The 144,179-nt window shown below is 43.6% G+C and overlaps 1 protein-coding gene across 1 annotated transcript in view; it reads right to left on the bottom strand.

The window, feature by feature from the left end:
- Positions 1–1,896, bottom strand: part of LOC123935781 (NADH-ubiquinone oxidoreductase chain 6-like) — a 4,533-nt gene extending 2,637 nt beyond the window's left edge. Inside the window, exon 1 of the mRNA XM_045996589.1 lies at positions 1–1,896. This exon is cut by the window's left edge and continues 2,637 nt beyond it. Coding sequence (XP_045852545.1) covers positions 1,388–1,885 — 498 coding nt within the window. The 5' untranslated portion in view covers positions 1,886–1,896 and the 3' untranslated portion in view covers positions 1–1,387.
- Positions 1,897–144,179: the final 142,283 nt, after the last annotated feature.

The following is a 144,179-nucleotide window of genomic DNA, read 5'->3' as shown; positions in this document are numbered from 1 at the left end:
GCAAACACCGCCGCACTACAAGCTGTCCTGTATAATCGTATCGGAGATGTAGGATTTATCCTGGCCATAGCCTGATTCCTATCTAACCTGAACACATGAGATCTAGAACAAATCTTTAAGACCAATCACGAAAACCTAAATATCCCTCTCATAGGCCTACTACTAGCAGCCACTGGTAAATCTGCTCAATTTGGACTCCACCCATGACTACCCTCAGCTATAGAAGGACCCACTCCTGTATCAGCCCTATTACACTCAAGCACAATAGTCGTAGCCGGAGTATTCCTCTTAATCCGATTTCACCCCTTAATAGAACATAATAAAGCTATACAAACCATCACACTATGTTTAGGAGCAATAACAACCCTATTCACAACAATCTGTGTTTTAACACAGAATGATATCAAAAAAATTGTAGCTTTCTCTACTTCAAGTCAACTAGGACTAATAATCGTAACTATTGGCATTAACCAGCCTTACCTAGCATTTCTCCACATCTGCACACACGCATTCTTCAAAGCCATGCTATTCCTATGCTCAGGCTCAATCACCCACAGCCTAAACGATGAACAAGACATTCGAAAAATAGGAGGCCTATTCAAGGCACTACCATTCACCACCACCTCCCTAATCGTTGGAAGCCTAGCACTTACAGGTATACCTTTCCTAACAGGATTCTACTCCAAAGACCTAATCATTGAGACTGCCAACACGTCGTATACCAACGCCTGAGCCCTACTAATTACTCTCATCGCCACATCCATAACAGCAGCCTACAGCACCCGAATTATATTCTTCACACTCCTAGGACAGCCTCGCTTTAACCCAACTATCATAATCAACGAGAACAATCCACTCCTAATTAACTCCATTAAACGTCTCCTATTTGGGAGCATTCTCGCAGGATTTTTAATCTCCCACAATATTACACCCACCACCACCCCACAGATAACTATGCCTCATTATCTTAAAACTACGGCGCTTACTGTAACCATCTTGGGCTTCATCCTGGCACTAGAACTTAGCCTTACAATACAGAACCTAAAATTTAAACACCCATCAAATCTGTTTATATTTTCAAACATACTAGGCTACTTCCCCACCATCATCCACCGCCTAATACCCAAAACAAACCTATTTATAAGCCAAAAGTCAGCAACAACATTACTAGACATAATTTGACTAGAAAAAATATTACCTAAATCTATCTCTCAGTTTCAAATAAAATCCTCAATCGCCATTTCCAACCAAAAGGGCCTAATCAAACTATACTTCATAACTTTCATCCTCACTCTAGTCCTTAGCTTACTCACACTTAATTTCCACGAGTAACTTCCATAATCACTAATACCCCGATAAGAAGAGACCAACCAGTAACAATAACCAATCAAGTCCCATAACTATACAAAGCCGCAATTCCCATAGCCTCTTCACTAAAAAATCCTGAATCACCTGTATCATAAATAACCCAATCACCTGCCCCATTAAATTTTAACACAACCTCGACCTCAACATCATCTCCCTTCAAAATATAGCAAGCCATCAACAATTCAGACAATAAACCAACAATAAAAGCCCCTAAAACAGCCTTATTAGAAACCCAAACCTCAGGATACTGCTCAGTAGCCATGGCCGTAGTATACCCAAATACAACAAGTATACCACCCAAATAAATCAAAAACACCATTAATCCCAAGAAAGATCCCCCAAAACTTAACACAATCCCACAACCAACAGCCCCACTAATAATTAAAACCAACCCACCGTAGATAGGAGAAGGTTTTGAAGAAAACCCTACAAAACTAACTACGAAAATAACACTTAGAATGAATACAATATATATCATCATTATTCCTACATGGAATCTAACCATGACCAGTGACATGAAAAATCACTGTTGTATTTCAAGTATAAGAACATTAATGACCAACATTTGTAAATCACACCCACTGACCAAAATTATCAATAATTCATTTATTGACCTACCCGCACCATCCAATATCTCAGCATGATGAAACTTTGGCTCCCTCCTTGGAATCTGCCTAATCCTACAAATTCTTACAGGTTTATTCCTAGCCATACATTACACATCAGACACCACCACTGCCTTCTCATCAGTCACACATATTTGCCGAGACGTTAACTATGGTTGAATCATTCGATACATGCACGCTAATGGAGCCTCCATATTCTTTATCTGCCTATTCTTACATGTAGGACGAGGCCTATACTACGGATCCTATATATTTCCTGAAACATGAAACATCGGCATCATCTTATTATTTACAGTAATAAAAAACTGCATTCATAGGTTACAAATATCCTTTTGAGGTGCAACCGTAATTACCAACTTATTATCAGCTATCCCATACATCGGAACCAACCTCGTAGAATGAATCTGAGGAGGATTCTCAGTAGATAAAGCTACCCTCACATGATTCTTTGCCTTCCACTTCATCCTACCATTCATAATTTCTGCCTTAGCAGCAATCCATTTACTATTCCTCCACGAAACAGGATCCAATAACCCCTCTGGAATCCCTTCTAATTCTGACAAAATCCCATTCCATCCATATTACACTATTAAAGATATCCTAGGAGCCTTACTCCTAATATTAACGCTCATGATCCTAGTGCTATTTTCACCCGACCTATTAGGAGACCCAGACAACTACGCCCCCGCCAACCCACTCAATACACCACCCCATATCAAGCCCGAATGATACTTCTTATTCGCATACGCAATTCTACGATCTATCCCCAACAAACTAGGAGGGGTGTTAGCCCTAATCTTCTCTATCCTAATCCTAGCCATTATCCCATTATTACATACCTCAAAACAACGAAGCATAATATTCCGCCCATTAAGTCAATGCCTGTTCTGATTACTAGTTGCAGACCTCCTCACCCTAACATGAATCGGAGGCCAACCAGTAGAACACCCATACATTGCCATCGGCCAACTAGACTCCATCCTCTACTTTACAATCCTCCTAATCTTAATACCAGCGACCAGCATCATCGAAAATAACTTACTAAAATGAAGAGTCTTTGTAGTATAACAATTACCTTGGTCTTGTAAACCAAAATGGAGAAAGACACCTCCCTAAGACTCAAGGAAGAGACAATAGCCCCACCATCAGCACAAAGCTGATATTCTAACTAAACTAGTCCCTGATTTTCCCACCTAATTATTTTTTTTCAATTCATATATTTAACAACATCTACTGCATTTTCTCAGCACACACTTTTCTTTTTGCCCCTATGTACGTCGTGCATTACTGGTTTGCCCCTATGTACGTCGTGCATTACTGGTTTGCCCCATGCATATAAGCATGTACATATAGTGATTGGCATGACATAAATTCATCTCACTTAGATCACGAGCTTGGTCACCAAGCCTCGAGAAACCATCAATCCTTGTACGATGTGTACCTCTTCTCGCTCTGGGCCCATCGCATGTGGGGGTTTCTATACTGAAACTATACCTGGCATCTGGTTCTTACTTCAGGGCCATGATAGTCCTCAATCCAATCCTACTAACCCTTCAAATGGGACATCTCGATGGACTAATGACTAAAATGTCATGTCAAGAACATGTTCTTTCAAACAACAAGCTCCTAGTTTCATTTATTTATTTATTTATTTTTTTTGTTTGTATTTCATTGATTTCTGCTCTGATCTTTATGATTTCTCTTCTCCTGCTGGGTTTAGGGTTTCTTTCTTGTTCTTTCTCCAGCTCCTTTACGTGTAGGATTAGGTTGTGTACTTGAGACCTTTCTTGTTTCTTGCGAAAGGATTGTACTGCTAAATATTTTACTCTCAGTACTGCCTTTGCTGTGTCACACAGATTTTGAAACGTTGTGCTTTCATTATCATTTATTTCCATGAATTTTTTCAGTTCTTCTTTAATTTCCTGGTTGACCCATTCATTCTTTAGAAGGATGCTGTTTTGTCTCCATGTATTTGGGTTCTTTCCAGCTTTCCTCTTGTGATTGAGTTCTAGCTTCAGAGCATTGTGGTCTGAAAATATGCAGGGAATGATCCCAATCTTTTGATACCGGTTGAGACCTGATTTGTGACCCAGGAGGTGATCTATTCTGGAGAAGGTTCCATGTGCACTAGAGAAGAATGTGTATTCTGTTGCTTTGGGATGAAATGTTCTGAATATATCTGTGATGTCCATCTGGTTCTGTGTGTCATTTAAGGCCTTTATTTCCTTGTTGATCTTTGGCTTGGATGATCTGTCCATTTCAGTGAGGGGAGTGTTCTAGTCCCCTACGATTACTGTATTATTATTGATGTGTTTCTTTGATTTTGTTATTAATTGGTTGATATAGTTGGCTGCTCCCACGTTAGGGGCATAGATATTTAAAATTGTTGGATCTTCTTGTTGGACAGACCCTTTGAGTAGGATATAGTGTCCTTCCTCATCTCTTATTATAGTCTTTGGCTTAAAATCTATTTGATCTGATATAAGGATTGCCACCCCAGCTTTCTTCTGATGCCCATTAGCATGGTAAATTTTTTTTACCCCCCCCACTTTAAATCTGGAGGTGTCTTCGCGTCTAAAATGAGTTTCTTGTAGGCAACATACATATAGGTTTTGTTTTTTTATCCATTCTGATACTCTGTGTCTTTTGATTGAGGCATTTAGCCCATTAACATTCAGGGTAACTATTGAGAGATATGAATTTAGTGCCATTATTAGCCTTTAAGATGACTGTTACTGTATATTGTCTCTGTACCTTTCTGATCTACTACTTTTAGGCTCTCTCTTTGCTGAGAGGACCCCTTTCAATATTACCTGTGGAGCTGGTTTGGTGTTTGCAAATTCTTTCAGTTTTTGTTTGTCCTGGAAGCTTTTGATCTCTCCTTCTATTTTCAATGATAGCCTAGCTGGATAGAGTATTTTTGGCTGTTTTTCTCATTTAGTGCTCTGAGTATATCATGCCAGCTCTTTCTGGCCTGCCTGGTCCCTGTGGATAAGTCTGCTGCCAGTCTAATATTTTTACCATTGTATGTTACAGACTTCTTTTCCCGGGCTGCTTTCAGGATTTTCTCTTTGTCACTAAGACTTGTAAATTTTACTATTAGGTGACGGGGTGTGGACCTATTCTTGTTGACTTTGAGGGGGGTTCTCTGCATCTCCTGGATTTTGATGCTTGTTCCCTTTGCCATATTAGGGAAATTCTCTCCAATAATTCTCTCAATAGACCTTCTGCTCCCCTCTCTGTTTCTTCTTCTTCTGGAATCCCAATTATTCTAATGTTGTTTCGTCTTATGGTGTCACTTATCTCTCGAATTCTCCCCTCGTGGTCCAATAGCTGTTTGTCCCTCTTTTGCTCGGATGCTTTATTCTCTGTCATTTGGTCTTCTATATCATGAATTCTTTCTTCGCCTCATTGATCCTAGCAGTGAGAGCCTCCATTTTGATTGCACCTGATTAATAGCTTTTTTGATTTCTACTTGGTTAGATTTTAGTTCTTTAGTTTCTCCAGAAATGGCTTTTATATCTCCAGAGATGGTTTCTCTAATATCTTCCAAGCCTTTTTCGAGGCCGGACTAAGTAATCGGCTCGGGTTCGCTTTTGGGAGATTGTGTTCCCTGAACGCTTTCCATAGAGTTCCGGAGGATGGAAATGAAAACGGCGGCCTCCTAGTCTCTGGCCGAGAGGAGCCCAGAGCCTGGGGCCCCACTCCTCAGTGCGCCCCAGAGAACAGCACCCAATCACTACCGTATCCCCAGTCTCTAGCTGCGCTCCAAGCTCACGCAGCCATCGACAAGTTCAAGGTAACCCCGAGCTGAGAGTTCACTCCTCGGCTCTGTCTCTGTAGCTGGATTCTCTGTTCTAATACCTGTGAGCTCTGTGACACTCCAACAACCACGATCATTCTGTGACACGGCGGAACCTGGGGACATGCTGACCCCACGCGGGCTTCACCCTGGCTTAGCCTCTGGAGCAATGTCCCTCAGTGGAAGAGACTTTTAAAAGTCCTGATTTTGTGCTCCGTTCCTCCACCACTTGCCCGGAGACGGCCCCTCCCCCCATGATCTATCTTCCTGTCATTTTAGAATCACTTCTCCACCAGTCCTACCTTTCAGATAGTGGCTGATTTTCTGTTTCTAGAATTGCTGTTCTTCTTCTCTTCGTTCTCCCATTGGATATGTAGGTGTTTGAAATGTTTAGATAAGCTATCGAGTTGATCTCCTACTACGTGATGTAGTCTCAGCCGGCTAATCAAGATTATTATTGTGTGCATTGGTGATGGGCAGTGTTGGTGGAGATGCCTCGATGGGCGCCAAAGATACTTGGGCTCTACGACCGCCAGCATCCAGACTGAGAATTGGCCACAATCAGGACGGTGAGCACAAGAGCTGTCCAAATTGCAATCATGGATCCCTGAACTTGGAACACTATTGGGACTGCCTTCTTCAGTCCACATTGCTTAGTCCCAGGAGAACAGAAAATCCTCCATGGGACTAAATGAAAGCCCTGCCCACATCCTCTCACCTCGCTACAGAATTCAGCAGGCCTTAGGTTTTGTGGAGTGGATTGAAAGTCAGGTTTCACAAGCACACCAGACCCATGAATATTAACATCACCATATTTGGCCCAGACACCAAACACTCTGAATGGAAGGCATGAAGAGACTCTGCAGAGGACGAGCCCACAAGAGAGTGGACAGCCACAACACAACACCAGAGGGCATGTCACACACACCTGAGACTCTCTCAAGTGCCAACCCTTGGGCACTCCATGAGCTCTTCTGTCTAAAGAATTTAGCTTCAGGTTAGATAACAGAATGCACGTTTCGAATACCGAGAAGACAGAGACTTCTGTAGATTCACGTTGTCTTCCTGAAACTGCCCCAAAAGCCTTTCCCGTTGGCTTCACAAGGGGATTGGTTCTCTTCCAACATGCTCCGTGCTTCCTCCCGTGAGCTCCAAACAGATTAGTTCGTCCTGGGACTAAGCTTCTCGGGTGTAGGGACTGCCTTTAATGATTTGTCACCCGGGAAAATGGGGAGGCATTTATGGCACGATTTCTGGAGATGCACGAAGAACTCGTGTCCTCACTGTTGAAGCCTCCAGACATGTCTTTGGTATGGTTGCAGGTGTTAACTCTGAGCTTTCCTCGGAGGGCAGGGGGCACTTTAACTGGTCCAAATCATCCTGATAGGGTATGAGGACCATGAACATGTGTATGGCGTGGAGTTCCCCGTGTGAGTCAGCTTGTTCTCCTGAATCTTTCTTGACATTAGGTTGGTAAGATGGAATTGTGGATTCTTCCCATCTCAAGAGTGGAGAGGGGTGGTGTTGACAGTCCCGGCCAAAGACTACAAATTCAGCCATGGAGAAGGTGACCAAAGATCGCTTCAAAAACTGTTTAGGGAAATATCCAGTCTGCTCCAGCTGTTGGGAGTGATTTTGATACTCCTGGCTGACCCAGGACTACTCCATCAAGGTGAAGTGATTAAGCGTGATTTGGTGAGGGGTGGTTGCTAGGACTTCAGAGCTTTGTGAAGTCACAGAAGCTGATTTCACTGAAGCAGCAATCCCATTCTCATGACATATGTGTCCTATGGCTTTAAGTAGAAAGCCCTGGGAAGGAACAAGAAAGAGCCCTGTTAGCCTGACCATGAACTCAGGGTTTTTTTTCTGTTTCTTTCCCAGTTCGACTTTCTATATAAAGAGAAAAAGAAAACGATGTTCTGTATACCATTCTTTAGACCAACATTTCTCCAGAGGGAGCAAGGTGTTCCTATTTCCACTGCAATTTCTAGAGATCTCAATCAACAGCGAGGCCTCTTGGCTACCATTAGGTCTCTGGGAGGTTGGATATCCTTGGGTGAGAGGGTCCATTCTTAGCTTCTGGTCACTATGGTTTCTTGGGTGTAAGGTGTGCCTTTGGTACTTGGTCAGCTTGGAATGTGAGGGAAGGAAGAAGGGAAGGTAAGTCACAATTCCAGGAAAACTGCCAGGGCAGGGATGCGTTGTGCTGTCTATGTCCTTCTCTGCTAGTGTCCTGAAACAGCAGTCCCAAGGGATGAAGGCTCTGTCTACATGACATTACCTTAAACAGCGTTGCAAAGGCTTCATGGAGAGTGAAAATCTGCATGATCGCTAGCCGGAAAGAAAGAGGCCTGGTAAGCACTCCTTGTCATCATTAGTTAATGCTACATGCCATTGTCATGGGGAGAGCCATGTTGAGCAACTCTCTTTATTCAGATGAAAATGAAGGGCCAACATCCATGGCCTGCCATGCCCCCTCTAGCATCACTGTGGAAGGAACAGAGATACCCTTTTAAGGGCTAGTGGATAAAGATGATTATGAAGATGATCATAAAGAAGATGATTTCTAAATGAAAATGCAAGCAGACCAAGGGAAATATCCGATTGCTTCACTCCTATGTGGCCCATATGGAATACCATGGATATGAATAGTATTAAGGGAAAATGGAAGGAGAAGATGTCAGTCAGGGAGATGCAGCAGGAGAAACTCAGGAGTTTGGTGACCAACCTGAGGGTTACAGGAGGATAAGACCTGCCATAAGGAGGGAACTGCTTAATGGGTATGGAGGTGTTGGGGCATTATATGAAGATGAGCACTTGGTGGTATATACAATTAAAGAATCAGGGAACACTATGTTAAAAAACGTAGGATGGATGAAAGGCTGGCTTGCCAAAATTAAGGAAAAATAGTGAATAGAAAGCAAAACAGGCCCTTTCACATGGAGATGAAGGAAGAAAGAGAAGAGAAATGAATTTTAGTTTTATTATCTTACTGATTAAAGTTGTATGCAATTGGTTTCCTGTAAGGTCCTTATGTGAATTGGGTCCTTGGACATTGTCCATTAGGGTCTTCCCTCTTCCTACATTTTGGGATTAGATGAGAAAAGCTGACATTACTAACAAATGTCTCGAATTGTGGACCAGTTAATTGATTTGAAAGTGGCATTCTGTGTGTTGGGAGATGTTTGAGGACTGCTTCAAAAGCCTCCAAATCTGCTTCAAAAGTCATTACCCGAGACGTCAGATATGTATGACTCATGATCTGTCATGGTAGTGCGTACGTGTCATGGAATTTATCCTTTTCTCTCCGGTATTGGATTTGCTGTCAAGCTTGTGTGGAGGGAACTTTTAGGTAAGGCTGTTTAATTAATTAATTAATTATTAATTAATTAATTCTTGATAGGTAAGGAGTTAACTTATCCAGTTTTGACGGTTTGTTACTTTGATTCTCTAAGCTTTTGGTTTTTATGGTATTTTCTCTGAATTTTGATTCCATGAGTGTTATTCCTCACATGTTCCCTAAATTCTCTGGGATTTTTTTTAAGTGTGTGTGTGTGTGTGTGTGTGTCAGGGAACACTATGTCAAAAAACGTAGGATGGATGAAAGGCTGGCTTGCCGTATATAAGAACATATAGTGAATAGAAAGCAAAACAAGTCGTTTCAAGTGGAGATGAAAAAAGAAAGAGAAGAGTAATGAATTCCAGTTTTATTAATTACTGTTTAAAATTGTATGCAATTGGTTTCCTATAAGGTCCTTATGTCAATTGGGTCTTTAGACATTATAAATTACACTCTTCCGTCTTCCTATATTTTGGGAATAGATGAGCAAAGCCGACATTACCATTAAATGTCTTGAATTGTGGACCAGGGAATTGATTTGAACCTGGCTTTCTGTGTGTTGGGAGATGTTTGAGGACTGCTTCAAAAGCCTCAAAAGCTGCTTCAAAAGTCATTACCTGAGACGTCAGATATGTATGACTCATGATCTTGTCATCGTAGTGCGTATGTGTCTTGGAATTTATCCTTTTCTCTCCCGTATTTGATTTGCTGGCAAGCTTGTGTGGAGGGAACTTTTAGGTAAGGCTGTTTAATTAATTAACTCTTGATAGGTAAGGAGTTAACTTATCCAGTTTGGGCGGTTTGTTACTTTTACTCTCCTAATTCTTTATTATGGTATTTTCTCTGAATTTTGCTTCCATGAGTGCTATTCCTCACATGTTCCCTAAATTCTCTGGGATTTTTTTAAGTGTCTGTGTGTGTGTGTGTGTTGAACAAAATGCTAAAAAGGATATTTTAAGAGATATGAAGGTGCTCTAATCCAGATCACAATTCACCTTCAAACACAGTGGAAACTCACGTTACATGCCATTTGGTCACATTTCCTGCATTGAATGTCCCTTTTGATCCACTTTTAGAAAGGCAGATTCTGACTAGCCTGCCTGGAACAAACACCAAATTTTGTGTGCCTGGTTAGAGTCGAATTGCCTGTCCCTTTTTCTTGCTTGTTCACATGTTTCTTTACTCTGATGAGTGAGTGAAATCGTATGGTAGTTGTCTTTCTGGGACTGACAGATAAGAAACGGCCCAATGCTCTCTCTCTTTCTGCCACATGTTACAAGGAGCAAGAATGTCATCTTCCTTATGGCTCCGTAAGCGTCCGCAGTGCATTTGGAGGACAGGGATATGTTAGAAGTGTCTGGGAGCTCCAGGCCTGTCTTCAGCCATCTGCACAACCAGAAGATGACCACATCAACGGAAACATGACCTAAATGGAGCTGAAGCCTAGAAATCACACTCCACAGCAAAAGAGAGAAGAAGTCACATAGACCATGGGAGAAGGGTGTAGACAGAGCTTCTGGGAGAATTGGACGGTTGGTGCTTCAGAGGGAAGGGAATCATGGCCAAAGGCATAGGCCCAGGGGAGAGGAGCACACTTAGAACCCACAATTTGAATATTGACCCCTAGCTGTTGGCGGACAAAAGGAGAGTGACATGAGTTCTTGCAACCCAAGGGTCTTGAGGCCCAGGGATTCCAGAGCAGCATGCATTGCAGAAAGAGATTGCAGAACTACAGAACACTGTGTATCTTCTGGAGAGGACACCAGCAAGCTACCAGGTGCAGACAGCCTGGAAACCATGATCAGAGAAAATACCTGTTGACACCGTGGTAAGATTATTATTACTTTGTGTACTTTTGTGATGCGTAGTGTTGGTGGAGATGCCTTGATGGGTGCACAAGATACTTGGGCTCTACGATCGACAGCATCCAGACTGAGAATTGGCCACAGGGAGGACGGTGAGGACATTAGCTGCCCAAACTGCAATCACGGATTGCCAAACCTGGAACACTGTTGGGACTGCCTTCTTCAGGCCACATTGCTTAGGCCCAGGAGAACAGAAATTCCTGCAGTGGACTAAAAGAATGCCCTGCCAACATCCTCTCCTTGGCCACAGAATTCAGCAGGCCTTATGTTTTGTGGAGTGGTTTGAAAGTCACGTTTCACAAGCACACCAGACCCACGAAGCTTAACGTCACCATATTTGGCCCAGACACCAAACACTCTCCATGGACGGCAGAGGATGAGCCCACAGGAGAGTGGACAGCCACAACACAACCCCATAGGGCATGTCACACACACCTGAGACTCTCTCAAGTGCCAGCCCTTGGGCACTCCTTAAGCTCTTCTTTCTAAAGAAATAAGCTTCAGTGTAGATAACAGAATGCACGTTTTGAATACTGAGAAGACAGAGACCTTTTGTAGATTCACGTTGTCTTCCTGAATCTTCCCCGAGTGCCTTTTCCCTTGGCTTCACATGGGGATTGGTTCTCTTCCAGCATGCTCCGTGCTCGCTCCTGTGAGCTCCAAACCGATGAGTCCATCCTGGGCCTAAGCTTCTAGGGTGTAGGGTCTGCCTTTAATGTTTGGTCAGCCGGGAAAATAGGGAGGCATTATGGCACGATTTCTGGAGGTGCAAGAATAACTTGTGTCCTCACTGTGAAGCCTCCAGACATGTCTTTGGTATGGTTGCGAGTGTTAACTCTGAGCTTTCCTAGAGCGCGGGGAGGCGCTTTTCCTGGTCAGAAGCATCCTGATAGGGTGTTAGGACCATGAGCATGTGTATGGCGTGGAGTTCCCCGTGTGAGGCTGCTAGTACTCCTGACCCTTTCTTGACCTTAATTGGGTAAGATGGAATTGTGGATTCTTGCCTTTCTCAGGAGTCCAGAGGTATGGTGGTGACAGTCCTGGCCAAAGACTACAAATTCAGCCATGAAGAAGGTGACCCCAAATTGCTTCACAAACTGTCTTGGGGAAATTCCCAGTCGGCTCCAGGGGTTTGGAGTGATTTTGATACTCCTGGCTGACCCAGGACTACTCCAGCCAGGTGAAGTGATGAAGCGTGCTTTGGTGAGGAGTGGTTGCTAGGACCTCAGTGATTTGTGACTTCACAGAAGCTGACTTCACTGAAGCAGCAATCCCATTATCATGACAAATGAGTCCCATGGCTTTAAGTGGAAAGACCTGGGAAGGAACAAGAGAGAGCCCTTTTAGCCTGAACATGAACTCAGGGGGTCTTTTCTGTTTCTTTCCCAGTTCCCCTTTCTTTACAAAGAGAAAAGAAAACGATGTTCTGTATACCATTCTTTAGACCAACATTTCTCCGGTGGGAATAAGGTGTTTCTATTTCCACTGCAATTTCTAGAGATCTCAATCAACAGCGAGGTCTCTTGGCTACCATTAGGTCTCGGGCGGGTTGGATATATTTGGGAGAGAGGGTCTATTCTTAGCTTCTGGTCCCTATGGTTTCTCGGGTGTAAGGTCTGCCTTTGGGACTTGATCAGCTTGGAAGTTGAGGGATGGAAGACGGGAAGGGAAGTCACAATTCCAGGAAAACTGCCAGGGCTGGGATGCATTGTGCTGTCCGTGGCCTTATCTGGTAGTGTTGAAACAGCAGTCCCAAGGGATGAAGGCTCTGTCTACATGACCTTACCTTAAACACCGTTGCAATGGCTTCATGGAGAGTGAAACTCTGCATGATTGCTACCCGGAAAGAAAGAGGCCTTGTCAGCACTCCTTGTCATCATTACTTAATGCTACATGCCGTTGTCATGGGGAGGGCCATGTTGAGCAACACTCTTTATTCAGATGAAAATGAAGGGCCAACATCAATGGCCTGCAATTCCCCCTCTAGCATCCCTGTGGAAGGAGCCGAGATACCCTTTTAAGGGCTAGTGGATAAAGATGATTATGAAGATGATCATAAAGAAGATGATTTCCAAATGAAAATGCAAGCAGACCAAGGGAAATATCCTATGGCTTCACTCCTATGTGGCCCATGAGGTGTAACATGGACATGAATAGTAGTAAGGGAAAACGGAAGGAGAAGAAGTCAGTCAGGGAGATGCAGCAGTAGAGACTCAGGACTTTGGGGACCAAGCTGAGGGTTACAGGATGATAAGACCTGCCATAAAGAGGGAACTGCTTAATGGGTATCGACGTGTTGTGGCATTACATGAAGATGAGCACTTGGTGGTATATGCAATTAAAGAATTAGGGAATACTATGCCAAAAATCGTAGGATGGATGAAAGGCTGGCTTGCAGAAATTAAAAAAAAATAGTGAATAGAAAGCAAAACAGGCCCTTTCACATGGAGATGAAGGAAGAAAGAGAAGAGAAATTCATTCTAGTTTTATTATCTTACTGATTAAAGTTGTATGCAATTGGTTTCCTGTAAGGTCCTTATGTGAATTGGGACTTTGGACATTGTCCATTAGGGTCTTCCCTCTTCCTACATTTTGGGTTTAGAAGAGAAAAGCTGACATTACTAACAAATGTCTCGAATTGTGGACCCGTTAATTGATTTGAATGTGGCTTTCTGTGTTTTGGGAGATGTTTGAAGACTGCTTCAAACGCCTCAAATGCTGCTTCAAATGTCATTACATGAGACGTCAGATATGTATGACTCATGATCTTGTCATGGTAGTGTGTATGTGTCTTGGAATTTATCCTGTTCTCTCCGGTATTGGATTTGCTTGCATGTTTGTGTGGAGGGATCTTTTAGTTAAGGCTGTTTAATTAATTAATTAATCATTTCTTGATAGGTAAAGGGGTTAACTTATCCTTTTGGACGGTTTGTTTTTGTTTCTCTAAGCTCTTGTTTTTTATGGTATTTCTCTGAATTTTGCTTCCATGAGTGCTATTCCTCATATGCTCCCTAAATTCTGTGGCATTCTTTTAAGTGTGTGTGTGTGTGTGTGTGTGTGTTTCTGTGTGTGTGTGTGTGTGTGTGTTGTACAAAATGCTAAAAATGATATTTTAAGAGATATGAAGCTGCTCTATTCCAGATCACAATTCACTTTCAAACACAATGGAAACTCACGTTCCATCCCGTTCAGCCACATTTCCTGCATTGAATTTCCCATTTGATCCACTTTTAGAAAGGCAGATTCTGACTAGCCTGCCTATAACAAACACCAAATTTTGTGTGCCTGGTTAGAGTCGAATTGCCTGTCCCTTTTTCTTGCTTGTTCACATGTTTCTTTGCTCTGATGAGTGAGTGAAATCGTATGGTAGTTGTCTTTCTAGGACTGACAGATAAGACACAGCCCAGTGCTCTCTCCCATTCTTCCACATGTTACAAGCAGCAAGAATGCCTTCTTGCTTATGGCTCCATAAGAGTCCGCAGTGCATTTGGAGGACAGGGAGATGGGAGAAGTTTCTGGGAGCTCCAGGCCTGTCTTCAGCCTTCAGCCCAACCAGAAGTTGACCACATCAATGGAAACATGGCCTAAATGGAGCTGAAGCCTAGAAATCACACTCCACAGCAAAAGAGAGAAGAAGTCACAGAGACCATGGGAGAATTGTGTAGACTGGATTTATGGGAGAATTGGACAGTTGGTGCTTCAGAGGGCAGGGAGCCATGGCCAAAGGCATAGGCCCAGGGGAGAGGAGCACACTTAGAACCCACAATTTGAATATTGACCCCTAGTTGTTGGCGGAGAAAAGGAAAGTCTCTGAAGGACATGATTTCTTGCAACCCAAGTGACATGAGGCCCAGGGATTCCAGATCAGCATCCTTTGAAGACATAGACTCAGAACAGCAGAACACTGTGTATCTCTGGAGAGGAAACCGGCAAGCAAAAGACCTGGGATGGAACAAAAAGATCCCTGTTTTCCTGATCATGAACTCAGGTGGTGTTTTCTGTTTCTTTCCGACATTCACTTTCTATACAGAAAGGAAAACGAAGTTCTGTATACCATTCTTTAGACCAACATTTCTCCAGAGAGAGCAAGTGTTCCTATTTCCACTGCAATTTCAGGAGATCTCAATCAACAGCGAGGCCTCTTCGCTACCATTATGGTTCTGGGAGGTTGGATGTCCTAGGTGAGAGGGTCCATTCTTAGCTTCTGGTCCCTATGGTTTCTCGGGTGTAAGGTCTGCCTTTGGTGCTTGGTCAGCTTGGAAGGTGAGGGAAGGAAGATGGGAAGGCAAGTCACAATTCCAGGAAAATTTCCTGATCAGGGATTTATTGTGCTGTCCGTGTCCTTATCTGCTAGTGTCCTAAAACACCAGTCCCAAGGGATGAAGGCTCTGTCTACCTGACATTCCCTTATACAGTGTTGCAAACGCTTCATGGAGAGTGAAATTCTGCATGATCGCTACCACGAAAGAAAGAGCCCGGTTCAACACTCCTTGTCGTCATTAGTTAATGCTACATGCGGTAGTCATGGGGAGAGCCATGCTGAGCAACGTTCTTTATTCCGATGAAAATGAAGGGCCAACATCGATGGCCTGCCATTCCCGTTCTAGCATCACTGTGGAAGGAGCCGAGATACCCTTTAAAGGGCTAGTGGATAAAGATGATTATGAAGATGATAATAAAGAAGATGATTTCCAAATGAAAATGCAAGCAGACCAAAGGAAATATCCGAAGGCTTCACTCCTTTGTGGCCCATGAGGAATACCATGGACACGAATAGTCATAAGGGAGAACAGAAGGAGAAGAAGTCAGACAGGGAGACGCACTAGGAGAGACTCAGGACTTCGGGGTCCAAGCTTAGGGTTACAGGAGGATAAAACCTGCCATAAAGCTGAAACTGCTTAATGGGTATGGAGGTGGTGTGGCATTTTATGAGGATCAGCACTTGGTGTTATATTCCATTAAAGAATCAGGGAACACTATGTCCAAAAACGTAGGATGGATGAAAAGCTAGCTTGCTCAATATAAGAAACAATAGTGAATAGAAAGCAAAACCGGCCGTTTCACATGGAGATGAAGGAAGAAAGAGAAGAGAAATGAATTCTAGTTTTATTATCTTAATGATTAAAATTGTATGCAATTGGTTTCCTGTAAGGTCCGTATGTGAATTGGGTCCTTGGACAATGTCCATTAGAGTCTTCATACGTCCAACATTTTGGGATTAGATGAGAAAAGCTGACATTACTAACAAATGTCTCAAATTGTGGACCAGTTAATTGATTTGAATGTGGTTTCTTTGTGTTGGGAGATGTTTGAGGATTGCTTCAAAAGCCTCAAAAGCGGCTTCAAAAGTCATTTTGAGATGTCAGGTATGTATGACTCATGATCTTGTCAGGGTAGTGCTTAGGTGTCTTGGAATTTATCCTTTTTTCTCTGGTATTGGATTTGCTGGCATGCTTGTTTGGTTGGGTCTTTTAGGTTAGGTTGATTAATTAATTAATTAATTCTTGATAGGAAATGAGTTAACTTATCCAGTTTGGATGGTTTTTTACTTTGATTCTCTAAGCTTTTGTTTTTTTGACATTTTCTCTGAATTTTGCTTCCATGAGTGCTATTCCTCACTTGCTACCTAACTTCTGTGGGATTCTTTTGAGTGTGTGTGTGTGGGGGGGGGGTGGTTGGTTCAAAATGCTAAAAATGATATTTTAAGAGATATGAAGCTGCTCTATTCCAGATCACAATTCAACTTCAAACACAGTGGAAACTCACGTTCCATCCCATTCAGCCACATTTCCTGCATTGAATGTCCCATTTGATCCACTTTTAGAAAGGCAGATTCTGACTAGCCTGCCTGGAACAAACACCAAATTTTGTGTGCCTGGTTAGAGTCGAATTACCTGGCCCATTTTCTTGCTTTTTCACATGTTTCTTTACTCCGATGAGTGAGTGCAAACGTATGGAAGTTGTCTTTCTGGCACTGACAGATAAGACACAGCCCAATGCTCTCTCACATGTCACAAGGAGCAAGAATGCCTTCTTGCTTATGGCTCCATAAGAGTCTGCAGTGCATTTGGAGGACAGGGAGATGGGAGAAGTTTCTGGGAGCTCCAGGCCTCTCTTCAGCCATCAGCACAACCAGAAGAGGACCACATCAATGGAAACATGGCATAAATGGAGCTGAAGCCAATAAATCACATTCCACAGCAAAAGAGAGAAGAAGTCACAGAGACCATGGGAGAAGGGTGTAGACAGAGCTTATGGGAGAGTTGGGCAGTTGGTGTTTCAGAGGGTCAGGAGCCATAGCCAAAGGCAAAGGCCCAGGGAGAGGAGCACACTTAGAACCCACAATTCGAATATTGACCCCTAGCTGTTGGCGGACAAAAGGAGAGTTTCTGAATGTCATGAGTTATTGCAACCCAAGGGTCTTGAGGCCCAGGGATTCCAGAGCAGCATGCATTGTAGACACTGACTCCAGAACTGCAGAACACTGTGTATCTCCTGGAGAGGACACTGGCAAGTAACCAGGTGCAGACAGCCTGGAAATCATGATCAGAGACAATACCTGTTGACACCGTGGTAAGATCACTATTTCTTTGTGTGCCTTCGTGATGGGCAGTGTTATTGGAGATGCCTCGATTGGCTCCCAAGATACTTGGGCTCTACGACCGCCAACATCCAGACAGAATTGGCCACAGGCAGGACGGTGAGGTCATTAGCTGCCCAAACTGCAATCACGGATTCCCAAACCTGGAACACTGTTGGGACTGCGTTCCTTAGGCCACGTTGCTTAGTCCCAGGAAAACAGAAAAACCTGCAGGAGACTAAAATAAATCCCTGCTCACACCCTCTCACCTGGCCACAGAATTCCACAGGCCTTACGTTTTGTGGAGTGGGTGAAAGTCACGTTTCACAAGCACACCAGACCCACGAAGCTTAACCTCACCTAATTTGGCCCAGACACCAAACAATCGGAATGGATGGCAAGGAGAACCTCTGTACAGGACGAGCCCACAGGGGAGTGGACAGCCACAACACAACCCCTGAGGGCATGTCACACACACCTGAGACTGTCTCAAGGGCCAGCCCTTGGGCATTCCATGAGGTCTTCTCTCTAACGAAATTAGCTTCAGTGTAGATAACAGAATGCATGTTCCGAATACCGAGAAGACAGAGACCTTTTGTAGATTCACGTTGTCTTCCTGAAACTGGCCTGGAAGCCTTTTCCGATTGATTCACATCGGGATTGGTTCTCTTCCAACATGCTCTATGCTTGCTCCTGTGAGCTCCAAACAGATGAGTCCGTCCTGGGCCTAAGCTTCTAAGGTGTAGGGTCTGCCTTTAATGTTTGGTCAGCCGGGAAAACGGTGCAACCTATATGGCATGATTTCTGGAGATGCACGAAGAACTCGTGTCCTCACTGTTGAAGCCTCCAGACATGTCTTTGGCATTGTTGCGGGTGTTAATTCTGAGCTTTCCTTGAGCGCCAGGGGGGGGGGGCGCTTTCCTGGTCAGAAGCATCCTGATAGGGTGTGAGGAACATGAACATGTGTTTGGCGTGGAGTTCCTGTTTGAGGCTGATCGTACTCCTGAATCTTTCTTGTCCTTACGTGGGTAAGATGGAATTGTGGATTCTTGCCCTTCTCAGGAGTCCAGAGTGGTGGTGGTGACAGTCCTGGCCAAAGACTACAAATTCGGTCATGAAGAAGTTGACCCCAAATCTCTTCACAAACTGTTTGGGGAAATACACTGTCAGCTCCATCAGTTTGGAGTTATTTTGATACTCATGGCTGACCCAGAACTACTCCAGCAAGGTGAAGTGATGAAGCGTGCTTTGGGGAGGAGTGGTTGCTAGGACCTCAGACCTTTGTGAGGTCACAGAAGCTGACTTCACTGAAGCGGCAATTACATTCTCATGACATAGGAGTCCTATGGCTTTAAATAGAACGACCTGGGAAGGAACAGGAAAGAGCCCTGTTTGCCTGATCATGAACTCAGGTGGTCTTTTCTGTTTCTTTCCCACATCCACTTTCAATACAAAGAGAAAAGAAAATGATGTTCTGTATACCATTCTTTAGACCAACATTTCTCCAGAGGGAGCAAGTTGTTCCTATTTTCACTGCAATTTCTAGAGATCTCAAACAACAGCGAGGCTCTTGGCTACCATTAGTTCTCTGGGAGGTTGGATATCCTTGGGCGAGAGGGTCCATCCTTAGCTTCTGATCCCTATGGTTTCTCGGGTGTAAGGTCTGCCTTTGGTGCTTGGCCAGCTTGGAAGGTGAGGGAAGGAAGAAGGGAAGGGAAGTCACAATTCCAGGAAAATTGCCAGGGCAGGGATTCGTTGTGTTGTCCGGGTCCTTATCTGCTAATGTCCTGAAACAGCAGTCCCAAGTGATGAAGGCTCTGTCTACCTGACCTTCCCTTAAATAGCGTTGCAAAGTCTTCATGGAGAGTGAAACTCTGCATGATCGCTACCCGGAAAGAAAGAGGCCTGGTCAGCTCTCCTTGTCATCATTAGTTAATTCTACATACCATAGTCATGGCAAGAGCCATGTAGAGCAACTCTCTTTATTCAGATGAAAATGAAGGGTCAACATCGATGGCCTGCAATGCCCCCTCTAGCATCACTGTGCAAGGAGCCGAGATACCCTTTTAAGGGCTAGTGGATAAAGATGATTATGAAGATGATGATAAAGAAGATGATTTCCAAATGAAAATGCAAGCAGACCAAGGGAAATATGTGATGGCTTCACTCCTATGTGGCCCAAGATGAATACCATGGACCTGAATTGTAGTAAGGGAAAAGGGAAGGAGTTGAAGTCACACAGGGAGACGCATCAGGAGAGACTCAGGACCTGGGGACCAAGCTGAGGGTTCTAGGAGGATAAGCTCTGCCATAAAGAGGGAACTGCTTAATGGGAATGGAGGTGGTGTGGCATTATATGAGGATGAGCACTTGGTGGTATATGCAATTAAGGAATCAGGGAACACTATGTCAAAAATCGTAGGATGGATGAAAGGCTGGCTTGCCGAAATTAAGAAGAAATAGTGAATAGAAAGCAAAACAGGCCCTTTCACATGGAGATGAAGGAAGAAAGGGAAGATAAATGAATTCTAGTTTTATTATCTTAATGATTAAAATTGTATGCAATTGGTTTCTGTTAAGGTCCTTATGTGAATTGGGTCTTTGGACATTGTCAATTAGAGTCTTCTCTCTTCCTACTTTTTGGGATCAGATAAGAAAAGCTGACATTACTAGCAAATGTTTCGAATTGTGGACCATTTAATTTATTTGAATATTTCTTTCTGTGTGTTGGGAGATGTTTGAGGACTGCTTCAAAAGCCTCAAAAGCGGGGAGGAGTCAAGATGGCAGAGAAGTAGCAGGCTGAGACTACATCAGGTAGCAGGAGATCAGCTTGATAGCTTATCTAAAAATTGCAAACACCTACAAATCCAATGGGAGATCGAAGAGAAGAAGAACAGCAATCTAGAAATAGAAAATCAACCACTTTCTGAAAGGTAGGACTGGCGGAGACGTGACTCTAAAACACCAGGAAGATAGATTGCGGGGGGAGGGGCCGGCTCCCAGCAAGCGGCAGAGGAAGGGAGCACAAAATCAGGACTTTTAAAAGTCTGTTCCACTGAGGGACATTGCTCCAGAGTCTAAACCAGGGTGAATCCCATGCGGGGTCAGCGTGGCCCCAGGTCAGGCAGCGTCACAGAAGGATCGGGGGTGTTGGAGTGTCACAGAGATTGCAGGTATTAGAACAGAGAAGCCGGCTGCAGAGACAGAGCCAAGTACTGAACTCTCAGCTCGGGATTACCTTGAACTGGTCGCCGACTGGGTGAGCTCCAAGCGCAGCAAGAGACTGGGGATATGGGAGTGATTGGGTGCTGTCCTCTGGGTGCGCACTGAGGAATGGGGCCCCAGGCTCTCAGCTCCTCCAGGCTGGAGACTAGGAGTCCGCCATTTTCATTCCCGTCCTCCGGAACTCTACGGAAAGCGTTCAGGGAACACAATCTCCCAAAAGCGAACCTGAGCCGATTACTTAGTCCGGCCCCCGGCAAGGGTGGTGCAATCCATCCTCGGGCAAAGACACTTGAGAGTCACTACAACAGGCCCCTCACCCAGAAGATCAACAAAATATCCAGCCAGAACGAAGTTCATTTATCAAGGAAAGCAGGTTCAATTCCTAAGACAGCAGTGCAATTCCAGAGGAGGAGAAAGCAAAGCATGGAACTCATGGTTTCTCCCCATGATTCTTTAGTCTTGCAGCTAATTCCATTTTTTTTTCAATTTTTTTTCTTTTTTTCTTTTTTCTTCTTCTGCGTAATTTTTTAAAAGTTTTACCCTTTTCTTTTTTAACGTTTGTTAACTAGTTTATCTAAATATATATATTTTTTCTTTCGTTTTTATATTTTTTCTTTGTTTTTTTTTTAATTTTTTCTTTTTTTTTTCTGAACCTCTTTTTATCCCCTTTCTCCCCCCCACAATTTGGGATCTCTTCTGATTTGGTTACAGCACATTTTTCTGTGGTCTCTGCCACCCATTTAGTATTTTAATTGGCCCTTCATATCCTCTTATCTGGACAAAATGACAAGGCAGGAAAAATCAACCCAATCAAAAGAACAAGAGACAGTACCGAAGTGCAGGGACCTAATCAACACTGACATTGATAATATGTCATATCAAGAGTTCAGAATGACGATTCTGAACGTTCTAACTGGGCTCGAAAAAGGCATGGAAGATATTAGAGAACCCCTCTCTGGAGATATAAAAGCCATTTCTGGAGAAATTAAAGAACTAAAATCTAACCAAGTAGAAATCAAAAAAGCTATTAATGAGGTGCAATCAAAAATGGAGGCTCTCACTGCTAGGATCAATGAGGCAGAAGAAAGAATTAGTGATATAGAAGACCAAATGACAGAGAATAAAGAAGCCAAGCAAAAGAGGGACAAACAGCTATTGGACCACAAGGGGAGAATTCGAGAGATGAGACACCATAAGACGAAACTACATTAGAATAATTGGGATTCCAGAAGAAGAAGAAACAGAAAGGGGAGCAGAAGGTCTATTGGAGAGAATTATTGGAGAGAATTTCCCTAATATGGCAAAGGGAACAAGCATCAAAATCCAGGAGATGCAGAGAACCCCCCTCAAAGTCAACAAGAATAGGTCCACAACACGTCACCTAATAGTAAAATTTACAAGTCTTAGTGACAAAGAGAAAATCCTGAAAGCAGCCCAGGAAAAGAAGTCTGTAACATACAATGGTAAAAATATTAGATTGGCAGCAGACTTATCCACAGAGACCTGGCAGGCCAGAAAGAGTGGGCATGATATGTTCAGAGCACTAAACGAGAAAAACATGCAGCCAAGAATACTCTATCCAGCTAGGCTATCATTGAAAATAGAAGGAGAGATCAAAAGCTTCCAGGACAAACAAAAACTGAAAGAATTTGCAAACACCAAACCAGCTCTACAGGAAATATTGAAAGGGGTCCTCTAAGCAAAGAGAGAGCCTAAAAGTAGTAGATCAGAAAGGTACAGAGACAATATACAGTAACAGTCATCTTATCGGCTAATAATGGCACTAAATTAATATCTCTCAATAGTTACCCTGAATGTTAATGGGCTAAATGCCCTAATCAAAAGACACAGGGTATCAGAATGGATAAAAGAACAAAACCCATCAGTATGTTGCCTACAAGAAACTCATTTTAGACGCGAAGACACCTCCAGATTTAAAGTGAGGGGGTGGAAAACAATTTACCATGCTAATGGGCATCAGAAGAAAGCTGGGGTGGCGATCCTTATATCAGATCAATTAGATTTTAAGCCAGCGACTATAATAAGAGATGAGGAAGGACACTATATCCTACTCAAAGGGTCTGTCCAACAAGAAGATCTAACAATTTTAAATATCTATGCCCCTAACGTGGGAGCAGCCAACTATATCAACCAATTAATAACAAAATCAAAGAAACACATCAATAATAATACAGTAATCGTAGGGGACTAGAACACTCCCCTCACTGAAATGGACAGATCATCCAAGCCAAAGATCAACAAGGAAATAAAGGCCTTAAATGACACACAGAACCAGATGGACATCACAGATATATTCAGAACATTTCATCCCAAAGCAACAGAATACACATTCTTCTCTAGTGCACATGGAACCTTCTCCAGAATAGATCACTTCCTGGGTCACAAATCAGGTCTCAACCGGTATCAAAAGATTGGGATCATTCCCTGCATATTTTCAGACCACAATGCTCTGAAGCTAGAACTCAATCACAAGAGGAAAGCTGGAAAGAACCCAAATACATGGAGACTAAACAGCATCCTTCTAAAGAATGAATGGGTCAACCAGGAAATTAAAGAAGAACTGAAAATATTCATGGAAACAAACGATAATGAAAACACAATGGTTCAAAATCTGTGGGACACAGCAAAGGCAGTCCTGAGAGGAAAATATATAGCGGTACAAGCATTTCTCAAGAAACAAGAAAGGTCTCAAGTTCACAACCTAACCCTACACGTAAAGGAGCTGGAGAAAGAACAGGAAAGAAACCCTAAACCCAGCAGGAGAAGAGAAATCATAAAGATCAGAGCAGAAATCAATGAAATAGAAACGAAAAAAAAATACAATAGAAAAAATCAATGAAAGTAGGTCCTGGTTCTTTGAAAGAATCAATAAGATTGATAAACCCCTAGCGAGACTCATCAAAAAAAAAAAAAAAAAAAAAAAGAGAAGGGACCCAAATAAATAAAATCATGAATGAAAGAGGAGAGATCACAACACCAAAGAAATACAGACAATTATAAGAACATACTATGAGTAAATCTAAGCCAACATAGATTTTCTGGAAGAAATGGATGCATTCCTAGAGACATATAAACTACCACAACTGAACCAGGAAGAAATAGAAAACCTGAACAGGCCCATAACCAGTAAGGAGATTGAAACAGTCATCAAAATTCTCCAAACAAAAAAAAGCCCAGGGCGAGACGGCTTCCCAGGGGAATTCTACCAAACATTTAAAGAAGAATGAATTCATATTCTCCTGAAACTGTTCCAAAAAAATAGAAATGGAAGGAAAACTTCCAAACTCATTTTATGAGGCCAGCATCACCTTGATCCCCAAACCAGACAAGGATCCCACCAAAAAAGAGAACTACAGACCAATATCCTTGATGAACACAGATGCAAAAATTCTCGCCAAAATTCTAGCCAATAGGATTCAACAGTACATTAAAAGGATTATTCACCATGATCAAGTGGGATTTATTCCAGGGCTGCAGGGTTGGTTCAACATCGGCAAAACAATCAATGTGATAGAACACATTAATAAAAGAAAGAACAAGAACCATATGATACTCTCAATATATGCTGAAAAAGCATTTGACAAAGAGCAGCATCGCTTCCTGATCAAAACTCTTCAAAGTGTAGGGACAGAGGGCAAATACCTCAATATTAACCAAGCCATCTATGAAAAACCCACCGCAAATATCATTCTCAATGGAGAAAAACTGAAAGCTTTTCCGCTAAGGTCAGGAACACGGCAGGGATATCCATTATAACCACTGCTATTCAACATAGTACTAGAAGTCCTAGCCTCAGAAATCAGACAACAAAAAAAATTAAAGGCATCCAAATTGGTAAAGAAGAAGTAAAACTAAAACTCTTCGCAGATTATATGATACTATATGTGGAAAACTCAAAAGACTCCACTCCAAAACTGCTAGAACTTGTCCAGGAATTCAGTAAAGTGTCAGGATATAAAATCAATACACAGAAATCAGTTGCATTTCTGTACACCAAAAACAAGACAGAAGAAATAGAAATTCAGGAGTCAATCCCATTTACAATTGGACCCAAAACTATAATATACCTAGGAATAAACCTAACCAAAGAGGCTAAGAATCTTTACACAGAAAATTATAAAGTACTCATGAAAGAAATTGAGGAAGACACAAAAAAATGGAAAAATGTTCCATGCTCCTGGATTGGAAGAATAAATATTGTGAAAATGTCTATGCTACCTAAAGCAATCTACACATTTAATGCAATCCCTATCAAAATAATGTCCATTCTTTTCAAAGAAAGGGAACAAATAATCCTAAAATTTATATGGAACCAGAAAAGACCTCGAATAGCCAAAGGAATATTGAAAAAGAAAGCCAAAGTTGGTGGCATCACAATTCTGGACTTCAAGCTCTGTTACAAAGCTGTCATCATCAAGACAGCATGGTACTGGCACAAAAACAGACACATAGATCAGTGGAACAGAATAGAGAGCCCAGAAATCGACACTCAACTCTATGGTCAACTAATCTTCGACAAAGCAGGAAAGAATGACCAATGGAAAAAAGACAGCCTCTTCAATAAATGGTGCTGGGAATCTTGGACAGCCACATGGAGAAAAATGAAATTGGACCACTTCCTTACATCACACATGAAAATAGACTCAAAATGGATGAAGGACCTCAATGTGAGAAAGGAATCCATCAAATCCTTGAGGAGAATGCAGGCAGCAACCTCTTCGACCTCAGCCGTAGCAACATCTTCCTAGGAACAACGGCAAAGGCAAGGGAAGCAAGGGCAAAAATGAACTCTTGGGATTTCATCAAGATCAAAAGCTTTTGCACAGCAAAACAGTGAACAAAACCAAAAGACAACTGACAGAATGGGAGAAGATATTTGCAAACGACATATCAGATAAAGGGCTAGTATCCAAAATCTATAAGGAACTTAGCAAACTCAATACCCAAAGAACAAACAATCCAATCAAGAAATGGGCAGAGGACATGAACAGACATTTCTGCAAAGAAGACATCCAGATGGCCAACAGACACATGAAAAAGTGCTCCATGTCACTCGGCATCAGGGAAATACAAATCAAAACCACAATGAGATATCACCTCACACCCGTCAGAATGACTAAAATGAACAAGTCAGGAATTGACAGATGCTGGCGAGGATGCGGAGAATGGGGAACCCTCCTCCACTTTTGGTGGGAATGCAAGCTGGTGCAACCACTCTGGAAAACAGCATGGAAGTTCCTCAAAAGGTTGAAAATAGAACTACCCTATGACCCAGCAATTGCACTACTGGGTATTTACCATAAAGATACAAACATAGTGATCCAAAGGGGCACGTGTACCTGAATGTTTATAGCAGCAATGTCTACAATAGCCAAACTATGGAAAGAACCTAGATGTCCATCAACAGATGAATGGATAAAGAAGAGGTGGTATATATACACAATGGAATACTATGCAGCCATCAAAAGAAATGAAATCTTGCCATTTGCGATGACGTGGATGGAACTAGAGGGTATCATGCTTAGTGAAATAAGTCAGTCGGAGAAAGACAACTATCATATGCTCTCCCTGATATGAGGACATGGAGAAGCAACATGGGGGGTTAGTGGGATAGGAGAAGAATAAATGAAACAAGATGGGATTGGGAGGGAGACAAACCATAAATGACTCTTAATCTCACAAAATAAACTGGGGTTTGCTGGGGGGAGCTGCGATTGGGAGAGGGGGAGGGGGCTTTGCCCATTGGGGAGGGTAAGTGTAATCATGAGTGCTGTGAAGTGTGTAAACCTGGCGATTCACAGACCTGTACCCCTGGAGATAAAAATACATTATATGTTCTCTTAAAAAAAAAAAAACAAATTGGAAGGGGAGGCGAACCCAAAGAGACTATGGACTCTGGAAAACAACCTGAGGGTTTTGAAGGGTCAGGGGTGGGATGTTGGGGGAACAGGTGGTGGGTAATAGGGAGGGCACGTTTTGCATGGAGCACTGGGTGTTTTGCAAAAACAATGAATACTGTTACGCTGAAAAAATAAATAAAATGTATAAAATACAAAAAAAAAAAAAAAAGAAACTAGATCCAGTAGTGGCTGGGTTCCCCTCTTGCCTCTGCATAATTCCTGCCATGGCCCTCCTGGTCAAGAATGCAATTAAATTGACTTTGGGTCAAAATCTCATTTTGACCACCACACACGCCATCAAGGGCCTTCTCCGGATCCACCAGACCAATGGATGACAAACACCTGAGTTATGGGGTATCAGGCCCTCCTCTTCAACAAACCAAGAGTGACCATCTGCCCCCTGGCAGTGCTAAGTCCAACCACGCTGCTGCCAGAGGAGCTGGCTGATCATCCACATGTCTTGGGGAGGTCCTACCCCAAGTTTCAGGTATAAGGCCGGATCTCAGAGACATTCCCCTCCCGGATGCCGAGATGACTCTGTTCACAGATTGGAGTAGCTACATGGTCAATGGAAAAGGTTATACAAAGCGTTGAATGGCTAACTCATCAGCCAACTGTGCACTACTGTTACTTTTTGGCCCCTGGATTATAAACACCCTAATGTCATTTGTACCAAAGAAAATTAGAGCGATAAAAATGTTAGTCTTACATGCTCAATATAACCCCCTTACAACAGGAGAACATAGAACTGGATGAATAGTCAAGGATTTGACTGATTTCCAAAGAAAAGAGGGGAATGTAGGGGCCTGATTAGGCAGAGGAACTGTAAACCCTGGATATAGGGGCGGGCCAGGCCAGATAGCCATATCCAATCAGTGGGGTAAGCATATATTAACTGTGGTGAGTTGAAATCTCATTGGCCACCTGTCTTGGGCCGGGCTCAACCACCTCTATAAAGGTCAGTCTGTGAGGCTGGGTTGGGGGGAAGTAGGAGGTGTTAGAATAGCCGTTGGAGAAGTGGGAGGAGTTAGAATGGCAGTTAGAATGGCAGTTAGAATAGCAGTTAGAGTAGTCGTTAGGGTAACCTTTGGGAGCCATTAGGGTAGTCATAGGAGTGATAGCGTCGGGGTCATCGGGAGCAGCGCCGCCCCAAGCCGCGGCCCCGCCACCAGCGGCCTCGCCTCCCCCAGCTGCAGCCTCGCCACCAGGGGCCTCGCAGCCCCAAGCCACAGCCCCGCCGCCAGGGGCCTCGCCGCCCTGAGCCTCAACCCCACCGCGACCAGCCTTGCCGCCTCCAGCAGCCTTGCTGCCCCAAGCCACAGCCCTGCTGCCAGGGGCCTCGCCGCCCTAGGCTGCAGCCCCACTGCGACCAGCCTCACCACCTCCAGCAGCCTCGCTGCCCCCAGCTGCGGCCCTGCTGCCAGCGGCCTCACCGCTCTGATCCATGACCTTGCTGGAGTGGCCTGGTACAGAGCGGCCTCGCCAGAGCAGTATCTTTCCGGGGAGTGGCCTCATTGGCATGCAGCCCCGTCCTTGAGCGGCCTCATCTAGAATGGCCTCTTCATCGTCAAAGCGGCCTCGTCCAGAGTGTGGCCTCGTCTGGGGAGTGGCCTTGCTGGAGTGGCATCATGGGGAGCAGAGTCTGTGTCATTAGGGTTGTCATCCTCATCGTCCTCCTCATCCTCACCTCTTTGTCATCGGGAGTGGCATCCTTGTCGTTGTCACCTCTGCGTAAGAGATGGCCCCGACCGGTCGGTTTGATTCTCGAGCAGCATCGCCCCGGGCACAGACAAGAGCAGCAGTGGCAGCGGCGCCACCTCAAGTGGCATCGCCCCGGGCACCGCCCAGAGCAGCAGCGGCAGCGTCACCACCTCGAGCGGCACCACCCCGTGCACCAGAGCAGCAGCGGCAGCGGTGCCATGTCACCCAGAGCAGCAGCAGGTAGCGGCACCACCGCAAGCAGCACCGCCCAGAGCAGCAGTGGCAGCGGCGCTGCCACGAGTGATGCCACCCTGAGCCAGAGTATCAGCAGCAGCGCCGCCACAAGCAGACACACCGCCTTGGGCAGTGCCACCATCAGGAGCAGACTCTCAGGAGCCAACGGTGCAGCCACGCTGGGAGTGGGTCTGTGGTACTGTGAGGGTGAGGCAGGGAGCCTCCAGAAGGGACCCCAGCGACTGGGAAGTGGTGGTCCCCAGCAAGACTCAGGCACCTACTGGTCAGTTTGGTTTCTAATGCAGTTTGGTTTCTGATGCAGTTTGGTTTCTAATGCAGTTTGGTTTCTGATGCAGTTAGGTTTCTAATGCAGTTTGGTTTCTGATGCAGTTTGGTTTCTGATGCAGTTTGGTTTCTGATGCAGTTTGGATTCTGATGCATGGCACGAAATAAAACTTTGCTTGATTTTCGCTTTGTGTCAGTCTCATTCCTTTGATCACGGACCCTAACAAGGACCATGAACATGTGTATGGCGTGGAGTTCCTATGTGAGGCTGCTTGTACTCCTGACTCTTTCTTGACCTTCCGTTGGTAAGATGGAATTGTGGATTCTTGCCACTCTCAGGTGTCCAGAGGGTTGGTGGTGACAGTCCCGGCCAAAGACTACAAATTTGGCCATGGAGAAGGTGACCCCCAAATCGCTTCAACCACTGTCTTGGGGAAATACCCAGGCCGCTCCAGCAGATTGGTGTGATTTTGATACTCCTGGCTGACCCAGAACTACTCCAGCCAGGTGAAGTGATGAGGCGTGGTTTGGTGAGAAGTGGTTGCTAGGACCACAGAGCTTTGTGACGTCACAGAAGCCGACTTCACTGAAGCAGCACTCCCATTCTCATGACATATGGGTCCTATGGCTTCACATAGAAATTCCTGTGAAGGAAAAGGAAAGCGCCCTATTAGCCTGATCATGATCTCAGGTGGTCTTTTCTGTTTCATTCCCACTTCCCCTTTCTATAAAAAGAGAAAAGAAAATGATGTTCTGTCCACCATTTTTTAGACCCACATTTTTTCAGAGAGAGCAAGGTGTTCCTATGTCCACTGCAATTTCTAGAGATCTCAATCAACAGCAAGGCCTCTTGGCTATGACTAGGTCTCCGGGAGGTTTGATATACTTGGGTGAGAGGGTCCATTCTTAGCTTCTGTTTCCTATGGTTTCTCGGCTGTAAGGTCTGCCTTTGGTGCTTGGTCAGCATGGAAGTTGAGGGAAGGAAGAAGGGAAAGAAATTCACCATTCCAGGGAAATTGCAAAGGCAGGGATGCCTTGTGCTGTCCGTGTCCTTAACTGCTAGTGTCCTGAAAAACCAGTCCTAAGGGATGAAGGTTCTGTCTACCTGACATTACCTTAAACACCGTCACAAAGGCTTCATGGAGAGTGAAATTCTGCATGATCACCACCCCTAAAGAGAGAGCCCTGGTCAGCACTCCTTGTCATCATTAGTTATTGCTCCATGCCATAGTCATGGGGAGAGCCATGTTGAGCAATTCTCTTTATTCAGATGAAAATTAACGGCCAACATCGATGGCGTGCGATGCCCCCTCTAGCATCACAGTGGAAGGAGTCGAGATCCCCTTTTAAGGGCTATTGGATAAAGATGATTATGAAGATGATGATAAAGAAGATGATTTCCAAATGAAAATGCAAGCAGACCAAGGGAAATATCCTATGGCTTCACTCCTGGTGGCCCATGAGGAATACCATGGACATGAGTAGTAGGAAGGAAAAACGGAAGGAGAAGAATTCAGACAGGGAGACGCACCAGGAGTGACTCAAGCTATGGGGACCAAGCTGAGCATTACAGGAGGATAGGACATGCCATAAAGAGGGAAGTAGTTAATGGGTAGTGAGGTGTTGTGGCATTATATGAGGTTGAGCACATGGTGGTATATGCCATTAAAGAATCAGGGAACACTATGTCAAAAACGTCCAATGGATGAAAGTCTTGCTTGCTGAATATAAGAATAAATAGGGAATAGAAAGCAAAACAGGCTGTTTCACATGCAGGAGAAGAAAGAGAGAGAAGATAAATGAATTCACGTTTTATTATCTTACTGATTAAATTGTATGCAATAGGTTTCCTATAAGGTCCTTATGTGAATTGAGTCTTTGGACATTGTAAATAGAGTCTTCCGTCTTCCCACATTTAGGGAATAGATGAGAAAAGCTGACATTACCATTAAATGTCTCGAATTGTGGACCAGGGAATTGATTTGAACCTGGTTTTCTTTGTGTTGGGAGGTGTTTGAGGACTGCTTCAAAAGGCTCAAATCTGCTTCAAAATCATTACCTGAGACGTCAGATATGTATGACTCATGATCTTATCATGGTAGTGCGTATGTGACTTGGAATTTATCCTTTTCTCTCCGGTATTGGATTTGCTGGCATTATTGTGTGGAGGAGTCTTTTAGGTAAGGTTGTTTAATTAATTAATTAATTCTTGATAGGTAAGTAGTTAACTTATCCAGTTTGGACTGTTTGTTTCTTTGATTCTCCAAGCTTTTGTTTTTTTATGATTTTTTTTTTGGATTTTTCTTCCAAGCGTGCTATAGCACACTTGCTCCCTAACTTCGGAGGGACCCTTTTAAGTGTGTGGTGTGTGTGTGTTTGTGTGTGTGTGTGTTGTGTCGTGTGTGTGTGTGTTTCACAAAACGCTGAAAATGGTATTTTAAGAGATATGAAACTGCTCTATTCCAGATCATATTTCACCTTCAAACACAGTGAAAACTCACTTTACACCCCATTCGGCCACAATTCCTGCATTGAATGTCCCATTTGATCCTCTTTTAGAAAGGCAGTTTCTGACTAGCCTGCCTGGAACAAGTACCACATTTCTCCAGGGAGAGCAAGGTGTTCCTATTTCCACTGCAATTTCTAGAGATCTCAATCAACCGTGAGGCCTCTTGCTACCATTAGGTCTCTGCAAGGTTTGATATCCTTGGGTGAGAAGGTGCATTCTTAGCTTCTGTTCCCTATGGTTTCTGGGTGTAAGGTTTGCCTTTGGTGCTTGGTCAGCTTTAAAGTTGAGGAAGGAAGAAGGGAAGGAAATTCATCATTCCAGGAAAATTGCCAAGGCGGGGATGGGTTGTGCTGTCCGTGTCCTTAACTGCTAGTGTCCTGAAATACCAATCCTAAGGGAAGAAAGCTTTGTCTACCTGACATTACATTAAACACCATTGCAAAGGCTTCATGCAGAGTGAAATTCTGCATGATCGCCACCCCTAAAGAAAGAGCACTGGTCAGTACTCCTTGTCATCATTATATAATGCACAATGCCAATTTTGTTGGGAGAGCCATGTTGAGGAACTCTCTTTATACAGATGAAAATGAACAGCCAACATCGATGGCATGCGATGCCCCCTCTAGCATCACAGTGGAAGGAGCCAAGATCCCCTTGTAAGGGCTATTGGATAAAGATGATTATGAAGATGATGATAAAGAAGATGATTTCCAAATGAAAATGCAAGCAGACCCAGGGATATATCCTATGGATTCACTCCTAGGTGGCCCATGAGGTATACCATGGACATGAGTATTAGTAATGGAAAATGAAAGGATTAGAATTCAGTGAGATGCACCAGGAGAGACTCAGACTCTGGGGATAAAGCTGAGGGTTAGAGGAGAACAGGACATGAGGTAAAGAGGTAACTCTATAAGGGTAGTGTGGTGGTGTGGCATTATATGAGGATGAGCCCTTGATGGTATATGTAACTAAAGAATCAGGGAACACTATGTCAAAAAACGTTAGATGGATGAAAGACTGGCTTGCCAAATATAAGAAAAAATAATGAAGGGAAAGCAGAACAGGCCATTTCACATGTAGGTGAAGAAAGAAAGAGTAGAGAAATGAATTCTAGTTTTATTATCTTACTGATTAAAATGGTATGCAATTGGTTTCCTAAAAGGTCCTTATGTGAATTGGGTCTTTGGACATTGTAAATTAGAGTCTTGCCTCTTCCAGCATTTTGGGAATAGATGAGAAAAGCCGACACTACCATTAAATGTCTCGAATTGTGGACCAGGGAATTGATTTGAACCTGGCTTTCTGTGTGTTGGGAGATGTTTAAGGATTGCTTCAAAAGCCTCCAAAGCTGCTTCAAAAGTTATTACCTGAGACGTCAAATATGTTTGACTCATGATCTTGTCATGGTAGTGCGTATGTGACTTGGAATTTATCCTTTTCACTCCGGTATGCTGGTATACTTGTGTGGAGTGGTCTTTTAGGTAAGGTTGTTTAATTCATTAATTAATTCTTGAAAGGTAAGGAGTCAACTTATCCAGTTTGGACTGTTTGTTTCTTTGATTCTCTGAGCTTTTGTTTTTTAATGGTATTTTCTCTGAATTTTGCTTCTATGAGTGCTATTCCTCACTTGCTCCCTATCTTCTCTGGGACTCTTTTTAGTGTGTGTGTGTGTGTGTGTGTGTGTGTGTGTGTGTGTGTGTGTGTGTGTGTGTGTTTCACAAAACGCTGAATGATATTTTAAGAGATATGAAGCTGCTCTATTCCAGATCACATTTCACCTTCAAACACAGTGGAAACTCACGTTACACCCCATTCGGGCACAATTCCTGCATTGAATGTACATTTGACCCACTTTTAGAAATGCAGTTTCTGACTAGCCTGCCTGGAACAAACACCACACTTTGTGTCGCTGGTGAGAGTCTAATTGCCTGTCCCTTTTTCTTGCTTTTTCACATGTTTCTAAAATCCCATGAGTGAGTGCAATCATATGGTAGTTGTCTTTCTGTGACTGACAGATACGATATAGCCCAATGCTCTCTCCCTTTCTGCCACATGTCAAAGGGAGCAAGAATGCCTTCTTGCTTATGGCTTCATAAGAGTCCGCAGTGCATTTGTAGCACATGGAGATGGTAGAAGTGCCTGGGAGCTCCAGGCTTGTCTTCAGCCATCAGCACAAGTAGAAGATGACAAAATCAATGTAAACATGGCATAGGCATATATGGACCTGAAGCCTAGAACTCATACTCCACAGCGAAAGAGAGAAGAAGGCATGAGACCATGGGAGAAGGATGTAGACAGGGATTATGGGAGAATTGGATGGTTGGTGTTTCAGAGGGCAGGGATCCATGGCCAAAGACAAAGGCCCAGGGGAGAAGAGCACACTTAGAACCCACAATTTGAATGTCGACCCAGAGCTGTTGGCGGAGAAATGGAGAGTGTCTGAATGACATGAGTACTTGCAACCCAAGGGTCTTGAGGCCCGGGGATTCCACATCAGCATGATTTGCAGACATAGACTCCAGAACTGCAGAACACTGTGTATCTCGTGGAGAGGACACCAGCAAGCAACCAGGTGCAGACAGCCTGGGAACCATGATCAGAGACAATAACTGTTGACACTGTGTTAAGATTATCATTTCTTGGTGTGCTTTGGTGATGGGCAGTGTTCGAGGAGGTACCTCGATGGGCGCCAAAGAACTTGGGCTCTACAACTGCCAGCATCAAGACTGAGAAGTGGCCACAGGTAGGACAGTGAGGACATTAGCTGCCCAACCAGCAATCACGGATTCCCATACCTGGAAAACTGTTGGGACTGTCTTCTTCAGGCCACGTTGCTTAGTCCCAGTAGAACAGGAAATCCTGCAGCGGACTAGAAGAAAGCCCTGCCCACATCCTCTCACCTGGCCACAGAATTCAGCAGGCCTTAAGTTTTGTGGAGTGGGTTGAAAGTCACGTTCATTGGCACACCAAATATACGAAGCTTAAACTCACCATATTTGGCCTAGACCCCACACACTCTGAATGGAGGGCAATGAGAGCCTCTGCAGAGGACGAATCCACAGTAGAGTGGACAGCCACAACACAACCCCAGAGAGCATGTCACACACACCTGAGACTCTCTCAAGTGCCAGCCTTTGGGCACTCCATGAGCTATACTTCCTAAGGAAATTATCTTCAGGGTAGATAAGAGAAGGCAGGTTTAAAATACAGAGAAGACAGAGACCTTTTGTAGATTCATGTTGTATTCCTGAAACTTGCCCGAAAGCCTATTCCAAAGGATTCCCGTGTGAATTGGTTCTCTTCCAAGAGGCTCCGTGCTTGCTCCTGTGAGCTCCATTCTGGTGAGTCCGTCCTCAGCCTAAGCCTCTAGGGAGAAGGTTCTGCCTTTAATGTTTGGTGAGCTGTGAATACTGGGAGGCATTTATGGCACGATTTTGGAGATGCAAGAAGAACTCGTGTCCTCACAGTTGACGACTCCGTACATGTCTTTGCTATGGTTCTGGGTGTTAACTCTGAGCTTTCCTTGGTGGGTGGGGGGCGCTTTTACTAGTCAGAAGCATCCTGAAAATGTGTGAGTACCATGAACATGTGTATGGAATGGAGTTCCCCGTGTGAGGCTGCTTTTACTCCTGACTCCTTCTTGACCTTATGTTGGTAATATGGAATTGTGGATTCTTGCCCCTCTCAGGTGTCCAGAGGTTTGGTGGTGACAGTTCTGGCCAAAGACTACAAATTCGGACATGGAGAAGGTGATCCCAAATCGCTTCCCAAACTCTCTTGGGGGAAATACCCAGGCAGCTCCAGCGGATTGGAGTGATTTTGATACTCCTGGCTGACCCAGAACTACTCCAGCCAGGTGAAGTGATGAGGCGTGGTTTGGTGAGGAGTGGTTGCTAGGAACTCAGAACTTTGTGACGTCACAGAAGCGGACTTCACTGAAGCAGCAATCCCATTCTCATGATTTATGAGTCCTATGGCTTCATGTAGAAATTTCTGGGAAGGAAAAAGAAAGAGCCCTGTTAGCCTGATCATGATCTCAGTTGGTCTTTTCTATTTCATTCCCACTTCCACTTTCTATACAAAGAGAAAAGAAAATGATGTTCTGTGTACAATTCTTTAGACCGACATTTCTCCAGAGAGAGCAAGGTGTTCCTGTTTCCCCTGCAATTTCTAGAGATCTCAATCAACAGCGAGTCCTCTTGGCTACTACTAGGTCTCTGGGAGGTTGGATATCCTTGGGTGAGAGGGTCCATTCTTAGCTTCTGTTTCCTATGGTTTCTTGGCTGTAAGGTCTGCCTTTGGTGCTTGGTCAGTATGGAAGTTGAGGAAGGAAGAAGGGAAGGAAATTCATCATTCCAGGAAAATTGCCAAGGCAGGGATGGGTTGTGCTGTCCGTGTCCTTAACTGCTAGTGTCCTGAAATACCAATCCTAAGGGAAGAAGGCTTTGTCTACCTGACATTACATTAAACACCGTTGCAAAGGCTTCATGCAGAGTGAAATTCTGCATGATCGCCACCCCTAAAGAAAGAGCACTGGTGAGTACTGCTTGTCATCATTATATAATGCACAATGCCATTTTTGTTGGGAGAGCCATGTTGAGGAACTCTCTTTATACAGATGAAAATGAACGGCCATCATCGATGGCATGCGATGCCCCCTCTAGCATCACAGTGGAAGGAGCCGAGATCCCCTTGTAAGGGCTATTGCATAAAGATGATTATGAAGATGATGATAAAGAAGATGATTTCCAAATGAAAATGCAAGCAGACCCAGGGATATATCCTATGGATTCACTCCTAGGTGGCCCATGAGGTATACCATGGACATGAGTATTAGTAATGGAAAATGAAAGGATTAGAATTCAGTGAGACGCACCAGGAGAGACTCAGACTCTGGGGATAAAGCTGAGGGTTAGAGGAGAACAGGACATGAGGTAAAGAGGTAACTCTATAAGGGTAGTGTGGTGGTGTGGCATTATATGAGGATGAGCCCTTGATGGTGTACGTAATTAAAGAATCAGGGAACACTATGTCAAAAAACGTTAGATGGATGAAAGACTGGCTTGCCAAATATAAGAAAAAATAATGAAGGGGAAGCAGAACAGGCCATTTCACATGTAGGTGAAGAAAGAAAAAGTAGAGAAATGAATTCTAGTTTTGTTATCTTACTGATTAAAATCGTATGCAATTGGTTTCCTAAAAGGTCCTTATGTGAATTGGGTCTTTGGACATTGTAAATCAGAGTCTGGCCTCTTCCAACATTTTGGGAATAGATGAGAAAAGCCGACACTACCATTAAATGTCTCGAATTGTGGACCAGGGAATTGATTTGAACCTGGCTTTCTGTGTGTTGGGAGATGTTTAAGGATTGCTTCAAAAGCCTCCAAAGCTGCTTCAAAAGTTATTACCTGAGACGTCAAATATGTTTGACTCATGATCTTGTCATGGTAGTGCGTATGTGACTTGGAATTTATCCTTTTCACTCCGGTATGCTGGTATACTTGTGTGGAGTGGTCTTTTAGGTAAGGTTGTTTAATTCATTAATTAATTCTTGAAAGGTAAGGAGTCAACTTATCCAGTTTGGACTGTTTGTTTCTTTGATTCTCTGAGCTTTTGTTTTTTAATGGTATTTTCTCTGAATTTTGCTTCTATGAGTGCTATTCCTCACTTGCTCCCTATCTTCTCTGGGACTCTTTTTAGTGTGTTTGTGTGTGTGTGTGTGTGTGTGTGTGTGTGTGTTTCACAAAACGCTGAATGATATTTTAAGAGATATGAAGCTGCTCTATTCCAGATCACATTTCACCTTCAAACACAGTGGAAACTCACGTTACACCCCATTCGGGCACAATTCCTGCATTGAATGTACATTTGACCCACTTTTAGAAATGCAGTTTCTGACTAGCCTGCCTGGAACAAACACCACTCTTTGTGTCGCTGGTGAGAGTCTAATTGCCTGTCCCTTTTTCTTGCTTTTTCACATGTTTCTAAAATCCCATGAGTGAGTGCAATCATATGATAGTTGTCTTTCTGTGACTGACAGATACGATATAGCCCAATGCTCTCTCCCTTTCTGCCACATGTCAAAGGGAGCAAGAATGCCTTCTTGCTTATGGCTTCATAAGAGTCCGCAGTGCATTTGTAGCACATGGAGATGGTAGAAGTGCCTGGGAGCTCCAGGCTTGTCTTCAGCCATCAGCACAAGTAGAAGATGACAAAATCAATGTAAACATGGCATAGGCATATATGGACCTGAAGCCTAGAACTCATACTCCACAGCGAAAGAGAGAAGAAGGCATGAGACCATGGGAGAAGGATGTAGACAGGGATTATGGGAGAATTGGATGGTTGGTGTTTCAGAGGGCAGGGATCCATGGCCAAAGACAAAGGCCCAGGGGAGAAGAGCACACTTAGAACCCACAATTTGAATGTCGACCCAGAGCTGTTGGCGGAGAAATGGAGAGTGTCTGAATGACATGAGTACTTGCAACCCAAGGGTCTTGAGGCCCGGGGATTCCACATCAGCATGATTTGCAGACATAGACTCCAGAACTGCAGAACACTGTGTATCTCGTGGAGAGGACACCAGCAAGCAACCAGGTGCAGACAGCCTGGGAACCATGATCAGAGACAATAACTGTTGACACTGTGTTAAGATTATCATTTCTTGGTGTGCTTTGGTGATGGGCAGTGTTCGAGGAGGTACCTCGATGGGCGCCAAAGAACTTGGGCTCTACAACTGCCAGCATCAAGACTGAGAAGTGGCCACAGGTAGGACAGTGAGGACATTAGCTGCCCAACCAGCAATCACGGATTCCCATACCTGGAAAACTGTTGGGACTGTCTTCTTCAGGCCACGTTGCTTAGTCCCAGTAGAACAGGAAATCCTGCAGCGGACTAGAAGAAAGCCCTGCCCACATCCTCTCACCTGGCCACAGAATTCAGCAGGCCTTAAGTTTTGTGGAGTGGGTTGAAAGTCACGTTCATTGGCACACCAAATATACGAAGCTTAACCTCACCATATTTGGCCCAGACCCCACACACTCTGAATGGAAGGCAATGAGAGCCTCTGCAGAGGACGAATCCACAGTAGAGTGGACAGCCACAACACAACCCCAGAGAGCATGTCACACACACCTGAGACTCTCTCAAGTGCCAGCCTTTGGGCACTCCATGAGCTATACTTCCTAAGGAAATTATCTTCAGGGTAGATAAGAGAAGGCAGGTTTAAAATACAGAGAAGACAGAGACCTTTTGTAGATTCATGTTGTATTCCTGAAACTTGCCCGAAAGCCTATTCCAAAGGATTCCCGTGTGAATTGGTTCTCTTCCAAGAGGCTCCGTGCTTGCTCCCGTGAGCTCCATTCAGGTGAGTCCGTCCTGGACCTAAGCCTCTAGGGAGTAGGTTCTGCCTTTAATGTTTGGTGAGCTGTGAATATTGGGAGGCATTTATGGCACGATTTCTGGAGATGCAAGAAGAACTCGTGTCCTCACAGTTGACGACTCCGGACATGAATTTGGTATGGTTCTGGGTGTTAACTCTGAGCTTTCCTTGGTGGGTGGGGGGCGCTTTTACTGGTCAGAAGCATCCTGAAAATGTGTGAGTACCATGAACATGTGTATGGAATGGAGTTCCCCGGGTGAGGCTGCTTTTACTCCTGACTCCTTCTTGACCTTATGTTGGTAATATGGAATTGTGGATTCTTGCCCCTCTCAGGTGTCCAGAGGTTTGGTGGTGACAGTTCTGGCCAAAGACTACAAATCCGGACATGGAGAAGGTGATCCCAAATCGCTTCCCAAACTCTCTTGGGGGAAATACCCAGGCAGCTCCAGCGGATTGGAGTGATTTTGATACTCCTGGCTGACCCAGAACTACTCCAGCCAGGTGAAGTGATGAGGCGTGGTTTGGTGAGGAGTGGTTGCTAGGAACTCAGAACTTTGTGACGCCACAGAAGCTGACTTCACTGAAGCAGCAATCCCATTCTCATGATTTCTGAGTCCTATGGCTTCATGTAGAAATTTCTGGGAAGGAAAAAGAAAGAGCCCTGTTAGCCTGATCATGATCTCAGTTGGTCTTTTCTATTTCATTCCCACTTCCACTTTCTATACAAAGAGAAAAGAAAATGATGTTCTGTGTACAATTCTTTAGACCGACATTTCTCCAGAGAGAGCAAGGTGTTCCTGTTTCCCCTGCAATTTCTAGAGATCTCAATCAACAGCGAGTCCTCTTGGCTACTACTAGGTCTCTGGGAGGTTGGATATCCTTGGGTGAGAGGGTCCATTCTTAGCTTCTGTTTCCTATGGTTTCTTGGCTGTAAGGTCTGCCTTTGGTGCTTGGTCAGTATGGAAGTTGAGGAAGGAAGAAGGGAAGGAAATTCATCATTCCAGGAAAATTGCCAAGGCAGGGATGGGTTGTGCTGTCCGTGTCCTTAACTGCTAGTGTCCTGAAATACCAATCCTAAGGGAAGAAGGCTTTGTCTACCTGACATTACATTAAACACCGTTGCAAAGGCTTCATGCAGAGTGAAATTCTGCATGATCGCCACCCCTAAAGAAAGAGCACTGGTGAGTACTGCTTGTCATCATTATATAATGCACAATGCCATTTTTGTTGGGAGAGCCATGTTGAGGAACTCTCTTTATACAGATGAAAATGAACGGCCATCATCGATGGCATGCGATGCCCCCTCTAGCATCACAGTGGAAGGAGCCGAGATCCCCTTGTAAGGGCTATTGCATAAAGATGATTATGAAGATGATGATAAAGAAGATGATTTCCAAATGAAAATGCAAGCAGACCCAGGGATATATCCTATGGATTCACTCCTAGGTGGCCCATGAGGTATACCATGGACATGAGTATTAGTAATGGAAAATGAAAGGATTAGAATTCAGTGAGACGCACCAGGAGAGACTCAGACTCTGGGGATAAAGCTGAGGGTTAGAGGAGAACAGGACATGAGGTAAAGAGGTAACTCTATAAGGGTAGTGTGGTGGTGTGGCATTATATGAGGATGAGCCCTTGATGGTGTACGTAATTAAAGAATCAGGGAACACTATGTCAAAAAACGTTAGATGGATGAAAGACTGGCTTGCCAAATATAAGAAAAAATAATGAAGGGGAAGCAGAACAGGCCATTTCACATGTAGGTGAAGAAAGAAAAAGTAGAGAAATGAATTCTAGTTTTGTTATCTTACTGATTAAAATCGTATGCAATTGGTTTCCTAAAAGGTCCTTATGTGAATTGGGTCTTTGGACATTGTAAATCAGAGTCTGGCCTCTTCCAACATTTTGGGAATAGATGAGAAAAGCCGACACTACCATTAAATGTCTCGAATTGTGGACCAGGGAATTGATTTGAACCTGGCTTTCTGTGTGTTGGGAGATGTTTAAGGATTGCTTCAAAAGCCTCCAAAGCTGCTTCAAAAGTTATTACCTGAGACGTCAAATATGTTTGACTCATGATCTTGTCATGGTAGTGCGTATGTGACTTGGAATTTATCCTTTTCACTCCGGTATGCTGGTATACTTGTGTGGAGTGGTCTTTTAGGTAAGGTTGTTTAATTCATTAATTAATTCTTGAAAGGTAAGGAGTCAACTTATCCAGTTTGGACTGTTTGTTTCTTTGATTCTCTGAGCTTTTGTTTTTTAATGGTATTTTCTCTGAATTTTGCTTCTATGAGTGCTATTCCTCACTTGCTCCCTATCTTCTCTGGGACTCTTTTTAGTGTGTTTGTGTGTGTGTGTGTGTGTGTGTGTGTGTGTGTGTGTGTGTGTTTCACAAAACGCTGAATGATATTTTAAGAGATATGAAGCTGCTCTATTCCAGATCACATTTCACCTTCAAACACAGTGGAAACTCACGTTACACCCCATTCGGGCACAATTCCTGCATTGAATGTACATTTGACCCACTTTTAGAAATGCAGTTTCTGACTAGCCTGCCTGGAACAACCACCACTCTTTGTGTCGCTGGTGAGAGTCTAATTGCCTGTCCCTTTTTCTTGCTTTTTCACATGTTTCTAAAATCCCATGAGTGAGTGCAATCATATGGTAGTTGTCTTTCTGTGACTGACAGATACGATATAGCCCAATGCTCTCTCCCTTTCTGCCACATGTCAAAGGGAGCAAGAATGCCTTCTTGCTTATGGCTTCATAAGAGTCCGCAGTGCATTTGTAGCACATGGAGATGGTAGAAGTGCCTGGGAGCTCCAGGCTTGTCTTCAGCCATCAGCACAAGTAGAAGATGACAAAATCAATGTAAACATGGCATAGGCATATATGGACCTGAAGCCTAGAACTCATACTCCACAGCGAAAGAGAGAAGAAGGCATGAGACCATGGGAGAAGGATGTAGACAGGGATTATGGGAGAATTGGATGGTTGGTGTTTCAGAGGGCAGGGATCCATGGCCAAAGACAAAGGCCCAGGGGAGAAGAGCACACTTAGAACCCACAATTTGAATGTCGACCCAGAGCTGTTGGCGGAGAAATGGAGAGTGTCTGAATGACATGAGTACTTGCAACCCAAGGGTCTTGAGGCCCGGGGATTCCACATCAGCATGATTTGCAGACATAGACTCCAGAACTGCAGAACACTGTGTATCTCGTGGAGAGGACACCAGCAAGCAACCAGGTGCAGACAGCCTGGGAACCATGATCAGAGACAATAACTGTTGACACTGTGTTAAGATTATCATTTCTTGGTGTGCTTTGGTGATGGGCAGTGTTCGAGGAGGTACCTCGATGGGCGCCAAAGAACTTGGGCTCTACAACTGCCAGCATCAAGACTGAGAAGTGGCCACAGGTAGGACAGTGAGGACATTAGCTGCCCAACCAGCAATCACGGATTCCCATACCTGGAAAACTGTTGGGACTGTCTTCTTCAGGCCACGTTGCTTAGTCCCAGTAGAACAGGAAATCCTGCAGCGGACTAGAAGAAAGCCCTGCCCACATCCTCTCACCTGGCCACAGAATTCAGCAGGCCTTAAGTTTTGTGGAGTGGGTTGAAAGTCACGTTCATTGGCACACCAAATATACGAAGCTTAACCTCACCATATTTGGCCCAGACCCCACACACTCTGAATGGAAGGCAATGAGAGCCTCTGCAGAGGACGAATCCACAGTAGAGTGGACAGCCACAACACAACCCCAGAGAGCATGTCACACACACCTGAGACTCTCTCAAGTGCCAGCCTTTGGGCACTCCATGAGCTATACTTCCTAAGGAAATTATCTTCAGGGTAGATAAGAGAAGGCAGGTTTAAAATACAGAGAAGACAGAGACCTTTTGTAGATTCATGTTGTATTCCTGAAACTTGCCCGAAAGCCTATTCCAAAGGATTCCCGTGTGAATTGGTTCTCTTCCAAGAGGCTCCGTGCTTGCTCCTGTGAGCTCCATTCAGGTGAGTCCGTCCTGGACCTAAGCCTCTAGGGAGTAGGTTCTGCCTTTAATGTTTGGTGAGCTGTGTATATTGGGAGGCATTTATGGCACGATTTCTGGAGATGCAAGAAGAACTCGTGTCCTCACAGTTGACGACTCCGGACATGAATTTGGTATGGTTCTGGGTGTTAACTCTGAGCTTTCCTTGGTGGGTGGGGGGCGCTTTTACTGGTCAGAAGCATCCTGAAAATGTGTGAGTACCATGAACATGTGTATGGAATGGAGTTCCCCGGGTGAGGCTGCTTTTACTCCTGACTCCTTCTTGACCTTATGTTGGTAATATGGAATTGTGGATTCTTGCCCCTCTCAGGTGTCCAGAGGTTTGGTGGTGACAGTTCTGGCCAAAGACTACAAATCCGGACATGGAGAAGGTGATCCCAAATCGCTTCCCAAACTCTCTTGGGGGAAATACCCAGGCAGCTCCAGCGGATTGGAGTGATTTTGATACTCCTGGCTGACCCAGAACTACTCCAGCCAGGTGAAGTGATGAGGCGTGGTTTGGTGAGGAGTGGTTGCTAGGAACTCAGAACTTTGTGACGCCACAGAAGCTGACTTCACTGAAGCAGCAATCCCATTCTCATGATTTCTGAGTCCTATGGCTTCATGTAGAAATTTCTGGGAAGGAAAAAGAAAGAGCCCTGTTAGCCTGATCATGATCTCAGTTGGTCTTTTCTATTTCATTCCCACTTCCACTTTCTATACAAAGAGAAAAGAAAACGATGTTCTGTGTACAATTCTTTAGACCGACATTTCTCCAGAGAGAGCAAGGTGTTCCTATTTCCCCTGCAATTTCTAGAGATCTCAATCAACAGCGAGTCCTCTTGGCTACTACTATGTCTCTGGGAGGTTGGATATCCTTGGGTGAGAGGGTCCATTCTTAGCTTCTGTTTCCTATGGTTTCTTGGCTGTAAGGTCTGCCTTTGGTGCTTGGTCAGTATGGAAGTTGAGGAAGGAAGAAGGGAAGGAAATTCATCATTCCAGGAAATTTGCCAAGGCAGGGATGGGTTGTGCTGTCCGTGTCCTTAACTGCTAGTGTCCTGAAATACCAATCCTAAGGGAAGAAGGCTTTGTCTACCTGACATTACATTAAACACTGTTGAAAAGGCTTCATGCAGAGTGAAATTCTGCATGATCGCCACCCCTAAAGAAAGAGCCCTGGTCAGTACTCCTTGTCATCATTATTTAATGCACAATGCCATTTTTGTTGGGAGAGCCATGTTGAGGAACTCTCTTTATACAGATGAAAATGAACGGCCAACATCAATGGCATACGATGCCCCCTCTAGCATCACAGTGGAAGGAGCCGAGATCCCCTTGTAAGGGCTATTGGATAAAGATGATTATGAAGATGATGATAAAGAAGATGATTTCCAAATGAAAATGCAAGCAGACCCAGGGATATATCCTATGGATTCACTCCTAGGTGGCCCATGAGGTATACCATGGACATGAGTATTAGTAATGGAAAATGAATGGATTAGAATTCAGTGAGACGCACCAGGAGAGGCTCAGACTCTGGGGATAAAGCTGAGGGTTAGAGGAGAACAGGACATGAGGTAAAGAGGTAACTCTATAAGGGTAGTGTGGTGGTGTGGCATTATATGAGGATGAGCCCTTGATGGTATATGTAACTAAAGAATCAGGGAACGCTATGTCAAAAAACGTTAGATGGATGAAAGACTGGCTTGCCAAATATAAGGAAAAATAATGACGGGAAAGCAGAACAGGCCATTTCACATGTAGGTGAAGAAAGAAAGAGTAGAGAAATGAATTCTAGTTTTATTATCTTACTGATTAAAATGGTATGCAATTGGTTTCCTAAAAGGTCCTTATGTGAATTGGGTCTTTGGACATTGTAAATCAGAGTCTTGCCTCTTCCAACATTTTGGGAATAGATGAGAAAAGCCGACACTACCATTAAATGTCTCGAATTGTGGACCAGGGAATTGATTTGAACCTGGCTTTCTGTGTGTTGGGAGATGTTTAAGGATTGCTTCAAAAGCCTCCAAAGCTGCTTCAAAAGTTATTACCTGAGACGTCAAATATGTTTGACTCATGATCTTGTCATGGTAGTGCGTATGTGACTTGGAATTTATCCTTTTCACTCCGGTATGCTGGTATACTTGTGTGGAGTGGTCTTTTAGGTAAGGTTGTTTAATTCATTAATTAATTCTTGAAAGGTAAGGAGTCAACTTATCCAGTTTGGACTGTTTGTTTCTTTGATTCTCTGAGCTTTTGTTTTTTAATGGTATTTTCTCTGAATTTTGCTTCTATGAGTGCTATTCCTCACTTGCTCCCTATCTTCTCTGGGACTCTTTTTAGTGTGTTTGTGTGTGTGTGTGTGTGTGTGTGTGTGTGTGTGTGTGTGTTTCACAAAACGCTGAATGATATTTTAAGAGATATGAAGCTGCTCTATTCCAGATCACATTTCACCTTCAAACACAGTGGAAACTCACGTTACACCCCATTCGGGCACAATTCCTGCATTGAATGTACATTTGACCCACTTTTAGAAATGCAGTTTCTGACTAGCCTGCCTGGAACAACCACCACTCTTTGTGTCGCTGGTGAGAGTCTAATTGCCTGTCCCTTTTTCTTGCTTTTTCACATGTTTCTAAAATCCCATGAGTGAGTGCAATCATATGGTAGTTGTCTTTCTGTGACTGACAGATACGATATAGCCCAATGCTCTCTCCCTTTCTGCCACATGTCAAAGGGAGCAAGAATGCCTTCTTGCTTATGGCTTCATAAGAGTCCGCAGTGCATTTGTAGCACATGGAGATGGTAGAAGTGCCTGGGAGCTCCAGGCTTGTCTTCAGCCATCAGCACAAGTAGAAGATGACAAAATCAATGTAAACATGGCATAGGCATATATGGACCTGAAGCCTAGAACTCATACTCCACAGCGAAAGAGAGAAGAAGGCATGAGACCATGGGAGAAGGATGTAGACAGGGATTATGGGAGAATTGGATGGTTGGTGTTTCAGAGGGCAGGGATCCATGGCCAAAGACAAAGGCCCAGGGGAGAAGAGCACACTTAGAACCCACAATTTGAATGTCGACCCAGAGCTGTTGGCGGAGAAATGGAGAGTGTCTGAATGACATGAGTACTTGCAACCCAAGGGTCTTGAGGCCCGGGGATTCCACATCAGCATGATTTGCAGACATAGACTCCAGAACTGCAGAACACTGTGTATCTCGTGGAGAGGACACCAGCAAGCAACCAGGTGCAGACAGCCTGGGAACCATGATCAGAGACAATAACTGTTGACACTGTGTTAAGATTATCATTTCTTGGTGTGCTTTGGTGATGGGCAGTGTTCGAGGAGGTACCTCGATGGGCGCCAAAGAACTTGGGCTCTACAACTGCCAGCATCAAGACTGAGAAGTGGCCACAGGTAGGACAGTGAGGACATTAGCTGCCCAACCAGCAATCACGGATTCCCATACCTGGAAAACTGTTGGGACTGTCTTCTTCAGGCCACGTTGCTTAGTCCCAGTAGAACAGGAAATCCTGCAGCGGACTAGAAGAAAGCCCTGCCCACATCCTCTCACCTGGCCACAGAATTCAGCAGGCCTTAAGTTTTGTGGAGTGGGTTGAAAGTCACGTTCATTGGCACACCAAATATACGAAGCTTAACCTCACCATATTTGGCCCAGACCCCACACACTCTGAATGGAAGGCAATGAGAGCCTCTGCAGAGGACGAATCCACAGTAGAGTGGACAGCCACAACACAACCCCAGAGAGCATGTCACACACACCTGAGACTCTCTCAAGTGCCAGCCTTTGGGCACTCCATGAGCTATACTTCCTAAGGAAATTATCTTCAGGGTAGATAAGAGAAGGCAGGTTTAAAATACAGAGAAGACAGAGACCTTTTGTAGATTCATGTTGTATTCCTGAAACTTGCCCGAAAGCCTATTCCAAAGGATTCCCGTGTGAATTGGTTCTCTTCCAAGAGGCTCCGTGCTTGCTCCTGTGAGCTCCATTCAGGTGAGTCCGTCCTGGACCTAAGCCTCTAGGGAGTAGGTTCTGCCTTTAATGTTTGGTGAGCTGTGAATATTGGGAGGCATTTATGGCACGATTTCTGGAGATGCAGGAAGAACTCGTGTCCTCACAGTTGACGACTCCGGACATGAATTTGGTATGGTTCTGGGTGTTAACTCTGAGCTTTCCTTGGTGGGTGGGGGGCGCTTTTACTGGTCAGAAGCATCCTGAAAATGTGTGAGTACCATGAACATGTGTATGGAATGGAGTTCCCCGGGTGAGGCTGCTTTTACTCCTGACTCCTTCTTGACCTTATGTTGGTAATATGGAATTGTGGATTCTTGCCCCTCTCAGGTGTCCAGAGGTTTGGTGGTGACAGTTCTGGCCAAAGACTACAAATCCGGACATGGAGAAGGTGATCCCAAATCGCTTCCCAAACTCTCTTGGGGGAAATACCCAGGCAGCTCCAGCGGATTGGAGTGATTTTGATACTCCTGGCTGACCCAGAACTACTCCAGCCAGGTGAAGTGATGAGGCGTGGTTTGGTGAGGAGTGGTTGCTAGGAACTCAGAACTTTGTGACGCCACAGAAGCTGACTTCACTGAAGCAGCAATCCCATTCTCATGATTTCTGAGTCCTATGGCTTCATGTAGAAATTTCTGGGAAGGAAAAAGAAAGAGCCCTGTTAGCCTGATCATGATCTCAGTTGGTCTTTTCTATTTCATTCCCACTTCCACTTTCTATACAAAGAGAAAAGAAAACGATGTTCTGTGTACAATTCTTTAGACCGACATTTCTCCAGAGAGAGCAAGGTGTTCCTATTTCCCCTGCAATTTCTAGAGATCTCAATCAACAGCGAGTCCTCTTGGCTACTACTATGTCTCTGGGAGGTTGGATATCCTTGGGTGAGAGGGTCCATTCTTAGCTTCTGTTTCCTATGGTTTCTTGGCTGTAAGGTCTGCCTTTGGTGCTTGGTCAGTATGGAAGTTGAGGAAGGAAGAAGGGAAGGAAATTCATCATTCCAGGAAATTTGCCAAGGCAGGGATGGGTTGTGCTGTCCGTGTCCTTAACTGCTAGTGTCCTGAAATACCAATCCTAAGGGAAGAAGGCTTTGTCTACCTGACATTACATTAAACACCGTTGAAAAGGCTTCATGCAGAGTGAAATTCTGCATGATCGCCACCCCTAAAGAAAGAGCCCTGGTCAGTACTCCTTGTCATCATTATTTAATGCACAATGCCATTTTTGTTGGGAGAGCCATGTTGAGGAACTCTCTTTATACAGATGAAAATGAACGGCCAACATCGATGGCATACGATGCCCCCTCTAGCATCACAGTGGAAGGAGCCGAGATCCCCTTGTAAGGGCTATTGGATAAAGATGATTATGAAGATGATGATAAAGAAGATGATTTCCAAATGAAAATGCAAGCAGACCCAGGGATATATCCTATGGATTCACTCCTAGGTGGCCCATGAGGTATACCATGGACATGAGTATTAGTAATGGAAAATGAATGGATTAGAATTCAGTGAGACGCACCAGGAGAGGCTCAGACTCTGGGGATAAAGCTGAGGGTTAGAGGAGAACAGGACATGAGGTAAAGAGGTAACTCTATAAGGGTAGTGTGGTGGTGTGGCATTATATGAGGATGAGCCCTTGATGGTATATGTAATTAAAGAATCAGGGAACGCTAGGTCAAAAAACGTTAGATGGATGAAAGACTGGCTTGCCAAATATAAGAAAAAATAATGAAGGGAAAGCAGAACAGGCCATTTCACATGTAGGTGAAGAAAGAAAGAGTAGAGAAATGAATTCTAGTTTTATTATCTTACTGATTAAAATGGTATGCAATTGGTTTCCTAAAAGGTCCTTATGTGAATTGGGTCTTTGGACATTGTAAATTAGATTCTGGCCTCTTCCAACATTTTGGGAATAGATGAGAAAAGCCGACACTACCATTAAATGTCTCGAATTGTGGACCAGGGAATTGATTTGAACCTGGCTTTCTGTGTGTTGGGAGATGTTTAAGGATTGCTTCAAAAGCCTCCAAAGCTGCTTCAAAAGTTATTACCTGAGACGTCAAATATGTTTGACTCATGATCTTGTCATGGTAGTGCGTATGTGACTTGGAATTTATCCTTTTCACTCCGGTATGCTGGTATACTTGTGTGGAGTGGTCTTTTAGGTAAGGTTGTTTAATTAATTAATTAATTCTTGAAAGGTAAGGAGTCAACTTATCCAGTTTGGACTGTTTGTTTCTTTGATTCTCTGAGCTTTTGTTTTTTAATGGTATTTTCTCTGAATTTTGCTTCTATGAGTGCTATTCCTCACTTGCTCCCTATCTTCTCTGGGACTCTTTTTAGTGTGTGTGTGTGTGTGTGTGTGTGTGTGTGTTTCACAAAACGCTGAATGATATTTTAAGAGATATGAAGCTGCTCTATTCCAGATCACATTTCACCTTCAAACACAGTGGAAACTCACGTTACACCCCATTCGGGCACAATTCCTGCATTGAATGTACATTTGACCCACTTTTAGAAATGCAGTTTCTGACTAGCCTGCCTGGAACAAACACCACACTTTGTGTCGCTGGTGAGAGTCTAATTGCCTGTCCCTTTTTCTTGCTTTTTCACATGTTTCTAAAATCCCATGAGTGAGTGCAATCATATGGTAGTTGTCTTTCTGTGACTGACAGATACGATATAGCCCAATGCTCTCTCCCTTTCTGCCACATGTCAAAGGGAGCAAGAATGCCTTCTTGCTTATGGCTTCATAAGAGTCCGCAGCGCATTTGTAGCACATGGAGATGGTAGAAGGGCCTGGGAGCTCCAGGCTTGTCTTCAGCCATCAGCACAAGTAGAAGATGACAAAATCAATGCAAACATGGCATAGGCATATATGGACCTGAAGCCTAGAACTCATACTCCACAGCGAAAGAGAGAAGAAGGCATGAGACCATGGGAGAAGGATGTAGACAGGGATTATGGGAGAATTGGATGGTTGGTGTTTCAGAGGGCAGGGATCCATGGCCAAAGACAAAGGCCCAGGGGAGAAGAGCACACTTAGAACCCACAATTTGAATGTCGACCCAGAGCTGTTGGCGGAGAAATGGAGAGTGTCTGAATGACATGAGTACTTGCAACCCAAGGGTCTTGAGGCCCGGGGATTCCACATCAGCATGATTTGCAGACATAGACTCCAGAACTGCAGAACACTGTGTATCTCGTGGAGAGGACACCAGCAAGCAACCAGGTGCAGACAGCCTGGGAACCATGATCAGAGACAATAACTGTTGACACTGTGTTAAGATTATCATTTCTTGGTGTGCTTTGGTGATGGGCAGTGTTCGAGGAGGTACCTCGATGGGCGCCAAAGAACTTGGGCTCTACAACTGCCAGCATCAAGACTGAGAAGTGGCCACAGGTAGGACAGTGAGGACATTAGCTGCCCAACCAGCAATCACGGATTCCCATACCTGGAAAACTGTTGGGACTGTCTTCTTCAGGCCACGTTGCTTAGTCCCAGTAGAACAGGAAATCCTGCAGCGGACTAGAAGAAAGCCCTGCCCACATCCTCTCACCTGGCCACAGAATTCAGCAGGCCTTAAGTTTTGTGGAGTGGGTTGAAAGTCACGTTCATTGGCACACCAAATATACGAAGCTTAACCTCACCATATTTGGCCCAGACCCCACACACTCTGAATGGAAGGCAATGAGAGCCTCTGCAGAGGACGAATCCACAGTAGAGTGGACAGCCACAACACAACCCCAGAGAGCATGTCACACACACCTGAGACTCTCTCAAGTGCCAGCCTTTGGGCACTCCATGAGCTATACTTCCTAAGGAAATTATCTTCAGGGTAGATAAGAGAAGGCAGGTTTAAAATACAGAGAAGACAGAGACCTTTTGTAGATTCATGTTGTATTCCTGAAACTTGCCCGAAAGCCTATTCCAAAGGATTCCCGTGTGAATTGGTTCTCTTCCAAGAGGCTCCGTGCTTGCTCCTGTGAGCTCCATTCAGGTGAGTCCGTCCTCGGCCTAAGCCTCTAGGGAGTAGGTTCTGCCTTTAATGTTTGGTGAGCTGTGAATACTGGGAGGCATTTATGGCACGATTTCTGGAGATGCAGGAAGAACTCTTGTCCTCACAGTTGACGACTCCGGACATGACTTTGGTATGGTTCTGGGTGTTAACTCTGAGCTTTCCTTGGTGGGTGGGGGGCGCTTTTACTGGTCAGAAGCATCCTGAAAATGTGTGAGTACCAAGAACATGTGTATGGAATGGAGTTCCCCGTGTGAGGCTGCTTTTACTCCTGACTCCTTCTTGACCTTATGTTGGTAATATGGAATTGTGGATTCTTGCCCCTCTCAGGTGTCCAGAGGTTTGGTGGTGACAGTTCTGGCCAAAGACTACAAATCCGGACATGGAGAAGGTGATCCCAAATCGCTTCCCAAACTCTCTTGGGGAAATACCCAGGCAGCTCCAGCGGATTGGAATGATTTTGATACTCCTGGCTGACCCAGAACTACTCCAGCCAGGTGAAGTGATGAGGCGTGGTTTGGTGAGGAGTGGTTGCTAGGAACTCAGAACTTTGTGACGCCACAGAAGCTGACTTCACTGAAGCAGCAATCCCATTCTCATGATTTCTGAGTCCTATGGCTTCATGTAGAAATTTCTGGGAAGGAAAAAGAAAGAGCCCTGTTAGCCTGATCATGATCTCAGTTGGTCTTTTCTATTTCATTCCCACTTCCACTTTCTATACAAAGAGAAAAGAAAACGATGTTCTGTGTACAATTCTTTAGACCGACATTTCTCCAGAGAGAGCAAGGTGTTCCTATTTCCCCTGCAATTTCTAGAGATCTCAATCAACAGCGAGTCCTCTTGGCTACTACTAGGTCTCTGGGAGGTTGGATATCCTTGGGTGAGAGGGTCCATTCTTAGCTTCTGTTTCCTATGGTTTCTTGGCTGTAAGGTCTGCCTTTGGTGCTTGGTCAGTATGGAAGTTGAGGAAGGAAGAAGGGAAGGAAATTCATCATTCCAGGAAAATTGCCAAGGCAGGGATGGGTTGTGCTGTCCGTGTCCTTAACTGCTAGTGTCCTGAAATACCAATCCTAAGGGAAGAAGGCTTTGTCTACCTGACATTACATTAAACACCGTTGCAAAGGCTTCATGCAGAGTGAAATTCTGCATGATCGCCACCCCTAAAGAAAGAGCCCTGGTCAGTACTCCTTGTCATCATTATTTAATGCACAATGCCATTTTTGTTGGGAGAGCCATGTTGAGGAACTCTCTTTATACAGATGAAAATGAACGGCCAACATCGATGGCATACGATGCCCCCTCTAGCATCACAGTGGAAGGAGCCGAGATCCCCTTTTAAGGGCTATTGGATAAAGATGACTATGAAGATGATGATAAAGAAGATGATTTCCAAATGAAAATGCAAGCAGACCCAGGGATATATCCTATGGATTCACTCCTAGGTGGCCCATGAGGTATACCATGGACATGAGTTGTAGGAAGGAAAAATGGAAGGAGAAGAATTCAGACAGGGAGAAGCACCAGGAGTGAATCAGGCTCTGTGGACCAAGCTGAGCATTACAGGAGGATAGGACATGACATAAAGAGGGAAGCAGTTAATGGGTAGTGAGGTGGTGTGGCATTATATGAGGATGAGCACTTAGTGTTATACACAATTAAAGAATCAGGGAACACTATGTCAAAAACTTCCAATGGATGAAAGTTGGCTTGCTGAATATAAGAATAAATATTGAATAGAAAGCAAAATAGGCTGTTTCACATACAGGAGAATAAAGAAAGGGAAGATAAATGAATTCTAGTTTTATTATCTTACTGATTAAGTTGTATGCAATAGGCTTCCTATAAGGTCCTTATGTGAATTGTGTCTTTGGACATTGTAAATAAGTCTTCCCTCTTCCTACGTTTTGAGAATAGATGAGAAAAGCTGACATTACCATTAAATGTCTTGAATGGTGGACCAGGGAATTGATTTGAACCTGGATTTCTTTGTGTTGGGAGGTGTTTGACGACTGCTTCAAAAGGCTCAAAAGCTGCTTCAAAATCATTACCTGAGACGTCAGATATGTATGACTCATGATCTTGTCATGGTAGTGCGTATGTGACTTGGAATTTATCCTTTTCTCTCCGGTATTGGATTTGCTGGCATTATTGTGTGGAGGGGTCTTTTAGGTAAGGTTGTTTAATTAATTAATGAATTCTTGATAGGTAAGGAGTTAACGTCTCCAGTTTGACGCGTTGTTACTTTGATTCTCTAAGCTTTTGTTTTTTTATGATATTTTTTCTGAATTTTCCTTCCAAGAGTGCTTACCTCACTTGTTCCATGATTTCTGTGGGACCCTTTTAAGTGTGTGTGTCTGTGTGTGTGTGTGTGTGTGTGTGTGTGTGTTTCACAAAGCGCTGAAAATGATATTTTAAGAGATATGAAGCTGCTCTATTCCAGATCACATTTCACCTTCAAAAACAGTGGAAACTCACTTTACACCCCATTGGCCACAATTCCTGCATTGAATGTCCCATTTGATCCACTTTTAGAAAGGCAGTTTCTGACTAGCCTGCCTGGAACAAATACCAAATTTTTTTCCCTGGTTAGAGTCTAACTGCCTGTCACTTTTTCTTTCATTTTCAAATGTTTCTTTACTTCCATGAGTGAGTGAAATAGTATGGAAGTTGTCTTTTGGTAACTGACAGATAGGATACAGCCCAATGCTCTCTCCCTTTCTGCCACGTGTCACAAGGAACAACAATGCCTTCTTGCTTATGGCTCCTTAAGAGACCACAGTGCATCTGGAAGGCTGTGAGACTGTAGAAGTGGGAGAATTGGACGTTTGGTGCTTCAGAGACATGGAGGCATGTCCGATGACAAAGGCCCAGGGGAGAGGACCACACTTAGAACCCACAATTTGAATGTTGACCAAAGCTGTTGGCGGAGAAAAGGAGAGTGTCTGAAGGACACGAATTCTTGCAACCCAAGGACTTGAGTCCGGGGATTCCAGATAAGCATCCTTTGCAGACATAGACTCCAGAGAACATTCTGTATCTCCTGGAGAGGACACCAGCAAGCAACCATGTGCAGACAGCATGGAAACCATGATCAGAGATAATACCTGTTGACACCGTGGTAAGATTATTATTTCTTTGGGTGCATTCTTGATGGGCAGTGTTGGTGGAGATGCCTCGATGGGCGCCAAAGGTATGTGGGCTCTACAACCGCTAGCATCAGGACTAAGAATTGGCCACAGGAAGAACGGTGAGGACATTAACTGCCCAAGGAGCAATCACGGATTCCCAAACCTGGAACACTGTTGGACTTCCTTCTTCAGGCCACGTTGCTTAGTCCCAGGAGAACAGAAAATCCTGCAGGGGACTAGATTAAAGCCCTGCCCATATCTTCTTACCTGGCCACAGAATTCAGCAGGCCTTAAGTTTTGTGGAGTGGGTTGAACACGTTCATAGTCACACCAGACTCACGAAGCTTAACAGCACCATACTTGGCCCAGACACCACACACTCTGAATGGGAGGCAAGGAGAGGCTCTGCAGAGGACGAGCCCACAGCAGATTGGACAGCCAGAACACAATGTCAGAAGTCATATCACACACACCTGAGACTCTCTCAAGTGAGAGCATTTGTGCACTCCATGAGCTCTTCTTCCTAAAGAAATTAACTGCAGGGTAGATAACGGAAGGCACGTTTCGAATACAGAGAAGACAGAGACCTTTTGTAGATTCACGATGTAATCCAGAGTTTGGCCCGAAAGCCTTTTCCGATGGCTTCCCATGGGGATTGGTTCTCTTCCAACATGCTTTGAGCTTGCTACTGTGAGCTCCACATAGATGAGTCCGTCCTGAGCTTAAGCTTAGGGTATAGGGCCTGCCTTTCATCTGTGGTCAGCTTGGAAAATGGGGAGGCATTTTTTTTCCCATTTTATTTATTTTTTTAGCATAACAGTATTCACTGTTTTTGCACAACACCCAGTGCTCCATGCAAAACGTGCCCTCCCCATTACCCACCACCTGTTCCCCCAACCTCCCACCCCTGACCCTTCAAAACCCTCAGGTTGTTTTCCAGAGTTCATAGTCTTTTATGGTTCGCCTCCCCTTCAAAATTTTTTTTTAATAAACATATAATGTATTTTTATCCCCAGGGGTACAGGTCTGTGAATCGCCAGGTTTACACACTTCACAGCACTCACGATAGCACATACCCTCCCCAATGTCCATAGCCCCCTCCCCCTCTCCCAATCCCAACTCCCCCCAGCAACCCCCAGTTTGTTTTGTGAGATTAAGAGTCATTTATGGTTTGTCTCCCTCCCAATCCCATCTTGTTTCATTTATTCTTCTCCAACCCCTTAACCCCCCATGATGCTTCTCCATGTCCTCATATCAGGGAGATCATATGATAGTTGTCTTTCTCTGATTGACTTATTTCACTAAGCATGATACCCTCTAGTTCCATCCATGTCGTCGCAAATGGCATGATTTCATTTCTTTTGATGGCTGCATAGTATTTCATTGTGTATATATACCACATCTTCTTTATCCATTCATCTGTTGATGGACATCTAGGTTCTTTCCATCGTTTGGCTATTGTAGACATTGCTGCTATAAACATTCGGGTACACATGCCCCTTCGGATCACTATGTTTGTATCTTTAGGGTAAATACCCAGTAGTGCAATTGCTGGGTCATAGGGTAGTTCTATTTTCAACATTTTGAGGAACCTCCATGCTGTTTTCCAGAGTGGTTGCACCAGCTTGCATTCCCACCAACAGTGGAGGAGGGTTCCCCTTTCTACACATCCTCGCCAGCATCTGTCATTTCCTGACTTGTTAATTTTAGCCATTCTGACTGGTGTGAGGTGATATCTCATTGTGGTTTTGATTTGTATTTCCCTGATGCCGAGTGAGGTAGAGCACTTTTTCATGTGTCTGTTGGCCATCTGGATGTCTTCTTTGCAGAAATGTCTGTTCATGTCCTCTGCCCATTTCTTGATTGGATTGTTTGTTCTTTGGGTGTTGAGTTTGCTAAGTTCCTTATAGATTTTGGATACTAGCCCTTTATCTGATATGTCGTTTGCAAATATCTTCTCCCATTCTGTCAGTTGTCTTTTGGTTTTGTTAACTGTTTCCTTTGCTGTGCAAAAGCTTTTGATCTTGATGAAATCCCAAAGTTCATTTTTGCCCTTGCTTCCCTTGCCTTTGCCGTTGTTCCTAGGAAGATGTTGCTGCGGCTGAGGTCGAAGAGGTTGCTGCCTGCATTCTCCTCAAGGATTTTGATGGATTCCTTTCTCACATTGAGGTCCTTCATCCATTTGGAGTCTATTTTTGGGGAGGCATTTTTATGTTTTTATGCCAGTACCACGCTGTCTTGGAGATCACAGCTTTGTAGTAAAGTTTGAAATCGGGTAACGTGATGCCGCCAGTTTTATTTTTGTTTTCCAACATTTGCTTAGCAATTACGGGTCTCTTCTGATTCCATTCAAATTTTAGGATTCTTTACTCCAGTTCTTTGAAAAATACTGGTGGAATTTTGATCAGAATGGCATTAAAAGTATAGATTGCTCCAGGCGTATAGACATTTTAACAATGTTTATTCTTCTGATCCAAGAGCATGGAATGGTATTCCATCTTTTTGTGTCTCCTTCAATTTCTTTCATGAATGGTCTGTAGTTCGTCGAGTACAGGTCATTTACCTCTTTGGTTAGGTTTATTCCCAGGTATCTTATGGTTCTTGGTGCTATAGTAGAGGGAATCATTCTCTAATATCACTTTCTGTATTTTCATTGTTAGTGTATAAAAAAGCCACTGATTTCTGTACATTGACTTTATATCCTGCCACGTTACTGAATTGCTGTATGAGTTCTAGTAGTTTGGGGGTGGAGTCTTTGGGGATTTCCATAGAAAGAATCATGTCATCTGCGAAGAGAGAGAGTTTGACTTCTTTCTTGCCAATTTGGATACGTTTTATTTCTCTTTGTTGTCTGATTGCCATTGCTAGAACTTCTAATACTATGTTGAACAAGAGTGGTGAGAGTGGGCATCCTTGTCGTGTTCCTGATCTCAACGGGAAGGCTGCAAGCTTTTTCCCATTGAACATTGTATTTGCTGTGGTTCTTTCATAGATAGATTTTATGAAGTTCAGGAATGTTCCCTCTATCCCTATACTTTGAAGCGTTTTCATCAGGAACGGATGCTGGATTTTGTCAAATGCTTTTTCTGCATCAAGGAGAAGACCATGTGGTTCTTCTCCCTTCTCTTATTGATTTGTCCTATCACATTGATTTATTTGTGAATGTTGAACCAACCTTGCAAGCCAGGGATGAATCCCACCTGGTCATGGTGGATAATCTTTTGAATGTGCTGCTGGATCCTGTTTGCTAGGATCTTGTTGAGAATCTTTGCATCCATATTCATCAGTGATATTGGTCTGAAATTCTCCTTTTTGGTAGGGTCTTTGCCTGGTTTGGGGATCAGGGTAATGCTGGCTCAATAAAAAGAGTCTGGAAGTTTTCCTTCTGCTTCAATTTTTTGGAACAGCTTCAGGAGAATTAGTGTTATTTCTTCTTTGAAAGTTTGGTAGAATTCCCCGGGGAATCCGTCAGGTTCTGGGCTCTTGTTTTTTGGGAAGTTTTTGATCGCTGCTTCAGTCTCGTTACTAGATATCCGCCTATTCAGGTTGTCAATTTCTTCCTGGTTCAATTTTGGGAGTTTGTAGTTTTCCAGGAATGCATCCATTTCATCTAGGTTTCTTAGCTTATTGGCATATAACTGTTGGTAATAATTTCTGATGATTGTTTCTATTTCCTTGGTGTTAGTTGTGATCACTCCCTTTTCATTCATAATTTTCTTAATTTGGGCTTTTTCTCTTTTCTTTTGAATTAGTGTGGCCAATGGTTTATTGATCTTATTGATTCTTTCAAAAAACCAGCTTCTAGTTTCATTGATACGTTCTACTGTATCTCTGGGTTCTACCTCATTGATCTCTGCTCTAATCTTGATTATTTCCCTTCTTGCATGTGGAGTTGGTTTGATTTGTTGTTGATTCTCCATTTCTTTAAGGTGTAGAGACAGCTGGTGTATTCTGGATTTTTCAATTTTTTTGGAGGGAGGCTTGGATGGCTATGTATTTCCCCCTTAGAACCATCTTTGCTCTATCCCATAGGTTTTGGACTGAAGTGTCTTCATTCTCATTGGTTTCCATGAATTGCTTAGGTTCATCTTTGATCTCCTGGTTGATCCAAGCATTCTTAAGCAAGGTGGTCATTAGCTTCCAGGTGTTTGAGTTCTTTCTGAACTTTTCCTTGTGATTGATTTCCAGTTTCAAAGCATTGTGATCTGAGAATATGTCGGGATTAATGTCTGTCTTTTGGTTTCGGTTGAGTCCTGCTTTGTGACCCATTATGTGGTCTATTCTGGAGAAGGTTCCTTGTGCACTTGAGAAGAATGAGTATTCTCTAGTTTTAGGGTGGAATGTTCTGTATATGTCTATGAGGTCCATCTGGTCCAATGTTTCATTCAATGCTCTTATTTCTTTATTAATTTTCTGCTTCGATGATCTGTCTATTTCTGAGAGAGGCATATTAAGATCTCCTACTATTATTGTATTCATATCAAAATGACTCTTTATCTTGATTAATAGTTTTCTTATGTAATTTGGTGCTCCCATATGGGGGACATAGATATTCACAATTGTTAGATCATCTTGGCAGATAGTTCCTTTAAGAATTATGTAGTGTCCTTCTGTATCTCTGACTACAGTCTTTAGTTTAAAATCTAATTTATCTGATATGAGAATCGCTACCCCGGCCTTCTTTTGAGGCCCATTGGCATGAAAGATGCTTCTCCATCCCTTCACTTTCAGTCTGTGTGTATCCTTAGGTTCAAAATGGGGCTCTTGTAGACAACATATGGATGGGTCCTGTCGTTTTATCCAACCTGCAACCCTGTGTTGTTTTATGGGTGCATTTAGGCCATTCACCTGAGAGTGATTATTGAGGGATAGGTTTTTATTGACATCGTGTTGCCATTGAAGTCTTTCTGTCTGTAGATTGTTTCTATTTTTCTGTTCAATGATATTCTTAGGATTTTTTCTCTTTGATAGGACCCCCCTCAATATTTCCTGCAGTGTCGGCTTTGTGGTTGCATAGTCTTTTAAGCCTCCTCCTAGTCATTTTGGCAAGAGATGACCGAACAGATGCAGCTGGACTTATCGATTGTGGTGCAGTCAATGTGCACCCTGGAATACTTCTGTGCAATCATGATTCCCCACCCAAATGAGAGAAAAAAGAAAAGAAAAAGAATTAGAGAATAAGACAGAAAAAAAGGGGAAAGAAAAAAGGAAAAAAAGAGAGAGAGAGAGAGAGATAGGAAAAAAAGGGAAGATAAAAAAGAAGGCTCAGCCCAAATGGGCCACAAGGTAAGATTTATGAAGTATACAAACAAAAACAGACAAACAAAAAGACTGATAAAAGTATATGACAAGAGATAAAATATATGACCAGAAAAAAGGGAAGAACCTCATCAGAAAGAACCCCAAGTATAAGATTTATACATTATCAGGACAAACAAAAATTCACAGAAACATTGACAGAAGGAAAAATTGGGAGGGTGGTTATAAATTCTCAGTGTGGGTGAGGAAGGTTATTTTGATTCTTCCTGAAGGTATCTTGATATTTTTGTTAAGGGACTCAACCTTCCTAAGTTACAGGGGGAATAGAAACTGTTTTGCCTATAGGGGTAGCATTGATTGGGGAAATTGGATTACCTCGAAGTTTAACTCTATATGTATAGTAGAAAATAAAAATTAAAAAAGAATAAACTAGACGAAACTAAGTTAAAATTTAAAAATAATTAAAAAAATAGAAAAGCAAAAGAAAAACACGGGTGTATGTATCAAAAAGTTCAGGTTAGAAGGTTATTAAAGAATTTGATGTACTGGACATCTCAGTGTGGTGGTAAATAGGTTAAAAAGTTATATGTATGTATAAAAAAAAGAACCAGAATATTGGTAAAGAGTTAAAAATAAAAGTTGTATTTATGAAGTAGTGGTGGTTGTTCTCTTGTAGTCTTTTTTTTTTTCTTCCTTCCTGGTTGGTTTTCTGGGGGAGCGGCCTGCCACGTGAGTTTTCAGACAATGATGTTCCCTGAGTTAGGTCCTCCCGCTCCCCTCAAGGGGGTGAGCTCTGAGGAAACTGTTTTTTTCAGCCTTTTGTTCTCTGGGGGGTTTTTATGTTCTTGCATCTGCTTTCTATCGCCTTGACAGCTTTTGATGGTTTTTGGCGGTTTAGAGGAGAGTAAACTGCTCCCCGACCCCCTCTCAGAGAGAAGCATCAGAATGTTTTGCAAAGGCTGCTGGCAGAGTCGGTTCTGAGTCACTGTCCCTGGGGATGCAGGAGCTCCTCATTGTACCCAAAACCAGGGCAGCGGGGGCTGTCTGGGCAGCTCCAGACCGCCAAGAGGTTCTGAACAGAGATCGCACACTGAGATTTACCCGCTGTCCTGGGCTGGGAATGTCTGGTTTTTCCGGATGCCAGAGCTCTAGGCTAGCGCCTATGAGCACCTATCCCAAGGGAGGGTGTGGGACGCTCGCGTTTCAGGATTGCCACTGGCCAGGCTCCCAGCCCTTCATGGGAGCCAGACACCACTCTTTCTCGGGTGTGTTGGCGTTCAGGCGCACTGGTGGCTCAAGGACAGAGACCTGATTTCTGCGCCACACTGTCTCTGGCTCAGTGCCAGGGGAGGCCGTCCTGGGTCCGGGGACTTAGGTCCCTGACCCTAACCACCCAGGTTACCACTATTACCACCCACAATCCTTTGCTCTTGTTATTTGAGTGCTTTCAACCAGACTCCAAGTTAATGCTGGTCCCCAGATGCAGAGACTCTCGTGTTGTGATATTACTTTCCAATCAGTCACCTCTGGTGGCTCCCACCCCCTTTTGTTTATCTTCTGATATCAGTCCGAAGCTCCCAGTCTGCTTTACCTGAGACTGATGTCTTCTGCTCCTGTAGAGATCCAGATGTGTATAATTCTGATCACAGGCTGATTTCATGGGTGGTTGGAGTTCTTTGGTAGGAAATCAGCTCACTTTAGGGTACAGGTTGAAATGGTGCCTCCTCCTACTTCCCGTCATCTTGACTCCTCAAGAATGCCTTCTTAATTATGGCTCCATAAGAGACCGCAGTGTATCTGGAAGAGAGTGAGACAGTAGAAGTGTCTGCGATCTCAGGCATGTCTTCAGCCATCAGCACAAACAGAAGATGACCACATCAATGTAAACATGGCATAAATGGACTGAAGCATAGAAATAACAATCCACAGCAAAAGAGAGAAGAAGTCACAGAGACCATGGGAGAAATGTGTAGACAGGTCTTATGGGAGAATTGGACGGTTGGTGGGTCAGAGGGCAGGAAGCCAGGCCAAAGATAAAGGCCCATTGGAGGGGAGCACACTTAGAACCCACAATTTGAATGTTGACCCATAGTTGTTGCGGGAGAAAAGGAGAGTGTCTGAATGACATTAGTTCCTGCAACCCAAGGGTCTTGAGGCCCAGGGATTCCAGATCAGCATGCTTTGCAGACAAAGACTCCAGAATTGCAGAACACTGTGTATCCCCTGGAGAGGACACCAGCAAGGAACCAGGTGCAGACATGCAAGAAACCATGATCATAGACAATACCTGTTGACACAGTGGTAAGATTATTTCTTTGTGTGCATTCATGATGGGCAGTGTTGGTGGATATGCCTCGATGGGCGCAAAAGAAACTTGGACTCTACGATCCAGGGCATTCAGACTGAGAAGTGGCCACAGGCAGGACGGTGAGGACATTAGCTGCCCAATTTGCAATCACGGATTCCCAAACCTGTAACTGTTGGGAATACCTTCTTCAGGCCAAGTACCTTAGTCCCAGGAGAACAGAAAATCGTGCAGGGGATTAGAAGAAAGCCCTGCCCTCATCCTCTCACTTGGCCACAGAATTCCGCAGGCCTTAAGTTTTGTGGAGTGGGTTGAAAGTCACGTTTCACAGGCACACCATATTTAGGCCAGACACCACACACTCTGAATGGAAGGCAAGGAGAGCGTCTGCAGAGGATGAGCCCACAGGAGAGTGGACAGCCACAACAAAACCCCAGAGGGCATGTCACACCCACCCGAGACTCTCTCATGTGCCAGAACTTGCACACTCCATGATCTCTTCTTCCTAAAGAAATTAGCTTCAGGGTAGATAAGAGAATGGAAGTGTCGAATACAGAGAACATAGTGACCATTTGTAGATTCACGCTTATTCCTGAAACTGGCCAAAAAGCTTTTTCCGATGGCTTCCCATGGGGATTGGTTTTCTTCCATCATGCTGCGTGCTTGCTCCTGTGAGCTCCAAACAGATGAGTCCATCCTGGGCCTAAGCTTCTATGGTGTAGGTTCTGCCTTTCATGTTTGGTCAGCTGGGAAATTTGGGAGGCATTCATGGCACGATTTCCGGAGATGCAAGAAGAACTCGTGTCCTCATTCTTGAAGACTCGAGATATGTACTTGGTTTGGTTGTGGGTGTTACCTCTTAGCTTTCCTCGGAGGGCGGGGGACACTTTTCCTGGTCAGAAGCATCCTGATAGGATATGAGGACCATGAACATGTGTTTGGCGTGGAGTTCCCCATGTGAGGCTGCTTGTACTCCTGACTCTTTCTTGACCTTACGTGTGTAAGATGGAATTGTGGATTCTTGCCCTTCTCAGGAGTCCAGAGGGGTGGTGGTGACAGTCAGGGTCAAAGAATACGAATTTGGCCATAGAGAAGGTGATCACAAATCGCTTCACAAACTGTCTTGGGGAAATCCCCCAGCGGCTCCAGCGGTTTGGAGTGATTTTGATACTCCTGGCTGACCCAGAACTATTCCAGCCAGGTGAAGTGATGAGGTGTGGTTTGGTGAGGAGTGGTTCCTAGGACCTCAGAGATTTGTGACGTCACAGAAGCTGACTTTACTGAAGCAGCAATCCCATTCTCATGACATATGAGTCCTATGGCTTTAAGTAGAATGACTTGGAAGGAACAAGAAAGAGCCCTGTTAGCCTGATCATGAACCCAGGTGGTCTTTTCTGTTTCTTTCCCACTTCCCCTTTCTGTACAAAGAGAAAAGAAAACGATGTTCTGTCTATCACTCTTAAGACCAATTTTTCTCCAGAGAGAGCAAGGTGTTCCTATTTCCACTGCAATTTCTAGAGATCTCAATCAACAGCGGGGCCTCTTGGGTACAACTATGTCTCTGGGAGCTTTGATATCCTTGGGTGAAGGGTCCATTCCTAGCTTCTATTCCCTATGGTTTCTCAGGTGTAAGGTCTGCCTTTGGTGCTTGCTTAGCTTGGAAGGGGAGGGAAGGAAGAAGGGAAGGAAAGTCCCAATTCCAGGAAAATTGCCAGGGCAGGGAAGCGTTATGCTGTCCATGTCCTTATCTGCTAGTGTCCTGAAACAACAGTCCTAAGGGATGAAGCCTCTGAATACCTGACATTACCTTAAACTCCATTGCAAAGGCTTCATGGAGAGTGAAACTCTGCATGATCGATACCCTGAAAGAAAGAGCCGTTGGGCAGCAATCCTTGTCATCATTAGTTAATGCTACATGCCATAGTCATGGGGAGAGCCATGTTGAGCAACGCTCTTTATTCAGGTGAAAATGAACGGCCAACATCGATGGCCTGCCATTCCCGTACTGGCATCACTGTGGAAGGAGCCGAGATACCCTTTTAAGGGCTAGTGAATAAAGATGGTTATGTAGATGATTATAAAGAAGATGATTTCCAAATCAAAATGCAAGCCGACCAAGGAAAATATCCTATGACTTCACTCCTATGTGGCCCATGAGGAATACCATGGACATTAGTATTAGTAAGGGAAAACGGAAGGAGAAGAAGTCAGACAGGGAAACGCACAAGGAGAGACAGGATTTGGGGGACCAAGCTGAGGGTTACAGGAGGAGAAGACCTGACATAAAGAGGGAACGGTATAATGGGTATGGAGGTGGTGTGGCATTATATGAGGATGAGCACTTGGTGGTATATGCAATTAAAGAATCAGGGAACACTATGTCAAAAAACGTAGGAGGGATGAAAGACTGGCTTGCCGAATATCAGAAAAAATAGTGAACAGAAAGCAAAACAGGCCGTTTCACATGGAGATGAAGAAAGAAAGTGAAAAGAAATGAATTCTAGTTTTATTATCTCACTGATTAAAATGGTATGCAATTGGTTTCCTATAAGGTCCTCATCTGAATTGGGTCTTTGGACATTTTCAATTAGAGTCTTCCCTCTTTCTACATTTTGGGAATAGATGAGAAAAGCCGACATTATCCTTAAATGTCTCGAATTGTGAACCAGGGAATTGATTTGAACCTGGCTTTCTGTGTGTTGGAGATGTTTGAGGACTGCTTCAAAAGCTTTCGTCAACATCTAAAACGTCAGATATGTATGACTGATGATCTTGTAAGGGTAGTGCGTATGCATCTCGGAATTTATCCTTTTCTATCTGGTATTTGATTTACTGGCATATTGTTTTTACGGGACTTTTAGGTATGGTTGATTAATTATTAATTAATTCTTGATAGGTAAGGAGTCAAGTTATCCAGTTTGGATGGTTTGTTACTTTGATTCTCTAAGCTCTTGATTTTTGGTATTTTCTCTCAATTTTGCTTCCATGAGTGCTATATCTGCAAAGCATGCTGATCTGGAATGCCTGGGCCTCAAGACCCTTGGGTTGCAAGAACTCGTGTCCTTCAGATACACTCCTTTTTTCCGCTACAGCTATGGGTCATTCATTCAAATTGTGGGTTCTATTTGTTCTCCACTCAACTGTGCCTTTGTCTTTGGCTATGGCTCCCTGCCCTCTGAAGCACCAACTGTACAATTCTCCCCTAAGCCCTGTCTACACCCTTCTTCCATGGTCTCTGTGACTTCTTCTCTTTCGTTTTGGACTGTGATTTCTATGCTTCAGGTCCTTTTATGCCTTGTTTGCATTGATGTGGTCATCTTCTGGTTGTGCTGTTGGCTGAAGGCATGCCTGGAGGTCCTAGACACTTCTACCATCTCCCTTTCCTCCGAATGCACTGCGGACCCTTATGGAGCCATAAGCACGAAGGCGTTCTTGCTCCTTGTGACAATGGCAGAAAGGAGAGAGCATTGGGCTTTGTCATATCTGTTAGTCATAGAAAGACAACTACCATACGATTTCACTCACTCATGGAAGTAAAGAAACATGTGAAAAAGTAAGGAAAAGGGACAGGCAATGAGACTCTAACCAGGCACACAAAATTTGGTGTTTGTTCCAGGCAGGCTAACACGAGCGGCACCGCCCCGTGCACTGCCCAGAGTAGCAGCAGCAGAGGGCCACGGCCAGCAACACCACCCGTGCATCAGGGCAGAGGCGGCAGTGGCTGAGGCGCTGCCTTGAGCTGTATCATGAGCGGCGCCACGCCGTGCACCGACCAGAGCAGCAGCAGCAGTTGCGACACCATGACTGGCACCGTCCCGAGCACCAGAGCAGCAGCGGCAGCGGCGCCACCACGAGGGGCACTGCCCAGAGGAGCAGCAGCAGCGGCGCTGCCAAGAGTGACACCACCCTGAGCCAGAGTATCAGCAGCAGTGCCGCTGCAAGCAGCCAGGCCACCTCGGGCAGTGCCGCCATCAGGAGCAGCCTCTCAGGACCCAATGGTGCAGCCACGCTGGGAGTGGGCCTGTGGTATGGTGAGGGTGAGGCAGGGAGCCTCCAGGAGGGACCCCAGCGATTGGGAGGCGGTGGTCCCAGTAAGACTCAGACACCTACCAATCAGTTTGGTTTTTAAAACAGTTTGGTTTCTGATGCAGTTTGGTTTCTGATGCAGTTTGGTTTCTGATGCATGGCATGAAATAAAACTTTGCTTGATTTTTGCCTACTGTCAGACTCATTCCTTTGATCACGGACCCTAACACCACGAAGCTTAAATTCACCATATTTGGCGCAGACACCACAACCTCTGAATGGAAGGCAAGGAGAGCCTCTGCAGAGGACGGGTTCACAGGAGATTGGACAGACAAAACAAGACCCCAGATGGCATGTCACACACACCTGAGACTCTCTCAAGTGCCAGCCTTCGGGCACTCCATGAGCTCTAATTCCTAAAGAAATTATCTTCAGGGTAGATAACAGAATGCGTGTTTCAAATACACAGAAGACAGAGACCTTGTGTAGATTCACTTTGTATTCCTGAAAATGGACCGAAAGCCTTTTCCGATGAATTCACATGAGGATTGGTTCTCTTCCAACATGCTCCGTGTTTGCTGCTGTGAGCACAAATCAGATGAGTCCGTCCTGGGCCTAAGTTTCTAGGGTGTAGGGTCTGCCTTTAATGCTTGGTCAGCTGGGAAAATGGGAGGCATTTATGGCACAATTTCTGGAGATGCAAGAGAATTCATGTCCTCACTGTTGAAGACTCCAAACATGTCTTTGGTATGGTTGCGGGTGTTAACTCTGAGCATTCCTTGGAGGGCGGGGATGCTTTTCCTGGTCAGAAGCATCCTGATAGGGTATGAGGACCATGAACATGTGTTTGGCGTGGAGTTACCCGTGTGAGGCTGCTTGTACTCCTGACTCTTCCTTGATCTTACATGGGTAAGATGGAATTGTGGATTCTTGCCCTTCCCGGGAGTCCAGAGGGGGTGGTGGTGACAGTCAGGGCCAAAGACTGGAAATTTGGCCATGGAGAAGGTGACCCAAATCATTTCACACACTGTCTTGGTGAAATCCCCAGGCTACTCCAGATGTTGGAGTGATTATGTTACTCCTGGCTGACGAAGAACTAATCCAGCCAGGTGAAGTGATGAGGCGTGGATTGATGAGGAGTGGTTGCTGGGACCTCAGAGCTTTGTGACGTCACAGAAGCTGACTTCACTGAAGCAGCAGTCCCATTCTCATGACATAAAGTCCTATGGCTTTAAGTAGATAGACCTGGGAAGGAACAAGAAAGAGCCCTGTTACCCTGACCATGAACTCAGGTGGTCTTTTCTGTTTCTTTCCCACTTCAAATTTCTATACAAAGAGAAAAGTAAACGATGTTCTGTATACCATTCTTTAGACCAACATTTCTCCAGAGAGAGCAAGGTGTTCCTATTTCCACTGCAATTTCTAGAGATCTCAATCAACAGCGAGGCCTCTTGGCTCCCATTAGGTCTCTGGGAGGTTGGATATCCTGGGGTGAGAGGGTCCATTCTAAGCTTCTGTTCCCTATGGTTTCTCAGGTGTAAGGTCTGCCTTTGGTGATTGTTCTGCTTGGAAGGTGAGGGAAGAAAGAAGGGAAGGAAAGTCACTATTTCAGGAAAATAGTCAGGAGAGTGATGCATTGTGCTGTCCGTGTCATTTTCTGCTAGTGCCTGAAACACCGGTCCTAAGGGATGTAGGCTGTGTCTAACTGACATTACCTTAAACATCGTTGCAAAGACTTCATGGAGAGTGAAATTCTGCATGATCGCTACCCTGAGAGAAAGAGCCCTGCTCAGCACTCCTTGTCATCTTTAGTTAATGCTGCATGCCATAGTCATGGGGATAACCATGTTGAGTAATTCTCTTTATTCAGATGAAAATGAACGGCCAACATCGATGGCCTGCCATGCCCACTCTAGCATCACTGTGGAAGGAGCCGAGATACCCTTTTAAGGGCTAGTGGATAAAGATGATTATGAAGATGATGATAAAGAATATGATTTCCAAATGAAAATGCAAGCCGACCAAGGGAAATATCCTATGGCTTCACTCTTATATAGCGCAGGAGGTATACCATGGACATGAGTATTAGTAAGTGAAAACGGACGGAGAAAAGTCAGACTGGGAGACGCACGAGAGAGACTCAGGACTTTGGGACCAAGCTGAGGGTTACAGGAAGATAACACCTACCATAAAGAGGGAACTGGTTAATGGGTATGGAGGAAATTTGGCAGTATATGAGGATGAGCACTTGGTGGTATATGCAATTAAAGAATCAGGGAGCACTATGTAAAAAACGTAGGATGGATGAAAGGCTGGCTTGCCAAATATCAGAAAAAATAGTGAATAGAAAGCAAAAGAGGTCTTTTAACGTGGAGGTGAAGAAAGAAAGAGAGGAGAAATGAATTCAAGCTTTATTATCTTACTGATAAAAATTGTATGCAATTGGTTTACTATAAGGTCCTTATCTGAATTGGGCCTTTGGACATTGTCAGTTAGAGACTTCCCTCTTCCTACATTTTAATAATAGATGAGAAAAGCTGATATTATCATTAAATGTCTCGAATTGTGGACTAGGGAATTGATTTGAACCTGGCTTTCTGTGTGTGGGGAGATGTTTGTGGATTGCTTCCAAAGCCTCAAAACTGCTTCAAAAGTCATTACCTGAGACGTCAAATATGTATGACTCATGATCTTGTCATGGTAGTTTGTATGTTTCTTGGAATTTATCTTTTTCTCTACAGTACTGGATTTGTGGCATACTTGTGTGGAGGTTTTTTTTTTAGGTAACGTTGCTTAATTAATTCTTGATAGGTAAGGAGTTACCTTATCCAGTTTGGACAGGTTGATACTTTGATTCCCTAAGCTTTTGTTTTTTATGGCATTTTCTCTGAATTTTGCTTCCATGAGTGCTATTCCTCACTTGCTGCCTACCTTCTGTGGGACTCTTTTAAGTGTGTGTGTGTGTGTGTGTGTGTGTGTGTGTGTGTGTGTGTGTGTGTGTGTGATTCACCAAACGATAAAAATGATATTTTAAGAGGAATGAAGCTGCTCCATTCCAGATCACATTTCACCTTCAAACACAATGGAAACTCACATTACATCCTGTTTTCCCTCATTTTTGCATTGAATGTCCCATCGATCCACTTTTAGAAATGCAGATTCTGACTTGGCTGCCTGGAACACACAACAAATTATGTGTGCCTGGTTAGAGTTTAATGGTCTGCCCCTTTTTCTTGCTTTTTTGCATGTTTCTTTACTTCCATGATTGAGTGAATTCGTACGGTAGTTGTCTTTCTGTGACTGACAAATACGACAAAACACAATGCTCTCTCCCTTTCTGCCACATGTCGCAAGGAGCAAGAATGCCTTCTTGCTTATGGCTCCATAAGAGTCCACAGTGCCTTTGGACGACAGGGAGATGGTTGAAGTGTCTGGGAGCTCCACGCTTGTCTTCAGCCATCAGCACCACCAGAAGATGAGCACATCAAAGGAAACATGGCGTAAATGGACCTGAAGCTCAGAAATCACACTCCACAGCGAAAGAGAGAAGAAGTCACAGAGACCATGGGAGAAGGGTGTAGACAGGGCTTATGGGAGAAAGGACGGTTGGTGCTTCAGAGGGTAGGGAGCCCTGGCAAAAACAAAGTCCCAGGTGAGAGGAGCACACTTAGAACCCACAATTTGTATTTTGACCCATAGCTGTTGGCGGAGAAAAGGAGAGTGTGTGAAGGACATGAGTTCTTGCAACACAAGGGTCTTGAGGCCCTGGCATTCCAGATCAGCTTGCTTTGCAGACATAGACTCCAGAGAACACTGTGTATCTCCTGGAGAGGACACCAGCAAGCAACCAGGTGGAGACAGCCTGGAAACCGTGATCAGAGATAATACCTGTTGACACGGTGGTAAGATTATTATTTCTTTGTGTGCATTCTTGATGGGCAGTGCTGGTGGAGATGCCTCGATGGGAGCCAAAGATACTTGGTCTCTCAACTCTATGGTCAAATAATCTTCGATAAATCAGGAAAAAATATACAATCGAAAAAAGACAGTCTCTTCAATAAATGGTGCTGGGAAAATTGGACATCTATATGTAGAAGAATGAAACTCGACCATTCTCTTACCCCGCACACAAAGATAAGCTCGAAATGGATAAAAGACCTCAACATGAGACAGGAATCCATCAGAATCCTAGAGGAGAACTTAGGCAGTAACCTCTTCGATATCATCCACAGCAACTTCTTTCAAGTTATGTCTCCAAAATGAAACAAAAAGTGAAACAAAACAAAAAACAAAAGTGAAAATGAACTTTTGGGACTTCATCAAGATCAAAAGCTTCTGCACAGCAAAGGAAACAGTCAACCATACAAAAAGGCAACCCATGGAATGGGAGAAGATATTTGCAAATTACAGTACAAACAAAAGCTTGATATCCAGGATCTACAAAGAACTTCTAAAACTCAACACACACAAAACAGATAATCCGATCAAAAAATGGGCAGAAGATATGAACAGACACTTCTCCAACAAAGACATCCAAATGGCTATCAGGCACATGAAAAAATATTCATCATCACTAGCCATCAGGCAGATTCAAATTAAAACAAAATTGAGATACCACCTGACACCAGGTAGAATCTCCAAAATTAGCAAGACAGGAAACATCATGTGTTGGACAGGATGTGGAGAAAGGGGAACCCTCTTACACTGTTGGTGGGAATGCAAGTTAGTGAAGCCACTTTGGAGAACAGTGTGGAGATTCCTCAAGAAATTAAGAATAGAGCTTCCCTATGACCCTGCAATTGCACTGCTGGGTATTAACCCCAAAGATACAGATGTAGTGAAAAGAAGGGTCATCTGTACCCCAATGTTTATTGTAGCAATGGCTACGGTCGCCAAACTGTGGAAAAACCAAGATGCCCTTCAACGGATGAATGGATAAGGAAGATGTGGTACATATACACAATGGATTATCATGCCTCCATCAGAAAAGATGAATACCCAACTTTTGTAGCAATATGGACGGGACTGGAAGATATTATGCTGAGTGAAATAGGTCAAGCAGAGAGACACAAGTATCATATGGTTTCACTTATTTGTGGAGCATAACAAAGAACATGGAGGACATGGAGAGATGGAGAGGAGATGGAGTTGTGGGAAATTGGAAGGGGAGGTGAACCTTGAGAGACTATGGCTCTGAAAAACAACCCAATGGTTTTGAAGGGGCGAGGATGTGGGCGGATGAGTCAAGGGGGTGGGTAATAGGGAGGGCACGTAATGTGTGGAGCACTGGTGGTGATACCAAAACAGTGAATACTATAATGCTGTAAATAAACAAAAATAATTTAAGGCAAAAATAAAAAAACATACTTGGGCACTATGACCACCAGCATCAAGACTGAGAAGTGGCCACAGGCAGAACGGTGAGGACATTAGCTGCCCAACCTGCAATCACGGATTCCCAAACCTGGAACACAGTTGGGACTGCTTTCTTCAGCCCAGGTTGCTTAGTCCAAGGAGAACAGAAAATCTTGCAGGGGATTAGAAGAAAGCCCTGCCCACATCCTCTCACCTGGCCACAGAATTCAGTAGGCCTTCAGTTTGTGGAGTGGGTTGAAAGGCATGTTTCACTGGCACACCAGACACAAGAAGCTTAAACTCACCATATGTGGCCCAGACACCACATACTCTGAATGGAAGGCAAGGAGAGCCTCTGCAGAGGACGAGCCCACAGGAGAGTGGACAGCCAGAACACAACCCCAGAGGGCACGTCACATACACTGAGAATCTCTCAAGTGCCAGAATTTGCGCACTCCATCATCTCTTCTTCCTAAAGAAATTATCTTCAGGGTAGATAACAGAATGCGTGTTTTGAATACAGAATAGACAGAGACATTTTGTTGATTCACGTTGTATTCCTGAAACTGGCACAAAAGCCTTCCCAGTGGATTCACATGGGGATTAGTTCTCTTCCAACATGCTCCGTGCTTGCTCCTGTGAGCTCCAAAAAGATGAGTCCTTCCTGGGCCTAAGCTTCTAGGGCGTAGGGTCTGCCTTTAATGATTGGTCAGCTGGGAAAATTGGGAGGCATTTCTGGCATGATTTCTGGAGATGCAAGAAGAACTCCTGTCCTCACTGTTGAAGACTCCAGACATGTCTGTGTTATGGTTGTGGGTGTTAACTCTGAGCTTTCCTCTTAGCGTTGGGGGAGCTTTTCCTGGTCAGAAGCACTATGATAGGCTGTGAGGCCCATGAACATGTGTATGGCGTGGAGTTCCCCTTATGAGGCTGCTTGTACTACTGACTCTTTCTTGACCTTCCGTGGGTAAGATGGAATTGTGGATTCTTGCCTTTCTCAGAAGTCCAGAGGGGAGGTGGTGACAGTCAAGGTGAAAGACTACAATTTCAGCCTTGGAGAAGGTGACCACAAAAGGCTTCACAAACTGTATTGAAGAAATACCCAGGCGGTTCCAGCGGTTTGGAGTGATTTTGATACTCCTGGCTGATCCAGAACTACTCCAGCCAGGTGAAGTGATGAGGCGTGGTTTGGTGAGGAGTGGTTGCTAGGACCTCAGAGATTGGTGACATCACAGAAGCTGACTTCACTGAAGCAGCAATCCAAATTTCATGACATATGAGTCCTAAGGCTTTAAGTAGAAAGAACTGGGAAGGAACTAGAAAGAGCCCTGTTAGCCCGATCATGAACTCAGGTGTTCCTGTTTCCACTGCAATTTCTAGAGATCTCAATCAACAGCGAGGCCTCTTGGCTATCATTGGGTCTCTGGTAGGTTGGATATCCTTGGGTGAGAGGGTCCATTCTTAGCTTCTGTTCCCTATGGTTTCTCGGGTGTAAGGTCTGCCTTTGGGCTTGGTCACCTTGGAAGGTGAGGGAAGGAAGAAGGGAAGGAAAGTCACAATTCCAGGAAAATTGCCAGGGCAGGGATGCATTGTGCTGTCTGTGTCCTTATCTGCTAGTGTCTGGAAAAACCAGTCATAAGGATGAAGGCTCTGTCTACCTGACATTACCTTAAACACCGTTGCAAAGGCTTCATGGAGAGTGAAAATCTGCATGTTCGCTACCCCTAAAGAAAGAGCCCTGGACAGCACTCCTTGTTCATTAGTTAATGCTACATGCGATAGTCACAGGGAGAGCCATGTTGAGCAACTCTTTATTCAGATGAAAATGAACGGCCAACATCGATGGCCTGCCATGCCCACTCTATTGTAACTGTGGGAGGAACCGAAATACACATTTTAGGGCTTGTGGATAAAGATTATTATGAAGATGATGTTAAAGATGATTTCCAAATGAAAATGAAAACAGACCAAGGGAAATATCCTATGGCTTCACTCATATGTGACCCATGAGGAATACCATGGACATGAGTATTAGTAAGGGAAAACGGAAGGAGAAGAAGTCAGAAATATAGACGCACCTGGAGGGACTCAGGACTTTGTGGACCAAGCTGAGGATAACAGAGAGATAAGACATGCCATAAAGACGGAAATGGATAATGGGTATGGAGGTTGTGTGGCATTTTATGAGGATGAGCACTTGGTGGTATATGCAATTAAAGAATCAGGGAACACTATGTCAAAAAACATAGGATGGATGAAAGACTACCTTGCCAAATATAAGGAAAAATATTGAAGAGAATGCAAAATAGGCCGTTTCACAAGGAGATGAAGAAATAAAGAGAAGAGAAATGAATTCTAGTTTTATTATCATAATGATTAAAATTGTATGCCATTGTTTCCAATAAGGTCCTTATGTGAATTTGTTCTTGGACATTGTAAATTAGAGTCTTCCTTCTTCCTACATTTTTGGAATAAATGAGAAAAGCCGACATTACGATTAACTATCTCAAATTGTAGACCAGGGACTTGATTTGAACTTGGCTTTCTGTGTGTTTGGAGATGTTTGAGGGCTGCTACAAAACCTCAAAAGCTGCTTCTAAAGTCATTACCTTAGTAGTCAGATATGTATGACTCATGATCTTGTCATGGTAGTGCGTATATGTCTTGGCATTTATCCTTTCCTCTAATGTAGTGGATTTGCTGGCATCCTTGTGTGGAGGGTTCATTTACGTAAGGTTGTTTAATTAATTAATGAATTCTTGATAGGTAAGGAGTTAACTTATACTGTTTTGACGGGTTGATATTTTGATTCTCTAAGCTTTTATTTTTTTATGGTATTTTCTCTGAATTATGCTTCCATGAGTGCTATTCCTCACTTGCTCCCTAACTTCTGTGGGACTCTTTTAAGTGTGTGTGTGTGTGTGTGTGTGTGTGTGTGTGTGTGAGTGTGTGTGTATCAGAAAACTCTAAATATGATATTTAAAAGATATGAAGCTGCTCTATTCCAGATCCGAATTCACATTCAAAAACTGTGGATACTCACATTACACACCATTCAGCTACAATTCCTGCATTGAATGTACTATTTGATCCATATTTAAAAGGCAGTTTCTGCCTAGCCTGCCTGGAATAAACACCAAATTTTGTGTGCCAAGTTAGAGTCTAATTGCCTGTCTCTTTTTCCTGCTTTTTACCATGTTTCTTTACTTCCATGAGTGAATGAAATGGTATGGTAGTTGCCTTTCTGTGACTGACAGATATGACACAGCCCAGTGCCCTCTCCCTGTCTGCCACAAGTCACAAGGATCAAGAATGCCTTCTTGTTTATGGCTCCATAAATGTCCGCAGTGCATCTGGAAGACAGGGAGACTGTGTAAGTGTTTGCGAGCTCAGGCTTGTCTGCAGCCATCAGCACATCCAGAAGATGACCACATCAATGTACTCATGGCACAAATGGACCTGAAGCCTAGAAATCATACTCCACAGTGAAAGAGAAAAGAAGGCCCAGAGACCATGGTAGAAGGGTGTAGAAAGGGCTTATGGGAGAATTGGACAGTTGGTACTTTAGAAGGCAAGGAGCGATGGCCAAAAAAAAAAAAAAAAAAAAAAGGCCCAGGGGATAGGAGCACACTTAAAACCCACAATACTAATGTTGACCCTTAGCTGTTGTCGAAGAAAAGGAGAGTGTCTGAAGGACATGAGTTCTTGCAACCCAAGGCTCTTGAGGCCCAGGTATTCCAGATCAGCATGCTTTGCTGACATAGACTCCAGAGAACACTGTGTATCTACTGGAGAGGACACCATCAAGCAAATAGGTGCAGATAGCCTGGAAACTAAGATCAGAGACAATACCTGTTGACATCGTGGTACGATTATTTTTTCTTTGTGTGCATTCATGAGAGCAGGTTGGTAAAGATGCCTCGATGGGCGCCAAATAAACTTAGGCCCTACGACCGCCAGCATCAAGTCTGAGAAGTGGCCACAGGCAGGACGGTGAGGACATTAGCTTCCCGACCTACAATCATGGATTCTCAAACCTGGAAATCTGTTGGGATTCCTTCTTCAAGCCACGTTGCTTAGTCCCGAGAACAGAAAATTCTGCTGGGGACTAGAAGAAAGCCCTGCCCACATCCTCACACATGGGCACAGAATTCAGCAGGCCATAAGTTTTGTGGAGTGGTTTTAAGTTCACGTTTCACAGGGACACCAGACGCACAAAGCTTAATCTCACCATATTGGGCCCAGACACAAAACACTCTGAATAGAAGGCAAGAAGAGCCTCTGCAGATGACGAGCCCACAGGAGAGTGGACAGCCACAACACAACTCCAGAGGGCATGTCACACACACCTGAGACTCTCTCAAGTGCCAGCCTTCGGGCACTCCATGAGCTCTTCTTCGTAAAAAAATTATCTTCAGGGTAGATAACAGAATACAGAAGAGAAAGACACTTTTTGTAGATTCATGTTGTATTCCTGAAACTGGCCCCAAATCCTTTCCTGATGACTTCACATAGGGACTGGTTCTCTTCCAACATGCTCTGTGCTTGCTCCTGTGAGCTATAAACAGAAGAATCTGTCTTGAGCCTAAGCTTCTAGGGTGTAGGATCTGCCTTTAATGTTTGGTCAGCTGAAAAATTGGGAGACATTTATGGCACGATTTCTGGAGATGCAAGAAGTACTCGTGTCCTCAGTGTTGGAGACTCCAGACATGTCTTTGGTATGGTTGCAGGTGTTAACTCTGAGCTTTCCATGGAGGGAAGGGGGCGATTTTCCTGGTCAGAAGCATCCTGATAAGGTGTGAGGACCATGAACATGTGTATGGCGTTTAGTTCCCCGTGTGAGTCTGCTTGTACTCCTGACTCTTTCTTGACCTTACGTGGGTAAGAGGAATTATGGATTCTTGCTCCTCTCATGAGTCCAGAGGGGTGGTGGTGACAGTCCTGGCCAAAGACTACAAATTCAGCCATGGAGAAGGGGACCCCAAATCGCTTCACAAACTGTCTTGGTGAAATCCCCAGGCGAGTCCAGATGTTGGAGTGATTTTGATACTCCTGGCTGACCCAGGACTACTCCAGCCAGGTGAAGTGATGAGCCGTGGTTTGGTGAGGAGTGGTTCCTAGGATCTGAGAGCTTTGTAACTTCACAGAAACTGACTTCACTGAAGCACCAATCCCATACACATGACATATGAGTCCTATGTCTTTAAGTAGAAAGACCTGGGAAGGAACAAGAAAGAGCCCTGTTAGCCTGACCATGAACTCAGGTGGTCTTTTCTGTTTATTTCCCACTTCCACTTTCTATACAAAGAGAAAAGAAAACGATGTTCTGTATACCAATCTTTAGACCAACATTTCTCCAGAGAGAGCAAGGCGTTCTTATTTCTACTGCAATTTCTAGAGACCTCAATTTACGGCGAGGCCTCTTGGCTACGATTAGGTCTCTGGGAAGTTGGATATCCTTGCGTGAGAGGGTCCATTCTTCGCTTCTGTTCCGTATGGTTTCTCAGGTGTAAGGTCTCCCTTTGGTGCTTGGTCCGGTTGGAAGTTGAGAGAAGGAAAAAGGGAAGCGTAGTCACAATTCCAGGAAAAATGCCAGGGCAGGAATGCATTGTGCTGTCTGTTTCCTTATCTGCTAGTGTCCTGAAACGACAGTCTTAAGAATGAAGGCTCTGTCTACCTGGTATTACCTTAAACACCATTGCAAAGGCTTCATGGAGAGTGAAACTCTGCATGATAGCTACCCCTAAGGAAAGAGCCCTGGTCAGCACTCCTTGTCATCACTAGTTAATGCTACGTGCCATAGTCATGGGGAGAGCCATGTTGAGCAACGCTCTTTATTCAGATGAAAATGAATGGCCAATATCGATGGCCTGCCATGCCCACTCTAGCATCACTGTGGATGGAGCCAAGATACCCTATTAAGGGCTTGTGGATAAAGATGATTTTGAAGATGATGATAAAGAAGATTATTTTCAAATGAAAATTCAAGCAGACCAAGGGAAATATCCTATGGCTTCACTTATATGTGGCTCATGAGGAATACCATGGACATGAGTAGTAGTAAGGGAAAACGGAAGGAGAAGTCAAAGAGGGAGATGCACCAGGGGAGACTCAGGACTTTGGGGACCAAGCAGAGGGTTACAGGAGGATAAGTCCTTCCATAAAGAGGGAACTGGTTAATGGGTATGGAGTTGGTGTGGCATTATTTGAGGATGAGCACTTGGTGGTATATGCAGTGAAAGAATCAGGGAGTACTATGTCAAAAATGTAGGATGTATGAAAGGCTGTCTTTCTGAATATAAGAAAAAATAGTGAATAGAAAGCAAAACAGGCCATTTCCCATGGAGATGAAGAAAGAAAGAGAAATGAATTCTTATTTTATTATCTTACTGATTAAAATTGTATGCAATTGGTTTCCTATACGGTCCTTATGCGAATTGGGTCTTTGGACATTGTAAATTACTCTTCCCTCTCGTACATTTTGGGAATAGATGGGAAAATATGACATTACCAATAAATGTCTCGAATTGTGGACCATGCAATTGATTTGAACCTGGCTTTCTGTGTGTTGGGAGATGTTTGAGGACTGCTCCAAAATTCTCAAAAGCTGCTTCAAACGTCATTACCTGAGACGTCAGATATGTCTGACTCATGATCTTGTCATGGTAGTGCGTTTGTGTCTTGGAATTTATCCTTTTCTCTCCGCTGTTGCATTTGCTGGCAACTTCTGTGGAGGGGTGTTTAGGTAAGGTTGTTTAATTAATTAATTAATCAATTAATTAATTCTTGGTGGATAAGGAGTTAACTTATCCAGTTTGGACGGTTTGTTACTTTTACTCTCCTAATTCTTTATTATGGTATTTTCTCTGAATTTTGCTTCCATGAGTTCTATTTCTCACTTGCTCCCTAAATTCTGTGGGACTCTTTTAAGTGTGTGTGTGTGTATGTGTGTGTCTGTGTTTGTCTGTGTGTGTCTGTATGTCTGTCTGTGTTTCATAAGACGCTAAAAATGACTTTTCAAGAGATATGAGGCTGCTCTATTCCAGATCACAATTCACCTTCAAACAGTGGAAACTCACATTACATCCCATTCATCAAAATTTCCTGCATTGAATGTCACATTTTATCCACTATTAGAAACGCAGATTCTGACTAGCCTGCGTGGAACAAACACCAAATTTTGTGTGCCTGGCTAGATTCTAATTGCCTGTCCCTTTTTCTTGCTTTTTCATATGTTTCCTTACTTCCAAGAATGAGTGTAATCGTAAGGGATTTGTCTGTCTGTGACTGACAGAGATGACCCAGCCCAATGCTCTCTCACTTTCTGTCACATGTTGCAAGGAGCAAGAATGACTTCTTTTTTATGGCTCCTAAGAGTATGCAGAGAATTTGGAGGAAAGAGAGATGGTAGAAATGTCTGGGAGCTCCAGGCTTTTCTTTAGCCATAAGCACAATCAGAAGATGACCACATCAATGGAAACATGGCATAAATGGACCAGAAGCCTAGAAATCACACTCCACAGCGAAAGAGAGAAGAAGTCACAGAGACCATGGGAGAAGGGTGTAGACAAGGCTTATTGGAGAATTATACGGTTGCTTCTTCTGAGCGTAGGAGCCCTGGCCAAAGACAAAGGCCCAGGGGAGAGGAGCACACTTAGAGCCCACAATTTAAATGTTGACCAATAACTGTTGGCGGAGAAAGAAAGGTGAGTGTCTGAAGGACCCGAGTTCTTTCAACCCAAGGGTATTGAGGTCCTGGGATTCCAGATCAGCATGCATTGCAGACATAGACTCCAGAGAACACTGAGTATCTCCTGGAGAGGACACGAGAGAGCAACCAAGTGCAGACAGGCTGGAAACCATGATCAGAGACAATACCTGGTGACACCTTGGTAAGATTATTATTTCTTTGTGTGCATTTGTGATGGGCAGTGTGCTGGAGATGCCTCGATGAGCACCAAAGATACTGGGGCTCTCAACTCTATAGTCAAATAATCTTTGACAAAACAGGAAAAAATATACAATGGAAAAAACACAGTCTCTTCTACAAATGGTGCTGGGAAAACTGGACAGCAATATGTAGAAGAATGAAACTCAACTATTATCTTACACCGTACACAAAGATAAACTCTAAATGGATAAAAGTCCTCAACGTGAAACAGGAATCCATCAGCATCCTCGAGGAGAACATAGGCAGTAACCTCTTTGATATCAGCCACAGCAACTTCTTTCAAGATATATCTCCAAAGGCCAAGGAAACAAAAGTGGAAATGAACTTTTGAGACTTCATCAAGATCAAAAGCTTCTGCATAGCAAAGGAAACAGTCAACCATATAAAAAGGCAACCCACGGAATGGGAGAAGATATTTGCAAATGACAGTACAGGCAAAAGTTTGATATCCAGGATCTATAAAGAACTCAAACTTAACACACATAAAATAGATAATCCGATAAAAAATGGGCAGAAGTTATGAACAGACACTTCTCCAATGAAGACATACAAATGGCTATCAGAAATATGAAAAAATATTCATTATCACTAGCGATCAGGGAGATTCAAGTTAAAACAACACCAGATAGAATGGCCAAAATTAGAAAGACATGAAACAATGAGTGTTGGAAGGATGTGGAGGAATGGGAACCCTCTTAAACTGTTTTTGGTAATGCAAGTTAGTGCAGCCACTTTGGAGAACTGTGTGGAGATTCCTAAAAAAATTAAGAATAGAGCTTCCCTATGACCCTGCAATTGCACTGCTAGGTATTTACCCCAAAGAGGTTTATTTCATTACCCCAAAGATGCAATGTTTATTGCAGCAATGGCTACGTTTGCCAAACTGTGGAAAGAACCAAGATGCCCTTCAATGGATGAATGGATAAGGAAGATATGGTACATGTACACAATGGAGTATTATCCCTTCATCAGAAAGGAGGAATACCCAACTTTTGTAGCAACATGGACGGGACTGGAAGAGATTATGCTCAGTGAAATAAGTCAAGCAGAGAGAGTCAAGTATCATATGGTCTCACTTATTTGTGGAGCATAACAAAGAACATGGAGGACATGGGGAGATGGAGAGGACAGGGAGTTGAGGGAAATTGGAAGGGAAGAGGAACCATGAGAGACTATGGACTCTGAAAAACAACCAGAGGGTTTTGAAGGGGCGTGGTGTGGGAGGTTGAGAAACCAGGTGGTGGGTAATAGGGAGGGCACGTACTGCATGGAGCACTGAGTGTGATGCCAAAACAATGAACACTGTTATGCTATTAAAAAAAAATTAAGGCAAAAAAAAAAAAAAGATACTTGGGCTCTACGACTGCCAGCATCAAGACTGAGAAGAGGCCTCAGAGAGGACTGTGAGGATATTAGCTGCCCAACCTGCAATCATGGATTCCCAAACCTGGAACACTGTTGCGACTGCCTTCTTCAGGCCACGTTGCTTAGTCCCTGGAGAACAGAAAATCCTTCAGGGGACTAGAAGAAAACCCTGACCACATCTTCTCATCTGGCTACAGAATTCAGCAGGCTTTAAGTTTTGGGAAGTGGGTTGAAAGTCACATTTCACAGGCACACCAGACCCACGAAGCTTAATCTCACCGTATTTGGCCCAGACACCAAACACTCTGAATGGAAGGCAAGGAGAGCCTCTGCAGAGGACGAGCACACAGGAGAGTGGACAGCCACAACAGAATATCAGAGGGCATGTCACACACACCTGAGACTCTCTCAAGTGCCAGCCCTTGAGGACTCCATGAGCTCTTCTTCCTAAAGAAATTATCTTCAGGGTAGTTAACAGAATGCTTGTTTCGAATACACAGAAAACAGAGACCTTTTGTAGATTCATGTTGTATTCCTGAAACTGGCCGAAAGCCTTTTCTGATGGCTTCCAAAGGGGATTGGTTCTCTTCCAACATGCTCCGTGCTTGCTCCTGTGAGCTCCAAACAGATGAGTCCATCCTGGGCCTAAGCTTCTAGGGTGTAGGGTCTGCCTTTAATGTTTGGTCAGCTGGGAAAATGGGGAGGCATTTATGGCACGATTTCTGGAGATGCAAGAAGAACTCGTGTCCTCACTGTTGAAGACTCCAGACATGTCTTTGGTATGGTTGCGGGTGTTAACTCTTTGTTTCCTCGGAGGGCAGGGGGCCCATTTCCTGATAGGGTGTAAGGACCATCAACATGTGTATTGCCTGGAGTTCCCCATGTGAGGCTGCTTGTACTCCTGACTCTTTCTTGACGTTACATGGGTAAGATGGAATTGTGGATTCTTGCCCTTCTCAGGAGTCCAGATGTGTTTGTGGCAGTCACGGCCAAAGACTACAAAGTCGGCCATGGAGAAGGTGACCCCAAGTCGTTTCACAAACCGTCTTGGGGAAATACCCAGGTGGCTCCTGCAGTTTGAAGTGATTTTGATAAACCTGGCTGACCCAGGACTACTCCAGCCAGGTGATGTGATGAGGCATGGTTTGGTGAGGAGTGGTTCCTAGGACCTCAGAGATTTGTGACGTCACAGAAGCTGACTCCACTGAAGCAGAAATCCCATTCTCATGACATATGAGTCCTATGCCTTTAATTAGAAAGACCTGGGATGGAACAAGAAAGAGCCCTGTTAGCCTGATCATGAACTCAGGTGGTCTTTTCTGTTTCTTTCTCACTTCCACTTTCTATACAAAGAGAAAATAAAATGATGTTCTGTATACCCATCATTAGACCAACATTTCTCCAGAGAGAGCAAGGTGTTCCTATTTCCACTGCAATTTCTAGAGATCTCAATCAACAGCGAGGCCTCTTGGCTAACATTAGGTCTCTGGGGGGTTGGATAGCCTTGGTTGAGAGTGTCCATTCTTAGCTTCTGTTCCCTATGGATTCTCGGGTGTAAGGCCTTCCGTTGTTGCTTGGTCAGCTTGGAAGGCGAGGGAAGTAAGAAGGGAAGGAAAGTCACAATTCCAGGAATAATGCCAGTGCAGGGATGCATTGTGCTGTCCGTGTCCTTATCTGGTAGTGTAGGACAAAGAAGCTCCTTACATACAGAGGAAAGCCCATTAGAATAACGTCAGAACTTTCCACAGAGACCTGGCAAGCCAGGAAGGGCTGGCAAAATATATTCAGAGTACTAAATGAGAAGAACATGCAACCAAGAATACTCTATCCAGCAAGACTGACATTTAAAGTGGATGGAGAGATAAAGAGTTTCCAAGACTGGCAAGGCTTAAAAGACTATGCAACCACCAAGCCGACACTGCAGGAAATATTAAGGGGGGTCCTATAAAAGAGAAAAAATCCTAAGAATATCATTGAAAGAAATATAGAAACAATCTACAGACATAAAATCTTCAAAGGCAACACGATGTCAATAAAAACCTATCTCTCAATAATCACTCTCAATGTGAATTGCCTAAATGTGCCCATAAAACAACACAGGATTGCATATTGGATAAAACGACAGGACCCATCCATATTTTGTCTACAAGAGACCCATTTTGAACCTAAGGATACACCCAGACTGAAAGTGAAGGGATGGAGAAGCATCTTTCATGCCAATGGGCCTCAAAAGAAGGCCAGGGTAGCGATTCTCATATCAGATAAATTAGATTTTAATCTAAAGACTGTAGTCAGAGATACAGAAGGACACTATATAATTCTTAAAGGGACTATCCACCACGATAATCTAACAATTGTGAAGATCTATGTCCCCAATATGGGATCACCCAATACATAAGAAAACTATTAATCAAGATAAAGAGTCATATTGATATGAATACAATAATAGTAGGAGATTAATACGCCTCTCTCAGAAATAGACAGATCATCGAAGCAGAAAATTAATAAAGAAATAAGAGCATTGAATGAAACATTGGACCAGATGGACCTCATAGACATATACAGAACATGCTACCCTAAAACTACATAATACTCATCTTCTCAAGTGCACATGGAACCTTCTCCAGAATAGACCACATACTGGGTCACAAAACAGGACTCAACCGATACCAAAAGAATGACATTATTCCCTGTATATTCTCAGATCACAATGCTTTGAAACTGGAACTCAATCACAAGGAAAAGTTCAGAAGGAAATCAAACACCTGGAAGCTAAAGACCACCTTGCTTAAGAATGCTTGGATCAAACAGGAGATCAAAGATGAACTTACGCAATTCCTGGAAACCAGTGAGAATGAAGACACTTCGGTCCAAAACCTATGGGATACAGCAAAGGTGGTTCTAAGGGGGAAATACATAGCCATCCAAGCCTCCCTCAAAAACATTGAAAAATCCAGAATACACCAGCTGTCTCTACACCTTAAAGAAATGGAGAATCAACAACAAATCAAACCAAGTCCACACTCAAGAAGGGAAATAATCAAGATTAGAGCAAAGATCAATGAGGTAGAAATGAGAGATACAGTAAAACGTATCAAAGAAACTAGAAGCTGGTTTTTTGAAAGAATCAATAAGATCAATAAACCATTGACCACACTAATCCAAAAGAATAGAGAGAAAGCCCAAATTAATAAAATTATGAATGAAAAGGGAGCGATCACAACTAACACCAAGGAAATAGAAACAATCATCAGAAATTATTACCAACAGTTATATGCCAATAAGCTAAGCAACCTAGATGAAATGGATGCATTCCTGGAAAGCTACAAACTCCCAAAATTGAACCAGGAAGAAAGTGACAACCTGAATAGACCGATATCTAGTAATGGTATTGAAGCAGTGATCACAAGTCTCCAAAAAAACAAGAGCCCAGGACCTGACGGATTCCCTGGGGAATTCTACCAAACTTTCAAAGAAGAAATAACACCAATTCTCCCGAAGCTGTTCCAAAAACTTGAAGCAGAAGGAAAACTTCCAGACTCTTTTTATGAAGCCAGCATTACCCTGATCCCCAAACCAGGCAAAGACCCTACCAAAAAGGAGAATTTCAGACCAATATCACTGATGAATATGGATGCAAAGATTCTCAACAAGATCCTAGCAAACAGGATCCAGCAGCACATTCAAAAGATTATCCAACATGAGCAGGTGGGATTCATCCCTGGGTTGCAAGGTTGGTTCAACATTCGCAAATAAATCAATGTGATAGGACAAATCAATAAGAGAAGAGAGAAGAAACACATGGTCTTCTCCATTGATGCAGAAAAAGCATTTGACAAAATCCAGCATCCGTTCCTGATGAAAACGCTTCAAAGTATAGGGATAGAGGGAACATTCCTGAACTTCATAAAATCTATCTATGAAAGACCCAAATGAGAAAACTAGCAGACCAAGGGAAATATCTCATCGCTTCACTCGTATGTGGCCCATGGGGAATACCATGGACATTAGTAGTAGTAAGGGAAAACGAAAGGAGTAGAAGTCAGATAGGGAGACGCACCAGGAGAGACTCAGGACATTGGGGACCAAGCTGAGGGTTACAGGAGGATAAGACATGCGATAAAGAGTGAAATGGATAATGGGTATGGAGGTGGTGTGGTATTATATGAGGATGAGCACTTGGTGGTATATGCAATTAAAGAATCAGGGCACACTATGTCAAAAAAACATAGGATGGATGAAAGGCTGGCTTGCCGAATATAAGAAAAAATAGTGAATAGAAAGCAAAACAGGTCGTTTCTCATGGAGATGAAGAAGGAAAGAAAAGAAATGAATTCTAGTTTTATTATCTTACAGATTAAAATTGTATGCAATTGGTTTCCTATAAGGTCCTTATCTGAATTGACTCTTTGGAGATTGGAAATTAGAGACTTCCCTCTTCCTACAATTTGGGAATATATGAGAAAAGCTGATATGACCATTAAATGTCTCGAATTGTGGACCAGAGAACTGATTTGAACTTGGCTTTCTGTGTGTTGAGAGATGTTTGAGGACTGCTTTAAAGCTTTCGTCATTACATGAGATGTCAGATATGTATGACTCATGATCTTGATAGTGCGTATCAAGTGATAGATATCAAGTGTGTATCATGTGATAGATACTTCTTGGTAGTGCGTATGTGTCTTGGAATTTATCCTTTTCCCTCCAGTATTGGATTTTCTGGCATACTTGTGTGTAGGCATCTTTAGGTATGGTTGTTTAATTAATTAATTAATTAATTAATTCTTGAAAGGTAAGTAGTTAATTTATCCAGTTTGGATGATTTGCTACTTTGATTCTCTAAGCATTTTTTTTTTTGGCATTTTCTCTGAATTTTGCTTCCAAGAGTGCTATTCCTCACTTGGTCCCTAACTTCTGTGGAACTCTTTTAAGTGTGTGTGTATGTGTGTGTGGTTGTTTGTGTGTGTGTGTGTGTGTGTGTGTGTGTGTGTTTGTTTCACAAAACGCTAAAAATGATTTTTTAAGAGATTTGAAGCTGCTCTATTCCAGATCACAATTCACCTTCAAAAACAGGGGAAACTCACGTTACAACCTGTTCTTCCACATTTCCTGCATTGATTGTCCCATTTGAACCACATTTAGAAACGCAGATTCGGACTAGCCTGCCTGGCACAAACACCAAATTTTTGGTACCTGGTTAGTGTCTTATTGCCAGTCCCTTTTTCATGCTTTTTCACATGTTTCTTTACTTCCATGAGTGAGTGAAATCGTATGGTAGTTGTCTTTCTGTGACTGACAGATATGACACAGCCCAATGCTCTCTCCCTGTCCACCACATGTCACAAGGAGCAAGAATGCCTTCTTCCTTATGGCTCCATATGAATCCGCAGTGCATTTGGAGGACAGGGAGATGGTAGAAATGTCTATGAGCTCCAGGCTTGTCTTCAGCCATCAGCAAAACCAGAAGATGACCACATTAATGGAAACATGGCATAAATGGACCAGAAGCATAGAAATCACACTCTACAATGAAAGAGAGAAGAAGTCACAGAGACCATGGGAGAATTGTGTAGACATGGCTTATGGGAGAATTGGATGGTTGGTGCTTCAGAGGGCAGGGAGCCATGGCCGAAGACAAAGGACCAGGGGAGAGGAGCACACTTAGAAACGACAATTTGTATGTTTACCCATAGCTGTTGGCGGAGAAAAGGAGAGAGTCTCAAGGACATGAGTTCTTGCAACCCAAGGGTCTTGAGGACCGGGGATTCAATATAAATATGTTTTGCCGACATAGACTCCAGAGAACACTGTGTATCTCCTGGAGAGGACACCAGCAAGCAAGCAGGTGCAGAAAGCCTGGAAACCATGATTAGAGAAAATAACTGTTGACACCGTGGAACGATGATTATTTCTATGTGTGCATTGATGGGCAGTGTTGTTGGAGATGCCTCGATGGGCGCCAAAGATACTTGGGCTCTACGACCGCCTGCATCAAGACTGAGAAGTGGCCACAGGCAGGACTGTGAGGACATTAACTGCCCAACATGCAATCACGGAATCCCAAACCTGAAACACTGTTGGGACTGCCTTCTTCAGGCCATGTTGCTTTGTCCCAGGAAAACAGAAAATCCTGCAGGGGACTAGAAGAAAGCCCTGCTCACAGCCTCTCACCTGTCCACAGATTTCAGCAGGCCTTAAGTTTTGGGGAGTGGGTTGAAAGTCACGTTTCACAGGCACAGCAGACCCACGAAGCTTAACCTCACAATATTTGGCACATACACCACACACTCGGAATGGAAGGCATGGAGAGACTGTGCAGAAAACAAGCCCACAGGAGAGTGGACAGCCACCACACAAACCCACAGGGCATATCACACACCCCTGAGATTCTCACAAGTGCCAGACTTGGGTCTTGAGGCCGGGGGAGTCCAGATCTTCATGTTTCCTGTCAAACACAGTGGAAACTCATGTTACATCCCGTTCGGCCACATTTCCTGCATTGAATGTACCATTTGATCCACTTTTAGAACGGCAGTTTCTGACTAGCCTGCCTGAAAAAAAAAACACCAAATTTTGTGTGCCTGCTTAGAGTCTATCTTCCTGTCTCTTTTTCTTGCTTTTTCACATGTTTCTTTACTTCCATGAGTGAGTGAAATCGTATGGTCTTTGTCTTTCTGTGACTGACAGATATGACACGGCCCAATGCTCTCTCCCTTTCTGCCACATGTCACAAGGAACAAGCATGCCTTCTTACTTATTGCTCCATAAGGGAACGCAGTGCATCTGGAAGACCGTGAGACGATAGAATTGTCTGCGAGCTCAGGCTTGTCTTCAGCCATCAGCACAACCAGAAGATGACCACATCAATGGAAATATGGCATAAATGGACCTGAAGCCTAGAAATCAAATTGCAGAGCGAAAGCGAGAAGAAGTCACAGAGACCATAGGAGAAGTGTGTAGACCGAGCTTATGGGAGAACTGGACGGTTGGTGCGACAGAGGGCAGGGAGCCATGGCCAAAGACAAAGGCCCAGGGGAGTGAAGCATACTAGAACCCACAGTTTGAATGTTGAACCATAGCTGTTGGCGGAGAAATGGAGAGTGTCTGAATGACACGAGTTCTTGCAATCCAAGAACTTGAGGCCCGGGGATTCCAGATCAGCATGATTTGCGGACATAGACTCCAGAGAACACTGTGTATCTCCTGGAGAGGACAACAGCAAGAAACCAGGTGTAGACAGCCTGGAAACCATGATCAGAGACAATACCTGTTGACACCGTGGTAAGATTATTATTCCTTTGTGTGCATTGGTGATGGGCATTGTGGGTGGAGATGCCTCAATGGGCGCCAAAGATACCTGGGCTCTACGACTGCCAGCATCAAGCCTGAGAAGTGGCCACAGGCAGGACACTGAGGACATTAACTGCCCAACATGCAATCACGGAATCCCAAACCTGAAACACTGTTGGGACTGCCTTCTTCAGGCCATGTTACTTTGTCCCAGGAAAACAGAAAATCCTGCAGGGGACTAGAAGAAAGCCCTGCTCACAGCCTCTCACCTGTCCACAGATTTCAGCAGGCCTTAAGTTTGGGGAGTGGGTTGAAAGTCACGTTTCACAGGCACAGCAGACCCACGAAGCTTAACCTCACAATATTTGGCACAGACACCACACACTCAGAATGGAAGGAATGGAGAGACTGTGCAGAAAACATGCCCACAGGAGAGTGGACAGCCACCACACAAACCCACAGGGCATATCACACACCCCTGAGATTCTCACAAGTGCCAGACTTGGGTCTTGAGGCCGGGGGAGACCAGATCCTCATGCTTAGCAGACATAGACTCCAGAGAACACTGTGTATCTCCTGCAGAGGACACCAGCAAGCAACCAGGTACAGACAGCCTGGAAACCGTGATCAGAGACAATACCTGTTGACACCGTGGTAAGATTATGATTTCTTTGTGTGCGTTCGTGATGGGCAGTGTTGGTGGAGATGCCTCGATGGGCACAAAAGATACTTGGGCTCTACAACCACCAGCATCAAGACTGAGAAGTGGCCGCAGGCAGAACGTTGAGGACATTAGCTGCCCAACCTGCAATCACGGAATCCCAAACCTGGAAGACTGTTGGGACTGCCTTCTTCAGGCCACGTTGCTTAGTCCCAGGAGAACAGGAAATCCTGCAGGGGACTAGAAGAAAGCCCTGCCCACATCCTCTCACCTGGCCACAGAGTTCAGCAGGCCTTAAGTTTTGTCAATTAGAGTCTTGCCCCTTTCTACATTTTGGGAATAGATGAGAAAAGCCGACATTACCATTAAATGTCTCGAATTGTGGACCAGGGAATTGATTGGAACCTGGCATTCTGTGTGTTCGGAGATGTTTGAGGACTGCTTTAAAAGCTTTCGTCAACACCTAAGATGTCAGATATGTATGACTCATGATCTTGTCATGGTAGTGCGTATGTGTCTTGGAATTTATCCTTTTCTCTCCTGTATTGGATTTTCTGGCAGAGTTGTATGTAGGTGTCTTTAGGTAAGTTGTTTAGTCTAATTAATTTAAACTAATTAATTTAAATTAATTAATTAATTAATTAATTAATTCTTGAAGGGTAAGGAGTTAACGTATCCAGATTGGATGGTTTGATACTTTGAGTCTCTAAGCTTTTGTTCTTTATGTTACTTTCTCTGAATTTTACTTCCATGACTCCTATTCCTCACTTGCTCCATAAATTCTGTGGGACTCTTGTGTGTGTGTGTGTGTGTGTGTGTGTGTGTGTGTGTGTGTGTGTTTCACAAAACAAAAAAAAAAGTGATATTTTAGGAGATATGAAGCGGCTCTATTCCGGATCACAATTCACCTTCAAGCACTGTGGAAACTCACTTTACATCCCGTTCGGCCACATTTCCTGCATTGAATGTCCCATTTGATCCACATTTAGAAAGGCACATTCTGACTAGCCTGCCTGGGACAAACACCAAATTTTGTGTGCCTTGTTGGAGTCTAATTGCCTGTCCCTTTTTCTTGCTTTTTCACATGGAATTTACTCCCAGGAGTGAGTAAAATCGTATGGTAGATGTCTTTCTGTGACTGAAAGATATGACACAGCCCAATCCTCTCTCGCTTTCCACCACATGTCACAAGGAGCAAGAATGCCTCCTTGCTTATGGCTCCATAAGAGTCCGCAGTGCATCTGGAGGACAGGGAGACTATAGAAGTGTCTGGGAGCTCTAGGTTTGTCTTCAGCCATCAGCACCACCAGAAGATGACCACATCAATGGAAATATGGCATAAATGGACCTGAAGCCTAGAAATCACACTCAACATTGAGAGACAGAAGATGTCACAGAGACCATGGGAGAATTGTGTAGACAGGGCTTATGGGGGAATTGGACGGTTTTTGCTTCAGAGGGCAGGGAGCCATGGCCAAAGACAAAAAGGCCCAGGGGAGAGGAGCACCTTAGAACCCACAATTTGAATGTTGACCCATAGGTGTTGGCAGAGAAATGGAGAGTGTCTGGATGAAACGAGTTCTTGCAACCTAAGGGTCTTGAGGCCGGGGGATTCCAAATCAGCATGCTTTGCAGACATAGACTCCCGAGAACACTGTGTATCTCCTGCAGAGGACACCAGCAAGCAACCAGGTACAGACAGCCTGGAAACCGTGATCAGAGACAATACCTGTTGAAACCTTGGTAAGATTGTTATTTCTTTGTGGGCATTCGTGATGGGCAGTGTTGGTGGAGATGCCTCGATGGGCTCCAAAGATACTTGGGCTCTACAACCGCCAGCATCAAGACTGAGAAGTGGCCACAGGCAGGACCGAGAGGACATTAGCTGCCCAACTGCAATCATAGAATCCCAGCCTGGAAGACTGTTGGGACTGCCTTCTTCAGGCCACGTTGCTTAGTCCCAGGAGAACAGGAAATCCTGCAGGGGACTAGAAGAAAGCCCTGCCCACATCCTCTCACCTGGTCACATAATTCAGCAGGCCTTAAGTTTTTTGGAGTGGGTTTAATTTCACGTTTCACAGGCACACCACACCCACGAAGCTTAAACTCAACATATTTGGCTCAGACACCACACGCTCTGAATGGAAGGCTAGGAGAGCCTCTGCAGAGGACGAGCCCACAGGAGAGTGGACAACCACAACACAACACCAGAGGGCATGTCACTCACACCTGAGTCTCTCTCAAGTGATAGCTCTTGGGCACTCCAGGAGCACTTCTTCCTAAAGAAATTATCTTCAGGGTACATAACAGAAGTCGTGTTTCAAATACAGAGAAGACAGAGACCTTTTGTAGATTCACGTTGTATTCCAGAAACTGGCCTGAAAGCCAGTTCCGATGGCTTCGCCTGGGGAATGGTTCTCTTCCAACATGCTCTGTCCTTGCGCCTGTGTGTTCTAAACAGATGAGTCCGTCCTGGGCCTAAGATTCTAGGGTGTAGGGTCTGCCTTTAATATTTAGTCAGGTGGGAAATTTGGGAGGCATTTATGGCACGATTTCTGGAGATGCAAGAAGAACTCGTGTCCTCTCCGTTGAAGACTCCAGAAATGTCTTTGGTAGGGTTGGGGGTGTTAACTCTGAGCTTCCCTCTTAGGGTTGGGGGCGCTTTTCCTGGACAGAAGCATCCTGATAAGATGTGACGACCATGACCATGTGTATGGAGTGGAGTTCCACGTGTGAGGCTGCTTGTACTCCTGACTCTTTCTTGACCTTCCGTGGGTAAGATGGAATTGTGGATTCTTGCCCTTCTCCGGAGTCGAGTTGGGTGGTGGTGACAGTCACATCCAAACACTACAAATTCGGCCATGGAGAAGATGACCCCAAATTGCTTCACAAACTGTCTTGGGGAAATAACCAGACTTCTTCAGCGGTTTGGAGTGATTTTGATACTCCTGGCTGATCCAGAACTACTCCAACATGGTGAAGTGATGAAGCATGGTTTGGTGAGGAGTGGCTGCTAGGACCTCGGAGCTTTGTGACATCACAGAACCTGACTTCACTGAAGCAGCAATCTCATTCTCATGACATATGAGTCCGATGGCTTTAAGTCGAAAGACCTGGGAAGGAACAAGAAAGAGCCCTTTTGCCTGATCATGAACTCAGGTGGTCTTTTCTCTTTCTTTCTCACTTTCACTTTCTATACAAAGAGAAAAGAAAACGATGTTCTGTATACCATTCTTTAGACCAACATTTCTCCAGAGGGAGCAAGGCTTTCCTATTTCCACTGCAATTTCTAGGGATCTCAATCTGCAGCGAGGCCACTTGGCTACCATTAGGTCTCTGGGAGTTTGGATAACCTGGGGTGAGAGGGTCCATTCATAGCTTTTGTTCCCTATGGTTTCTCGGGTGTAAGGTGTGCCTTTGGTGCTTGGTCAGCTTGGAAGTTGAGGAAACGAAGAAGTGAAGGAAAATCACAATCCAAGAAAATTGCCAGGGCAGGGATGTGTTCTGCTGTCCGTATCATTATCTACCAGTGTCCAGAATCACCAGTCCCAAGGGGTGAATGCTCTGTCTACCTGACATTACCTTAAAAACCGTTGCAAAGACTTCATTTAGATTGAAACTCTACATGATCCCTACCCCTAAAGAAAGAGCCATGGTCAGCATTCCTTGTCATCATTAGTTAAGGCTACATGCCATAGTCATGGGGAGAGACATGTTGAGCAACTCTCTTTATTCAGATGAAAATGAATGGCCAACATCGATGGCCTGCCTTGCCCCCTCTAGCATCACTGTGGAAGGAGCCGAGATAACCTTTGAAGGGCTAGTGGATAAAGATGATTATGAATATGATGATAAAGAAGATGATATCCAAATGAAAATGCAAGCAGAACAAGGGAAATATCCTATGGCTTAACTCATATGTGGCCCCCGAGGAATACCATGGACATCAGTAGTAGTAAGGGAAAATGGAAGGAGAAGAAGTCAGACAGGGAGATGCACCAGGAGAGACTCATGACATTGGGGACCAAGCTGGGGGCTACCAGAGTATAAGACATGCCATAAAGAGGGAACTGGATAATGGGTATGGTGTTGGTGTGGAATTATATGAGGATGAGCACTTGGTGGTATATGCAATTAAAGAATCGGGGCACACTATGTCTATAAACGAGGGTGTATTAAAGACTGGCTGGCAAAATATAAGAAAAAAATGGTGAATAGAAAGCAAAACAGGTCGTTTCACATGGAGATGAAGAAAGAAAGAGAAGAGAAATGAATTCTCCTTTTATTATCTTACTGATAAAAATTGTATGCAATTGGTTTCCTATAAGGTCGTATCTGACTTGGGTCTTTGGACATTGTAAATTAGAGATTTCCCTCTTCCAACAATTTGGGAATAGATGAGAAACCGTGACATTTCCATTGACTGTATCGAATTGTGGTCCAGGTATTTGATTTGAACCTGGCATTCTGTGTGTTGGGAGATGTTTGAGGACTGCTTCAAAAGCCTCTAAAGGTGCTTCACAATTCATAACCTGAGACGTCAGATATGTATGACTCTTGATATTGTCATCGTAGAGCGTATGTATCTTGGAATTTATCCTTTTCTCTCCGGTATTGGATATGCTGGCATACTTGTGTGTAGGGTGTTTTAGTTAAGGTTATTTAATTAAGTAATTAATTAAATAATTATTTAATTAATTCTTGATAGGTAAGGAGTTAACTTATCTAGTTTGAATGGTTTGTTACTTTGATTCTCTAAGCTTTTGTTTTTTATGGTATTTTCTCTGAATTTTGCTTCCATGACTCCTATTCCTCACTTGCTCCCTAACCTCTGTGGGGCACTTTTAAGTGTGTGTGTGTGTGCCTGTGTGTTTCATAAAACGCTGAAAATGAGATTTTAAGAGATATGAAGCTGCTCTCTTCCAGAGAGGAAAACGGAAAGAGAAGTGAGACAGGTTGTCACACAAGGAGAGACTCAGGACTTTGGGGACCAAGCTGTGGGTTACAGGATGATAAGTCCTGCCATAAAGAGGGAACTGGTAAATGGGTATGGAGGTGGTGTGGCATTATATGAGGATGTGTACTTGGTGGTATATGCAATTAAATAATAGAGGAACACTATATTAAAAAACGTAGGATGGATGAAATGCTGGCTTGCCGAATATAAGAAAAATAGTGAATATAAAGCAAAACGGGCCGTTTCATATGGAGATGAAGAAAGAAAGAGAAGAGAAATGAATTCTAGTTTTATTATCGTAAAGATTACATTGTATGCTATTGGTTTCTATACGGTCCTTATCTGAATTGGGTCTTTGGGCATGGTAAATTAGAGTCTTCCCTCTTCCTATATATTGGGAATAGATGAGAAGAGCCGACATTACCATTAAATGTCTCGAATTGTGGATCAGGGAATTGATTTGAACCTGGCTTTCAGAGTGTTGGACATGTTTGAGACTGCTTCCAAACCTTTTGTCAACACCTGAGATGTCAGATATGTATGACTCTTGATCTTGTCATGGTAGTGCATATGTGTCTTGGAATTTATCCTTTTTTCTCCAGTATTGGATTTGCTATAAGACTTGCGTGGAGAGGTCTTTTAGGTAAGATTGTTTAATTAATTATTTATTTACTTATTACTTTCTTACTTACTTACTTAATTAATTCTTGATAGGTAAGTAGTTACCTTATCCAGTTTGGACGGTTTGTTACTTCGATATTCTAAGCTTTTGTTTTTTTATGGTATTTTCTCTGAATTTTGCTTCGGTGAGTGTTTTCCTCTCTTGCTCCCTAACTTCTGTGGAGTCTTTTAAGAGTGTGTGTGTGTGTGTGTGTGTGTGTCTGTGTCTGTGTCTGTGAGTGAGTGTGTGTGTGTTTCACAAAACACTAAAAATGATATTTTAAGAGATATGAATCTGCTCTATTTCAGATCACATTTCACCTTCAAACACTTTGGAAACTCACATTACATCCCGTTCAGCCACATTTCCTGTATTGAAAGTCCCATTTGATCCACATCCCATTTGATCCACATTTAGATACGCAGATTCTGACTAGCCTGCCTGGAACAAAGACCAAATTTTGTGTGCCTGGTTAGAGTAATTGCCTGTCCCTTTTTCTTGCTTTCCCCATGTTTCTTTACTTCCATGAGTGAGTGAAATTGTATGGTAATTGTCGTTCCGTGACTGAGAGATATGACACAGTCCAATGCTCTCTCCCTTTTTGCCACATGTCACAAGGAGCAAGAATGCCTTCTTGCTTATGGCTCCATAAGAGTCCACCATGCATCTGAAAGACAGGGAGACTGTAGAGTTGTCTGCGAGCTCAGGCTTGTCTTAGCCATCAGCACAAGCAGAAGATGACCACATCAATGGAAACATGGCATAAACGGACCTGAAGCCTAGAAATCGCCCTCCACAAGTGAAAGAGAGAAGAAGTCACAGAGACCATGGGGGAAGGGTTTAGACAGGGCTTATGGGAGAATTGGATGGTTGGTACTTCATAGGGCAGGGAGCAATGGCCAAAGACAAAGACCCAGGGTAGTGGAGCACACTTAGAACCCCCAATTTGATTGTTGACCCATAGATGTTGTCGGAGAAAAGGAGAGTGATTGAATGAAATGAGTTCTTTCAACCCAAGGGTCTTGAGGCTGGGGGATTCCAGATCAGCGTGCATTGCAGACATAGACTCCAGAGAACACTGTGTATCTCCTGGAGAGGGCAACAGCAGGCAACGAGGGGCAAACAGCCTAGAAACCATGATCAGAGAGTAATGCTTTTGACACCGTGGAAAGATTATTATTTCTTTGGGTGAAATCATGATAGGCAGTGTTGGTGGAGATGCCTCGATGGGCTCCAAAGATACTTGGGCAACACGACCGCCAGCATCCAGACTGAGAAGTGGCCACAGACAGGATGGTGAGGACATTCACTGCCCAACCTGCAATAATGGAATCCCAAACCTGGAACGCTGTTGGGACTGCCTTCTTCAGGCCACGTTGCTTAGTCCCAGGAGAACAGAAAATCCTGCAGGGACTAGAAGGAAGCCCTGCCCACCTCATCTCACCTGGCTACAGAATTCAGCAGGCCTTAAGATTTGGGGAGTGGGTTGAAAGTCACGTTTCACAGGCACACCATATTTGGCCCAGACACCAAACCCTCTGCATGGAAGGAACGAGAGGTTCTGCAAAGGATGAGCCAACAGGATAGTGGACAGCCAGAACACAACACCAGAGGGCATGGAACACACACCTGGGACTCTTTCAAGTGCCAGCACTTGTGCACACCATGAGCTCTTCCCGTAAAGTAATTATCCTCAGTGTAGATTACAGAATGCACATTTCGAATACAGAGAAAGTAGAGACCTTTTGTACATTCAAGTTGTATTCTTGAAACTGGACTGAAAGCCTTTTCAGAAGGCTTCACATGGGGATTGGTTCTCTTGTAACATGCCCTGTGCTTTCTCCTGTGAGCTCCAAACAGATGAGTCCCTCCTGGCCATAAGCATCTAGGGTATAGTGTCTGAATTTAATGTTTTGTTTTTTTTTTTCATCTGGTAAAATTGGGAGGCATTTATGGCACGATTTCTGGAGAGGCAAGAATAAATCGTGTCCTCACTGTTGAAGACTCCGGACATGGCTTTGGTATGGTGGAGGGTGTTAACTCGGAAATTTCCTCGGAGTGCGTGGGGCCCTTTTCCTGGTGAGAAGCATCCTGATAGGGTGTGAGGACCATGAACATGTGTATGGCGTCAACTTCCCCATGTGAGGCCGCTTGTACACCTCACTCTTTCTTGACCTTATGTGGGTAAGATGGAATTGGTTTTTCTTGCCCTTCTCAGGAGTTCAGACGGGTGGTGGTGAAAGTCAGGCCACAGACAACAAATTCAGCCATGGAGAAGATGACCCCAAATCGCTTCACAAACTGTCTTGGTGAAATAACCAGGCAGCTCCAGCCGTTTGGAGTGATTTTGATTCTCCTGGCTGACCCAGAACTACTCCAGCCACGTCAAGTGATTTGGCGTGTTTTGGTGAAGCGTGGTTGCTAGGAACTCTGAGATTTTTGATGACACAGAATCTTACTTCACTGAAGCAGCAATCCCATTCTCATGACATATGAGTCCCAAGGTTTAAGTACAAAGTCATGGGAATGAACAAGAAAGAGCCTTGTTAGCCTTATCACGAACTCACGTGGTCTTTTCTGTTTCTTTCCCACATCCACATTCTATACAAAGAGAAAAGAAATCGCTGTTCAGTATTCCATTCTTTAGACCAACATTTCTCCAGAGAGATCAAGGTGTTTCTATTTTCTGCACTTTCTAGATATCTCAATCAACATCGAGGCCTCTTGGCTACCATTAGGTCTCTGGGAGGTTTGATATCCTTGGGTGAGGGGGACCATTCTTAGCTTCTGTTCCCTATGGTTTCTTGGGTGTAAGGTCTGCCTTTGGTACTTGGTCAACTTGGAAGGTGATGGAAGGAAGAAGGGAAGGTAAGTAACAATTCCAGGAAAATTGCCAGGACAGGGAAAGTGTGTGCTGTCCCTGTTCTTATCTGCTAGTGTCCTGAAATACCAGTCCTAAGGGATCAAGGCTCTGACTACCTGACATTACCTTAAGCACCATTGCAAAGGCTTCATGGAGAGTGAAATTCTGCATGATGGCTACCCCGAAAGAAAGAGCCCTGGTCAGCACTCCTTGTCATCATTAGTTAATGCTACATGCCATAGTCACAGGGAGAGCCATCTTGAGCAACTCTCTTTATTAAATGAAAATGAACGGCCAACGTCAATGGCCTGCCATTCCCACTCTAGTATCACTGAGGAGTCAGCCGAGATACCCTATTAAGGGCTAGTGGATAAAAATGATTATTAAGATAGTGATAAAGAGGATGATTTCCAAATGAAAATGCAAGCAGACTAAGGGAAATATCCTATGGCTTCAATCCTCTGTGGCCCATGAGGAATACCATGGACATGAGTAGTCGTAATGGAAAACGGATGGAGAAGAAGTCAGAAAGGGAGACGCACCAGGTGAGACTCAGAATTTTGGGGACCAAGCTGATTGTTACAGCAGGATAAGACATGCCATAAAGAGGGAACTGGTTAATGGGTATGGAGGTGGTATGGCATTATATGAGGATGAGCTCTTGGTGGTATATGCAATTTAAGAATCAGGGAACAATATGTCAAGAAACGTAGAATGGATGAAAGGCTGGCTTGCTGAATGTAAGAAAAAATAGTGAAAAGAAAGCAAACAAGGCTGTTTCACGTGGAGATGAAGAAAGAAAGAGAAGAGAAATGAATTCTAGTTTTATTATCTTACTGAATAAAATTGTATATAATTGGTTTCCTCTAAGGTCCTTATCTGATTGGGTCTTTGGACATTGCAAATTGTCTCGAATTGTGGATCAGGGAATTGATTTGAACCTGGTTTTCTGTGTGTTCGGAGATGTTTGAGGACTACTTCAAAAGCCTCAAAAGCTGCTTCAAAAGGCATTACCTGAGACGTCGGATATGTATGACTCATTATCATGTCATGGTAGTGTGTATGTGTCTTGGAAATTTGCATTTTCTCTCTGGTTTTGAATTTGCTGGCAGACATCAGTGGAAGGGTCTTTTAGGTAAAGTTGTTTAATTAATGATTTATTAATTCTTGATAGATAAGGAGTTAACTAATCCATTTTGGACAGTTTGTTACTTTGATTCTCTAAGCTTTTGTGTTTTATGGTATTTTCTCTGAATTTTGCTTCCATGAGTGCTGTTCCTCATTTGCTCCTTTACTTCTGTGGGACTCTTTTATGTGTGTGTGTGTGTGTGTGTGTGTGTGTGTGTGTGTGTTTCACAAAACGCTAAAAATGATATCTTAAGAGATATGAAGCTGCTTATTCCAGATCACAATTAACCTGCAAGCACAATGGAAACTCACGTTACATCCTGTTCGGCCACATTTCCTGCATTGGACGTCCCATTTGATCCAATTTTAGAAATGCAGATTCTGACTAGCCTGCCTGGAAAAAACTCCAAATATCATGTGCCTTGTTGGAGTCAAATTTTCTGTCCCTTTTTCTTGCTTTTTCACATGTTTGTTTACTTCCATGAGTGAGTGAAATCGTATAGTATTTGTCTTCTCTGACTGACAGATATGACACAGCACAATGCTCTCTCCATTTCTGCCACATGTCACAAGGAGAAAGAATGCCTTCTTGCTTATGGCTCCATAAGAGTCCGCAGAGCATTTGGACTGCAGGAGATGGCAGAAGTGTCTGGGAGTTCCAGGGCTGTCTTCAGCCATCAGCACAACCAGAAGATGACCACATCAATGGAAACGTGACATAAATGGACCTGAATCCTAGAAATCACACTCCACAGTGAAAGAGAGAAGATGTCACAGAGACCATGGGAGAATCGTGTAGACAGGGCTTATGGGAGAATTGGACTGTTGGTGCTCCAGGTGGCAGGGAACCATGGGCAAAGCAAAGGCCCAGGGGAGAGAAGCACACTTAGAACCCACAATTTGAATGTTGACCCATAGCAGTTGGGGGAGAAAAGGAGAGTCTCTGAAGGACACGAGTTCTTGCAACCGAAGGGACGTGAGTACCGGGGATTCCAGATCAGCATGATTTGCAGTCCTAGACTCTAGAAAACACTGTGTATCTCCTGGAGAGGACACCATCAAGCAACCATGTGCAGACAGCCTGGAAACCATGATTAGAGACAATACCTGTTGACACCGGGGTAAGATTATTATTTTTTTCTGTGCATTGGTGATGGGCAGTGTTGTCGGAGATGCCTCGATGGGTGCCAAAGATACTTGGGCTCAACAACCACCAACATCAAGACTGAGAAGTGTCCACATTCAGGACGGTGAGGACATTAGCAGCCCAACATGCAATCACGGATTCCCAAACCTGGAACACTGTTGGGACTGCCTTCTTTAGGCCACGTTGCTTAATCCCAGGAGAAGAGAAAATCCTGCAGGGGACTAAAAGAAAGCCCTGTCCACATCCTCTCAACTGGCCACAGAATTCAGCAGGCCTTAAATTTTTTGGAGTGGGTTGAAAGTAACGTTTCACAGGCACAACAGACCGACGAAGCTACACCTCACCTTATTTTCCCCACAAAGCGAACACTCTGAATAGAAGGCAAGGAGAGCCGCTGCAGAGGACGAGCCCACCGGAGAGTGGACAGCCACCACATAACCCCAGTGGGCAGGTCAAACACACCTTAGACACTCTCAAGTTTCAGCCCTTGGGCACTCCATGAGCTCTTCTTCCTAAAGAAATTATCTTCAGGGGCGCCTGGGTGGCTCAGTGGTTTAAGCCGCTGCCTTCGGCTCAGGTCATGATCTCAGGGTCCTGGGATCGAGTCCCATGTCCGGCTCTCTGCTCTGAAGGGAGCCTGCTTCCCTCTCACTCTCTCTGCCTGCCTCTCTGCCTACTTGTGATCTCTCTCTGTCAAATAAATAAATAAAATCTTTAAAAAAAAAAGAAATTATCTTCAGTGTAGATAACAGAATGCGTGTTTCGAATACAGAAAAGACAGAGACATTTTGTAGATTCACGTTTTATTCCTAAAACTGGCCTGAAAGCCTTTTCTAATGGCTTCCCATGGGGATTGGTTCTCTATCAACATGCTCCGTGCTTGCTCCTGTGAGCTCCAAACAGATGAGTCCATCCTGGGACTAAGCTTCTAGGGTATGGGGTCTGCCTTTAATGTTTGTTCGGCTGGGTATATTGAGAGGCATTTCTGGCACGATGTCTGGAGATGCAAGAAGAATTCGTGTCCTCACTGTTGAAGACTCCACACATGTCTTTGGTATTGTTGGGGGTGTTAACTCTGAGCTTTCCTCGGAGGGCGGGGTGCACTTTTCCTGGTTGAAGCATCCTTATAGGGTGTGAGGACCATGAACATGTGTATGGAGTGGAGTTCCCCGTGTGAGGCTCTTATACTTCTGACTCTGTCTTGACTTTTGTCGGTAAGATGAAATTGTGGATTCTTGCCCTTCACAGGAATCCAGAGGGGTGGTGGTGACAGTCACGGCCAAAGACTACAAATTCGGCAATGGGGAAGGTGACCCTTAATCACTTCACAAACTCTCTTGGGGAAATCCCCAGGCAGCTCCAGCGGTTTGGAGTGATTTGATACTCCTGGCTGACCAGAACTACTCCAGACAGGTGAAGTGATGAGGCGTGGTTTGGTGAGGAGTTGTTGCTAGGACTTCAGAGCTTTGTGATGTCACAGAAGCTGACTTCACTGAAGCAGCAATCCAATTCTCATGACATATGAGTCCTATGGCTTTAAGCAGAAATACCTGCGAAGGAACAAGAAAGAGTCCTGTTAGCCTGATCATGAAGACCGGTGGTCTATTCTGTTTCTTTCCCACTTCCACTTTCTATACAAAGGGAATAGAAAATGATGCACTGTATACCATTTTATAGACCAACATTTCTCCAGAGAGAGCAAAGGGTTCCTATTTCCACTGCAATTTCTAGAGATCTCAATCAACAGCGAGGCCTCATGGCTCCCATTAGGTCTCTGGGAGGTTGTATATACTTGGGTGAGAGAGTCCATTCTTAGCTTCTGTTCCCTTTGGTTTCCCGGGTGTATGGTCTGCCTTTGATGCTTGGTCAGCTTGGAAGGCGAGGGAAGGATAGTCACAATTTCAGGAAAATTGCCAGGGCATGGATGCATTGTGTTGTCCGTGTCCTTATCTGCTAGTGTCCTGAAACACCAGTCCTAAGGGAAGAAGGCTCTGTCTACCTGACATTACCTTAAACACTATCGCAAAGGCTTCATGGAGAGTGAAATTCTGGATGATCGCCACCCTTAAAGAAAGAGCCCTACTCAGCACTCCTTGTCATCATTAGTTAATGCTCCATGCCATAGTCATGGGCAGAGCCATGTTGAGCAACTCTCTTTATTCAGATGAAAATGAACGGCCAACATCAATAGCTTGCCTACCCTTGGTAGGGTCTTTGCCTGGTTTGGGGATCATAAAAAGAGTCTGGAAGTTTTCCTTCTGCTTCAATTTTTTGGAACAGCTTCAGGAGAATTGGTGTTATTTCTTCTTTGAAAGTTTGGTAGAATTCCCCAGGGACTCCGTCAGGTCCTGGGCTCTTGTTTTTTGGGAGGTTTTTGATCACTGCTTCAATCTCGTTACTAGATATCGGTCTATTCAGGTTGTCAATTTCTTCCTGGTTCAATTTTGGGAGTTTGTAGTTTTCCAGGAATGCATCCATTTCATCTAGGTTTCTTAGCTTATTGGCATATAACTGTTGGTAATAATTTCTGATGATTGTTTCTATTTCCTTGGTGTTAGTTGTGATCTCTCCCTTTTCATTCATAATTTTATTAATTTGGGTTTTTTCTCTTTTCTTTTGGATTAGGGTGGCCAATGGCTTATCGATCTTATTGATTCTTTCAAAAAAGCAGATTCTAGTTTCATTGATACGTTCTACTGTATCTCTGGTTTCTACCTCATTGATCTCTGCTCTAATCTTGATTATTTCCCTTCTTGCATGCGGAGTTGGTTTGATTTGTTGTTGATTCTCCATTTCTTTAAGGTGTAGAGACAGCTGGTGTATTCTGGATTTTTCAATTTTTTTGAGGGAGGCTTGGATGGCAATGTATTTCCCACTTAGAACTGCCTTTGCTGTATCCCATAGGTATTGGACCAAAGTGTCTTCATTCTCTTTGGTTTCCATGAATTGTTTAAGTTCATCTTTGATCTGCTGGTTGATCCAAGCATTCTTAAGCAAGGTGGTCTTTAGCTTCCAGGTGTTTGAGTTCCTTCTGAATTTTCCTTGTGATTGAGTTCCAGTTTCAAAGCATTGTAATTGAGAATATGCAGGGATTAATGTCAGTCTTTTGGTATCGGTTGAGTCCTGCTTTGTGACCCAGTATGTGTTCTATTCTGGAATAAACCTAACCAAAGTGGTAAAGGACCTGTACTCGAGGAACTACAGAACACTCATGAAAAAAATTGAAGAAGACACAAAAAGATGGAAGACTGTTCCATGCTCTTGGATTGGAAGAATAAACGTTGTTAACATGTCTATACTGCCTAGAGCAATCTATACTTTTAATGCCATTCCGATCAAAATTGCACTGGTATTTTTCAAAGAGCTGGAGCAAATAATCCTAAAATTTGTATGGAATCAGAAGAGACCCTGAATTGCTATGGAAATGTTGAAAAACAAAAACAAAACTTGGCAGCATCATGTTACCCGATTTCAAGCTTTACTACAAAGCTGTGATCACCAAGACAGCATGGTACTGGCATAAAAACAGACACATAGACCAGTGGAATAGAGTGGAGAGCCCACATATGGTACCTCAACTCTATGGTGAAATAATCTTCCACAAAACAGGAAAAAATATTCAATGGAAAAAAGACAGTCTCTTCAATAAATGGTGCTGGGAAAATTGGACAGGGATATGTAGAAGAATGAAACTCAACCATTCTCTTACACTGTACACAAAGATAAACTCGAAATGGATAAAAGACTTCAACGGGCGACAGGAATCCATCAGAATCCTAGAGGAGAACATAGGCAGTAACCTCTTCGATATCAGCCACAGCAACTTCTTTCAAGATATGTCTCCAAAGGCCAAGGAAACAAAAGCAAAAATGAACTTTTGGGACTTCATCAAGATCAAAAGCTTCTGCACAGCAAAGGAAACAGTCAACAAAACAAAAAGGCAACCCACGGAATGGGAGAAGATATTTGCAAATGACAGTACAGACAAAAGGTTGATATCCAAGATCTATAAAGAACTTCTCAAACTCAACACACACAAAACAGATAATCATATCGAAAAATGGGCAGAAGATATGAACAGACACTTCTCCAACGAAGACATACAAATGGCTATCAGACACATGAAAAATGTTAATCATCACTAGCCATCAGGCAGATTCAAGTTAAAACCACATTGAGATACCACCTGACACCAGTTAGATTGGCCAAAATTAGCAAGACAGGAAACATCGTGTGTTGGAGAGGATGTGGAGAAAGGGGAACCCTCTTACACTGTTGGTGGGAATGCAAGTTAGTGCAGTCACTTTAGAGAACAGTGTGGAGACTCCTGAAGAAATTAAGAATTGCGCTTCCCTAAGACCCTGCAACTGCACTGCTGGGTATTTACCCCAAAGATACAGATGTAGTGAAGAGAAGGGCCAACTCTACCCCAATGTTTATTGCAGCAATGGCTACGGTCGCCAAACTGTGGAATGAACCAAGATGGCCTTCAATGGATGAATGGATGGGGAAGATGTGGTACATATACACAATGGAGTATTATGCCTCCATCAGAAAGGATGAATACCCAAGTTTTGTAGCAACATGGACGGGAAGAAATTATGCTGAGTGAAATAAGTCAAGCAGAGAGAGTCAAGTATCATATGTTCTCACTTATTTGTGGAGCATAACAAATAACATGGAGGACATGGGGAGATGGAGAGGAGAGGGAGTTGAGGGAAACTGAAAGGGAAGAGTAACCATGAGAGACTATGGACTCTGAAAAACAACCCAAGGGTTTTGAAGGGGGGGGTGGGAGGATGAGGAACCAGGTGGTGGGTAATAGAGAGGGCTCATACTGCATGGAGCACTGGGTGTGATGCCAAAGCAATGAACACTGTTATGCTGTAAATAAACAATAAAAAAAAAGAGTGTGTGTGTGTGTGTGTGTTTCACAAAATGCAAACAATGATATTTCAAGATATATGAAGCTGCTCTATTCCTGATCACAATTCACCTTCAAACACAGTGGAAACTCACGTTACATCCTGTTCTGCCACATTTCCTGCATTGAATGTCCCCTTTGATCCAATTTTACAAAAGCAGAGTCTGACTATCCTGCCTGGAACAAACAACAAAATTAGTGTACCTGGTTAGAGTCTAAGTGCCTGTCCCTTTTTCTTGCTTTTTCACAGGTTTCTTTACTCCCATGAATCAGAGAAATTGTATGGTAGTTGTCTTTCTGTGACTGACGGATATGACAGCCCAATGCTCTCTCCCTTTCTGCCACATGTCACAAGGAGCAAGAATGCCTACTTGCTTATGGCTCCATAAGAGTCCGCAGAGCATCTGGAGGACAGGGAGACTCTAGAAATGTCTGGGAGCTCTAGGCTTGTCTTCAGCCATCAGCACCACCAAAAGATGACCACATCAATGGAAATATGGCATAAATGAACCTGCAGCCTAGAAATCACACTCCACAGCGAAGAGAGAAGAAGTCACAGAGAGCATCTGAGAAGGGTAGACAGGGCTTATGGGAGAATTGTACGGTTGGTTCTTCAGAGGTGAAAGGCTCGCTTGACGAATATAAGAAAAAATATTGAATAGAGAGCAAAACAGGTCGTTTCACGTGGAGATGAAGAATGAAAGAGAAGAGAAATGAATTGTAGTTTTATTATCTTAGTGACTAAAATTGTATGCAATCGGTTTCATATACGGTCCTTATCTGAACTGGGTCTTTTGACATTGTAAATTAGAGGCTTCCCTCTTCCTATATGTTGGGAATAGATGAGGAAAGCAGACATTACCATTAACTGTCTCGAATTGTGGACCAGGGAATTGATTTGAACCTATCTTTCTGTATGTTGGGAGATGTTTGAGGACTGCTTCAAAAGCTTTCGTCAACACCTAAGACGTCAGATATGTATGACTCATGATCTTGTCATGGTAGTTCTTATGTGTCTTGGAATTAATCCTTTTCTCTCCGGTATTGGATTTGCTGGCAGACATCTGTGTAGGGGTCTTTTAGGTAAGGTTGTTTAATTAATTAATTCTTGATAGGAAAGGAGTTAACTTATCCAGTTTGGACTGTTTGTTACTTTGATTCTCTAAGATTTTGATTTTTCTGGTATTTTCTCTGAATATTGCTTCCATGAGGACTATTCCTCACTTGCTCCATAACTTCTGTTGGAGTCTTTTAAGTGTGTGTGTGTGTGTGTGTGTGTATGTGTGTGTGTGTGTGTATGTGTTTCACAAAACGCTAAAAATGATATTTTAAGAGATATGAAGCTGCTCTATTTCAGATCACAATTCACCTTCGAACATATTTGAAAATCACGTTACATCCCATTCGGCCACATTTCCTGCTTTGAATGTCCTATTTGATCGACTTTCTGAAACGCAGATTCTGACTAGCCTGTCTGGAACAAACACCAAATTTTGTGTGCCTGTGTAGAGTATAATTGCCTGTCCCTTTATCTTGCTTTTTCACATGTTTTTTTACTTCCAGGAATGAGTGAAACCGTATGGGAGTTGCCTTTCTATAACTGACAGATATGACACGGCAAAAGCTCTCTCCCTTTCTGCCAAAGGTCATAAGGAGCAAGAATGCCTTCTTGCCTATGACTCCATAAGAGTTCGCAGTGCATTTGGAGGACAGGGAGATGGTAGAAGTGTCTGGGAGCTCCAGGCTTTTCTTCAGCCATCAGCACAACCAGAAGATGACGACATCAATATAAACATGGCATAAATGAACCTGAAGCCTAAAAATCACAGTCCACAGCGAAAGAGAGAAGAAGTCACAGAGACCATGGGAAAAGGGTGTAGACAGGGCTTAGGGGAGAATTGTACGCTTGGTTCTTCAGAGGGCAGGGAGCCATGGCCAAAGACAAAGGCCCAGGGGAGAGGAGCACAATTAGAACCCACAATTTGAATGTTTACCCATAGTTTTGGCGGAGAAAAGGAGAGTGTCTGAATGACACGAGTTCTTACAACCCTGGGGTCTTGAGGCCCAGGGATTCCAGATCAGCATGCTTTGCAGACATAGACTCCAGAACTGTAGAATACTGTGTATCTCCTGGAGAGGACACCAACAAGAAACCAGGTGCAGAGAGCCTGGAAACCATGATCAGAGACAATACCTGTTGACGCCGTGGTAAGATTCTGATTTCATTGGGTGCGTTCTTGATGGGCAGTGATGGTGGAGATACCTCGATTGGCGCCAAGGATACTTGGGCTCTACCACTGCCAGCATCAAGACTGAGAAGTGGCCACTAGCAGGACGATGAGGACATTAGCTGCATAACCTGCAATCACGGATTCCCAAACCTGGAAAACTGTTGGGACTGCCTTCTTCAGGCCACACTGCTTAGTCCCAGGGGAAAAGAAAATCCTGCAGGGAACTAGAAGAAAGACCTGCCCACATCCTCTCACCTGGTCACAGAATTCAGGAGGCTTAATTTTTGTGGAGTGGGTTTAAGTTCACGCTTCACACAATATTTTTGGCCCAGACACCAATACTCTGAATGGAAGGCAAGGAGAGACTCTGCAGAGCACGAGTACACAGGAGAGTGGACAGCCACAACACAACCACAGAGGGCATTCACACACACCTGAGACTCTCAGCTGCCAGCGCTTGGGCACTCCATGAGCTCTTGTTCCTAAAGAAATTATCTTCAGGGTAGATAACAGAATGCACATTTCGAATACAGGGAAGACAGAGACATTTTGTAGATTCACGATGTATTCATGAAACTGGCCCGAAAGCCTTTACCTACGGGTTCACATGGGGATTGGTTCTCTTCCGACATGCTCTGTGATTGCTCCTTTGAGCTGCAAACAGATGAGTCCATCCTGGGCTTAAGCTTCTAGGGTGTAGGGTGTAGGATGTGCCTTTAAAATCTGGTCAGCTGGGGAGGCATTTATGGCATGATTTCTGGAGATGCAAGAAGAACTCGAGTCCTCACTGTTGAAGACTCCGGACATGTCTTTGGTATCGGTTGCGGTTGTTAACTCTGAGCTTTCCTCAGAGGGTGGGGAGGGGTGCTTTCCTGGACAGAAGCATCCTGATGGTTTGTGAAGACAAAGAACATATGTATAGGGTGGAGTTCCCCGTTTGAGGCTCCTTGTACTCCTGACTCTTTCTTGACCTTACATGGGTAAGATGGAATTGTGGATTCTTGCCATTCTAAGGAGTCACAGAGGTTGTGGTGACAGTCCCGGCCAAAGATTACAAATTCGCCCATGGAGATGATGACCCCAAATCGCTTCACAAACTCTCTTGGTGAAATACCCAGGCAGCTCCAGCGGTTTCGAGTGATTTTGATACTCCTGGCTGACCCAGGACTACTCCAGCCAGATGAAGTGATGAGGCATGGTTTGGTGAGGAGTGGTTGTAGGAACTCAGAGCTTTGTGACACCACAGAAGCTGACTTCACTGACGCAGAAACTCAATTCTCCAGACATATGAGTCCTATGGCTTTAATTAGAAAGATTTGGGAAGGAACAAGAAAGAGCTCTGTTAGCCTGACCGTGAACTCAGGGGTCTTTTCTGTTTCTTTCCCTCTTCCACTTTCTATAGAAAGAGAAAAGAAAACGATGTTCTGTATACCATTCTTTAGACCAACATTTCTCCAGAGAGAGCAAGTTGTTCCTATTTCGACTGCAATTTCTAGAGATCTCAATCAACAGCGAGGACTCTTGTCTCCCATTAAGTCTCTGGGAGGTTAGATATCCTTGGGTGAGAGGGTCAATTCTTAGATTCTGTTCCCCATTGTTTCTCGGGTGGAAGGTCTGCCTTTGGTGCTTGGTCAGCTTGGAAGGCGAGGAAAAGAAGAAGGGAAGGACAGCCACAATTCCAGGAAAATTGTCAGGGCAGGGATGCGTGTCCTTATCTGCTCGTGTCCTGAATCACTAGTCCTAAGGGATGAAGGCTCTGTCTACCTGACATTACCTTAATCTCCGTTGCAAGGGCTTCAAGGAGAGTGAAATTCTGCATGATCGCTACCAAGATAGAAAGAGCCCTGGTCTGCACTCCTTGTCATCAGTAGTTAATGCTACATGCCATAGACATGGGGAGAGGCATGCTGAGCAACTCTCTTTATTCAGATGAAAATGAAAGGCCAACATCGATGGCCTGCCATGCCCACTCTAGCATCACTGTGGAAGGAGCAAAGATACCCTATTAAGGGCTCGTGAATAAAGATGATTATGAAGATGATGATAAAGATGATGATTTCCAAATGAAAATGCAAGCAGACCAAGGGAAATATCCTATGGGTTCACTCATATGCGGCCCAGGAGGAATTCCATGGACATGAGTAATAGTAAGGGAAAATGGAAAGAGAAGAAGTCAGACAGGGAAACGCACCAGGAGAGTCAGGACTTTGGGGACCAAGCATTGTTACAGAAGGATAAGACATGCCATAAAGAGAGAACTGGTTATTAGGTATGGAGTTGGTGTGTATTTATATGAGGGTGAAATTGGTGGTATATGCCATTAAAGAATCAGGGAACACTATGACAAAATACATAGAATGGATGAAAGCCTGGCTTCCGAAATTAAGAAAAAATAGTGAATAGAAAGCAAAACAGGCCGTTTCACATGGATATGAAGAAAGAAATAGAAGAGTAATGAATTCTAGTTTTATTATCTTACTGATTAAAATTGTATGCCATTGGTTTCCTATAAGGTCCTAATGTGAATTGGGGCTTGGACATTGTAAATTCGAGTCTTCCCTCTTCCTACATTTTGGGAATAGATGAGAAAAGCTGACTTACCACTAAAGTCTCGAATTGTGGACCAGGGAATGATTTGAACCTGGATTTCTGTGTGTTGGGAGATGTTTGAGGACAGCTTCAAAAGCCCCCAAAGCTGCTTAAAAAGTCATTAACTGGGAAGTCAGATGAATGACTCATGATATTGTCATGGTAATGCGTAGGTGTCTTGGAATTTATCCTTTTCTCTAAGGTATTGGATTTGCTGGCATACTTGTGTGGAGGGGTCTTTTTGGTAAGGTTGTTTAAATAATTCATTAATTCTTGATAGGTAAGGAGTTAACTTATACTGTTTGGACGGGTTGATACTTTGATTCTCTTAGCTTTTCTTTTTTTATGGTATTTTCTCTGAATTTTGCTTCCATGAGTGCTATTCCCCACTTGCTCCCTAAATTCTGTGGGACTCTATTAAGTGTGTGTGTGTGTGTGTGTGTGTGTGTGTGTGTGTGTATGTTTCAGAAAATGCTAAAAATGATTTTTTTCCATTTTATTTATTTTTTCAGCATAACAGTATTCATTCTTTTTGCACAACACCCAGTGTTCATGCATAAAAATGATATTTTAAGAGATATGAAGCTGCTCTATTCCAGATCACAATTCACCTTCAAACACAGTGGAAACTCACGTTACACCCATTTGGCCACAATTCCTGCATGGAATATCCCATTTGATCCACTTTTAGATACGCAGATTCTGACTAGCCAGCCTGGAACAATCACCAAATTTTGTGTGCCTGGTTCGAATCTCATTGCCTGTCCCTTTTTCTTGCTTTTTCCCATGTTTTTTTACTTCCATGACTGAGTGATATTGTATGGTAGTTGTCTTTCTGTGACTGACAGATATGACACAGCCCATTGCTCTGTCCCTTTCTATCACATGTCACAAGGAGCAAGAATGTCTTTTTGCTTATGGCTCCATAAAAGTCTGCAGTGCATCTGGAAGACAGGGAGAACATAGAGCTGTCTGCGAGCTGAGGCTTGTCTGAGCCATCAGCACAACCAGAGATGACCACATCAATGGAAGCATGGTTAAATGGACCTCAAGCTTAGAACGCACTCCACAGTGAAAGAGAGAAGAAGTCACAGAGACCATGGGAGAAGCGTGTAGACAGGGCTTATGGGAGAATAGGACGGTTGGGGCTTCAGAGGGCAGGGAGCCATGACAAAAACAAAGGCCCAGGGGAGAGGAGCACACTTAGAACCCACAATTTGAATGTTGACACATAGCGGTTGGTGGAAACAGGGAGTGTCTGAATGACACAAGTTCTTGCAATCGAAGGATCTTGAGGGTCGGGGATTCCAGATCAGCATGCTCTGCAGACATAGACTCCAGAGAACACTGTGTATCTCCTGGAGAGGACACCATCAAGCAACCAGGTGCAGATACCCTGGAAACCATGATCAGAGACAATACCAGATGACACCGTGGTAATATTATTATTCTTTGTGTGCATTGGTGATGGACAGTGTTGGTGGAGATGCCTCGATGGGCGCCAAAGATACTTGGGCTCCACCACCGCCAGCATCAAGACTGAGAAGTGGCCACAGGCAGGACCGTGAGGACATTAGCTGCACAACCTCCAATCATGGATTCCCAAACCTGGAACACTGTTGGGACTGGCTTCTTCAGGTCATGTTGCTTAGTCCCAGGAGAACAGAAAATCCTGCAGGGGATTAAAAGAAAGCCCTGCCCACATCCGCTCACCTGGCCACAGAATTCAGCAGGTCTTAAGTTTTGTGGAGTGGGTAGAAAGTCACCTTTCATAGGCACACCAGACTCAAGAAGGTAACCTCACAATATTTGGCCCAGACAGAAAACCCACTGAATGGAAGGCAACGAGAGCCTCTGCAGAGGGCGAGTCGACAGGATATTGGACAGCCACAACACAAACCCAGAAGGCATGTCCAAAACATCAGAGAGTCTCTCAAGTGCCAGCCGCTGGGCACACCATGAGCTATCTTCATAAGAAATTATCTTCAGGGTAGATAACAGAAGGCGCGTTTCGAATACTGAGAAGACAGAGACATCTTGTAGATTCATGTTGTAATCCTGAGATTGGCCCGAAAGCCTTTTCAGATGGCTTCCCATGGGGATTGGTTGTCTTGAAACATGCTCCGTGCTTGCTCCTGTGCCTATGTTTAGAGTGTAGGTCTGCCATTCATGTTTGGTCAGCTGGTTAAATGGGGAGGCATTTATGGCATGATTTCTGGAGATGCAAGAAGAAATTGTGTCCCCACTCTTGAAGACTCCAGACAGGTCTTTGGTAGGGTTGTGGGTGTTAACTCAGAGCTTTCCTCGGTAGGCGGGGGTCGCTTTTCCTGGTCAGAAGCATCCTGATAGGGTGTGAGGATCATGAATATGTGTATTGCCTGGAGTTCCCCGTGTGAGGCTGCTTGTACTCCTGACTCTTTCTTGTCCTTACGTGGGTAAGATGGATTGTGGATGCTTGCCCTTCTCCGGGGTCCAGAGGGGTTGTGGTGACAGTCACGGCCAAAGAGTAAAAATTGGGCCATGGAGAAAGTGACCCCAAATCACTCCACAAACTGTCTTGGGGAAATCCTCACTCAGCTCCAGCGGTTTGGAGTGATTTTGATACTCCTGGCTGACCCAGGACTACTCCAGCCAGGTGAAGTGATGAGGCGTGGTTTGGTGAGGAGTGGTTGCTAGGACCTCAGAACTTTGTGACGTAACAGAAGCTGACTTCACTGACGCAGCCACCCCATTCTCAAGACATATGAGTCCTATGGCTTTAATTAGAAAGACTTGGGAAGGAACAAGAAAGAGCCCTGTTAGCCTGATCATGAGCTCAGGGTGTCTTTTCTGTTTCTTTCCCTCTTCGACATTCTATAGAAAGAGAAAAGAAAATGATGTTCTGTATACAATTCTTTAGACCAACATTTCTCCAGAGAGAGTAAGGTGTTCCTATTTCCACTGCAATTTCTAGAGATCTCAATCAACAGCGAGGACTCTTGGCTCCTTTTAGGTCTCTGGGAGGTTGGATATCCTTGGGTGAGAGGGTCCATTCATAGCTTCTGTTCCCTATGGTTTCTTGGGTGGAAGGTCTGCCTTTGGTGCTTGGTCAGCTTGGAAGGTGAGGAAAGGAAGAAGGGAAGGACAGTCACAATTCCAGGAAAATTGTCAGGGCAGGGATGCGTGTCCTTATCTGCTCGTGTCCTGAATCACCAGTCCTAAGGGATGAAGGCTCTGTCTGCCTGACATTACCTTAAACTCCGTTGCAAGGGCTTCATGGAGAGTGAAATGCTGCATGATCTCTACCCAGAAAGAAAGAGCCCTGGTCAGAACTCCTTGTCATCAGTAGTTAATGCTACATGCCATAGACATGGGGAGAGCCATGTTGAGCAACTCTCTTTATTCAGATGAAAATGAATGGCCAACATCGATGGCCTGCCATGCACACTCTAGCAACACTGTGGAAGGAGCAGAGATACCCTTTTAAGGGCTCGTGAATAAAGAGGATAATGAAGATGATGATAAAGATGATGATTTCCAAATGAAAATGCAAGCAGACCCAGGGACATATCCTATGGGTTCACTCATGTGCGGCTCATGAGGCATACCATGGACATGAATAAGGGAAAATGGAAGGAGAAGAAGTCAGACAGGGAGACGCACCAGGAGAGACTCAGGACTTTGGGGACCAAGCTTGGTTACAGGAGGAGAAGTCATGCTATAAAGAGGGAACTGGTTAAAGGGTATGGAGGTGGTTTGGCATTATATGAGGGTGAAATTGGTGGTATATGCCATTAAAGAATCAGGGAACACTATGACAAAAAACGTAGGATGGATGAAAGCCTGGCTTGCCGAAATTAAGAAAAAATAGTGAATAGAAAGCAAAACAGGCCGTTTCACGTGGATATGAAGAAAGAAAGAGAAGAGAAATGAATTCTAGTTTTATTATCTTCCTGATTAAAATTGTAAGCCATTGGTTTCCTATAAGGTCCTGATGTGAATTGGGTCTTTGGACATTGTAAATTCGAGTCTTCTCTCTTCCTACATTTTGGGAATAGATGAGAAAAGCCGACTTACCATTAAAAGTCTCGAATTGGGGACCAGGGAATTGATTTGAAGCTGGCTTTCTGTGTGTTGGGAGATGTTTGAGGACAGCTTCAAAAGCCTCCAAAGATGCTTCAAAAGTCATTACCTGAGACGTCAGATATTTATGACTCATGATCTTGTCATGGTAACGCGTAGGTGTCTTCGAAATTATCCTTTTCACTAAGGTATTGGATTTTCTGGCATACTTGTGTGGAGGGGTCTTTTAGGTAACGTTGTTTAATTAATTAATGAATTCTTGAAAGGTAAGTAGTTACCTTTTACTCTTTGGACGGTTTGTTACTTTGATTCCCTAAGCTTTTGTTTTTTTTATGGTATTTTCTCTGAATTTTGCTTCCATGAGTGCCATTCTTCACTTGCTCCCTAAATTCTGTGGGACTCTTTTGTGTGTGTGTGTGTGTGTGTGTGTGTGTATGTTTCAGAAAACACTAAAAATGATATTATAAGGGATATGAAGCTGCTCTATTCCAGATCACAGTCCACCTACAAACACAGTGGAAACTCACGATACACCCATTCGGCCACAAATCCTGCATAGAATATCCCATTTGATCCACTTTTAGAAAAGCAGATTCTGACTAGCCTGCCTGGAACAAACACCAAATTTTGTGTGCCTGGTTCAAGTCTCATTGCCTGTCCGTTTTTCTTGATTTTCCCCATGTTTCTTTACTTCCATGAGTGAGTGATATTGCATGGTAGTTGTCTTTCTGTGACTGACAGATATGACACAGCCCAATGCTCTCTCCGTTTCTGCCACATGCCACAAAGAGCAAGAATGTCTACTTGCTTATGGCTCCATAAGAGTCCGCAGTGCATCTGGAAGACGCACTATGGAGACCATAGATCTGTCTGCGAGCTGAGGCTTGTCTTAGCCATCAGCACAACCAGAAGATGACCACATCAATGGAAACATGGCATAAATGCACCTGAAGCCTAGAAATCGCACTCCACAAGTGAAAGAGAGAAGAAGTCACAGAGACCATTAGAGAAGGTTGTAGACAGGGCTTATGGGAGAATTGGACGGTTGGGGATTCAGAGGGCAGGGAGCCATGGCCAAAAGCAAAGGCCCAGGGGAGAGGAGCACACTTAGAACCCACAATTTGAATGTTGACACATAGCGGTTGGTGGAGAGAGAGAGAGTGTCTGAATGACACAAGTTCTTGCAACCGAAGGACCTTGAGGGTCGGGGATTCTAGATCAGCATGCTCTGCAGACATAGACTCCAGAGAACACTGTGTATCTCCTGGAGAGGACACCATCAAGCAACCAGGTACAGACACCCTGGTAACCATGATCAGAAACAATACCAGATGACACCGTGGTAATATTATCATTCTTTGTGTGCATTGGTGATGGACAGTGTTGGTGGAGATGCCTCGATGGGCGCCAAAGATACTTGGGCTCCACCACCGCCAGCATCAAGACTGAGAAGTGGCCACAGGCAGGACCGTGAGGACATTAGCTGCACAACCTGCAATCATGGATTCCCAAACCTGGAACACTGTTGGGACTGCCTTCTTCAGGTCATGTTGCTTAGTCCCAGGAGAACAGAAAATCCTGCAGGGGACTAGAAGAAAGCCCTGCCCACATCCTCTCACATGGCCACAGAATTCAGCAGGCCTTAAGTTTTGTAGAATGGGTAGAAAGTCATGTTTCACAGGCACACCAGACCCACGAAGGTATCCTGGACAAAAAACAATATTTGGCCCAGACACCAAACACTCTGAATGGAAGGCAACGAGAGCCTATGCAGAGGATGAGCAGATCGGAGAATGGACAGCCACAACACAACCCCAGAAGGCATGCTGAACACAGCTGACTCAAGTATCAGCCCTTGGGCACACCATGAGCTCTTCTTCCTAAAGAAATGATATTCAGGGTAGATAACAGAAGGCGCGTTTTGAATACAGAGAAGACAGAGAATTTAGGTGATTCACGTTGTAATCCTGAGATTGGCCCAAAAGCCTTTTCCGATGGCTTCCCATGGGGATTGGTTCTCTTCCAACATGCTCCGTGCTTGCTCCTCTGAGCTCCACATACATGAGCCCGTCCTCCTGAGCCTAAGCTTAGAGTGTAGGGTCTGTCTTTCATGTTTGGTCAGCTGGGAAAATGGGGAGGCATTTATGGCACGATTTCTGGAGATTCAAGAAGAACTTGTGTCCTCACTTTGAAGACTCCAGACAGGTCTTTGGTATGATTGCGGGTGTTAACTCTGAGCTTTCCTCGGAGGATGGGGGGGGCGCATTTCCTGGTCAGAAGCATCCTGATAGGGTGTGAGGATCATGAATATGTGTATTGCCTGGAGTTCCCGTGTGAGGCTGCTTGTACTCCTGACTCTTTCTAACCTTACGTGGGTAAGATGGAATTGTGGATGCTTGCCTTTCTCCTCAGTCCCGAGGGGTGTTGGTGACAGTCACTGCGAAAGACTAGAAATTCGGCCATGGAGAAAGTGACCCCAAATCACTCCACAAACTGTCTTGGGGGAAATGCTCAGGCGGCTCCAGCGGTTTGGAGTGATTTTGATACTCCTGGCTGACCCAGGACTACTCCAGCCAGGTGAAGTGATGAGGCATGGTTTGGTGAGCAGTGGTTGCTAGGAACTCAGAGCTTTGTGACGTCACAGAAGCTGACTTCACTGAAGCAGCAACCCCATTCTCAAGACATATGAGTCCTATGGCTTTAATTAGAAAGTCTTGGGAAGGAACAAGAAAGAGCCCTCTTAGACTGATCATGAGCTCAGGGCGTCTTTTCTGTTTCTTTCAGTCTTCCACTTTCTATACAAAGAGAAAAGAAAACGATGTTCTGTATACCATACTTTAGACCAAATTTTCTCCACAGAGAGCAAAGTGTTCCTCTTTCCACTGCAATTTCTAGAGATCTCAATCAACAGCGAGGCATCTTGGCTCCCATTAAGTCTCCCGGAGGTTGGATATCCTTGGATGAGAGGGTCCATTCTTAGCTTCTGTACACTATGTTTTCTCAGGTGCAAGGTCTGTCTTTGTTGCTTGGTCAGCTTGGAAGGTGAGGAAAGGAAGAAGGGAAGGACAGTCACAATTCCAGGAAAATTGTCAGGCCAGGGATGCGTGTCCTTATCTGCTCATGTCCTGAATCACCAGTCCTAAGGGATAAATGCTCTGTCTACCTGACATTACCTTAAACTCCTTTGCGAGGACATCATGGAGAGTGAAATGCTGCATGATTGCTACACCAAAAGAAAGAGCCCTGGACAGCACTCCTCATCAGCTGTAGTTAATGCTACATGCCATAGACATGGGGAGAGCCAAGTTGAGCAACTCTCTTTATTCAAATGAAAATGAACGGCCAACATCGATGGCCTGCCATGCCCACTCTAGCATCACTGTGGAAGGAGCAGAGATACCCTTTTAAGGGCTCGTGAATAAAGATGATTATGAAGATGATGATAAAGATGATGATTACCAAATGAAAATGCAAGCAGACCAAGGGAAATATCCTATGGGTTCACTCCTATGTGGCCCATGAGGAATACCATGGACATGAGTAGTAGTTAGGGAAAACGGAAGAAGAAGTCAGACAGGGAGATGCACCAGGAGACACTCAGGACTTTGGGGTCCAAGCTTGGTTACATGAGGATAAGACATGCCATAAAGAGGGAACTGGTTAATGGGTATGGAGGTGGTGTGGCATTATATGAGGATGAAATTGGTGGTATATGCCATTAAAGAATCAGGGAACACTATGAAAAAAACCTAGGACGGATGAAAGCCTGGCTTGCCAAAATTACAAAAAAATACTGAATAGAAAGCAAAACAGGCCGTTTCAATTGATATGAAGAAAGAAAGAGAAGAGAAATGAATTCTAGTTTTATTATATTCCTGATTAAAATTGTAAGCCATTGGTTTCCTATAAGGTCGTAATGTGAATTCGGTCTTTGGACATTGTAAATTCGAGTCTTCCCTTGTCCTACATTTTGGGAATAGGTGTGAAAACCCGACTTACCCTTAAATGTCTCGAGTTGTGGACCAGGGAATTGATTTGAACCTGGAATTCTGTGTGTTGGGAGATATTTGAGGACAGCTTCAAAAGCCTCCAAAGCTGCTTCAAAAGTCATTACCTGAAACATCAGATATGGATGACTCATGATGTCGTCATGGTAGTGCGTAGTTGTCTTGGAATTTATCCTTTTCTCTAAGGTATTGGATTTTCTGGCATACATGAGTGGAGGGGTCTTTTTGGTAAGGTTTTTTAATTAATTCATGAATTCATGATAGGTAAAGAGTTAACTTATTCTGTTTGGACGGGTTGATACTTTGATTCTCTAAGCTTTTGTATTTTTATGGTATTTTCTCTGAATTTTGCTTCCATGAGTGCTATTCCTCATTTGCTCCCTAACTTCTGTGGGACTCTTTTAAGTGTGTGTGTGTGTGTGTGTTTGTGTGTGTGTGTGTGTGTGTGTCTCAGAAAATGCCAAAAATGATATTTTAAGAGATATGAAGCTGTTCTATTCCATATCACAATTCACCTTCAAACACAGTGGGAACTCACGTTACACCCCTTCGGCCACAATTCATGCATGGAATATCCCATTTGATCCACTTTTAGATACGGAGATTCTGAATAGCCTGCCTGTATCAAACACCAAATTTGGTGTGCCTGGTTTGAGTCTCATTGCCTGTCCCTTTTTCTTGCTTTTTCCCATGTTTCTTTTCTTCCATGTGTGAGTGCTATTGTATGGTAGTTGTCTCTGTGACTGACAGATATGACACACCCAATGCTCTCTCCCTTTCTGCCACATGTCACAAGAAGCAATGTCTTCTTGCTTATGGCTCCATCAGAGTCCCCACTGCATCTGGAAGACAGGGAGACCATAGAAGTGTTTGCGAGCTGAGGCTTGTCTTAGCCATCAGCACAACCAGAAGATGACCATATCAATAGAAACATAGCATAAATGGTCCTGATCCTATAAACCGCACTCCACAATGAAAGAGAGAAGAAGTCACAGAGACCATGGAAGAAGGGTGTAGAGCCGTCTTATGGGAGAATAGGATGGTTGGTGCTTCAGAGTGCAGGGAGCCATGGCCAAAAACAAGGGCCCAGGGGAGAGGAGCACCCTTAGAACCCACAATTTGAATGTTGACACATAGCGGTTGGTGGAGACAGGGAGAGTGTCTGAAGGACACAAGTTCTTGCAACCGAAGGATCTTGAGGGTCGGGGATTCCAGATCAGCATTCTATGCAGACATAGACTCCAGAGAACACTGTGTATCTCCTGGAGAGGACACCATCAAGCAATCAGTTGCAGACACGCTGGAAACCATTATCATAGACAATACCAGATGACACCGTAGTAATATTATTTTTCTTGGTGTGCATTGGTCATGGACAGTGTTGTTGGAGATGCCTCGATGGGAGCCAAAGATACTTGGGCTCCACCACCGCCAGCATCAAGTTTGAGAAGTGGCCACAGTCAGGACGATGAGGACATTAGCTGCACAACCTGCAATCACGGATTCCCAAACCTGGAACACTGTTGGTAATGCGTTCTTCAGGCCACGTTGCTTAGTCCTAGGAGAACAGAAAATCCTGCAGGGGACTAAAAGAAAGCCCTGCCCACATCCTCTCACGAGGCCACAGAATTCAGCAGGCCTTAAGATTTGTGGAATGGATAGAAAGTCACGTTTCACAGGCACACCAGACCCACGAAGGTAACCTGGGCAAAACACCATATTTGGCCCAGACACCAAGCCCTCTGAATGGAAGGCAACGAGAGCCTCTGAAGAGGACGAGCCGACAGGAGAGTGGACAGACACAACACAAACCCAGAGGGCATGCCGAACACAGCTGAGACTCTCTCAAGTGCAAACCCTTGGGCACTCCAATAGCTCTTCTTCCTAAGAAATGATCTTCAGGGTAGATAACAGAAATCGCGTTTCTTTATCTGATATGTCATTTGCAAATATCTTCTCCCATTCTGTCAGTTGTCCTTTGGTTTTGTTAACTGTTTCCTTTGCTGTGCAAAAGCTTTTGATCTTGATGAAATCCCAACAGTTCATTTTTGCCCTTGCTTCCCTTGCCTTTGCCGTTGTTCCTAGGAAGATGTTGCTACGGCTGAGGTCGAAGAGGTTGCTGCCTGCATTCTCCTCAAGGATTTTGATGGATTCCTTTCTCACATTGAGGTCCTTCATCCATTTGGAGTCTATTTTCGTGTGTGGTGTAAGGAAGTGGTCCAATTTCATTTTTCTTCATGTGGCTGCCCAATTTTCCCTGCACCATTTATTGAAGAGGCTGTCTTTTTTCCATTGGACATTCTTTCCTGCTTTGTCGAAGATGAGTTGACCATAGAGTTGAGGGTCGATTTCGGGGCTCTCTATTCTGTTCCACTGATCTATTTTTTTGTTTTTCTATTGTCTGTTTTTGTGCCAGTACCATGCTGTCTTGATGATGACAGCTTTGTAATAGAGCTTGAAGTCCGGAATTGTGATGCCACCAACTTTGGCTTTGTTCTTCAATATTCCTTTGGCTATTCGAGGTCTTTTCTGGTTCCATATAAATTTTAGGATTATTTGTTCCATTTCTTGGAAAAAAATGGATGGTATTTTGATAGGGATTGCATTAAATGTGTAGATTGCTTTAGGTAGCATAGACATTTTCACAATATTTATTCTTCCAATCCAGGAGCATGGAACATTTTTCCAATTTTGTGACTTCCTCAATTTCTTTCATGAGTACTTTATAATTTTCTGTGTATAGATTCTTAGTCTCTTTGGTTAGGTTTATTCCTAGGTATCTTATAGTTTTGGGTCCAATTGTAAATGGGATTGACTCCTTAATTTCTCTTTCTTCTCTCTTGTTGTTGGTGTACAGAAATGCAACTGATTTCTGTGCATTGATTTTATATCCTGACACTTTACTGAATTCCTGTACAAGTTCTAGCAGTTTTGGAGTGGAGTCTTTTGGGTTTTCCACATATAGGGCTAGTATCCAAAATCTATAAGGAACTTAGCAAACTCAACACCCAAAGAACAAACAATCCAATCAAGAAATGGGCAGAGGACATGAAGAGACATTTCTGCAGAGAAGACATCCAGATGGCCAAAAGACACATGAAAAAGTGTTCCACGTCACTCGGCATCAGGGAAATACAAATCAAAACCACAATGAGATATCACCTCACACCAGTCAGAATGGCTAAAATTAACAAGTCAGGAAATGACAGATGCTGGAGAGGATGTGGAGAAAGGGGAACCCTCCTCCACTGTTGGTGGGAATGCAAGCTGGTGCAACCACTCTGGAAAACAGCATGGAGGTTCCTCAAAATGTTGAAAATAGAGCTACCCTATGACCCAGCAATTGCACTACTGGGTATTTACCCTAAAGATACAAACATAGTGATCCGAAGGGGGCACGTGTACCCGAATGTTTATAGCAGCAATGTCTACAATAGCCAGACTATGGAAAGAACCTAGATGTCCATCAACAGATGAATGGATAAAGAAGATGTGGTATATATACACAATGGAATACTATGCAGCCATCAAAAGAAATGAAATCTTGCCATTTGCGACGACGTGGATGGAACTAGAGCGTATCATGCTTAGTGAAATAAGTCAATCGGAGAAAGACAACTATCATATGATCTCCCTGATATGAGGACATGGAGAAGCAACATGGGGGGGTAGGGGGATAGGAGAAGAATAAATGAAACAAGATGGGATTGGGAGGGAGACAAACCATAAATGACTCTTAATCTCACAAAACAAACTGGGGGTTGCTGGGGGGAGGTGGGATTGGGAGAGGGGGAGCGGGCTATGGACATTGGGGAGGGGAGGCGAACCATAAGAGACTATGGACTCTGAAAAACAACCTGAGGGTTTTGAAGGGTCAGGGGTGGGAGGTTGGGGCAACCTGAGGGTTTTGAAGGGTCTGGGGTGGGAGGTTGGGGGAACAGGTGGTGGGTAATGGGGAGGGCACGTTTTGCATGGAGCACTGGGTGTTGTGCAAAAAGAATGAATACTGTTACGCTGAAAAAATAAATAAAATGAAAAAAAATGCAAAAAAAAATCGCATTTCTAATACAGAGATGACAGAGACCTTTTGTAGATTCATTTTGTAATCCTGAGATAGGCCCGAAAGCCTTTTCCAATAGCTTCCCATGTGTACTGGTTTTCTTGCAACATGCTCCGTGCTTGGTGCTGTGAGCTCCACATAGATGAGTCCGTCCTGAGCCTATGCTTAGGGTGTACGGTCTGCATTTTATATTTGATCAGCTGGGAAAATGGGTGGGCACTTATGACATGATTTCTGGAGATGCATGAAGAACTTGTGTCCCCACTGTTCAAGACTCCAGACAGGTCTTTGGTATGGTTGCGGTTGTTAACTCTGATCTTTACTCCGAGGGCGAGGGGCGCATTTCCTGGTCAGAAGCATCCTGATAGTGTGTGAGGATCGGGAATATGTGTATTGCCTGGAATTTCCCATGTGAGGCTGCTTGTACTCCTGACTCTTTCTTGACCTTACGTGGGTAAGGTGGAATTGTAGATGCTTGTCCTTCTCCGGATTCCAGAGTGGTTGTGGTGACAGTCACGGCCAAAGATTAGAAATTTGGCCAGGGAGAAAGTGACCCCAAATCGCTCGACACACTCTCTTGGGGAAATCCCCAGGTGACTCCAGCAGTTTGGAGTGATTTTGATACTCCTGGCTGACCCAGGACTATTCCTATCTGCTGAAGTGATGAGGCGTGGTTTGGTGTGGAGTGGTTGCTAGGACCTCAGAGCTCTGTGACGTCACAGAAGCTGACTTCACTGACGCAGCCACCCCATTCTCAAGACTTATGAGTCCTATGGTTTTAATGAGAAAGATTTCGGAAGGAACCAGAAAGAGCCCTGTTAGCCTGATCATGAGCTCAGGGGGTCTTTTCTGTTTCTTTCCCTCTTCCACTTTTTATACAAAGAGAAAAGAAAATGATGTTCTGTATACCATTCTTTAGACCAACATTTCTCCAGAGAAAGCAAGGTCTTCCTATTTCCACTGCTATTTCTAGAGATCTCAATCAACAGCGAGGCCTCTTGGCTCCCATTATGTCTCTGGGAGGTTGGATATCCTTGGATGAGAGGGTCCATTCTTAGCTTCTGTTTCCTATTGTTTCTCGGGTGGAAGGTCTGCCTTTGTTGCTGGGTCAGCTTGGAAGGTGAGGAAAGGAAGAAGGGAAGGACAGTCACAATTCCAGGAAAATTGTCAGGGCAGGGATGTATGTCCCTATCTGCTCGTGTCTTGAATCACCAGTCCTAAGGGATGAAGGCTCTGTCTACCTGACATTAGGTTAAACTGCATTGCAAGGGCTTCGTGGAGAGTGAAATGCTGCATGATCACTACCCAGAAATAAAGAGCCCTGGTCAGCACTCCTCATCATCAGTAGTTAATGCTACATGCCATAGACATGGGGAGAGCCAAGTAGAGCAACTCTCTTTATTCAGATGAAAAGGAAAGGCCAACACCGATGGTCTGCCATGCCCACTCTAGCATCACTGTGGAAGGAACAGAGATACCCTTTTAAGGGCTCATAAATAAAGATGATTATGAAGATGATGATAAAGATGATGATTTCCAAATGAAAATGCAAGCAGACCCAGGGACATATCCTATGGGTTCACTCATATGTGGCCCATGAGGAATACCACGGAGATAAGCAGTAGTAAGGGAAAACGGATGGAGAAGTCAGACAGGGATATGCACCAGGAGAGACTCAGGACTTTGGGGACCAAGCTTGGTTACAGGAGGAGAAGTCATGCTATAAAGAGGGAACTGGTTAAAGGGTATGGAGGTGGTTTGGCATTATATGAGGGTGAAATTGGTGGTATATGCCATTAAAGAATCAGGGAACACTATGACAAAAAACGTAGGATGGATGAAAGCCTGGCTTGCCGAAATTAAGAAAAAATAGTGAATAGAAAGCAAAACAGGCCGTTTCACGTGGATATGAAGAAAGAAAGAGAGGAGAAATGCATTCTAGTTTTATTATCTTCCTGATTAAAATTGTAAGCCATTGGTTTCCTATAAGGTCCTGATGTGAATTGGGTCTTTGGACATTGTAAATTCGAGTCTTCTCTCTTCCTACATTTTGGGAATAGATGAGAAAAGCCGACTTACCATTAAAAGTCTCGAATTGGGGACCAGGCATTGATTTGAAGCTGGCTTTCTGTGTGTTGGGAGATGTTTGAGGACAGCTTCAAAAGCCTCCAAAGATGCTTCAAAAGTCATTACCTGAGACGTCAGATATTTATGACTCATGATCTTGTCATGGTAACGCGTAGGTGTCTTGGAAATTATCCTTTTCACTAAGGTATTGGATTTTCTGGCATACTTGTGTGGAGGGGTCTTTTAGGTAACGTTGTTTAATTAATTAATGAATTCTTGAAAGGTAAGTAGTTACCTTTTACTCTTTGGACGGTTTGTTACTTTGATTCCCTAAGCTTTTGTTTTTTTTATGGTATTTTCTCTGAATTTTGCTTCCATGAGTGCCATTCTTCACTTGCTCCCTAAATTCTGTGGGACTCTTTTGTGTGTGTGTGTGTGTGTGTGTGTGTGTATGTTTCAGAAAACACTAAAAATGATATTATAAGGGATATGAAGCTGCTCTATTCCAGATCACAGTCCACCTACAAACACAGTGGAAACTCACGATACACCCATTCGGCCACAAATCCTGCATAGAATATCCCATTTGATCCACTTTTAGAAAAGCAGATTCTGACTAGCCTGCCTGGAACAAACACCAAATTTTGTGTGCCTGGTTCAAGTCTCATTGCCTGTCCGTTTTTCTTGATTTTCCCCATGTTTCTTTACTTCCATGAGTGAGTGATATTGCATGGTAGTTGTCTTTCTGTGACTGACAGATATGACACAGCCCAATGCTCTCTCCGTTTCTGCCACATGCCACAAAGAGCAAGAATGTCTACTTGCTTATGGCTCCATAAGAGTCTGCAGTGCATCTGGAAGACGCACTATGGAGACCATAGATCTGTCTGCGAGCTGAGGCTTGTCTTAGCCATCAGCACAACCAGAAGATGACCACATCAATGGAAACATGGCATAAATGCACCTGAAGCCTAGAAATCGCACTCCACAAGTGAAAGAGAGAAGAAGTCACAGAGACCATTAGAGAAGGTTGTAGACAGGGCTTATGGGAGAATTGGACGGTTGGGGATTCAGAGGGCAGGGAGCCATGGCCAAAAGCAAAGGCCCAGGGGAGAGGAGCACACTTAGAACCCACAATTTGAATGTTGACACATAGCGGTTGGTGGAGAGAGAGAGAGTGTCTGAATGACACAAGTTCTTGCAACCGAAGGACCTTGAGGGTCGGGGATTCTAGATCAGCATGCTCTGCAGACATAGACTCCAGAGAACACTGTGTATCTCCTGGAGAGGACACCATCAAGCAACCAGGTACAGACACCCTGGTAACCATGATCAGAAACAATACCAGATGACACCGTGGTAATATTATCATTCTTTGTGTGCATTGGTGATGGACAGTGTTGGTGGAGATGCCTCGATGGGCGCCAAAGATACTTGGGCTCCACCACCGCCAGCATCAAGACTGAGAAGTGGCCATAGGCAGGACCGTGAGGACATTAGCTGCACAACCTGCAATCATGGATTCCCAAACCTGGAACACTGTTGGGACTGCCTTCTTCAGGTCATGTTGCTTAGTCCCAGGAGAACAGAAAATCCTGCAGGGGACTAGAAGAAAGCCCTGCCCACATCCTCTCACATGGCCACAGAATTCAGCAGGCCTTAAGTTTTGTAGAATGGGTAGAAAGTCATGTTTCACAGGCACACCAGACCCACGAAGGTATCCTGGACAAAAAACAATATTTGGCCCAGACACCAAACACTCTGAATGGAAGGCAACGAGAGCCTATGCAGAGGATGAGCAGATCGGAGAATGGACAGCCACAACACAACCCCAGAAGGCATGCTGAACACAGCTGACTCAAGTATCAGCCCTTGGGCACACCATGAGCTCTTCTTCCTAAAGAAATGATATTCAGGGTAGATAACAGAAGGCGCGTTTTGAATACAGAGAAGACAGAGAATTTAGGTGATTCACGTTGTAATCCTGAGATTGGCCCAAAAGCCTTTTCCGATGGCTTCCCATGGGGATTGGTTCTCTTCCAACATGCTCCGTGCTTGCTCCTCTGAGCTCCACATACATGAGCCCGTCCTCCTGAGCCTAAGCTTAGAGTGTAGGGTCTGTCTTTCATGTTTGGTCAGCTGGGAAAATGGGGAGGCATTTATGGCACGATTTCTGGAGATTCAAGAAGAACTTGTGTCCTCACTTTGAAGACTCCAGACAGGTCTTTGGTATGATTGCGGGTGTTAACTCTGAGCTTTCCTCGGAGGATGGGGGGGGGCGCATTTCCTGGTCAGAAGCATCCTGATAGGGTGTGAGGATCATGAATATGTGTATTGCCTGGAGTTCCCGTGTGAGGCTGCTTGTACTCCTGACTCTTTCTAACCTTACGTGGGTAAGATGGAATTGTGGATGCTTGCCTTTCTCCTCAGTCCCGAGGGGTGTTGGTGACAGTCACTGCGAAAGACTAGAAATTCGGCCATGGAGAAAGTGACCCCAAATCACTCCACAAACTGTCTTGGGGGAAATGCTCAGGCGGCTCCAGCGGTTTGGAGTGATTTTGATACTCCTGGCTGACCCAGGACTACTCCAGCCAGGTGAAGTGATGAGGCATGGTTTGGTGAGCAGTGGTTGCTAGGAACTCAGAGCTTTGTGACGTCACAGAAGCTGACTTCACTGAAGCAGCAACCCCATTCTCAAGACATATGAGTCCTATGGCTTTAATTAGAAAGTCTTGGGAAGGAACAAGAAAGAGCCCTCTTAGACTGATCATGAGCTCAGGGCGTCTTTTCTGTTTCTTTCAGTCTTCCACTTTCTATACAAAGAGAAAAGAAAACGATGTTCTGTATACCATACTTTAGACCAAATTTTCTCCACAGAGAGCAAAGTGTTCCTCTTTCCACTGCAATTTCTAGAGATCTCAATCAACAGCGAGGCATCTTGGCTCCCATTAAGTCTCCCGGAGGTTGGATATCCTTGGATGAGAGGGTCCATTCTTAGCTTCTGTACACTATGTTTTCTCAGGTGCAAGGTCTGTCTTTGTTGCTTGGTCAGCTTGGAAGGTGAGGAAAGGAAGAAGGGAAGGACAGTCACAATTCCAGGAAAATTGTCAGGCCAGGGATGCGTGTCCTTATCTGCTCATGTCCTGAATCACCAGTCCTAAGGGATAAATGCTCTGTCTACCTGACATTACCTTAAACTCCTTTGCGAGGACATCATGGAGAGTGAAATGCTGCATGATTGCTACACCAAAAGAAAGAGCCCTGGACAGCACTCCTCATCAGCTGTAGTTAATGCTACATGCCATAGACATGGGGAGAGCCAAGTTGAGCAACTCTCTTTATTCAAATGAAAATGAACGGCCAACATCGATGGCCTGCCATGCCCACTCTAGCATCACTGTGGAAGGAGCAGAGATACCCTTTTAAGGGCTCGTGAATAAAGATGATTATGAAGATGATGATAAAGATGATGATTACCAAATGAAAATGCAAGCAGACCAAGGGAAATATCCTATGGGTTCACTCCTATGTGGCCCATGAGGAATACCATGGACATGAGTAGTAGTTAGGGAAAACGGAAGAAGAAGTCAGACAGGGAGATGCACCAGGAGACACTCAGGACTTTGGGGTCCAAGCTTGGTTACATGAGGATAAGACATGCCATAAAGAGGGAACTGGTTAATGGGTATGGAGGTGGTGTGGCATTATATGAGGATGAAATTGGTGGTATATGCCATTAAAGAATCAGGGAACACTATGAAAAAAACCTAGGACGGATGAAAGCCTGGCTTGCCAAAATTACAAAAAAATACTGAATAGAAAGCAAAACAGGCCGTTTCAATTGATATGAAGAAAGAAAGAGAAGAGAAATGAATTCTAGTTTTATTATATTCCTGATTAAAATTGTAAGCCATTGGTTTCCTATAAGGTCGTAATGTGAATTCGGTCTTTGGACATTGTAAATTCGAGTCTTCCCTTGTCCTACATTTTGGGAATAGGTGTGAAAACCCGACTTACCCTTAAATGTCTCGAGTTGTGGACCAGGGAATTGATTTGAACCTGGAATTCTGTGTGTTGGGAGATATTTGAGGACAGCTTCAAAAGCCTCCAAAGCTGCTTCAAAAGTCATTACCTGAAACATCAGATATGGATGACTCATGATGTCGTCATGGTAGTGCGTAGTTGTCTTGGAATTTATCCTTTTCTCTAAGGTATTGGATTTTCTGGCATACATGAGTGGAGGGGTCTTTTTGGTAAGGTTTTTTAATTAATTCATGAATTCATGATAGGTAAAGAGTTAACTTATTCTGTTTGGACGGGTTGATACTTTGATTCTCTAAGCTTTTGTATTTTTATGGTATTTTCTCTGAATTTTGCTTCCATGAGTGCTATTCCTCATTTGCTCCCTAACTTCTGTGGGACTCTTTTAAGTGTGTGTGTGTGTGTGTGTTTGTGTGTGTGTGTGTGTGTGTGTCTCAGAAAATGCCAAAAATGATATTTTAAGAGATATGAAGCTGTTCTATTCCATATCACAATTCACCTTCAAACACAGTGGGAACTCACGTTACACCCCTTCGGCCACAATTCATGCATGGAATATCCCATTTGATCCACTTTTAGATACGGAGATTCTGAATAGCCTGCCTGTATCAAACACCAAATTTGGTGTGCCTGGTTTGAGTCTCATTGCCTGTCCCTTTTTCTTGCTTTTTCCCATGTTTCTTTTCTTCCATGTGTGAGTGCTATTGTATGGTAGTTGTCTCTGTGACTGACAGATATGACACACCCAATGCTCTCTCCCTTTCTGCCACATGTCACAAGAAGCAATGTCTTCTTGCTTATGGCTCCATCAGAGTCCCCACTGCATCTGGAAGACAGGGAGACCATAGAAGTGTTTGCGAGCTGAGGCTTGTCTTAGCCATCAGCACAACCAGAAGATGACCATATCAATAGAAACATAGCATAAATGGTCCTGATCCTATAAACCGCACTCCACAATGAAAGAGAGAAGAAGTCACAGAGACCATGGAAGAAGGGTGTAGAGCCGTCTTATGGGAGAATAGGATGGTTGGTGCTTCAGAGTGCAGGGAGCCATGGCCAAAAACAAGGGCCCAGGGGAGAGGAGCACCCTTAGAACCCACAATTTGAATGTTGACACATAGCGGTTGGTGGAGACAGGGAGAGTGTCTGAAGGACACAAGTTCTTGCAACCGAAGGATCTTGAGGGTCGGGGATTCCAGATCAGCATTCTATGCAGACATAGACTCCAGAGAACATTGTGTATCTCCTGGAGAGGACACCATCAAGCAATCAGTTGCAGACACGCTGGAAACCATTATCATAGACAATACCAGATGACACCGTAGTAATATTATTTTTCTTGGTGTGCATTGGTCATGGACAGTGTTGTTGGAGATGCCTCGATGGGAGCCAAAGATACTTGGGCTCCACCACCGCCAGCATCAAGTTTGAGAAGTGGCCACAGTCAGGACGATGAGGACATTAGCTGCACAACCTGCAATCACGGATTCCCAAACCTGGAACACTGTTGGTAATGCGTTCTTCAGGCCACGTTGCTTAGTCCTAGGAGAACAGAAAATCCTGCAGGGGACTAAAAGAAAGCCCTGCCCACATCCTCTCACGAGGCCACAGAATTCAGCAGGCCTTAAGATTTGTGGAATGGATAGAAAGTCACGTTTCACAGGCACACCAGACCCACGAAGGTAACCTGGGCAAAACACCATATTTGGCCCAGACACCAAGCCCTCTGAATGGAAGGCAACGAGAGCCTCTGAAGAGGACGAGCCGACAGGAGAGTGGACAGACACAACACAAACCCAGAGGGCATGCCGAACACAGCTGAGACTCTCTCAAGTGCAAACCCTTGGGCACTCCAATAGCTCTTCTTCCTAAGAAATGATCTTCAGGGTAGATAACAGAAATCGCGTTTCTTTATCTGATATGTCATTTGCAAATATCTTCTCCCATTCTGTCAGTTGTCCTTTGGTTTTGTTAACTGTTTCCTTTGCTGTGCAAAAGCTTTTGATCTTGATGAAATCCCAACAGTTCATTTTTGCCCTTGCTTCCCTTGCCTTTGCCGTTGTTCCTAGGAAGATGTTGCTACGGCTGAGGTCGAAGAGGTTGCTGCCTGCATTCTCCTCAAGGATTTTGATGGATTCCTTTCTCACATTGAGGTCCTTCATCCATTTGGAGTCTATTTTCGTGTGTGGTGTAAGGAAGTGGTCCAATTTCATTTTTCTGCATGTGGCTGCCCAATTTTCCCTGCACCATTTATTGAAGAGGCTGTCTTTTTTCCATTGGACATTCTTTCCTGCTTTGTCGAAGATGAGTTGACCATAGAGTTGAGGGTCGATTTCGGGGCTCTCTATTCTGTTCCACTGATCTATTTTTTTGTTTTTCTATTGTCTGTTTTTGTGCCAGTACCATGCTGTCTTGATGATGACAGCTTTGTAATAGAGCTTGAAGTCCGGAATTGTGATGCCACCAACTTTGGCTTTGTTCTTCAATATTCCTTTGGCTATTCGAGGTCTTTTCTGGTTCCATATAAATTTTAGGATTATTTGTTCCATTTCTTGGAAAAAAATGGATGGTATTTTGATAGGGATTGCATTAAATGTGTAGATTGCTTTAGGTAGCATAGACATTTTCACAATATTTATTCTTCCAATCCAGGAGCATGGAACATTTTTCCAATTTTGTGACTTCCTCAATTTCTTTCATGAGTACTTTATAATTTTCTGTGTATAGATTCTTAGTCTCTTTGGTTAGGTTTATTCCTAGGTATCTTATAGTTTTGGGTCCAATTGTAAATGGGATTGACTCCTTAATTTCTCTTTCTTCTCTCTTGTTGTTGGTGTACAGAAATGCAACTGATTTCTGTGCATTGATTTTATATCCTGACACTTTACTGAATTCCTGTACAAGTTCTAGCAGTTTTGGAGTGGAGTCTTTTGGGTTTTCCACATATAGGGCTAGTATCCAAAATCTATAAGGAACTTAGCAAACTCAACACCCAAAGAACAAACAATCCAATCAAGAAATGGGCAGAGGACATGAAGAGACATTTCTGCAGAGAAGACATCCAGATGGCCAAAAGACACATGAAAAAGTGTTCCACGTCACTCGGCATCAGGGAAATACAAATCAAAACCACAATGAGATATCACCTCACACCAGTCAGAATGGCTAAAATTAACAAGTCAGGAATTGACAGATGCTGGAGAGGATGTGGAGAAAGGGGAACCCTCCTCCACTGTTGGTGGGAATGCAAGCTGGTGCAACCACTCTGGAAAACAGCATGGAGGTTCCTCAAAATGTTGAAAATAGAGCTACCCTATGACCCAGCAATTGCACTACTGGGTATTTACCCTAAAGATACAAACATAGTGATCCGAAGGGGGCACGTGTACCCGAATGTTTATAGCAGCAATGTCTACAATAGCCAGACTATGGAAAGAACCTAGATGTCCATCAACAGATGAATGGATAAAGAAGATGTGGTATATATACACAATGGAATACTATGCAGCCATCAAAAGAAATGAAATCTTGCCATTTGCGACGACGTGGATGGAACTAGAGCATATCATGCTTAGTGAAATAAGTCAATCGGAGAAAGACAACTATCATATGATCTCCCTGATATGAGGACATGGAGAAGCAACATGGGGGGGGGTAGGGGGATAGGAGAAGAATAAATGAAACAAGATGGGATTGGGAGGGAGACAAACCATAAATGACTCTTAATCTCACAAAACAAACTGGGGGTTGCTGGGGGGAGGTGGGATTGGGAGAGGGGGAGCGGGCTATGGACATTGGGGAGGGGAGGCGAACCATAAGAGACTATGGATTCTGAAAAACAACCTGAGGGTTTTGAAGGGTCAGGGGTGGGAGGTTGGGGCAACCTGAGGGTTTTGAAGGGTCAGGGGTGGGAGGTTGGGGAAACAGGTGGTGGGTAATGGGGAGGGCACGTTTTGCATGGAGCACTGGGTGTTGTGCAAAAAGAATGAATACTGTTACGCTGAAAAAATAAATAAATTGGAAAAAAAAACATAGTTGAGAATCAAAGTACCAAACCGTCCAAACTGTATAAGTTAACTCCTTACCTAATTGGAAATAATTAATTAATTAACTTATTAATTAATTAATGAACTTATTACTTAATTAATGAAACAACCTTATCCAAAAGACCCCTACACAGAAGTCTACCATAAATCCAATCCGGAGAGAAAATTATAAATTCCAAGACACATATGCACTACCATGACAAGACCATGAGCCATACATATCTGACATCTCAGGTACTGACATTTGAAGCCGATTTTGAGGCTTTTGAAGCAGTCAGCAACCATCTCCCAGCACACAGAAAGCCAGTTTCAAATCAATTCCCTGGTCCACAATTCGAGACTTTAAATGTAATGTCGGCTTTTCTCATCTATTCCCAAAATGTAGGAAGAGAGAACACTCTAACTTACAATGTCCAAAGACCCAATTCACATAAGGACCTTATAGGAAAACCAATTGCATACCATTTTAATCAGTAAGATAATAAAACTAGAATTCATTTCTCTTCTCTTTCTTTCTTCGACTCCATGTGAAACGACCTGTTTTGCTTCCTATTCACTATATTTTCTTATATTCGTCAAGACAGCCTTTCATCCATCCTACGTTTTGTGACATAGTGTTCCCTGATTCTTTAATTGCATATACCACCAAGTGCTCATCCTCATATAAATGCCACACCACCTCCATACCCATTACCCAGTTCCCTCTTTATGGCAGGACTTATGCTTCTGTAACCCACAGCGTGGTCCCCAAAGTCCTGAGTCTCACCTGGTGCGTCTCCCTTTCTGACTTCTTCTCCTTCCGGTTTCCCTTACTACTACTCATATCCATGGTATTCCTCAAAGGCCACATAGGAGTGAAGCCATAGGATATTTCCTTTGTCATGCTTTCATTTTCATTTGGAAATAATCTTCATCATCATCTTCATAATCATCTTTATCCACTAGCCCTTAAAAGGGTATCTTGGCTCCTTCCACAGTGATGCTAGGGTGGGCATGGCAGGCCATCGATGTTGGCCTTTCATTTTCATCTGAATAAAGAGAGTTACCCAACATGGCTCTCCCTATGACTATGGTATGTAGCATTAACTAATGATGACAAGGAGTGCTGCCCACAGCTCTTTCTTTCTTTTTTTTTTTTTTATAAACATATAATGTATTTTTATCCCCAGGTATACAGGTCTGTGAATCACCAGGTTTACACATTTCACAGTAATCACGATAGCACATACCCTCTCCAATGTCCATAACTGCCTCCCCCTCTCTCAAACACACTCCCCCCCAGCAACCCCCAGTTGTTTTTTTTTTTGTGAGGTTAAGATTCATTTGTGGTTTGTCTCCCTCCCAATCCCATCTTGTTTCATTTATTCTTCTCCTGTCCCCTAACCCCCCATGTCGCATCTCCATGTCCTCCTATGAGGGAGATCATATGATAGTTGTCTTTCTCCGATTGACTTATTTCACTAAGCATGATACGCTCTAGTTCCATCCATGTCATCGCAATTGGCAAGATTTCATTTATTTTGATGGCTTCATAGTATTCCATTGTGTATATATACCACATCTTCTTTATCCATTCATCTGTTAATGGACATCTAGGTTCTTTCCATAGTTTGGCTATTGTAGACATTGCTGCTATAAACATTCGGGTACACTTGCCCCTTCAGATCACTGCGTTTGTATCTTTATGGTAAATACCACGTAGTGCAATTGTTGGGTCATAGCGTAGTTCTATTTTCAACATGTTGAGGAACCTCCATGCTGTTTTCCAGAGTGGTTGCACTAGCTTGCATCCCACCAACAGTGGAGGAGGGTTCCCCTTTCTCCGCATTCTCCCCAGCATCTGTCATTTCCTGACTTGTTCATTTTAGCCATTCTGACTGGTGTGAGGTGATATCTCATTGTGGTTTTGATTTGTATTTCCCTGATGCCGAGTGACGTGGAGCACTTTTTCATGTGTCTGTTGGCCATCTGGATGTCTTCTTTGCAGAAATGTCTGTTCATGTCCTCTGCCCATTTCTTGATTGGATTGTTTGTTTTTTGGGTGTTGAGATTTTTATGTTCCTTATAGATTTTGGATACTAGCCCTTTATCTGATATGTCGTTTGCAAATATTTTCTCCCATTCTGTCAGTTGTCTTTTGGTTTTGTTAACTGTTTCCTTTGCTGTGCAAAAGCTTTTGATCTTGATGAAATCCCAATAGTTCATTTTTGCCCTTGCTTCCCTTTCCTTTGCCGTTGTTCCTAGGAAGATGTTGCTGCGGCTGAGGTCGAAGAGGTTGCTGCCCGCATTCTCCTCAAGGATTTTGAATTGATTGCTTTCTCACATTGAGGTCCTTCATCCATTTTGAGTCTATTTTCATGTGTGATGTAAGGAAGTGTCCAATTTCATTTTTCTGCATGTGGCTGTCCAATTTTCCCAGCACCATTTATTGAAGAGGCTGTCTTTTTTCCATTGGACATTCTTTCCTGCTTTGACAAATATGAGTGGACCATAGAGTTGAGGGTCTATTTCTGGGCTCTCTATTCTGTTCCATTGATCTATGTGTCTGTTTTTGTGCCAGTACCATGCTGTATTGATGATGACAGCTTTGTAATAGAGCTTGAATCCAGAAATGTGATGCCTCTAACTTTGGCTTTCTTTTTCAAAATTCCTTTGGCTATTCGAGGTTTTTTATGCTTCCATATAAATTTTAGGATTATTTGTTCCCTTTCTTTGAAAAAAATGGATGGTATTTTGATAGGGATTGCATTAAATGTGTAGATTGCGTTAGGTAGCATAGACATTTTCACAATATTTATTCCTCCAACCAGGAGCATGGAACATTTTTCCATTTGTTTGTGTCTTCCTCAATTTCTTTCATGAGTACTTTATAGTTTTCTGTGTATAGATTCTTAGCGTCTTTGTTAGGTTTATTCCTAGGTATCTTATAGTTTTGGGTGCAATTGTAAATGGGATTGATTCCTTAATTTCTCTTTCTTCTGTCTTGTTGTTGGTGTACAGAAATGCAACTGATTTCTGTGCATTGATTTTATATCCTGACACTTTACTGAATTCCTGTACAAGTTCTAGCAGTTTTGGAGTGGAGTCTTTTGGGTTTTCCACATATAGCATCATATCATCTGCGAAGAGTGATAGTTTGACTTCTTCTTTGCCAATTGGATGCCTTTAATCTCCTTTTGTTGTCTGATTGCTGAGGCTAGGACTTCTAGTACTATGTTGAATAGCAGTGGTGATAATGGACATCCCTGCCGTGTTCCTGACCTTAGCGGAAAAGCTTTCAGTTTTTCTCCATTGAGAATGATATTTGCGGTGGGTTTTTCATAGATGTCTTTGACAATATTGAGGTATGTGCCCTCTATCCCTACAGTTTGAAGAGTTTTGATCAGGAAGGGATGCTGTACTTTGTCAAATGCTATTTTAGCATCTAATGAGAATATCATATGGTTCTTGTTCTTTCTTTTATTAATCTGTTGTATCACATTGATTGATTTGCGGATGTTGAATCAACCCTGCAGCCCTGGAATAAATCCCACTTGATCGTGGTGAATAATCCTTGTAATGTACTGTTGAATCTTATTGGCTAGTATTTTGGCGAGAATTTTTGCATCTGTGTTCATCAAGGATATTGGTCTGTAGTTCTCTTTTTTGGTGGGATCTTTGTCTGGTTTTGGGATCAAGGTGATGCTGGCCTCATCAAATGAGTTTGGAAGTTTTCCTTCCATTTCTATATTTTGGAACAGTTTCAGGAGAAGAGGAATACGTTCTTCTTTAAATGTTTGGTAGAATTCCCCTGGGAAGCCATCTGGGCTGGGCCTTTGTTTGTTTGGAGATTTTTGATGACTGTTTCAATCTCCTTACTGGTTATGGGCCTGTTCAGGTTTTCTATTTCTTCCTGGTTCAGTTGTGGTGGATTATATGTCTCTAGGAATGCATTAATTTCTTCTATATTGTCAGATTTGTTGGCGTAGAGTTGCTCATAGTATGTTCTTATAATTGTCTGTATTTCTTTGGTGTTAGTTGTGATCTCTCCTCTTTCATTCATGATTTTATTGATATGGGTCCTTTCTCTTTTCTTTTTGATAAGTCTGGCCAGGGGTTATCAATCTTATTGATTCTTTCAAAGAACCAGCTCTTAGTTTCATTGATTTTTTCCTATTGGTTTTTTTTTTTTTTTTTTTGGTTTCTATTTCATTGATTTCTGCTCTGATCTTTATGATTTCTCTTCTCCTGCTGGGTTTAGGGTTTCTTTCCTGTTCTTTCTCCAGCTCCTTTATGTGTAGGGTTAGGTTGTGTACTTGAGACCTTTCTTGTTTCTTGAGAAAGGCTTGTACCGCTATATATTTTCCTCTCAGGACTGCCTTTGCTGTGTCCCACAGATTTAGAATCATTGTGTTTTCATTATCATTTGTTTACATGAATTTTTTCAGTTCTTCTTTAATTTCCTGGTTGACCCATTCATTCTTTAGAAGGATGCTGTTTAGTCTCCATGTATTTGGGTTCTTTCCAGCTTTCCTCTTGTGATTGAGTTCTAGCTTCAGAGCATTGTGGTCTGAAAATATGCAGGGAATGATCCTAATCTTTTGATACAGGATGTGACCTGATTTGTGACCCAGGATGTGATCTATTCACATAGAGAAGGTTCCATGTGCATTAGAGAAGAATGTGTGTTCTGTTGCTTTGGGAAGAAATGTTCTGAATATATCTGTGATGTCCATATGGTCCAGTGTGTCATTTAAGGCCTTTATTTCCTTGTTGATCTTTTGCTTGGATGATATGTCCATTTCAGTGAGGGGAGTGTTCAAGTCCCCTACTATTATTTTATTATTATTGATGTGTTTCTTTGATTTTGTTATTAATTGGTTGATATAGTTGGCTGCTCCCATGTTAGGAGCATTGATATTTAAAATTGCTAGATCTTCTTTTTGGACAGACCCTTTGAGTAGGATATAGTGTCCTTCCTCATCTCTTATTATAGTCTTTGGCTTAAAATCTAATTGATCTGCTATAAGGATCGCCACCCCAGCTTTCTTCTGATGCCCATTAGCATGGTAAATTGTTTTCCACCCCCTCACTTTCAATCTGGAGGTGTCTTCGCGTCTAAAATGAGTTTCTTGTAGGCAACATCCCGATGGGTTTTGTTTTTTTATCCATTCTGATACCCTGTGTCTTTTGATTGGGGCTTTTAGCCCATTAACATTCAGGGTAACTATTGAGAGATATGAATTTAGTGCCATTAGTAGCCTGTAAGATGACTATTCCTGTATATTGTCTCTGTACCTTTCTGATCTACTACTTTTTGGCTCTCTCTTTGCTTAGAGGACCCCTCTCAATATTTCCTGTAGAGCTGGTTTGGTGTTTGCAAATTCTTTCAGTTTTTGTTTGTCCTGGAAGATTTTGATCTCTCCTTCTATTTTCAATGATAGCCTAGCTGGATAGAGTATTCTTGGCTGCATGTTTTTCTCGTTGAGTGCTCTGAATATATCATGCCAGCTCTTCCTGGCCTGCCAGGTCTCTGTGGATAAGTCTGCTGCCAATCTAATATTTTTACCATTGTATGTTACAGACTTCTTTTCTCGGGCTGCTTTCAGGATTTTCTCTTTGTCACTAAGACTTGTCAATTTTACTATTAGGTGACGGGGTGTGGACCTATTCTTGTTGACTTTGAGGGGGGTTCTCTGCATCTCCTGGATTTTTAATATATTATTTATTTATTTATTTATTTGACAGAGAGAGGTCACAATAGTCAGAGAGGCAGGCAGAGAGAGAGGGAGAAACAGGCTCCCTACTGAGCATTGAGCCCGATGCGGGGCTCGATCCCAGGACCTTGAGATCATGATCTGAGCCGAAGGCAGAGACTTAAACCGCTGAGACACCCAGGGGCCCATATCCTGGATTTTGATGTTTGTTTCCATTGCCATATTAGGGAAATACTCTCTAATAATTCTCTCGAATAGACTTTCTGCTCCCCTCTCTTTCTTCTTCTTCTGGAATCCCAATTATTTTAATGTTGTTTCATCTTATGGTGTCACATATCTCTCGAATTCTCTTCTCATGGTCCAGTAGATGTTTGTCCCTCTTTTGCTCAGCTTCTTTATTCTCTGTCATTTGGTCTTCTATATCACTAATTCTTTTTCTGCCTCATTTATCCTAGCAGTGAGAACCTCCTTTTTTATTGCAGTTCATTAATAGCTTTTTTGATTTCTACTTGGTTAGATTTTAGTTCTTTAATTTCTCCAGAAAGGGCTTTTATATCTCCAGAGAGGGTTTCTCTAATATCTTCCATGCCTTTTTCAAGCCCGGCGAGAACGTTCAGAATCGTCATTCTGAACTCTTGATCTGACATATTACCAATGTCTGTGTTGATTAGGTCCCTAGCCTTCGTTTCTGCCTCTTGTTCTTTTGTTTGTGGTGATTTTTTCTGCCTTTCATTTTGTTCAGATAAGAGGATATGAAGGATCAAATAAAATACTAAAAGGGTGGCAAAGACCCCATAAAAATGCGCTGTAACCAAATCAGAAGAGACCCCAAATTGTGGGGGGGAAGGGGTATAAAAAGAGGTTAAGAAAACAAAGAAAAAAATTTAAAAAATAGAATTGAGGGAGTCAAGATGGCGGAGAAGTAGCAGCCTGAGACTACATCAGGTAACAGGAGATCAGCTCGATAGCTTATCTAAACATTGCAAACACCTACAAATCCAACGGGAGAGCGAAGAGAAGGAGAACAGCAACTCTAGAAACAGAAAATCAACCACTTTCTGAAAGGTAGGACTGGCGGAGAAGTGAATCTAAAACGACGGGAAGATAGACCGCGGGGGGAGGGGCGGGCTCCCGGCAAGCGGCGGAGCAACGGAGCACAAAATCAGGACTTTTAAAAGTCTGTTCCACTGAGGGACATTGCTCCAGGGGCTAAACCGGGGTGAAGCCCACGCGGGGCCAGCGTGGCCCCAGGCCCCGCAAGGTCACAGAAGGATCGGGGGTGTTAGAGTGTCGGAGAGCTCGCAGGTATTAGAACGGAGAAACCGGCTGCAAAGACAGAGCCGAGGACTGAACTCTCAGCTTGGGGTTACCTTGAACTGGTCGCGGGCTGGGTGAGCTCAGAGCGCGGCTAGAGGCTGGGGATACGGGAGTGATTGGGTGCTGTCCTCTGGGGGCGCACTGAGGAGTGGGGCCCCAGGCTCTCGGCTCCTCCAGGCCGGAGACTGGGAGGCCGCCATTTTCATTCCCGTCCTCCGGAACTCTACGGAAAGCGTTCAGGGAACAGAAGCTCCCAAAAGCGAACCCGAGCCGATTACTTAGTCCGGCCGCCGGTAAGGGCGGTGCAATCCCGCCTCGGGCAAAGACACTTGAGAATCACTACAACAGGCCCCTCCCCCAGAAGATCAACAAAATATCCAGCCAGGACGAAGTTCATCTATCAAGGAGAAAGCAGATTCAATTCCTAAGACAGCAGAGCAATTCCAGAGGAGGAGAAAGCAAAGCACGGAACTCATGGTTTTCTCCCCATGATTCTTTAGTCTTGCGGCTACTTCAATTTTTTTTTCTTTTTTCCATTTTTTTTCTTTTTTCATTTTTTTTTCTTTTTTCTTTTTTCTTCTTCTGCTAAATTTTTTTAAAACTTTTACCCTTTTCTTTTTTAACGTTTTTTGACTAGTTCATCTAAATATATATATTTTTTCTTTCTTTTTTATATTTTTTTATTTGTTTTATTTTTTAAATTTTTTTCTTTTCTTTATTTTTTTTTCTTTTTTTTTTCAGAACCTGTTTTTTATCCCCTTTCTCCCCCCCACAATTTGGGGTCTCTTCTGATTTGGTTACAGCGCATTTTTCCGGGGTCTTTGCCACCCTATTAGTAGTTTATTTGCTCCTTCATATCCTCTTATCTGGACAAAATGACAAGGCGGAAAAAATCACCACAAACAAAAGAACAAGAGACAGTACCGAAGGCTAGGGACCTAATCAACACAGACATTGGTACTATGTCAGATCAAGAGTTCAGAATGATGATTCTGAACATTCTAGCCGGGCTCGAAAAAGGCATGGAAGATATTAGAGAAACCCTCTCTGGAGATATTAAAGCCCTTTCTGGAGAAATTAAAGAACTAAAATCTTAACAAGTTGAAATCAAAAAAGCTATTAATGAGGTGCAATCAAAAATGGAGGCTCTCACTGCTAGGATCAATGAGGCAGAAGAAAGAATGAGTGATATAGAAGACCAAATGACAGAGAATAAGGAAGCCGAGCAAAAGAGGGACAAACAGCTACTGGACCATGAGGGGAGAATTCGAGAGATAAGTGACACCATAAGATGAAACAACATTAGAATAATTGGGATTCCAGAAGAAGAAGAAACAGAGAGGGGAGCAGAAGGTCTATTGGAGAGAATCATTGGAGAGAATTTCCCTAATATGGCAAAGGGAACAAGCATCAAAATCCAGGAGATGCAGAGAACCCCCCTCAAAGTCAACAAGAATAGGTCCACACCCCGTCACCTAATAGTAAAATTGACAAGTCTTAGTGACAAAGAGAAAATCCTGAAAGCAGCCCGAGAAAAGAAGTCTGTAACATACAATGGTAAAAATATTAGATTGGCAGCAGACTTATCCACAGAGACCTGGCAGGCCAGGAAGAGCTGGCATGATATATTCAGAGCACTCAACGAGAAAAACATGCAGCCAAGAATACTCTATCCAGCTAGGCTATCATTGAAAATAGAAGGAGAGATCAAAATCTTCCAGGACAAACAAAAACTGAAAGAATTTGCAAACACCAAACCAGGTCTCCAGGAAATATTGACAGGGGTCCTCTAAGCAAAGAGAGAGCCAAAAAGTAGTAGATCAGAAAGGTACAGAGACAATATACAGTAACAGTCACCTTACAGGCTAATAATGGCACTAAATTCATATCTCTCAATAGTTACCCTGAATGTTAATGGGCTACATGCCCCAATCAAAAGACACAGGGTATCAGAATGGATAAAAAAACAAAACCCATCAGTATGTTGCCTACAAGAAACTCATTTTAGACGTGAAGACACCTCCAGATTGAAAGTGAGGGGGTGGAAAACAATTTACCATGCTAATGGGCATCAGAAGAAAGCTGGGGTGGCAATCCTTATAGCAGATCAATTAGATTTTAAGCCAAAGACTATAATAAGAGATGAGGAAGGACACTATATCCTACTCAAAGGGTCTGTCCAACAAGAAGATCTAACAATTTTAAATATCTATGCCCCTAACGTGGGAGCAGCCAACTATATCAACCAATTAATAACAAAATCAAAGAAACACATCAATAATAATACAATAATAGTAGGGGACTTGAACACTCCCCTCACTGAAATGGACAGATCATCCAAGCAAAAGATCAACAAGGAAATAAAGGCCTTAAATGACACACTGGACCAGATGGACATCACAGATATATTCAGAACATTTCATCACAAAGCAACAGAATACACATTCTTCTCTAGTGCACATGGAACCTTCTCCAGAATAGATCACATCCTGGGTCACAAATCAGGTCTCAACCGGTATCAAAAGATTAGGATTATTCCCTGCATATTTTCAGACCACAATGCTCTGATGCTAGAACTCAATCACAAGAGGAAAGCTGGAAAGAACCCAAATACATGGAGACTAAACAGCATCCTTCTAAAGAATGAATGGGCTAACCAGGAAATTAAAGAAGAATTGAAAAAATTCATGGAAACAAATGATAATGAAAACACAACAGTTCAAAATCTGTGGGACACAGCAAAGGCAGTCCTGAGAGGAAAATATATAGCGGTACAAGCCTTTCTCAAGAAACAAGAAAGGTCTCAAGTACACAACCTAACCCTACGCGTAAAGGAGCTGGAGAAAGAACAAGAAAGAAACCCTAAACCCAGCAGGAGAAGAGAAATCATAAAGATCAGAGCAGAAATCAATGAAATAGAAACCAAAAAAACAATAGAAAAAATCAATGAAACTAGGAGCTGGTTCTTTGAAAGAATCAATAGGATTGATAAACCCCTGGCCAGACTCATCAAAAAGAAAAGAGAAAGGACCCAAATCAATAAAATCATGAATGAAAGAGGAGAGATCACAACTAACACCAAAGAAATACAGACAATTATAAGAACATACTATGAGCAACTCTACGCCAACAAATTGGACAATCTGGAAGAAATGGATGCATTCCTAGAGACATATAAACTACCACAACTGAACCAGGAAGAAATAGAAAACCTGAACAGGCCCATAACCAGTAAGGAGATTGAAAGAGTCATCAAAAATCTCCAAACAAACAAAAGCCCAGGGCCAGACGGCTTCCCAGGGGAATTCTACCAAACATTTAAAGAAGAACTCATTCCTATTCTCCTGAAACTGTTCCAAAAAATAGAAATGGAAGGAAAACTTCCAAACTCATTCTATGAGGCCAGCATCACCTTGATCCCAAAACCAGACAAGGATCCCACCAAAAAAGAGAACTACAGACCAATATCCTTGATGAACACAGACGCAAAAATTCTCGCCAAAATACTAGCCAATAGGATTCAACAGTACATTACAAGGATTATTCACCACGATCAAGTGGGATTTATTCCAGGGCTGCAGGGTTGGTTCAACATCCGCAAATCAATCAATGTGATAGAACACATTAATAAAAGAAAGAACAAGAACCATATGATACTCTCAATAGATGCTGAAAAAGCATTTGACAAAGTACAGCATCCCTTCCTGATCAAAACTCTTCAAAGTGTAGGGATAGAGGGCACATACCTCAATATTATCAAAGCCATCTATGAAAAACCCACCGCAAATATCATTCTCAATGGAGAAAAACTGAAAGCTTTTCCGTTAAGGTCAGGAACACGACAGGGATGTCCATTATCACCACTGCTATTCAACATAGTATTAGAAGTCCTAGCCTCAGCAATCAGACAACAAAAAGAAATTAAAGGCATCCAAATTGGTAAAGAAGAAGTCAAACTATCACTCTTCGCAGATGATATGATACTATATGTGGAAAACCCAAAAGACTCCACTCCAAAACTGCTAGAACTTGTACAGGAATTCAGTAAAGTGTCAGGATATAAAATCAATGCACAGAAATCAGTTGCATTTCTGTACACCAACAACAAGACTGAAGAAAGAGAAATTAAGGAGTCAATCCCATTCACAATTGTACCCAAAACTATAAGATACCTAGGAATAAACCTAACCAAAGAGACTAAGAATCTATACACAGAAAATTATAAAGTACTCATGAAAGAAATTGAGGAAGACACAAAAAAATGGAAAAAGGTTCCATGCTCCTGGATTGGAAGAATAAATATTGTGAAAATGTCTATGCTACCTAAAGCAATCTACACATTTAATGCAATCCCTATCAAAATACCATCCATTTTTTTCAAAGAAATTGAACAAATAATCCTAAAATTTATATGGAACCAGAAAAGACCTCGAATAGCCAAAGGAATATTGAAGAACAAAGTCAAAGTTGGTGGCATCACAATTCCGGACTTCAAGCTCTATTACAAAGCTGTAATCATCAAGACAGCATTGTACTGGCACAAAAACAGACACATAGACCAGTGGAACAGAATAGAGAGCCCCGAAATCGACCCTCAACTCTATGGTCAACTCATCTTCGACAAAGCAGGAAAGAATGTCCAATGGAAAAAAGACAGCCTCTTCAATAAATGGTGCTGGGAAAATTGGACAGCCACATGCAGAAAAATGAAATTGGACCACTTCCTTACACCACACATGAAAATAGACTCCAAATGGATGAAGGACCTCAATGTGAGAAAGGAATCCATCAAAATCCTTGAGGAGAACGCAGGCAGCAACCTCTTCGACCTCAGCCGCAGCAACATCTTCCTAGGAACAACGGCAAAGGCAATGGAAGCAAGGGCGAAAATGAACTATTGGGATTTCATCAAGATCAAAAGCTTTTGCACAGCAAAGGAAACAGTTAACAAAACCAAAAGACAGCTGACAGAATGGGAGAAGATATTTGCAAACGACATATCAGATAAAGGGCTAGTATCCAAAATCTATAAGGAACTTAGCAAACTCAACACCCAAAGAACAAACAATCCAATCAAGAAATGGGCAGAGGACATGAACAGACATTTCTGCAAAGAAGACATCCAGATGGCCAACAGACACATGAAAAGTGCTCCACGTCACTCGGCATCAGGGAAATACAAATCAAAACCACAATGAGATATCACCTCACACCAGTCAGAATGGCTAAAATTAACAAGTCAGGAAATGACAGATGCTGGAGAGGATGTGGAGAAAGGGGAACCCTCCTCCACTGTTGGTGGGAATGCAAGCTGGTCCAACCACTCTGGAAAACAGCATGGAGGTTCCTCAAAATGTTGAAAATAGAACTACCCTATGACCCAGCAATTGCACTACTGGGTATTTACCCTAAAGATACAAACATAGTGATCCGAAGGGGGCACGTGTACCCGAATGTTTATAGCAGCAATGTCTACAATAGCCAGACTATGGAAAGAACCTAGATGTCCATCAACAGATGAATGGATAAAGAAGATGTGGTATATATACACAATGGCATACTATGCAGCCATCAAAAGAAATGAAATCTTGCCATTTGCGACGACATGGATGGAACTAGAGCGTATCATGCTTAGTGAAATAAGTCAATCGGAGAAAGACAACTATCATATGATCTCCCTGATATGAGGACATGGAGAAGCAACATGGGGGGGTAGGGGGATAGGAGAAGAATAAATGAAACAAGATGGGATTGGGAGGGAGACAAACCATAAATGACTCTTAATATCACAAAACAAACTGGGGGTTGCTGGGGGGAGGTGGGATTGGGAGAGGGGGAGCGGGCTATGGACATTGGGGAGGGGAGGCGAACCATAAGAGACTATGGACTCTGAAAAACAACCTGAGGGTTTTGAAGGGTCAGGGGTGGGAGGTTGGGGGAACATGGGGTGGGTGATGGGGAGGGCACGTTTTGCATGGAGCACTGGGTGTTGTGCAAAAAGAATGAATACTGTTACGCTGAAAAAAAAATAAATAAAAAGGGAAAAAAAAAGAAAAAAAATTGAATTAACCACAAGACTAAAGAATCATGGGGAGAAATCCATGAGTTCTG

Source organism: Meles meles, chromosome Y (genome assembly GCF_922984935.1).
Source record: "Meles meles chromosome Y, mMelMel3.1 paternal haplotype, whole genome shotgun sequence".
In the NCBI taxonomy this organism is placed as follows: Eukaryota; Metazoa; Chordata; class Mammalia; order Carnivora; family Mustelidae; genus Meles; species Meles meles.
The sequence above is the reverse complement of the archived record's forward strand: the minus strand, read 5'-3'. Positions and strand labels throughout refer to the sequence as shown.